The sequence below is a fragment of the Sinohyriopsis cumingii genome, chromosome 2 (assembly GCF_028554795.1).
Source record: "Sinohyriopsis cumingii isolate HCF-2022 chromosome 2, ASM2855479v2, whole genome shotgun sequence".
Taxonomy (NCBI): Eukaryota; Metazoa; Mollusca; class Bivalvia; order Unionida; family Unionidae; genus Sinohyriopsis; species Sinohyriopsis cumingii.
Window position 1 is genome coordinate 146,953,990 of NC_142962.1, and position 144,179 is coordinate 147,098,168.

Consider the following 144,179-nt stretch of genomic DNA (forward strand, 5'->3'; position numbering starts at 1 on the left):
GACTGTTATAAAACACTACGATTGCTTTTATACTATTATTTTTTATTTATCAGCGGTGGAAAAATCCACTCTCCAGGAGCCAGGGACAATTAAAAATTAATGCCTGGTGCCAATTTTTACAGATGCAAAGGCCTGGTCAGGCAAATGAAAGTATTACAAACTGATGACATTTAAAGTTACAATGGAATTAATATATTTGTAAGTGAACAGCATGATCATTAAATTGCCCCTGTGGGTATCAACAAATTGCCCCTATGGGTATCAACAGAAGTGTGCCTGAATTAGCTAAATACAAATACATATAAAAGTGTTTGGTGATAGCTATCAGTAAGGGGTGCACACTAACCCTCCTGTGTTGGCTAATCACAGTCCGTAATATACATCCCTCAGAGTGAACCCTTAAACAGACAAGACTAATAAATGTTTGTCTTCTGTCAATACACCAGCACATGATAGCAGTATATATTTCATCTTTGGCTTGACACACTTATTGCCTATCATCTAGTCTTACTCTTCCTGATTGTCTTTTGAAGAACTGGGCACTTGCTGTAGAGCATGTGACATTTGCTCCTGTTGGCTAACTAAGCTAAAGGTATATGTATATGGGAAGTTTTAATAACTAAACCAATCACAATCATTGTTTCATATTATATTTGGTCATGGCTGAACAAAGGCCCCATGCGGACTGTTTACAGTTCCTGACAGTTTAGACTTGGGATTGATAACATATAATTGGATAGATGATAACCTGAACCACAATGATGTAAACTCAGATAAAAATAAACATGGAAAACTTTCTAGTCAGTGTTGGACATCTTGCAGAAAACTGACATACAAGATGAGAATCAAAAAAGCAACTTGCTATCTTATCTTCTATTAGGTGATGTTAAGTAGATTAAATATTGTGGTAAATTTGTTGCCAGTTTTACATTAACAGGACTAATAAGTATTGTATGCAATTGGAACTACCAGCATATATTTATATGATAAAAGTTGCTGAATAATTTTGATGACACTAATCTTTAAGGCAACTGAAGTAATTAACTGGGCAATCAGATTTTCAAAGCTAGTTACCTGTGAAAACCTTTGATTTTCACACTTCTTCTACCTTTATTTATTACATATTTTCAGATTTCTCCAATATCCAAATTAAAATAAAGGTAATTTGTGAGTGTGGAGTACATAATCTGCATGATAGCATAAGTAAAATAGACCTACAGACTGAGTGCATATCATGCTTAGCATTACCTAGTCTTTTTATTTTTAGAAAAAAATGTGACCCTTTTTTCTTAACTGCATTTTATTTTTTCAGACTGCATTTTAGCCATAATTCCATTCCTGTTTTAATAACCTTGTTTCACAAGGTCAAGATGTGCCAATTATTTTCTATTTTAATGTAAGTGATCATACTTTGTGGTGTGATCAATATAAAAAAACATTTATGATTAGCCAATATTTGTTAATATATTAAATATATAACTGTCATATCTATTATAAATAATACATATTAAAGAATTATTACAAACTAAGATGATGAGTAATGATCCAACTCGGTCATCATCAATAGATCCAACTAGGTCATCATCAATAGATCCAACTAGGTCATCATCAATAGATCCAACTAGGTCATCATCAATAGATCCAACTCGGTCATCATCAATAGATCCAACTCGGTCATCATCAATAGATCCAACTAGGTCATCATCAATAGATGCAACTAGGTCATCATCAATAGATCCAACTCAGTCATCATCTATAGATCCAATTAGGTCATCATCAATAGATCCAACTCGGTCATCATCAATAGATCCAACTCGGTCATCATCAATAGATCCAACTAGGTCATCATCAATAGATCCAACTCGGTCATCATCAATAGATCCATTAGGTCATCATCAATAGATCCAACTAGGTCATCATCAATAAATCCAACTCGGTCATCATCAAAAGATCCAACTAGGTCATCATCAATAGATCCAACTAGGTCATCATCAATAAATCCAACTAGGTCATTATCAATTCATCTTATTTTTTGACTTAAATTCTAACTTTTAACACGCTATTCATTCCACTGTTAATTTCAGCAAGCTTGTTATTTTAGACAATCAATTTAATTACAGTTGTTGGATTTGTCAGGTAGTAACAAGCCTTTGTTTTACAACAGCAATCCAAACAAGTTAAATTTTGTACACACTGAAAATGGCTCAAGACAGAAGGAGGTTTTGTCAGGTGATAATAACTACTTTATTTGGCAACATTAATCCAAACTAATAACTACTTTATTTGGCAACATTAATCCAAACTAATAACTACTTTATTTGGCAACATTAATCCAAACATATAACTACTTTATTTGGCAACATTAATCCAAACCAGTTAATGGTATTAAAATCTTAATGAGATTTAGGGGATACAATACACAGTCCATAACTGTGTCATTCCAACTGGCAAAAAAGCCCCAAAACCCTGAGATTTTTGACTGAACAATCATAAGCTGTTAAGTAAGTGTGTAAACTTAATCAGTCAAGTAGAAATTAGCATGGTTACAGTTACTGAGTATTGATGTCAATAATTATAGTTAATGAGTACATGTTAATAATTACAGTTACTGAGTATAAATGTCAATAATTACAGTTGCTGAGTATACATGTCAATAATTACAGTTACAGAGTATACATGTCAATTACAGTTACTGAGAGTACATCAATAATTAGTTATTTAGTATACATGTTAATAATTAGAGTATACATGTCAATAATTAGTTACTGAGTGTACATGTCAGCAATTACAATTGTTGAGTATACATGTCAATAATTACAGTTGCTGAGTAAAGTATACGTGTCAATAATTACAATTACTGAGTGTATGTGTCAATAATTAAAGTTACTGTTTAGACATGTTAATAATTACAGTTGCTTGCAACAGAAATAAAATACATCTACCTATTATTTTAAATATTTTCAATGCTTCACTTCAGTGATTTCTTGTTTGATGTTTTATATAGGTATAATTAAGTACAATGTAGTAGTGCCTATGATTTGAAACCTAAAGGTGTACTTCTTTCTGCAAGACATTTTCGACCAATCCGGTGGCCTAGTGGTTAGAGTGTCTGCCTCGGAAGCAGGAGGTCATGGGTTTGAACCCAAGCACAGTCATACCAAAGACTTACAAAAATGGTACTAACAGCTGCCTTGTTAGGCACTCAGCATTAAAAGGTTAGTGTTAGGACTGGTTGGCCTAGTGTCAGGATAATGTGACTCGGTGGGACATCATGCTACATGTCTGTGGCATGATGCCCCAGTGCTAGACATCACTATAAACTGCCACACTGCAGACATCATAGCAATAGGACTGAAAAATTGTTAAAGCTATGTTAAAAATCCTAATCACACACACACACACACACACAAACAAGACATTTTCAATGTACATGTAGCATTGCCATGATATATGCACAGTACTCAAACTTAGCAGAATAATCAAACCTGGGAACAATTTTTTTTCTTATAGCAGTGTAAAGTTACAATAGCAAACAAGGGCAGAAAAGAGACAGACCATTGTTGATTCTGACAGCACATTGTGGTAATGCTATATGCTTGTCATTGTCCAATGACATTGTATATTTTGAAACAGAAACAAGAAGAAAATTGGTGAATAAATAAAACATCTTTATTGATTTCTCAACAGTTATAAAATCAACTCAATCTGTTTCTTAACAAGACCAGTTCCTTAACAGCTGGTAAATCAGCAACAATGGTTGACAAATTGGCAAGTTGGGAAACACATGTCCCAAAACTTATCAACATCAAGGAACTACTATGAATTCAGGCTGCAATGTTTATAAAAGCATGAAAAATTAGTCTGGAACTAATTATTGGTGTTGCAACTTTTATATTTATTTATATTTATAGATGTATACGATCACAAGACTTAACATTCATTTTGGTACCTTCCTGTTTTATTACTTTTGCAGTCCAGAAAACTCAACTATTAATAGTAATTCATCACATCCTTTTGTAATTTATCTGTAAAGCTCACAACTGTCTTTATCTGGGGGTACTTTGGACAACATTGCAACTGACCAAATGTACCAGCCATGTAACACAGATGGGCAGGCAGAGACATAAACATACCTGCCATGTAACCCAGATGGACAGGCAGAGGCACAAATGTAACACTATATTATCTATGCATTGCTGTGGTGGGCCATACAACTTACTGCTAAAAAGCCAGACACACTGACTGGATCAAAATAACAATTACTGTTTGAAACATCTGACATTGACTGAACCATAATAAAAATTACTATTAAAAAAGCCAGACACTAACTGGATCGTAATAAAAAGTATTGTTTGAAAAGCCTGACATCGACTGAATCATAATAATAACTGTCATTCGAAAAGCCAGACACTGACTGGATAATATTAAAACTACTGTTGTAAAAGTCTAACAATGACTGGATCATAGAGGCAGTTGTTTAATAGAGTTGACAACTGATATGGGAGATTGCATGTTTTATAATGCTGTTGTTACAGTGCTAGATTAATGTATGTAGAGCTGTCACAATAAAATATATACATTGCCCTAATAACCCATAAAGAAATTTTATATGTGCACCATGTGGTAAACATATTCAAATGATATTTGAAAAGATTGACATTTTCAAAAAAAGAAAAGAATCAGTCAACTGTTTTCCAGTACAAAGACTCAACTAGGTTTGTACTTATGCAGGAAATTAATATGTTAATGAAATATCACAAGGTTAAAACATGAATACAGCAGATCTTAACTCAGTTTGGTTGATGTCTCTCTGTGGGCAACACCATCATATGCATCAGACAAAACCAGGGCATGTCATCAGCATTAAATGCAATGAAAATATTCACAACAGCTAAACTGGAAGACAAATCTAGCTAGGACTTTGCTGGCTTTTGGATGAAGTCAGTATGTGATGTCTGTATTGCACACTAAGTCCTGTTATCCAGAATTTCAGTAGCTGCTTGTCTGCCTCCTGGGCCCCAACAACTAAAAGCAGTTTCTTGGCATCTTCCTCAGACCGACTTCCACCTGCTTTGGTGAACTTAAACAGCACCTTTACTTTGCTGCAAACAAAACAAGAAAAAAACATCAATTCTTGAAAATGTTGTAACTGAACCTGATTAATTCCTTGTTGCTTGTGGAGAAAAATTGTGATCTATATAATAGAACCGCATCTGTTCACAAAGGTGTTTCAGCTCATGGTACTCTAACAGGCATTTGATGGCTGTAAACAGACAAATTAGGGCTCAAACAATGTCCAGGACATATAATAATGTCCAGAAGACATTCAAGTTTAGCTTCTTTTATAAGATTCAGATTTAGTTAAATTAAAGATGTAAATATAAATTTTCTGCCATTGCCAAGGAATAAAATCATGCTTGATGTATGTGATGTTTCCTTTGAAACACTGTAGCTATATATGAATACTCTGTATTGTAACTGTTATTGTTTTTGACAAGACTATTAGCACATTTATGACAACAAGGCTATTAAGCACATTTCTGACAAAAAGTCTGCTTACACATTTCTGACAAGACTATTAGCACATTTCTGAAAACAAGGCTATTAGCACAGTTCTGACAACATGGCATTAAGACATATCTGAGAACAAGACTATTAGCACATTTCTGAAAACAAGACTATTAGCACATTTCTGATAACAATGCTATTAGCACATTTCTGCCAACAAGGCTATTAGCACATTTCTAATAACAATGCTATTAGCACATTTCTGCCAACAAGGCTATTAGCACATTTCTGATAAGATGGCTATTAGCACATTTCTGAAAACAAGGCTATTAGCACATTTCTGATAACAAGGCTTTTAGCACATTTCTGCCAACAAGGCTATTAGCACATATCTGATAAGATGGCTATTAGCACATTTCTGAAAACAAGGCTATTAGCACATTTCTAATAACAAGACTATTAGCACATTTCTGAAAACAAGGCTATTAAGCACATTTCTGATAACAAGGCTATTAGCACATTCATGGCAACATGGCTATCAGCACATTTCTGACAACAAGGCTATTAGCACATTTCTGCCAACAAGGCTATTAGCACATATCTGATAACATGGCTATTAGCACATTTCTGAAAACAAGGCTATTAGCACATTTCCGATAACAAGGCTTTTAGCACATTTCTGACAGCAAGGCTATTAGTACATTTCTGAAAACAAGGCTATTAGTACATTTCTGAAAACAAGGCTATTAAGCACATTTCTGATAACAAGGCTATTAGCACATTCATGGCAACATGGCTATCAGCACATTTCTGATAACAAGGCTATTAGCACATTCATGGCAACATGGCTATCAGCACATTTCTGATAACAAGGCTATCAGCACATTCATGGCAACATGGCTATCAGCACATTTCTGATAACAAGGCTATCAGCACATTCATGGCAACATGGCTATTAGCACATTTCTGATAACAAGGCTATCAGCACATTTCTGATAACAAGGCTATCAGCACATTTCTGATAACAAGGCTATCAGCACATTCATGGCAACATGGCTATCAGCACATTTCAGTTAACATGGCTTTTAGCACATTTTGGAATGTACCAATGTGTATGTTAACTTATTGTCTAATATCAATTATAACATGGAAATGAATTATTCCAAGTTTAAAAGCAAGGGATGAAAAGTACTTCATGACATTTGAGATCTTCCAAAATCAATTTAAAGTATGGAACTGAACTATTTCAAGTTGAAGAACACGGGCTGAAAGTACTTCATAACATTCCATGTTTAATAACAAAAGGTGAAAGTGCATAATATATCTGAGATTGTCTAATATCAGTTTTAACTAAGGAACTGAATTATTCCAAGGTCAAGAGCAAGGGGTGAAAGTACTTCATAGCATTTTATACTGTCTAATACCAATTAAAAGCATGCATGTTCAAGAGTAAGAGGTGGATTTTAAGTAAAATTTTATTGAGTTTCAATGATATTTAAAAAATGATTCAATAAATGCTTCTGAAAGAAATAATATTAAGGATAACAAGTGTTTAGAAAACGAGATCTGAAGTCAATATGAAGGATAACAAATGGTTAGAAGTGAGATGTAAGACATACTATGAAAGATCACAATTGGTTAGCAAATCAGATCTAATGTAAGACATTAAAGGGGGAAATGTGTGTGTGTGATTTAGATTTTTAACATAACTTTAACAATTTTTCAGTCATATCGCTACAATTTCTACAGTGTGACATGTTTAGAGTGATGTCTACCACTGGGGCATCATGCCAAAGACACATGGCATGATGTCCCACCGAGTCACATTATCCTGACAACAGGCAGACAGTCCTGATAATAACCTCTTAATGCTGAGTGCCTAGTTAGGCAGCTGTCAGTACCATTTTTATAAGTCTTTGGTATGACTCAGCCAGGGTTTGAACCTGTGACCTCACACATCCGAGGCAAATGCACTAACCACTAGGTCACCAGAGTGGTCCTAAAGGGAAAATAAGTGATTAGAAAATGAGATCTGATGTAAGACAACAAGAAGGATAAGAACTGGTTAGAAATCAAATCTGATGTAAGACATAATATGATGGATAACAAGTGGTTAGAAAATGAAATCTGATGTAAGCAGTTGGACATAAATACTTAGATTTACAAGTTAACTTCATACAGGATGAGAATAAAATAGATCCATATTAGTTAATGCTACAACATACAAAATCACCAACTGACATAAAAAGAAGCAATGTACAATTTCATTCGGGCAAATATTATCAACATCAGTGGTTTAAGTTCACGACCAAATTAAGAAAAAACTCCTAAATAATTCCTAAAATTAACTTAGAGTGCACATTATAGGAAAAACAGTGAAGTACAAAAACATCATCCAACCCATGTACATGCCAAATTCAATCTTTAGTTTTGATGTCAAAATTTGAACTATCAAAATTTAAATAAACACTGAATGCTCTCTGTGACCATCTAAAACTGATTAACTAGGTAAATACACCAATTGGTTCAAGTACACAAGCTCTACCTAATTTGACCATGCTATTATACAACTACTGGCTTTTGCTGACCTGAACATGAAGCTTCCAGAACCAGTAAACCTCACACTGACAGATAAGGAAAAAAGGTCAATACGAGTCTGCTGGTTCATAAAACCTCATAGTCACTGAAAGAAAAGTCTATCATTGTTTAATTAATTGATTTAGTGTCAAACTTTGACATTTTTATTTGTTTCTGAAAAAATTTAAATGCTAATTCAGTTGCCTAAGGCCATTAAAGTCAATGACATCACAACAGTGCAATAGTATGAACTACTGCAAATCACATGACATCATGTAGTAATATTAGTTACTGTACAACCACTTGTACTTATATTGTACAAAATTAAAGATTATTAATAATAAAGATTTTGGTCTGATTGTAAACAATAAATTTTGAAATATTTATGTCTCCCCTGCTCCCCTGAAGATGTTTTCATTTTCATTTGACTTTTATCTTACCCGAGGAAAAGGAGAAAAGATATGGATATAACCAACAGTGCTTACTGGGGTCTTTTGACCACATGGTAGATGTTCAACTGAAAATTTACTCCAGATTTTCAAATAAAACCCACCATACCTGAAGGACAATGGGAGACTATGGTTGCATGAATGTGAAAGGGCACAGCTTCCTGGTACTAGTCTTTATATGATAGCTATCCCTCTCAGGGTTGGGGAATGTATAATGACTAAAAATAACTATAACCAAGAAAGTTAACCATTGTTGCTGCTATTTGGGTAACACCTAAGTCCATACTATGTTAAAGTAGCTGAGACAAAAATCCATGTAAGATATTTATTCTACACTGCAAAGAAATTCTGTATTAATAGGCAAATCTGGATAGTTAGTGGAGGTTTGGTACAAACTGATTCCAATATATATATATATATATATATATATATATATATATATATATATATATATATATATATATATATATATATGTAATATGGTTCTTACTTCATCCACTCCTCCTTGAGGCAAATGATGCAATGTTTGACCACTTCATCACTCAGATTCTCATTGTGAAGGGCCAACTCCATTTTGGACAACACAGAAGGACCTACAAGAAGTTCAAAAATGGGTTAGTGAAAAACTAGGCTGATAGGGACTAAAATGATTTAAATTGGTATTTCAGGATCAGAAAATAACTTCTAATACACTAATACTAAGCTACAATCCAATACAGGCACAACATATTTTCAAATTACAATTTTGAGACTACTTTTGTATTTACATATTTTTTTTTTTATTTACATATTTTTCCATGTAAATTTTGAAAAGAAGATATCTTTAAAGCATATCTATATCTATTCTATGTCAGTGTTTATTGCATAGGTACTCAGCTTTTCTCCACCTCAGATACAATTTAATGCCTTCACTTGACATGTATTTAATAAACTATAGTAAAATATAAATCATGAAGACTTCACTTTTACAGGTTCCCAATGGAAACGAAATGATACAACCCTGCTGCATATACCAATATGAGTCACAATACACAGCCTACAATACAATACATTATCAAAACACATAACAAATTTCAGTCTTTTCATCTTAAGAAGTTCTGTCAATGGTGGGGTGATGCCATTTATGTGTTGATACACCTACATCTCAACAGATAAAAATAACAGCTTGCTTGTTGTGTCTCATGATTAATGAATAATATTCAAAGACAACACCATTAAGTATTATTGATGTGGATTATTTCAAAAGTATATGCTGCAAATTAAATCCATCTTATAAAGTACCGAAATGCCCTACCATTTCAAAATATTTCTTCTCTCAATGAATACAAGAAAGATACTCCAATATAAGATATTCAAAATCAATGTGGCATAGAATTTATTACTTATTTATGGATAAGTCATGCCACTGAAGGTTTCCTAACACTGATAGTGCACTATACAGACAAATTCTGATTGGATTTTGATCAAATCTGGTGAGTATGCTTATATCACCAAGCTGTTGGACAAGTTCAATATCAAACAAAATACATGCATATTAATGAAGTGATATTGCATCTGATTGGCTGAGCTTGTTAGCACTATAGAATCCCTTTTTCTGATCCAATTTTGATCAAAACTGAAATATGGGATTTAAGATAGATTCGATTAATGAGATCTACACATAATAATGACATAATCTTGCACTGGCTGAGCTCGTTATCATTCTGATGGTCATAATAAAGATCTGCACATTTTGATATGATACCTTGCATCTGATTAGATCTAGAGACTACTGTATATTTTTCATCCAATTTCCATCAAATTTTGGTAACTAGGTCCATATTAAGATCTTGGATAAGTCTGATAATGTATAAGAGACCATGCATATGATTTATACCTTTATCTTTAGAAATAATTTACAAAGGATAAAGTAAAATAGCTAAAATCAACATGACATAATGTTTGTGAAATGGATTATGTAGGTTTAGTTCTTACAATACTACATAAACCTGCTTATTATATGCTCATTTTTTTCTCCGTTAACTTTACATTGTTAGAATCATTCAGTATTTTACAATATTGCACACCTTCATATTGCATTCACGTGCATAAAGGAACTATTTCTACTGTAAACAAACAATGGAAGCAGACGCCAACACTTTTGATTTGTAAACAAATCATGTACACTCACGTAGTAGGCGCTTTACATTTTGGTGGATTAAATTTGTTTCTGAATGAAGTAAGGCAGATGTTTTGTGGACTGCTACATACCAGCTGCTTTGGCACATTCCGATTAACTTTTTTGATACAATGTTTCAGATTTAGGCTAGGTATACAGTAGATGCCAGAAAGGGTCCTTACTTTTAACATACAAGAGACAATGCATAAACTGTCTTCTTTAGCTGGTAATAAGAATGGCAAAAAAAATATACTTACAGTTTTACATCCTAAATATCCTCAAAATGTACATCTTGATTACACATTTCGAAACTGTACAGTAATTTCGAATTACATCCTCCTTACTGCACTCAAAATGAAATAAGCATTAAATTCCATAGCATCTTTTTGATAATTGCAATTGAAAGACTTCATATTTTTCCCACATTATGATTTCAAACATTCAATGACAGAAACAGAAACACATTTGCAAATGTCAAAACACTTCTCCCTCACTTCTTCAATCTGATGTATTTCATGTGAAATTGTCACATATAAATCAAGTCCATAATCACTAGATTTCATAGAATAGAAAAAAATACCAAAATCTATTCATTCCAGATCGAATGGAAAAGTTGTTGCAATGCGCATTCATTCACAATATGACTCCAAACTTCAATTTTAACTAGATATGCCATTTTCTTTCAAAAGTTATGTCGAGCGCACAACTAAGTTCAAATTTATCTGGGCGGAGTTATGTGCGCAGTAATAATGTTGTTGTTGTGCAATGATGAATCTGTGCTTGTGTATTTAGTTTGGAATAAGGCATACATTCATTTACTTTGTTTCTTGTAGTGTATTTTGTTAATATAATTAAGCATTAGGTAGAATAAGAAAATGAGCATATGATAAAAAGGTTACTACATTTGTATGGAAAAATATGAACTCGTTTTGTCGGATGGATATACTGCACTCCCAAAGTCATGCAGTATTTACATCTGGAAAACTCGTTCATATTTTCCCATACAAATGCAGTAACCTATAGTTACTGAAATGGTCACATGTTAAGTTATGTAAGCCACATGAGTGATGTTACACCCACTTATGCCTCTTGTTCTGTATTTTTATTGTATATGGACTATATTTTTCTCTTTTCTCTTTCTTGACTATACATGTACATTGTTTTTCTCTTTTCTGAAAACTTGTCAGAGGTTTTGTAATGCTTAAACACAATCCAGACTAGATCAGTACACATGTACCTTTCTCAGGTAAAATAGATGGAGTGCTGAACTTGAATTTGTAGTTTGCAAGGATGTCAAGAGATGGTGGATATTCTTCTGGACTGGATGACTGAACTATGTCCATCATTAAAAATACATCATGAGCATTCACGTGGCTTGGGATACTGATATCTGGTGCCAGGCCAAGGAAGTTACATCTCCATGACTCTTCATAGGTCTTACTGTAAGATATCATTCTGCAGCAGCCTTTGGGAACAAGATCCTGCAATAATGACATCAAATACTAATTGTCTCCCTGCTTAAAAATATCTTGCTCCATTGACTTTAACTTTTAACCTCAAGGTCACTCAATAAAACGTGATATTTTTTGTTAATGCACTGAACTTGTATAAAGTGAATGCTGTACTGCACTGAACTTACGGCATATATATTGTATGATGTCTGTTATCAAACAATTCACAAATACATACATCAGACAGTACTAAATAACTCCAGAGCTAACAGTACAAAAATGTTGTGAAACTCCTATCCCAGGACTAAAATCTGCATATACTGCATGCAATCTAAGATTTATTATTGTTATAAAAGAAACTATATTTTGGAGATACTCATTTCCAACTCTTCTTTTGCAAATCTAAGAACAAGCAACTTTAAAATGCTACACATCCTCCTACATTACAGAGAATAATAGAATCTATACTGGGGTTTGTAATGAGACAAGGAAATTCCAGTCAAGGCATAACATTATTTGTCTCCCCACAAGGCTCTGCCTCCTGGGGAGACAATGTAACCCCGCAGTTGGAAATTCCTTGTCTTGGTACTGACATCAACAATGATTATTTTTCTCATCCAACATTTTCCATTCCAATTACAATAACCCTGCTATTTTGTTGCAATAAAGCTAATATATAAAATCATGCCTCTCTCTTTCATTACAGATCAGGTCTTGTACTGTTTCATGGAAATCTGTATAATTATCTCATAGAATCTAGCTATATATGCCGCTCTTAGAAAAGAAAAAGAAGAAAGAAAATAAAGAAGTAAAAAACCCATTATAATTGTTACATATTGTAAATTTTGCATAACGAGTGTCTCAAGCCATGGGCTATTGTTAGTAAACGTGCATTAATACAAATACCTTACTGAGGGCAATGGGGGTGACCAGTAGACTCTAAGAACACAAGTTCTACACAAGAGAAAATAAACATAAAATCATTTGATATATTACTGTATTTTCACATTTAATCAATGGATGTCATATGAAAATAACAATAAATAATCAATATATTTTGTAACGGCAACTTGTAACTTTCATTTGTTCTAATTTGTAAATGTTCTAAGGTAGACAATGGTTTGATAAAGTGCACAGCTCTAACAAAGTGTGTAATGACTGTGATGAGATTTCTAATTCATGATTTGTTTGGGAAATTTATATTTTCTGTCATGGAAATGTGGTAAGTGTTACAATTACTAATTCAATGATAGGCTACATGGAAATCTTTTTATGGAATACCATGTGGACTGATGAATGAACCACTCTGATTGTTAAGTGCATGAGTTTTCATTTGCAATTCCATTATTATGTTTATTATGTTTGATTCAACTGAAAAAGAATGCAGGTCTGACATATTTCTGGTTCCTGCCAGCTTTGCAGTAGCTCTTGAGAGAATGTGGTTTTTGTAGCCAGTGATGTGTATATCCTCTTTGTCTAGAACAGTGCTTTTTATTAGTTTCTATATTTCGTTCCACATAGCATGGCAAATCTTTCCTATCTGTAACTCAGTAAATATTTAGGTCAGCATAACTAAATGTAGCTAAAAGTACCTAATTCATTTTAAATGCTTCATGCATAATACCAAATAGCTCGACTTCATGTGCGTTTGTCTGTCTCTTTCAAATTGTTTTGCATTTGTGTTATCAAGGTTGGTGATACCTTTGTTACTTTATGAGTGAAGTTCTTTTGTTTTGTTATATATCTCTGCTGTTGTTGTTGTTTGATTTTATAACAACTTTGTCAGGCACAGCAGAAGACAACAAGAGTTACTTCTTTTTAAAAAGTAGTTCCTAGCATGTGGACACCATGACTGGGATGATCTGACTGAGACAAACAGACTGAGATAAGTAAGGTTAGCGAATTAGCGAGATTTCTCTGCATGGGTGAGAAGATGTATTGACTTAGGTTAAACAACCTACCGGGTATCATAATGCTTATCATCTGGTAGGAAAATGGAGAAGAAGAAAACTGAACTCTCAGTTACACAACATTCCAATGACCTACTGGATAATTTAATCACCCAGGCAGGTGTAAATGTCACCTAACCGCATCTTAATGAAATAGTTAAATTGCTGCAAATGAGTCTGTCCAACAAAATGGGTCACAAGTGCCCTCTCTTCACCACCTGTTCTAAACTACACTGATATTGGGGAACCTTTTCAGCTGCAAACAGATACCAGCCAACATTGCATCAGTGCAGTTTAGATCTAAAATGGCATAAAGGAAGGGATCAGCTTTGCCAGCAGAGGATTAACCAAAAATGAGCAAAATTATTCAGTGCACTGATTGGAGTTCCTGGCTTTAGTTGGGCAATAACTGAAAAATTCACTGACTGGTACATATGTATCAGGCTGTTAGTAAACATAATGGTAGTAATTAAATAGCTATATCTCTTGATCCAGTGAAGGAATATGCATCAAGTCTTCACAGCGCATATGAAATATCTAATAAATTAAGATTCCCACTTCTAGTATAAAGCATTTAGGTGTACCTTAACTTCCAAATAAATAGCCATGCAAATCTGAAAGGTCAATTAACATTCTATTCTAGTACTGTTCATCATTCTTCCAGCTACCAGTACTATCAATTCAGTTTTTTCACGTGGTACCATATATACTTGCTTATAAGCCAAGTCAAATTGCAAACAACAAAGATCCTGATCTGACATATCATAATGTGCCTGCAGATTAGGGTGTATGCTGTTTGTTCAACTGATTACTTCTAACAAAAATATAAAGTAACCAGATTTGTTGGCGCATTATGTGACACCAGATCTGGGTCTGTGCAGTTTGCAGTTGGACTCATAAGGGACTATATATGGTACCATTTTTCATGCATTTCATGCTTGCTGCATCTCATTAATTTAAATACGCTACACCACAATAATACTTCTCTGGAAACCCTTTAACCAATCTCTAAAATTACGTACTGACACAAATTTAATTTTCTTTCAAAACCATGAAAATTTATATCCACAAAAAATGAAAAAATTCACAATATCTGACTACTGTTTGACATGATGCCAATAATGAAAATAATTTCAAGTTATTCACATTTAGACCTGTTTGTCACATTTTTAAAAATCAGGCTTCTTGGATGCTTCTGATGGAAAAGAATTGCTAATTAACAAAAGTAGACCATGTATTCATATTGCTGACAATGCCTGGCATTGTAGTGATTATGTGAGCACTGAAACTGAACTTATGCTAAAATTTCACATATTTTAATTTCCAAGAGTGAGGTAAGAACCATCAAACTGTTTGATTATATACATGCAAATTTCAACAACAAATTGTGTGACTTGATACTGACTTTGTGGCCGTTTGTTCATACATACATACAGTATATACACAAGCTTTCTTTAACATGATAGCACAAAAACTACTAAACTTAGAACCATGAAATTAAATGCTTCATCGCAGTTGCAAGTTGATACTTGATTTGATTTTAAAGACATTACAATAAATTTGCAATTCCTCAATTTCTAACCTTTTGGACTTTTTCGACAAATACCTTGTTTGCCTTCTTTGCACAAGTAAAAAGTACTTCTGTCAGACAAATGAAATTAGAAAGGCATATCTGTAATCATATTTAGATGACCTGATTAGATTTTCTGACAATTACTGCAATTTTTTTATTCAAAAATGTCTTCACTTATTTAAATGTATTTTAATAGTTTACAGAAAAACCCTGGTGGTTGATTTTGCCAAAGAGAATCATTTAAGATAAAGAAATAAAATTTGGTATATGTGTTTGTATGCACATGTAGATGACTTGATTATATGTGTTTGTATGCATATGTAGATGACTTGATTATGTGTTTGTATGCGTATGTAGATGACTTGATTATATGTGTTTGCATACATATGTAGATGACTTGATTATGTGTTTGCATTCATATGTAGATGACTTGATTATATGTGTTTGTATGCATATGTAAATGACTTGATTATATGTCTGTATGCATATGTAGATGACTTGATTATGTGTATGTAGATGACTTATGTGTATGTATGCATATGTAGATGACTTGATTATATGTGTTTGTATGCATATGTAGATGATTATGTTTGTATGCATATGTAGATGACTTGATTATATGTGTTTGCATGCATATGTAGATGACTTGATTATGTGTTTGTATGCATATGTAGATGACTTGATTATGTGTGTTTGTATGCATATGTAGATGATGATTATATGTGTTTGTATGCACATGTAGATGACTTGATTATATGTGTTTGTATGCATATGTACATGACTTGGTTATATGTGTCTGTATGCATATGTAGATGACTTAATTATATGTGTATGTATGCATATGTAGATGATGATTATATGTTTGTATGCACATGTAGATGACTTGAATATGTGTTTGTATGCATATGTAGATGATGATTATGTGTTTGTATGCACATGTAGATGACTTGATTATATGTGTTTGTATGCACATGTAGATGACTTGATTATATGTGTTTGTATGCACATGTAGATGACTTGAATATATGTGTTTGTATGCATATGTAGATGATGATTATGTGTTTGTATGCACATGTAGATGACTTGATTATATGTTTGTATGCATATGTAGATGACTTGATTATGTTTGTATGCATATGTAGATGACTTGATTATGTGTTTGTATGCATATGTAGATGACTTGATTATGTGTTTGTATGCATATGTAGATGATTATGTTTGTATGCATATGTAGATGACTTGATTATATATGTTTGTATGCATACATAGATGACTTGATTATATGTGTTTGTATGCACATGTAGATGACTTGATTATATGTGTTTGTATGCATATGTAGATGATGATTATATGTGTTTGTATGCACATGTAGATGACTTGATTATATGTGTTTGTATGCATATGTAGATGACTTAATTATATGTGTATGTATGTATATGTAGATGATGATTATATGTTTGTATGCACATGTAGATGACTTGAATATATGTGTTTGTATGCATATGTAGATGATGATTATGTGTTTGTATGCACATGTAGATGACTTGATTATATGTTTGTATGCACATGAAGATGACTTGATTATGTGTTTGTATGCACATGTAGATGACTTGAATATATGTGTTTGTATGCATATGTAGATGATGATTATGTGTTTGTATGCACATGTAGATGACTTGATTATATGTGTTTGTATGCATATGTAGATGACTTGATTATGTGTCTGTATGCATATGCAGATGACTTGATTATGTGTTTGTATGCATATGTAGATGACTTGATTATATGTGTCTGTATGCATATGTAGATGACTTGATTATATGTGTTTGTATGCATATGTAGATGACTTAATTATATGTGCATGTATGCATATGTAGATGATGATTATGTGTTTGTATGCACATGTAGATGATGATTATGTGTGTTTGTATGCACATGTAGATGACTTGATTATATGTGTTTGAATGCATATGTAGATGATGATTATGTGCTTGTATGCACATGTAGATGACTTGATTATATGTGTTTGTATGCACGTGTAGATGAATTGATTATGTGTTTGTATGCATATGTAGATGACTTGATTATATGTGTCTGTATGCATATGTAAATGACTTGATTATGTGTTTGCATGCATATGTAGATGACTTGATTATATGTGTTTGTATGCATATGTAGATGACTTGATTATATGTGTTTGTATGCATATGTAGATGATGATTATATGTTTGTATGCACATGTAGATGACTTGATTATATGTGTTTGTATGCATATGTAAATGATGATTATATGTGTTTGTATGCACATGTAGATGACTTGATTATACGTGTTTGTATGCATATGTAGATGACTTGATTATATGTGTTTGTATGCATATGTAGATGATGATTATATGTTTGTATGCACATGTAGATGACTTGATTATATGTGTTTGTATGCATATGTAAATGACTTAATTATATGTGCATGTATGCATATGTAGATGATGATTATATGTTTGTATGCACATGTAGATAACTTGAATGTATGTGTTTGTATGCATATGTAGATGACTTAATTATATGTGCATGTATGCATATGTAGATGATGATTATGTGTTTGTATGCACATGTAGATGATGATTATATGTGTTTGTATGCACATGTAGATGACTTGATTATATGTTTGTATGCATATGTAGATGATGATTATATGTGTTTGTATGCACATGTAGATGACTTGATTATATGTGTTTGTATGCATATGTAGATGATGATTATATGTGTTTGTATGCACATGTAGATGACTTAATTATATGTGCATGTATGCATATGTAGATGATGATTATACGTTTGTATGCACATGTAGATGATTTGATTATATGTGTTTGTATGCATATGTAGATGACTTAATTATGTGCATGTATGCATATGTAGATGATGATTATGTGTTTGTATGCACATGTAGATGATGATCATGTGTGTTTGTATGCACATGTAGATGACTTGATTATATGTTTGTATGCATATGTAGATGATGTTTATATGTGTTTGTATGCACATGTAGATGACTTGATTATATGTGTTTGTATGCATATGTAGATGACTTGATTATATGTGTTTGTATGCACATGTAGATGACTTGATTATATGTGTTTGTATGCATATGTAGATGATGATTATATGTATTTGTATGCACATGTAGATGGCTTGATTATATGTGTTTGTATGCATATGTAGATGACTTGATTATATGTTTGTATGCATATGTAGATGACTTGATTATATGTGTTTGTATGCATATGTAGATGACTTGATTATATGTTCAGGACATTATGTAATTTTTAAAATTTTCTACATTTTCTTCATTTGTTGGACTTAGAATTTCTTCTCTGCATATATAGTTTTAGCAAATACAAATCAAATTCATTTTTAAGTTTTCATCTGAGTTCACTTTCTGTGATTATAGGGCTTTGTGATTCGTTACTAAAACCGGTTTCTCCTAAGGATTTTTAAAGTTGTAATTCAGGATTCCTTCCTTGAAAAAAGTTGGAATCCCAGCTCCCAAAGAAGGAGTCCCAATAACGAAACCTTTCTTGCAGTAATTCAGGACATTATGTGTGTATTATTTTCTCAACAATATCAATGTCTTCAAAAATCTGATGCTCATTCATTATTTAAAAAAATATTAGTATTATTATCATTAAAGAATGAAGATCAAAGGTAGTTGAGAACAATGACAATGCTGATTTTTATGTTACAACTATAACAATCCACCTGATTGTTTAATTATGTGTGCAGCAAGAATGAATCAAGAAAGTGAACAAGTCTCTTTCTATATTAATTTTCTGATTGGCTTCATATCATTTCAAATAAATATTTTTCTAAAGATGGTATACAATAAAATCCAAGTGTTCCAAACATTGCAGATGAATTTAAAGTACCATAGATTAATGTATGCTTAATGATTCTTATTCAAGCAAGGCATCAACAAACAATTAACAGGTCTCTTAATCTCATTATTTACTAATGCAACTTCACCTAATTCCTTTGCAATCATTTGGACTCTATTTGATATCCCAGATATTACACAATGTTTGCTTTAGAAAAAGAGCCAACAAAAAAGAAGTTTGCCAGAAAAGGCTTTGTATAATGAAGACTCAGCTGCTTAAATTTTTTACTTCATCCAACATTAAAAATGAGTATTTTTACACAAATTATTACATCCAGAGAATGAGTATAGGACATGATGATTGTGACAGTAACACCCAATGATATGTGAATATAGGGCCTGGTGATTGTGACTACAGTGCTTGGTGACTGACAAAAGTTCTTAGTAATTTGTGACTACAAGTGATTGTGACAACAGGATCTGGTGATGTGTGACTACAGTGCCTGGTGTTCAGCAACTAAAGGGCTTAGTGATTTGCTACTACAAGGCTGGGTACATGTGACTACCTTTAGAACATTGAGAACAGATTTGACAAGCCCTCTCTCTGCTCCTCTGACAATAATCTGGTTTCCAATGATTGTGTGATGGGCTAGCACATGGAATTGTTTAGCACCAAGAACCTGAAATCAAACCACATAATTATGTGTCTGTAAATCAATCAACCAGTCTGTGTTCATCTATCAGTTAAATTCATTATTCTTTGTTTACAAAATGAACTGGAGATGTCAGCCATCATAAAAATCTGCTATTTATATTTCTGACCCAATCCAATGTATCTTCAGCTTTAATCCCTACTGCATCGAGGATCTTAAGTTTTTGTTGTCATCTACTCACCCTAGTGAAACTTCATATCAATGATGACAATCTTCCTTCTCAATCTGTGTAGATGGAGTTATCACAAGAGAAGTCTATATAACAACATCATTTTTAAGCCATGAGTGCTCTGCTCCTTTTCCACATATGGCCACCAATCAACCAGTCTGTGTCCATCTATCAGTTAAATTCATTATTCTTTGGGTTTCCACCTTTCTAATTAACATGCATAAATCTGCTTAACCAACTGTAGCAGAACCAAGTAAACTTTTCTTGGAAAGTTGACCAAACATGACTCTTCGTGTTATTTGACTGAGACAATGAAAGTTTATCTCCCAAACACAGTCACTTATCACAGATGAAAAAGGAGCATAGTGGATTTTCACCCATTGCTTGCAATGATGCTATAAAAAGTGCTATACAGGTGGTGCTCAATTTACACCACAGATACATTCCTAAGGTTATAACATGAATCAAAATTGGTGTAAATCCAAAGTAATGTAAATGCACGTCTGTGAACTGCATGCGAGTCACATCATGGCATCAGCAATAGTGTAAAAAACAAACACAGTGACTTGAACTGAATGATATTTCTTCATTGTAAATGAATGCGTGTAAATCAAGCATCGCCTGTATAGCTATTATTTAAATAACTAAACATATCCATTTGAACTGCTGATCTAACTCTTCTGATCTGACCAAAATGAATTTCCAGGAATCCAAGACTGTTTTCTTATTTTTAACTTATAAGTGTTGACACCATCTCTGATAATCTTGAGTGAAAATAAGATTGTCAAAATTGCAGCAATGGCACTCAAACTGGATTTAAGACTGATACCATTTTCATTTAGGAACAACTAGACTAAGTATTTTGGTCAAAATACCATGCCAATAAAACCATCCATATTGGAGGTATAGATATAACAATGGTTTTAAAATGGCCATCATGGCAGTCACACTGACTGTAAGATCAGCAATGATTTCATTCTGGACCAACCAAGAAGCGTTCTGGTGAAAACCCTTTATTGCCATGACCAATCCATTTAGGTGGCGCTATACAGTTTCGCATTTTGCATAGGGTTAGGAATTTAAAGAAAAAGAATGTCCCCGGCTTTCCTCACTGGTTATACTGGCTATTTAAAAAAGACCTTGTATATCTTAGGTATAATGCAAAGAACCTTTAATTCCCTTTATTTTGGTGTATGATTGATGGGTGTACTATGGGTTATAGAGTATACAGCTTGGCCTTACTTCAAATGTGCACCTTTCAAAAAAGTGCTAGCTCTACTTGGTCATTTTCACTTCCTGAACTTCAGAGGTCAATTGTATAAAAAAGAGCCGATAACTTTTTTTACATTTTATATATTTGGTAATTCATTCATTGCACTTTCAGAAGCTGGTATTGTCTAGTCTGGCAAAATTCATTTTCCCTATTTTAATAGCTGCTATGTATAGTGTACTTTAGACTAATTCAGACTGATTTTTTAACACAAGGGAGCAGTCATTTTAGTTAGCAGTGTGCTTAAATCATGTAAAATTTCCAAAAGTACAATATCCAAAAGAAATATCATCCACATTACATTAATGTAGCATAGAGGTATGCAAACGTTCTCTCCACTGTGCATGTTTTAAATGCGAACTACTTCACCTTACATACGTCACTCTCTCAAAAGTACATATTATCTGGTGAGCGCCACCATAAAGAAGATGTAGGTATTATTTTTTATGATTTAATTATGTTTATATGGCTGAAACATTTAAGTCACAAGCATCAAAACAATCCTTATGAATAATTCTCCTGCCTTTTTCCCCACAGAACAGTATTTATGAGAGTCAGAGTCTCTAATAAGTCCAGCCTACCCCCCCCATGATAAAAGTGAGCTATTTTAAGAATGCACATTACATTTTGTAAACATAGCAACCAATGTTATGCTGAATGACAGGAACATGAAACTAGCCAGAATTATTTCTGAGATATCAACAATGAATTTTACAATTAGAAAAGGGAGGTAACTCATCGGCTTCATAAAGGTCAAAGGTCAAAGTGTAAAATATTTGCCTATTGTTTAATATGGAAGAAGCGAATTCACTTTCTCTTCATTTATTTTTTTATTTCATTGCAAATAAATGAAAAGAAACATTTTCACCATATATTTCTGTCACTTATTGCAACAGTTTTAAATTTAAGTTGACTCTATTCCTATATTCTAAGTCTTCTAATTTCCCCATAATTAAGGTCACTACTCACACAAATATACCTCATGGCAAATTATGTAAGCAAGAGAAAAATGATCATAATTAGCTTATTTTCATGCTTAAATGCAATATGAATGTACCATTTTATTCAGAACATCATACATAATTATATGAAAATAAAAAAAAATAATTGCAAACATTTTTTTATTTTCTTTAAGGTGGCGCTATACAGTTTCGCATTTTGCATAGGGTTAGGAATTTAAAGAAAAAGAATGTCCCCGGCTTTCCTCACTGGTTATACTGGCTATTTAAAAAAGACCTTGTATATCTTAGGTATAATGCAAAGAACCTTTAATTCCCTTTATTTTGGTGTATGATTGATGGGTGTACTATGGGTTATAGAGTATACAGCTTGGCCTTACTTCAAATGTGCACCTTTCAAAAAAGTGCTAGCTCTACTTGGTCATTTTCACTTCCTGAACTTCAGAGGTCAATTGTATAAAAAAGAGCCGATAACTTTTTTTACATTTTATATATTTGGTAATTCATTCATTGCACTTTCAGAAGCTGGTATTGTCTAGTCTGGCAAAATTCATTTTCCCTATTTTAATAGCTGCTATGTATAGTGTACTTTAGACTAATTCAGACTGATTTTTTAACACAAGGGAGCAGTCATTTTAGTTAGCAGTGTGCTTAAATCATGTAAAATTTCCAAAAGTACAATATCCAAAAGAAATATCATCCACATTACATTAATGTAGCATAGAGGTATGCAAACGTTCTCTCCACTGTGCATGTTTTAAATGCGAACTACTTCACCTTACATACGTCACTCTCTCAAAAGTACATATTATCTGGTGAGCGCCACCTTAGAAGGACTTACAGCCATGAAGATTTTGAAGCTGGAGACACTCCTGGCCATACTATATGTCTGACTGGCATCATTAACAACTGAAACTAACCAAACAACATAAGAAGTCTTTTAGCGAAAAAACCCATGTCAGTATGTATTTTTGTTTGGGTGATTTTCTATAGATGGCCCTCATGGTGTTGGATCAACAATATTTTCCTTTAGAACCAATCAGAAATCTTAGGGAATCTGATGGTGAAAACCCCATGTTTTTATGACTTTCCATTCTGGATGACTAGCAATAATAATAATTCAAATATAACTGCTGTGGCAACCATATGGGATGTCATATCAGCATCATTTTCACTTAAGACCAATGACATATTATAAGAAGTCGTGTAGTGAAAACTCCATGCTGATGTGACTTTCTGTCAGGAAGAGCAACACTAAAAATATATTCAATATGGCTACATGGTAGCATATCGAATGTCAAATCAAAACCATTTTCACTCAGAACCAACCAGACATCCTAAGAAGACTTTTAGTGAAAACTTCACACTGATATGACCATCCATTTTCATTTAGGACCAACAAGAGAAAATAAGAAGTCTTTTAGCAAAAACCTCAGTGATACGATCAGAAGATGTAAAGATATCATGATTACCAAGATGGCCACTATGGTGGTTATATTGGATGTCCATGTGGCACCATTTAAATCTAGGGCAAAAAAACTTTCTGATGAAAGTGTGTACAAAGTTTCATGGTAATCCTCCAAGTGGCATAGGAATAGTACTTATAACAAACTTGTGCTAAGGGACAGACAGACAATGGAGAACAGGATATCCCATCTGACCATACTAGAAACATTTTACTGTGAGACATACAGCATATTTTAACAAAGTGGTGAATAAATATCCTAACATATTTCAGTTTTTTTACTGTTGTACAACATAATAAAATATACACAGTTCTGAGAGAGGAAAAGAAAAATGTCTTTTTTCTAAAAGCCTTTCCTGTTCCCTATTTAAAGCCCAGAAAATATTAACAAGCCTCCTTCAAACACCCTCCTTCCACCCAACCCATTTTATGTTGACACCAACTATAATGATATTAATAGGCTTACCATAAATATTGAAGTGATTACTGATAATCAAAGGTTTGGGATAACAAATTACATTTTGGATATTTTAAAAAATAGTTAACATCATCAACCTAAAAAGCAAGTTAGATTAAGCCAGGTTAACAATGTTGATGACCTGACCTGCACAAAGATATGAATTGTGATGAGCAATACATCTTCTAAAAATAACTGTTTTGCCTACACGCATACCTTCCAACTCTTACGATTATGAAAATGACTTTTTAAAGATGGCTTTATGGAATAAAAGCAAACACTACAGAAATTACATTGTTGCGGTAAAAACAGGATAACTGACTCATCCGTCTTTGGTTTGATTAATGTTTCATATAAGATTTAGTGGAGTTAATCAGGAAACCTGATCAACTTTACAGTAGTACCTCAGATGCTTCAAACTGCACACATTTTTTCATGAAAGCATCTTCAAGATCAAACTCTTGATTTTAGAAATTTAAAAAATAGCATCCAACAAGTGATTTGTATTGAAGACAAAATGGAAAATAAGCTTCTTAAAAAGTGTTAATAATCAGTACAGAAGAAAAAAAACTAATATTCAGATTCTTATGAATAAAAGCTGTGATGGACACAATTACATTTACTGGATATCACATTTCGATTTGAGTCTGTCTCATGGTGGGAGATATGACTGCCATCATGTGAAAACGGAAGACATTTCCAAAAATTGTGTCAAGCTGAGAGATGGGAACAAGCCAATGAACTGCATAAGGTTTGGAACTGAAGTTTGAGCAACTGTACTATCGGTAAATAAAGTCCATGTGTAATTTACAAACTTTTCAATACAACATTTTTACAACTGCTGCTTCAGTTTCAAATTCTTAACATTTTAAATTACATGTTTACCAACTTTACAAATAGCGGTATATGACTGTCTGTTACACATTAATGAAAACTTGTCCAACACACAGAAATAAATAAATGATTTTACTGAGACATTCTTGTTAGGGTTGGCAGGTCTGCCTTCAAGGTGACAAGTTTCCATTTATATTAACCAAATTTTTTATGTATTACATTTTTAAGCATAGCTAAAATGATACAGTTAATAATGAACTCCATTGTATGTTAAAAAACCAGACTATCACTAAAGACCTTGCCTTCATAAGATGTCTGATGCTGGTAAACACAGGACCCGTGTCTGGTGTGTCTGGAACCTCATTTTCCTGTGGTATCTCAGTTGCCATGACAGCAATTATATCTTCAGCTTCCTCAAAGTCAACTTCCTCCTCTATATCCAACTTCTTGCTGAACAGCTTTACAAACCCCTCCTCAGTTTCTGAAATAGCAAAAAGTAAGAGTGACAAAATCACACAAGTTTTACAAATGTATTACATCATAGTGGCAGAAAACCCTTTTGAACTTGTTATCATCCATCCAACATTCTAAGTTGGTGGCATCCAACCAACATTCTAAGTTGGTGGCATCCATCCAACATTCTAAGTTGGTGGCATCCAACCAACATTCTAAGTTGGTGGCATCCATCCAACATTCTAAGTTGGTGGCACCCAACCAACATTCTAAGTTGGTGGCATCCAACCAACATTCTAAGTTGGTGGCATCCAACCAGCATTCTAAGTTGGTGGCAAATAGCAACAAAGTTAGTTTGTTAGTTCATATTCTGGATCCAAACTCATCCAAATCATTCCCAACCTTTGTTCTTGTATCTTAGAATTGTTTCCTTGATCTTTTAACATGTTAAACATTTTTTCTACAGCAGGATTGTTTTCTTTCCTATTGTCCTAATAAAAATGGCTTTATGCTGTAAAGTTGTTCAAGTCCAGATAGAGTGGTGCATAAGATAACAGTAACTAACATGTGCCAATAATTCAGGCATTATTATTATTATTATTACTAAATACAGCAGAACAACTTGTGTGTGCAATCAAAGTAAAAAGTATTCAGATAACAATTTAAAAAAATCAAAAACTGAAGAAATTTTAAAAAGAAATAACAGCTTATATAATAATATTAATAATAATGGCAAGACTAATCTTATTTTCAAAGTTATAGTCAAATTACAGGCATCTTATATGCCATACATATCTGAATGCAATAAATTTCTAGCATGTTAAGATTACCATGCTGTAACCAATATAGTGGTGGACAACTTTCACATTGTATATATTTTTTGTTTACTTGTGTGAAAGTCAGCATCATGTCACTGTATCATCATGTATATTAAGCATGGATTTCACATTACTTCACCACTGACTTTGACTTTTTTCCTAACTGCAACAGTTTGCTTGAATAGTGGAAGTATGTTTGGAATAAGGCTGCAGCGTTTACTAAAGTTGTTCTAAACATGTACACTGAACACAACAAATGAAATGTGGCTGCTGAATCAAATCAATTTGAAACTCAATCTTTCTCCAATCTGCAAGTTAGCAACTAACAACATGCATGCTGTACCTCAATTAACAGGTGAATATTTCATTTACTGTACATCTTTTACCAATTTTTACAACAATATTATTCTTGCAAGACATGTCTATATTGAGTATATCTGGCAATTTAGTTAAAACAATCTTATGTTTATCATTATATTGTTTTATACTGTTGCAAATATATAAATGATGAAAGCATCAGTAATACCAATTTTGGAAATTCTTACATGCACTAAACTACCAGTAAACTATGCTACATATAAACATTGCAGCCTATGATTTTAAATATGTATGTTTGCATAAAAGAAATTCCCCAATGTTGGGTACAAAACTTAAGTGATAGGGTCCAGACTATAACTGTTTCTTCCTACAATTATGAATTGACAAGACAACCCTAAATGTTATGCAATCACATGTTTCCAGCTGGCACATAGTTTTAAGCTGGTAAAAAGACCCTGATTTATGATATACCTAAGTGTGAAATACAGAGACTTATTGGCAAAATAATTTCATATTTTTTCATTCCTCTATCTTCATATGTGAAAAACTTATCCTAATATTTTCACAAGTGAAAATATAAATTTCCCATCATGCCATGCGGGACTTAATTGTGTGTGCCTACAAAAGTTGTATCTGCAAGAACAAAAAAGAGAGTACTTTGTGGGCTTGAACAAATAAATAGAAACTGCCTTTCTTTAGACACGGAAATTAATTTTTGATAGAGAAATATGACCAGACACCATTCACATATCTCCCTTAAGTTATTTCCCCTAACTTCCTTGACGACCATGACAAACCTACTAGGATGCATTGCTGAATCAGACTTGCATTGTTTTCAGATAGGGTTAAATAGTTTACAAAATTGCAAAAAAGTAATTTACTGCGACAGATTAGGTCAACCTGATACTACCACTTTCTCAAGTCACACATATTTACATGATCAGGCTATGGAAGTGAGATGAATTTACAAAAAGGAGGTGGGGGTGAGTGTGTTGTGCAAAACAGTCAGTTAAAATTTTCTAAACTTTGATTCTGGAGCAAGTGTGATATATAATAAAAAAAAAAATTTTTTTCCTATGTTAATATCGGATATACTGTGTTTCATCTTGTGGTACCAAAATCTATATATTTTAACTCATGGCTTCACCACTTGTTAAAATATAATGTTTTCAGTGCCACACAATGAAATTTATCTGGTATTAACTTACGAAAAGAAAATATTCTACATATTTTTATTTTAGGCTGCAGAGTTAAATATGGATTTTGATGATGTATATCTTTCATACTAAAATGTGATCAAAAAGAATTCAAAAAAAACTTACAAAATGTTGTTTTCTTTGTAAACTTGAAAACCACTCATCATATGATAGCTCAAAATCTGTGAGAACAATGAATTTCTAAAAGGAAAACCTTCTATCAATTAGTCAATAAAAAAAACCAGGTGTACCCTAACTGGTAATTTATATAATCTAAATGTGGCAGATATTATTGTTAATCACCATTTATGTAAAACCCTCTATCATTGATAAAATACTTTTACCTAACGAAAAGGTATCGTCATCTTCTTAAATGCACACCATGCACAACATATGGCAATAAGGTAAAGGACAATGAACTCAAATTATTTTGCGGAAACCATTTTTCTTTGTTCTATCTTGATGACTTTGGCCTGTTACCTGTTCAACCCAAATAATTGATAAATGCCTTTCTTTTCTTGTGTACAACCCATACAAAAGGTTTAATCATAGTTTGTGGTTTTCAACTTTTGCGAGGTATTTTGTTAAAGCTTTTTAAAAAATCTGAAATTGGTCTTTGATCTTTTAACCCCCAAATCAACTGATGTTTTCCTTTAACACATGCAAGCCAGAAAAAAGTGGTACAGAATTTATAGAAATAATTGTTTCTTCTTTTAATCCATGACACCTTGACCTTCAAACTTTAACCCCAAGATGAATTAGTGTATTCCTTGTCTTAAATGCAAGCCATCCATAAGTTTGGTCAATACAGGCAATAAAGAACTCAAGATATTATGCAAAAACCTTTTTTCTTTTTAAAATCACTGTGACCTTGACCTTTGACCCATTAAATCAAAAATCAATAGGTTTCTTTCTTATCTCAAATGGAAGACATTTACAAAGTGTTGTCAAGGTATCTGATATAAAACTCAAATTACTGTGTTGAAACTGTTTTCCTTGTCTTACCTTCTTGTTTTTCATTGTCAGTGATGGTAGTCCTACATGTAAGACCTCAATGCTGATATTTACGCTCTGGGCGTAAAGGTCTTACTGCCTAACTAACGGCACTGTGTATCATATTTTGTTGTTGACTAACATTGTAACGAAAGTGAAATTTTCAGGAATATCTCACACAAATGGCAACTAAAATAATGACACTTTTCTACATACAAAGTAAAGTCATAATGTTTTAGTCAGACTTTACTTACTCTGATGTTTTTTCTCTAATAAATTCAAATTCTCACAAAAGAAATGGACCTGTTTTCAAGTTTCTCTGGCCTACATTTCAGTTGGCTGGAAAGCAATGAAAGCCAGAAAGGCCAAAATTGAGTTAAGTTGAAATATTATTCTTTAATGAAATGCATACAAATATATTATGCCTATTGGAACTGTAAGCAATGATTCGTTTCATTTAAGAAACATATCCTCCACATGAACCTGCTTGAACATACTTCGGTACACCTCGACTACCGTCGCATTTCAACAAATTCAAATGTATGTCAACGGAACATGAAAATGTGTCCATTTCTTAGGGTCAGATTTTGATTCCACCAGGATAAAAACAGCAAAGTAAGAATATTAATTACATATCAATTTGTAGAAGAGTATTGATATGGGCTGCCAAGTGTGTGAGATATTCCTGAAACTCTGATTACTTGTTCCGATGTCAACAGCATCAGAACATGCTATACAAGTCCGTTATTTGGGTAGTAAGACATAGCACTAAAACGAAAATAACATGTGCTATGTCTTACTTTGTAGGACTACCAATGATGGAATCCTCTGGTAGAGGTCTTTGTAACAAGGTCTCATTTATCAATACATTGCAGCATTACCAATATAAGCTGTAAGCTACTATCTTACCTTCTTGTTTTTCCATATCAATGATAGAATCCTCTGTTGGAGGTCCTTCTAACAAGGTCTCTGATATCCTGTTGCCACAGGCCTTAAGAATCCATACAAAAGCACTGTGTAGAATCTTAAAAATGTTTTTGTCATTGGTCAGTTCTACCAAAGATCGTGCTGGCTTATTGCCTGCCCTTGACCTCAGCTGCATGAAATTTGAAGGGGTAATGGATGACCCTAAATTGGGTCTGTGTGGACCTTTGGATTGCTCCTCTTGGTACACTTTGAGAGCTTTGGTCTGAAGGTGGTCTATTACTGTACGGAGATGAGGCACTAAAAATGGCCAGGAATTAAGGAGATAGATTTTGTCCATCATAACTACAATTATGCTATACCACCTCTGAAGACCACGTGCCTGGTTGTCTTTGATATAAAATGTGTAACTGATCACGTAACCACACTGTTCTTCTCCAAAGAAAATAGGTCCCTCTCTACCTGGACACACCTGTATGGAAAGAGGCAAAAAATTTAAAAGAACTGACCTTGTATAGTTCTTTCGAACAAAGAGTATCATTTCAATTTAAATATGTAAAGCAACCCATGCAAATCCTTGGATGGTTCTTATGAAGCAGATAGTTTTCATACTCTTTTCATTACATATTTACCTGAGTCCTGCTGCTAACTCCATGCATTTTCATGGGTGTAATGGGGACAACTTTACCTTGTTTTTAAATAGCCACAAATAATATTCTTTAATTAATATATATATATATATATATATATATATATATATATATATATATATATATATATATATATTCTCATGTTGTAATCTTGTTTGCATATAAGCAGACCTCCCAAACTGAATAGGTAACAAATAAAAAAAGCATGATCCATGCATAGCTGACCCATGAGTCAAAAACAACATCACAAGGTACATGTAAGTTCTAAATGCATTCAATTAGGTAAACCATGTTACTAAGATAAAATATCTTCAAGTCTAAAGAAAAAGAATTTCTCCAGCCATTCAACCATTCCACCTTTGTCCATCCATCCCTTTTAATGTGCGTGAATGATGTAGCAGGAAATTTCATACTCTTTGGCAGAGTCTTCCATTTAAAAATGATGACACAAGGCAGTTTTGAACCATTAGCTAAACAAGGAAAAACAACTGTGAATCAAATGTTTTTTCATGACTGGTTGATTTTATCAGAATAGTTTTCGCACCAACAGCACTGACTGTTTTGTTGCTCAGAAGGTTGAAGGTCACAGACAATTCATCCATATTCCCAATTTGTGATAGTTTGAATGAGCACTCCTTTCTAGGGACCCCGAGTGGCCGAGTGGTCTAAAGCGCTCTCCGTTACGGATCACTGCCATCTCACCTCTGTCTGTGTAGGTTCGAGTCTCGGATTCAGCCAATATGGGTATGTGAGAAAGCTTGCCAGTAGCTTCTCGAGGGTCGGTGGTTCTTTCCGGGGATTTCCTGGGTTCTTCCTCCACCATTAATACTGGCCGCCATGTATAGCCTATCTTGTGCTGAAAAATGGCATTAAACCCTACAACAACAACACTCCTTTCTATGATGGATGATAACCTTCTGAAGAAATTAGATTTTTTTCTTCCAAGACTTTAGGTACCTTGTGTGTGAAATTTGTTTGCTGCCTGAGACAGAAACCATAAAATGGCTGATGCAACAAATTTTTATGAATCTGCCAATTTGTATTTCTTGTCTTTCGCCATTTGCTAGTTTGCAGAAGAATTGCAGTTCTTGTGACAATGTATCCGTTTTATCGACATTCACAGAGAAAATCAGCAAGTTCTTTATTTGGGGAATAAAGTGATTGCAGTCAGATGCACATTCTTGCCACCTTGCTTTTCCGCCATTCCTGTACTTGCTTCTCGTGTACACAAAATCCACAGACCATAGCACAGTGGATATTTGCTTCTGCATATTCAATAACTTTAAGTCTGAATGTGCATCATAAGCAGAATGCATTTTTTTAATTTCCAATATTTTCATTTTAACCAATGCCTCAATTTCTAGAAGAAACAAACTTAGAGAACTTTAACTTTTGATTGGTGGATGGATATTTTCAAATAAAAGTCACGTACAGTAATGCCTGTTTTTTGTTCACTATTCTATCTGTAAAGTTAGAAGAAAAAAACACTTGTTTGACTTCACAACAGCACATATCATATGTGCTATGCAGTATCATTAGGTATGTGATCTCATCTTCAGCAATCTGCAGTAACGATATATACCACTAGTCGAAAGTATAGACCTTGGCTTGCAGATAAGCAGACCTCCCTCCCCTTCTTCCAGGCTTTTTTCCTAATCATACAAGTATACAAGAGTGTGTGTACATACATACATACATACATACATACATACATACATACATACATACATACATACATTAGAATCACAAGTGATTATAAATAACCACTTCTACTTTTATCATCAAATGGCTCAAAATTAGCGCCAACTAAAAGGTCAAAATTGTTTCTGTTCAATATGCAACACAATATAAAATTGAATCAGTGGAACAAAAAGTACATGTCTAAATGAGCATGGACTTATAATAGTGTTTCACTTTGTTTATTACCTTTTTAAAGCAACTTAAAAAAATGAGAGAAATGCATCGTTAATCAATAATAAGATCTTTATGAGAGGTTAAATCATTTTTCTTATCTTTGTTCACATTATGTATTCATAATATTGTATATGTACCTTGGTAACACTAATAGTATACCTTTATTAGCTTCAGTTAAAAATATAATTTGGCTTGTCAGTAAAACAAATGACAATTGTTTATTTATTTTTCTGACTGATAAGGTTTCCTGATTGTAATGTTCCTTGTCAAATTTTTTCACATGTTATGACTCCATGGTCTTAAACTAAGTAACAGAAAGAAACAAAACCAACAAGTTTAGTAAAATTCAACAGACACAGTATTGAGAATTAAATCCATAATAATCGGATCACAAGTCCAAAAGTCTAGAATGTTCTGAATGAACTATAATAATCTTAAACGTCCTGATGTACCAAGAGTCTTGAATGTCCTGATGTACCAACAGTCTTAAATGTCCTGATGTACCAACAATCTTAAATATCCTGATGTACTAAGAGTCTTAAATATCCTGATGTACCAACAGTCTTAAATGTCCTGATGTACCAACAGTCTTAAATATCCTGATGTACCAAGAGTCTTGAATATGTTGATGTACCAACAGTCTTAAATATCATGATGTACCAACAGTCTTGAATATGTTGATGTACCAACAATCTTAAATATCCTGATGTACCAACAGTCTTAAATATCCTGATGTACCAAGAGTCTTAAATATCCTGATGTACCAACAATCTTGAATATGCTGATGTACCAACAATCTTAAATATCCTGATGTACCAACAGTCTTGAATATCCTGATGTACCAACAGTCTTAAATATCCTGATGTACCAAGAGTCTTGAATATGTTGATGTACCAACAGTCTTAAATATCATGATGTACCAACAGTCTTGAATATGTTGATGTACCAACAATCTTAAATATCCTGATGTACCAACAGTCATGAATATGTTGATGTACCAACAGTCTTAATGTAATCCAGAATGTCTTTGAATAAATTCACAATAATCCCAAACTAGTGCTTTATTTCAAACAAAACCAAAATGAGCACCTTGTAATTCCAATGAATTATTTAAAAAAAGCATTCCTCCCAAACAACAGAAAATAATTTCAGAGACTTAACTTAAAATATGAGTCAAACTGTCACCTGACCTATGACAGAATGTTCTCAAAAACTAATGATTTATCATGGAAAAATTTCACTAATTTGTAAAGAAGGTCAAGCCTTGACCTTAAATTCAAGTAAATATCTTTGTTTTTAAAAATGACAAAAGTGAGGTATTCCAAAACTCTACCCTCAATCAGGGACAAAGATCAAGCACACAATATAATTAGATATATATAACACAACAACAAAAATCACCAAAAAAACAATAAACTGAGGCAGTTCTAACCTGTACTTAGAAATAAAATACAATAGTAAAAACAACCACTTTCATAAGAATAAAATGAGAGTACAGAAAAAAACTAAAATCTATTAGTGTTGACAAGATTGTCTATCACTGGGTGGCACATCCTCTTCAACACTGTGGGCTATATGGAGCAAACATTTATAGTTTGTGGGCTATACATATATATTATGGTAATTATACTATAATTATAGAACTGACTTGTATGAGTGCAGGCTAAAAAATAAATGACACGAGACAAATGTGGCTTGCAGACCTGTAGTTGGATCACTCTGGTCTATTATGTAGGTGATACTGACACCCGCAATAGCCAAAATTGCCAAAGGATGGAATGGGTTTAATGGCACATCAGTACAATTTTAGCTACACTATACAAAGTAAGTTTAGGTATCCCCATAAAGATACACAAAAGAAAAATAAAGCCAAAAATAGGTAAAATCTTTATAATAAAAAGTCCAACTTTTTAACACTTCAATAACACTAGGACCTAAAGGCACTAATGCTTGATTGGCCATAGAGTATTTCTGTGAGTTAGTATTTTAACCGATGAGTGCAAAAACCATCTGGCAGTCATATGTAAGATCAGAAAGCACCATTTCAGTCAAGAAAAACAAGACACTATAAGTCTTTCGTTGAAAACCCCATGTTAATATGACCATCCATTCAAAAGGAGTACTAGCTAATAACAGGAAATTAAAAGATTTAGAACATGGAAACCACAGTGTATGTCAGTCATTACTGCTGAATAGATTGGCACGAGTTACATTAGAACCAACTAGACATCATAAGAAGTGTTTTAATAAAAAATACCATGTTATTATGGCCATCCATTCAGGAAAAGTAGTGGTAAGATTTTCATGGTGGTCATAGTGGGTGTAGGATGGGCACCATTTCCATTAGGGATAACCAGATACCATAAGATGTCCTTTGGTGATGAGCCATTGTCTATATAACCATCCATTCAGAAAGAGTTGCAATAATGATATTCAAGATGGCCAAAATAGTAGCCATATTGGATGTCAGATCAGCACCATTTTCATTTAAGACCAACTTAAATATAGTAACAAAGTTGTAAAAATTATGTCAAAAACTACAGAAAATGGGGAATGCATAAGTTAGCTATAAATAAAACTGATATTAATCATAAGAACAAAAAACAATTCATGAATAGGCAAAGTGAAGCAAAGGTTTGCTACTAATTGCCAGACACTGGTCTTGTTTATTGGCTGGAAAGAAAATAAAGTCATTCTTTTCTTAGTAAAAGCTAGGAACAATCTGGTTAGCAGATTCAGCATGTACTCGCCATGCAATGATACATGACTAATTTCACTATCTGTGTAAGAAACCTGAGTGAGTGACAAAAATAACACTGCTATATTTGCTGGCATAACTGTAATACAATGGGACTAATTAACTGACTTAAATAGGAATTTGTAAATGTGCTTTCTATAAAAGAGCTTGTGAAATGTGAGCAAATTAATGACTGTACTATGCAGAAAGGACATTAAAGTATACAGTCTTGGTGTTATCTGACTGACCATCTCAAGTGTCTAATTTACAGAAAGTCATAAAAACAGTATATGGCATGGTTGTTTTTATTCCCATGATTTTAATTTGTGCAATCATATTCATGCTCAAGCCCTTCATTGTATGAAAGAAATATTTGTATGGCTCATGGGAGATAAATCTACAATAAAAATGCAACAGGATGAATCCAACCATAATATGCAAATTGGAAACAAGTTAATGGCTATATAAATACATACATACATACATAAATACCAATATTTCACAAAAATAAATAAAATATCCAGTTTTCTATCTCTTATGACCTTAATGAATTACCTCACAGCTAAGACTGCGGATACAGGCCTGACGTATCATGCTGAAGACATCACGGTGATGAGGACGTTGTGAACTAAAATAACTGACATGGGCATCTTCATCATGGCTGACAAACCCAAAGTGGATAGAAGTACAACCCTGAAAACATATATTTTTTCTATGGATAATATGCCCTTTTAGAAATGCAAAATGAAAGTTAAAGGGAAATTCTAGAATATGAAGTATCATGCACTCAGTCCAGTCCATTTTATTTACTACATGTGAAATTTGCACACTAATCCACCACTTCAGGAGAAACTGGAACTTAATTTCTCAGTTTTACTAATGGAGTAAGTTTGCCATTTTCTCAAAGAGGATGATGCATCAGTAATGTATAACTGGCATTTTTGCTTATTACTAAAGTAGCACTGCCAAATGAATTGAACTCGGTCCTATCACCATGTGTGCATGATAACATGAGAGCAAGAGGGAGATTGCGAGTGAGACCACATGTGAATATTTTACTACAATGCAAGTAATTGAGCTTGTTGCATTTTAAAGCCAAGTTAACACTTTGCTTTTACAAAAGTCAAAGCAGATGGGTAAAAATAAACTGATTTTATCCTCTAATTTCATATAATGTAATGCCTTGGATGACTAAGAATAAAATCATCTAGCTATTGCTGTGACGGCTGTGAGATAAATCATATGACAAATGACAGTTACCATGGTAGATCAGAGGCCTACTTACACTGAAAAAATAACATTGACAGTGAAGGTAGCATTCATTAGTATTTCAATATTTTTTCTTGTATAAATTAACTAACCTACTTCACAATTTCCACTTTTTTTAGGCCACTGTATTTACAGTATCTACACTGAGCAGTGGACAAGTGGACTATTTTCTCCTGATTTTGTACAAATTATGTATGAACCAATTACTATAATGAAAATATATAATCTTTTGTGAGTAAATATTTGCTTTCAATTTTATTGATCTTAATAAAATAGTTTGTAGAAATATTTAACAGATACAAAAATATTGGAACAATATGATTAATCTAGAGTTTAGTGTACGTCCCAACCAATGCCAACTGTCAGATGTTCTAGTGTGGTGCCACCACAAGAGAAAGGGCCATAATTATGATTGACTTGGAGTACTTGGCTTGAGACAACATGGCATAGTCCTTTGATAATTAAATTTCAGCCCATATCTTGGCTATATGATTAGTAAAACCTTTGAAAATTGATACAACAGCATGAAATTAAACGACTGTTTAATACAATCACAAGTAGTCTGAGGGCAGGATTTTCCCTTTAAACATATAAATTAAACAATTAGTAAAAAGATCAATATTTATTTTAATCCACACGTATGACTATACAAAAGAATGAACAAAATTATTATTTTCTACTACAAATGGTATGTTATAAAAATGTAAAATAAAAGTTAAGCATAAACAAATCCAGACTTGTTATTTTGATCTCTGATTTCTATTTGTATCTGGAGTAAGTGAAGCAATTCTATTGTATCGCTGAGTAAACATAAATACATGTCAATTAACAACCCTACACTTAGTACTGTTAACAAATTATAAATGGTTATGGAAAACTCAACATATTAATGTTACAAGCAAAGTGATGGAAAGATAATTACATTAATAAAATTACATGCCTTGTGTGTTAAAAACGTTACATATGTGTACGTGTTGCTTCACATAAACATTACTGAAAACTGTTCTACACTACACTTCAGACATTTGTTTTTAAGCATGCCTTCCAACTCACCATTTTAGGCACAATAACTGATAAATCTATATAGACAGGCACACCAACCCTAGAAACTGAATAATTAAAAACATCTTCTCTTCTCCTGTACCTCACAATGGTCATTCTTATTGTAATTAGGCAGTGATGTCGGCCCAGTCGGAGTCTGGGGTGTCTGTGGCTCACTTGATGGAAGGGAACTTCCTGTAGGGGACTTAACTCTCCTGGACTGGTTGCTGGAGTTGGAAAGTTCACCTTGCACATCCTCAGCTTCAGCTGTCCTCTCCTGTGGATGAAGTGGCTGAGTACAATATAAAATCTTTGGCCCATGAAGTTCACAGAAATGGCATAGGGAAATTATCGCATTCATTCCTGTGGCTATAAAAACCAAATAAAAATGACAGAAATTTAGGATAATCTTTTGTTACAACATAAAAATGGGAACTGAAACCAAGAATATCAATTGCTTTAATTATATATCAAGTATAACTCTATGGCTGATTGCTTCAGTTCAGTAAGAGTGCATCATCTGTAGTCTTTCATGTTTTGTTGCCTACAAAAGAAACTGACCACATTCCATTATCTGTCTGTTCAATAGTAAGATTGTTTAACATCCATAAAGCTGCATTTCACCATTTTACATTACAAATGATACCAGAATAAAAAAATTGTCATATTCTCCAGTCAATCCATTTCAAAGCACAAATTTGGAAATTTTCAAAGCACAAATTTGGAAATTATTGCCATCCTATTTAATGTCCTGTGTTTTATTTTCTCCTTTGATGTGTCTGTTAAGGTTCTAAAATACAACAAATTTTACAGTTTTGTTTTATCATGTTCTTTTTAGAATAATCCTCAATATTTTGGATAAATTAAGTTGGGTTTAACACATATACAATATAGAATATTGGTCTAACACAGTCTTGGGTAAGGCTCTTAATCAGATTTTTTTTACATCAATGCCATACTGTGTGTATGATCTGCTTCATACATGAATGTGTATAGGGATTGGAGTTCAATCCCATAGTGTGTATGACCTGCTTCATACATGAATGTGTATAGGGATTGGAGTTCAAGCCCATACAGTGTATATGACCTGCTTCGTACACGAATGTGTATAGGGATTGGAGTTCAATCCCATACAGTGTATATGACCTGCTTCATACATGAATGTCAATAGGGATTGGAGTTCAATCCCATACAGTATGTATGACCTGCTTCATACATGAATGTTCATAAGGATTGGAGTTTAATCCCATACAGTATGTATGACCTGCTTCATACATGAATGTACACAGGGATTGGAGTTCAAGCCCATACAGTGTATATGACCTGCTTCATACACGAATGTGTATAGGGATTGGAGTTCAATCCCATACAGTGTATATGACCTGCTTCATACATGAATGTGCATAAGGATTGGAGTTCAATCCCATACAGTATGTATGACCTGCTTCATACATGAATGTTCATAAGGATTGGAGTTTAATCCCATACAGTATGTATGACCTGCTTCATACATGAATGTACACAGGGATTGGAGTTCAAGCCCATACAGTGTATATGACCTGCTTCATACACGAATGTGTATAGGGATTGGAGTTCAATCCCATACAGTGTATATGACCTGCTTCATACATGAATGTGCATAAGGATTGGAGTTCAATCCCATACAGTATGTATGACCTGCTTCATACATGAATGTGTGTAGGGATTGGAGTTCAAGCCCATACTATATACATGATTTGCTTCATACATGAATGTGTATAGGGACTGAAGTTTTGGATTTCAAGCCCATACTGTGTGTACAACTTGCTTCATATATGAATCTGTATAGGGAGTGGGGTTCAGGCCCAAATTGTGTGCATGACCCACTTCATACATGAATGCGTATAGGGATTGGAGTTAAGCCCATACAGTGTGTATGACTTGCTTCATATATGAATGCATGTAGGAATTGGGGTTCAAGCCCATAATGTGTGTATGACCTTCATACATGAGTGTGTATAGGAATTGGAGTTCAATCCCATAGTGTGTGTATGACCTGCTTCATACATGAAAGTGTGATGGGATTGGAGTTCAAGCCCATAGTGTGTGTATGACCCACTTCATACATGAACATGTATAAGGACTGGAGGTCAAGCCCATACTGTGTGTATAGCTTGCTTTATACATAAATATGTGTAGGGCTTGGAGTTCAAGCCCATACTATATGCATCACTCAATTCATACATGAATGTCTAGCTAACTGGCTATTGTATTGTTGAGCAGCATGAATACCATGCCTTGCACTAGTTAAGGTTTATGCACCCATTTTGGTCAATGCACCATATATTTGGGCCATATGATTTAAAATAAGCACAGCAGAAACTAATCATTATAATTAATTCTACCTGGGAACTTGGACTGATATTTGTAACTGTGTGACTATGACATTTATTTTAATTACAAATAACCAAAAATGTTTTATCCACTACCATCAGAACAGGCAATTTAGTTTCTAAAACTTAAAAGAAGGACTAAATCAAAAAAAACACTTCAACTGTATTTGCAAAAACCATGACAAATGTATGTGAGAGTGCACACACGTCTTTTTCCAAGCTCACACCACAATGTTTATGCATGAAGTTATAATTTTTTTTCATTTTGGTGAGGTTTTGAAAATGAACAAAATATTATATTGCTTGTCATAGTGGTAGTTGATTAAATATTTTTACCTATTTGAAACTGCACTTATGTAATCTAGATAATACACCTATAAGTATGAATGAACTACAATGTCTAGTTTCTGCTTAGCTCATTTTGAAGTCATATCGTCCAAATACATCAAGTACTGACCAAAACTGGCACATAAAAACTTCAATCTGCCAACTTTTTACATTGTAATTATGTCAGTACATGTAATAAGAACCTGGAGATCAAGATGTGTTCTGTGTCTGATAATATGGAGCAGCTGAAATGACCTAAAAGGTTAAATAAATGTCACTACCACCTAGCAGGTAGTCTATTTGGAAGTAATTTTTTAAATCTTGTGAAGGATGAGAATGGCATATGGACAAAATAAAGTCCATGTCTGTCTGTAGTCTGAAGGTTTGAAATACAACCAATATGCCAATACACATAAAATGGCACCACCCTACCAATGAAAGATTATGTAAAGATGAAAAGACTATCAAGCTGATATATTTATTAGTAATGTCTCATATTGTAGGCTATGTATTATTAATTATACTGAGATACAGTGGTTTCATCCCTACTAGATCACCTCATTAATTTGCATGGATCTTTCTGATTTATGAACTTATCCATGAGCTTGTTGATATAAGTTTAAAATCGGATCAGAAATATGGTAACAATATCAGGCAATCATATGCAAGATTATCTCATTAGCATGTGTGGATATCATTCATTATTAACTTGTCCAAAGTCTTCATGATATAAGAATATATTCCAAATCCGAACAGAAATATGGACTCAAGAGTAGTTACAAGTTCAGCCAATCAGCATTAGGAGCACCTCATTAGTAATGTATATACATTGATGATAATTAAACTTTTCAAATATCTTCATGATATAAACAAATATTTCAAGTTTGGTCAAAATTAAACCAGCACAGTAACAAGCTGAACCAATGAGATCAAGATCACCTCATTAATATTTATGGCTCTTGCTTGTTTCTGAAGATGTACAAGTTCCCAAGATCTTGATGATATATGCATATATTCTAATACTGATCAAAATCAGATAAAAAACATTGCCTCTAGAGTGGTAGTAAGTAAATGTTAATGGAAGGATCAATGATGAATGATAGATGCCAGACACAATGCTATACCATAAGTATTGACTTTTCATTTTGAAATCAAATGCTATACACCTTGATCAAAGGAAATCAGTAACTAACACTGAAAAATGTGTACAAGGAATTCCCAAGGTCAATTATGGAGCTGAGTATAACATGGCCCCCATTTTGAAATTGCCATTCAGTCTGGTTGCATGCAATTTTCCCAACTGCATGGCTCCCAGGACCCATGTAAAAAGACTTTGGAAATGTCTAATAATAACATTCCAGCTGGATCATTGTAAGATATACATTCTTTAAAATCAGCAATTCTTTTATTGAGATTTAAAATCATTTGTTACACAGAATCAGTTGTTGCTATGCAGCATATTTGGGAGAAACATTAGGTACCATATAAACTCACTAATATAATCTGAGTCCAACTGCAAATTGCACAGACCCAGACCTGCCATTACATAATGCTATGGCAGGTCTGGGTCTGTGTAGTTTGTTATGAGTAATCAATAGAACAAACAAAACAGACCCTGATCTGCAGGCACATTATGCTATAGAAGATCAGGATCTTCGTTGCTTGCAGTTTTACTGACTTATAAGCAAGTATATACAGTACATTTTGTATCAGTGAATCTAAAACGATTTCACAATCTTTCTCACTGTTGCAGACTATACTAAAATACTGATTTTTGCGAAATGATATCATTCTTTCAGGTGGAAACATTCAGTCACAAATGGTATTATCTCACCAGCTCATGACCAGGGACTTATGAGGAACCAAAACCATGTGGGCTCCCTCAGTACCAGTGAGATGATTTATTGTTTCAAATTTATGTATTTGAGTAATATATAATTAGATGTGTTTATGTGAGTTCATATTTTCTAATTTTTACTTTGGTCCAATAAGTAAGTACTTTTGATTTTTAATTGTGAACAAATACAAAAGGAATTGCAATTTTTCATGATTTTCTCAACACCACCAAAGTCTATCTTCATCTCACTATCTACCAAGTCTAGTAGTTTTTTACTTTGACCTTTATTGTTGTTGTATCCATCTACAGAATTTTAAAAATGCCTAATTACCACCTGTACTAATGGTGATACTTGATTTATGCCATCGATGTGTTCCATCAGAAATTGGCATAACTCGAATATAATTTTTCGCATAAGATGCTTATAAATTAAGTAAATTTTTGGGCAAATTATACCTCTAAATTGTCAAGTAATAATCATTTATCCATAATTGTTTTCAGAAGCAAGAGATTAGTATGCATGCAATTACGTCAGCTGCATCCAAGTCACAGCAAATGGTGCCAGCAATGACTGAAAAATTGTTCAAGCTACGTTTAAAATCCAAATCTCACACCCTTATTTGGCATTTCAGTCAAATCCACTACGTACGATGTCTGCAGTGTGACAGTTTATAGTGATGTCTAGCACTGGGGCATCATGCCACAGACATGTAGCATGATGTCCCACCCAGCCACATTATCCTGACACCAGGCCGACCAGTCCTAACACTAGCCTCTTAATGCTCAGCGCACAGCGAGGCAGCTGTTAGTACCATTTTTGTAAGTCTTTAGTATGACTCGGCAGGGGATCGAACCCACGACCTCCCGCATCCAAGGCCGACGCTCTAACCATTATAGGCCACCGGAGCGGTTAAGACACGAGAAAAGAACTTCAAAATAACCATTATATAGTAATAATACAATGAGATTTAATTATGTTAGTTGCTAATTTCATTAAAACAAGATGGATTTTAAAATAAAATATTCTGCAGTATGATAAGTTAGATTTACTTCAACGACTGCATTACAAGTAATCGCCGGAAATAGGTGATCCTCGGAAACATGTTACAGGACGATATACATCGCGTAATTGACTTGGGTAATAGGCCTAACGTCTATTTCTTAAAGTCCCTGGCCCTATAGCCTGATTCTCTTTAAATCCTATTTTATCTCAACAGCATCTTCCAGCTGAATAGTTTTTTCATAAAAACTTGAAAATTCATTAAATGTTGCAAATCGAATCAAACCTTTCAAAACTTGCTTTGATGTTCTATATTTACAAATCACATGCAGACATGTTGAAGTCATGTGAAACTGACAGTTTCTGTCAAGTTAAAGTACAACACTTTTGATTGGATTAAACTTGATCCATATGCAAATAGTATCCAATCGCATCAATTGTTTAATAGATTGACGCACCCAAGACAGACCATAAGCACACAAACAAAAAAAAAAAAAACACTATTGTTCCCTTTAAAAGTTAGATGTAGTTTCAGTCAGGGCTCGCGGTTCCATCAATGGATCATTAATTTAGCATTTGCAGCTTAAACGCGTGAATAGTTTTTACTTCGTTGAAATTTTGTCCAGAATTTATTTATTTTTTTTTTTTTTTTATTAATGGTGTGCATAGGTCGTATTTAAGTACATTTGGGCAGTTTTTCAATAAAACATACAAACATTTACTAAAATAAAAGCATGTTTAACCCACAACCATCAAAATCAAATAAAAACCGGTGCACAGTGTTTAAAGAAAGGAAAGGAAGGAAATGGTATATGAAAGGTCGATGGCTAATATTAAATATTTGGACAGTATTATGTTTTGGATATATTTTGTATATGGCGAAAATCGTTCCGCACTTGAACACCTACGATACTGAGTAGGATGGAGTCTTAGACCAATAAGTAGTTCTCCCATTATTTATGACGCTGCTGACTGGTAAAGGCGGAGAACTTCTGGTTGGTCTGGACGGAGTCCGTGCTAACTGCATTTATTATGCAAGTGTTTAGAAAACAAATTATGTGGCGTGTACAATTCCTTTCAAGCACACTGGATCTGTCAAGGATTGAATAAGACAATTAAAAAAAAAATTAAAAAATGAGTGGGTGTTTTCACTAAAAGATTTAATTGTATGGTGCCCTGATGTTCGTAAATGCCAATGTAAACGACAATGTTCTAATAAGACCTTCAATTTGATAGCAACGGTGCTTGTCTTTAAATTGTGTTAGTGCTGCATCTCCTAAATAGATGCTCGTAGTGACATGGGGTTTTGAGTAAAGGACTTCTTAAGATGTATGGAAGTCCTATATGAAAAGTGTGTCTGTAAGAGCTCCTCATTATTGTATAGCTTCTTCTATTGGTCAGAGGGACATGTAGATAGTGTATATTCGCGATAAGATTTATTACGATATTTGTCGATCCTAAATAAAACTGATGTTACCAATGGTGGACATTTTGAAAATATTATAGCTTCTCTTCGTATAGACATGTTTTTGTTGCTTTTTTATTTATATTTTTCTTACTTTAACACTTCAAGCTATATCTAGTTGGTCCTAAATGAATATTATGCCAATATGACCCCCCCACCAAAATGGGGGTTAATGTCATAAAAGTTAACAGAAATAGAGCAAAACGATCTAGTTTAGTAAAATTAAACAAATAATTTAATTCTCTAAGTTAAAAGGTAACATTTAAAAGGAACTTACAGTATTGTGAATTAAATCCCAAATAATTATAAAAGTTATATCACAAGTCCAAAAGTATGGTCTTTTGAATGAATTCCAGGTCTTGAACGGGCTGATATATCAATAGCCTTGAATGTGCCGACGTGCCACCAGTCATGATGAGTCATGATGATATAATCCAGAATGTTTATTAATGAATTCACAATAATCCCAAAATAGTGTTTTAGTCCAAACAGTGAATGAGCACTTTTAATTCCAATGCATAATTTAAATAAATGATTCCTCTTAAATTATAACTGAACACAACTAAAAGACTGATATTAAGGTAAGAATGAAATGATCTTGTTTACTTCAAAACTTATAGACAGTCACCAGAAGTATGACACAACAAAATGACCTTGATTTTTTTTTATTTCCATTTTAATTTTTCATGAAATTCGTAAACATGGTCGAGGTTGTTTACTGACACTTTAGCAAAACACAAACATCAGGAAGACCATGTTTATTTTTTGCAGGGGAAAAGCCAATGTCTTAAACATAAATCCAAGTAAACATGTTGTTTAGAAATGATCATTATATATAGTTGTTTTCTATATTAAACGTTTTTCGTTTTCATTCGAATTTTCCATGAAATTTGTAAACATGGTCAAGGTTGTTTACTTACACTTTAGCAAAACACAAACATCAGGAAGATCATGTTCATTTTTTCCAATGGAAAAGCCAATGTCTTAAACTTAAGTCAAGTAAACATGTTGTTTAGAAATGATCATTATATATAGTTGTTTTCTATATGAAACTGTTTGTCTTGACGATCATTCTGAAATTAGTTACATGGCTACATCTCCTATACTGATGATATTATCGACATATAGTTTCTACTAAGATACTTTTGTATTATGTAAATTGTTCTGAATGAAAATGGTACCTCCATTATGGCACTATTGTGGCCGTCTCGAAGATATTGTTATCACTGCTCCTCATGCATGAATGGTGGCACTGACATGGGTATTTCACTAATGTTGGAATGTTGAATTGATTGAGAATGAAAATGGTTTAGATCTCACTATAGCAACTAGTCCGTAATTTTTTTATAACCAGACTTAATTGACATTGCGGTGAAAGCAAAGATCATTGCTCGCATCTATATACTTCACTGAGCTTTATAAACACACTGATTTGTACGGATACAAGTTAGTTTTTATTATCAGACTTTGTATTTAGTTGGATTAAAATAAGCAACGTCATAGTCAGCACTCTGACATTGGTTTTAAGATCAAAGGTCACGAGTCGCATTTTATTTTGCAGTAAAACCTCTACGACATGTTAACGTAAACAAATATAATTTAATGTTTGTATATAAAATACAGTTTGTTGCTATATTTAGAAGATTACCATTAATGGTGCCACTGGAATGACTTAGAAGTTGGGTATATCTTAACATTGTCTGAAATAAGTCAAATGATTTTCTATTGATGATATTGTAATCAAGGTCAAAGGCCATGAGAAAGAATATTGTACTGCACTTACAAATGTTTTGTGAACGTGATAACTCAAACTTATAAGTAAATATTTACGTTACAAAATTGGAATGTTGGTGTTTCTTAAGGATACAACATATGGTATCAATACTCAGCATTTAAAAGAGTGAAAGAAAATGACCGAGGAAAAAGACGTATCTTAGATGTCCGGAAATTCTTTTCGGTCAGTAGTGCGTCAATCCTTTCGAGGAACTCTTGTTTTCTAATAGTTGCGCGCAGCTCATCAATTCCTTTTGTCACGGAATTGTATAAATCCTTTTATATATTAAGTATATTTACTCGGGTTTCGTATTTTTGTGTACAACGATGCCCGATGGTGATTTATGAATATTGTACAATATTTCAAAACAGTTGAGTTCGGTCAATTCTATGCCGCACGTACGAAGTACTTTCGATGGGAAGAACCGACTACTTCCAGTGCACAGACGATGTATGGCGGCATCGTCTGTGTATAAATGCCTCGCCGTAAGACTAAATCTACACATTACGGAACGTCTAGTCAGTGAGAGGTCTACTTTAAGGACTTGCACGTCTTCAGCTGTAGAGGTATGTGAATTATTAATTTCTTGTGTATATGTTATAACTATTGTACTACCACGTTAATTTTGTATATCGTCTATGTAACTTCGGCTTACTTAGTATCATGCAAATATTTTCTAATTTTGTTTGTGACCTAGCAAGATATTTATATTAGCAATATAAAGTTGCATTTTAAAGAAACGTTTAGTACCGTAGGATTCTTATCGGGCACAGGTAAGTTCGCTTCTGAACCTGTGTATTGTTTTGTAATTATTGTGCCCATAATGTAATCTCTATAGCTTACCGCATATAACGTCATTAAGTTTTATTGTATATGCCCGTGTCATGCATAGTACACGGTGTTAGATGTATTTTCAGCTGATCGAAGTCGACGTGGTACCAGCTGTAGAGCTAACCACAGAAGTTGACCATAGTAGCTGTAAAGCTGAACCACGGCAGCCGTAGAGCTGAGTGAACAGTGTTGCTCGTCGAATAGCAGGTGGTCGGGCGATGCTGATCAATTGGTGAGCTGATTGCTTGATTGACCAAGAAATTGAATGGTGGTCGGTAACTGCATGGAATACTGACTGCTTGACTGACCAGTGTGACTGGTAGCCAAGTGTGCTGGTGACGGAGTGTGTAACTTCATATATGTAATCTTTTAGCCGTGGGCTAGTTTTGGGGTTTGTTATACCCAGTGTTTTGGGATTGTAAAGATATTTTGCATCTCTGTCCCTTTGTTTTTTCATAATTTTATTATTTGAGTAAAATACATCATTTTTCATTATTTGAGTGAATACATTTTACTATATGAGTAAAGTACCACATTTATTTACTATTTGAGCAAATTGCATCATTCTTTTCGTCGTGTGAAATTACTGTGAATCATTCACCCTTTGTCTTTGTACTGTGTAAGGTCATTTATTTGTATTTTCATTTGTTGCATTGTTAGGTTCGTGCAGATTATGTTAATTTGTCCAGTATTTGGATCTTATATTTGCACGTATTGATCATAATTCTTTTCTCATTCAAGTCATTCATCATTAAACATTGTATTTGTATCATCATCGAGTGTTTTGTTGTAAATCCGAAATCCAACCCGGTTATCTTGTTACACCTGTTTCGTAATATGTCAGAAAATATTTTTAAAAGATACAATATGATTTAAATATAATCCTCGAGGGAAATTTTCCACATACCTGACAAATTCGTATGATCACATTCCAGAGGGGTAAGGGGGTAGGGGCTAAGGTTACCATCAAGTTTCTTCATATAAGATTCCGTGTGCCTTGCCAATGAATAATGCAAATGTATTTAGAATGTTACAAAGCCAAACAGATCCCCATATCTTTTACTCTGGGTCTTTCCGAATCTCCCATCGACCTTTGGGTCACACCTTGCACTAAGACTATGAAAGTACTTTATTCTGCAAACTCTAGCCAGTAATAGTAATATGGGACACATGAAGGTATAATATTAATCCGTAAGTTTACATTATGGTCCGATATGAGGTCAAAGTGGAATTTAACATTTCGCCATAGGTTTATATTGGATAGCAATGCGATATAAAAATGTAAGGTGTCAGACGGGAATTTTACATGGGAATTACATTATGGGGTCAAACGGGAAATGTAAATTTTAAAATGTCCCTACATTAGGCTGAAAACCCGAATATAACATGGAAATGGCCCTATGGTGCATGATGGGAATTTAACATGAGAATGTTGTGAATAATACTCATCTACAGACACTTGTTCAGTAGTATTCACCACCCACTATTAAGCAGACTACAACACCCATTTTTGATTAGTATCAAACACAAACTGTTTGATTAATATCCAATACCAAGCGTTTAAGTACCTTCTAATACACAGTGTGTAGTGACCAAAACCGCACAGCTACTATTTAAGGACAAAATGGGTATGCGTGTTTATACTTGCATACATCCAAGGATATTGCACAAGCCAAAACTAAGGATATCTATGTATATATGCAGAGGGGCAGACGGGGTTTTAAGACGTAGATATACAAAAATATACAACAAAAACATAATGTCTCTTTTCGAATAGATTTGGGGTGGATTAACCAAAGAGGGATAACACAGGTGGCATGCCCTCACAGTTCTTCTCAAGCCATTAGTCATCGTTACCTGGAAAAAGAACCTGAGCGCATTAGAATCTGAAAATATTGCCAGATCTAACCAAGTATGATTGATATCAAGTTATTTACTTATTCATTATTCCTGACTCAATAAAGAATAAGTAACCAGTTACCGGTTCAATAAGAAATAAGTACCGATTAAAAATTTTCACATCTAGTTGACTACTTATTCCTTGTTCAAAATTAATAACCCACTCCTTCATTACTTCCAATGAAAATAAAATCCTACATCAAATTTGAATTTTTCAGGACAATAATAGCTATTATTGATTTCTTTCATAAGAATCTGGAATGACTGTGTAGATAGATGAGAATTAATTACTAGGTTGTCATGCGAGTGTCTGCTACACACGAGTGCATATAGCACCGATTGAGCAGCAGCATTTTTTGGTGATGTGTGCTTAGTCGTGAGGGAATATGGGTTCATGTGTGCAGGCAAGGCGATGGGTGCCGTTTACCCGCGGACCTTGGTTCGAATCTCCGTAGAGTATATATATATATATATATATATATATATATATATATATATATATATATATATATATATATATATATATATATATATATATATATATATATATATATATATATATGTGTGTGTGTGTGTGTGTGTGTGTGTGTGTGTAGAGAGAGAGACATACGAGCCCTGACATCCCCTAAGTAAAGAATGGTTACATTGACCTTTCTTTGAGATTTTATCTCCTGGGATATTTTCGATCCACAATGTATCGATAGAATCGATGTGGCCTCTTATTTCGCCGTTTCCTCTCGAGCAAATCAAACACCTGAATATGAGTCAGACTTGAAGTACGTTGTTTCCCATTTCCAAGGACTTAAAGATAACAGTCTATGTTATATGATGGATTCTTAAACAAAACATGGTACAAATAATTCTCCTCTTACCACGTTATGACCACGCATCACGAAATTCGAATTTCACACTTGCATGGTCCGTTGTTGTTTCTCATTTGTATAACTCATTAATACGATTTTCGTAGTAGAGTATTAGTACTTCACGAAATGCACCATAAGACACGACCGAAACACTTAACCAAAAAATAATCTCAAATTACTAGACACGTATGCGTAAAATTATTCTGGAAATTTGTTTCGCTTAGAAATTAGTGATGGTCCAGTTTACGAAATAATCCATGCCGACATAGTCTTGTGAATACTGTACATTAATTATTACGTCTTTTCTTGAATTTATACCAATTACTCAGTTTACTTCGCGACCCTAGTCCCAAAGAATAAACAATTAGTCATTAAAATCTCAGGAAACAATACACTGAGACATAAATATAAAAAGCATACCCAAGGTTCATTACATTCCCTCTTTGGGTATAAATGTAAGAGTGATTCTCCTTACGGCTTTGTCATACCCCTCTCCTCCCCACCACCACCATATATCTATTCATCTTTTTCTCAAAATGGGTCCGACACATTTTGGTTTCTCAAAACTATTGTTACTGTTGGAACATAGTCACTACGTATGATTTGTTAAACAGGACTGGAAATAAAATGAATGGGTTCACCCACAGCAATATATATATATATATATATATATATATATATATATATATATATATATATATATATATATATATATATATATATATATATATATATAACCACATCCTATTTCTGATATTTTACTCGTCGAAGAACTCCATACGACTTTTTTGTGGGCCAAACATTACCCAAAGTTTTAAAATTTCAAAGAACGATCCACATCAAGATCGTTATAAGGTGTGGGCTGGTGAGCGCATATTACGGCCTGAATAACTAATCCTCCTAAATGATATGTTTTTTCTTCCCTATATTTAGCACTTATTGATCCTAGTCGGCTCAGCGATTATTTTGATAATTCTTCCAACTGCTGGAGCGGGTCACGTACTAGAAACTGTCGAAGAAATAAATACGAACTTATGTGTTATGAGCAGGTAAATATTTGTTTCTTTGGGTTACACAATGCAAAGTAAAAAAATAAATGTGTATTAAAATGTATAGAATGCCTCGTGTTGTTGATGGACTCTCGGAATTCTAAAGAAAACTTGAAAGGTATGACGTATAACCCGTTCTCAACGATTTGGGAAGCGCTGTATCTTTGCCATCACTTTAACACGTTGATTGCTGGACCTAGTGGTGCAGGCAAAAGCTAATCCGTCAAACGTTTCATCGAACATTGCTTACAATTGTTCCATTGTTCTCTACAACGTATATATGGTGTTACAAAAGAATGCCAATCGGCTTACACATTACTGAAAGAACGTCAAGGAGAATCCATGACTTTTGTAAGACAAATTCTTTGCGAAGACGATAGGACCGTATTTGACTTGAATCAAATATCTTGTCATCTTCGATGACAAGTTAGTAAAAAAACGAAGAAGAAATTAAACATTGATTTACATGAAAAGGACATCATCGTACGTAATATGCATAGGCCGGTCAATCTCAATGCCTGATGTGGTGTGTTGTTTCAAATTGCAAGAGATAAATATTAACTTCAAAAGTTGGCCAAACAGTTAGGAACAACTTGGCTGAATTGACCTATCGCCAGTTGTCAATCATTCTGCTCGATTGACCAATCAGCGAGCGCTATTATACACACCTCCAGACACTGTTTACGTCCGCCATTTTCCTCCGACAAGCTGCTTCTGTCGATATCGACTCGGCTATTATATATATTTACAAATTTCGCAACGGTTCGGAGAAGTCGCCCCACTTCGTCTGGAGAAGTTGCCCCAAGGATCATATATAGTAATTCTGAGATATAGCCAAATGTTTAAGGCTTTATTTATTGTTGTTTTTCTTCAACTTAATAACTTATTAAATTTATAACATTTGCAATTTTTCAACTTTTCCGTTTGATCGACTCCGTTTCTGTACTTAACGAAAAATAAGTGTTATCTGTCCCTTTTGATCTGCTCTTCAAATCATTAGATGCATTTTAATAATATTTGTAGAGATAGTGTTATCAATATTTTTTTAATTACATTTACATCTAAAAATGAAACATGCGTACTAGATGCAGTATAACTAAATTTTAGTCGTCGGGTGAAAATGATTTAGGCGATCAATCATTTTTTTTTAGTTCTTCAGTTGAATGCTTCCAGATCAAAAACATGTCATCTAAAAATCTGAACCAAAGAGATGGATTAAACTTTTCGTTTTGAATAAAATCCTTTTCTAATTCACCCATGAAAGGGAAGAGTATATATGAGCCATATTAATACCCATTATCTGTATGTAATTCGTATTATTAAATTGAAATTAATTATTTTCCAAGATAAGTTTTTATTATTTTACAAATATAATCGCTAGATAGTGTGCTATTATTATTATTGTTATCAAGAAAATATTTGCACGCTTCAATACCATCTGCATGCGGAATGTTGGTATATAGTGATGTTACATCTAATGATACCAGGTTTTAAATTATCAGATAGATGTTTAATATACTTCGACTTTTTAATGAAAGTAGTTGTATCTTTAATGTATGAATCAATAAATTTGGATAGGTTTTCAGTATATGAATTACAACCTGATATAATGGGTCGTCCTCGAAAATTTAAAGGTAAATTCGCAACGGTTCGGAGAAGTCGCCCCACTTCGTCTGGAGAAGTCGCCCCAATGATCATATATAGGAATTCTGAGATATAGCCAAATGTTTATGGCTTTATTTATTGTTGTTTTTCTTCAACTTAATAACTTATTAAATTTATGAGTTTTGGGTAATGTGTAGAATTGAGGTGTACGTATGTTAAGAGGAATAGTATAAAATTCCTCATATACGGAATTATTATTTTTGAGGTGTACGTATGTTAAGAAGGAAAGTATAAAATTCCTCACATACGGAATTATTATTTTTAGCGATCTCATTAATGCATGTTGAAATTTTTTATTTAATTTCTAATTGACGTTCAACTTCTTTAACATAATCATCTTGATTCACAATAATAATAGTGTTTGACTTATCATCCTTTTTAATCACTGCACTGTCGTCAGTCATTCGATTATATACAGACTTAATTTCGTCCTTATAAATATTACTATGACATTGCTTTAATTTAGTTAATATCTCTTGTGTGATATATATATATATATATATATATATATATATATATATATATATATATATATATATATATATATATATATATATATATATATATATATATATAGATTGTTACACGCACACGGGTATTTACTTGACCGAGCGGTTGTCAAACCCTGGCGCGATTCTCGCTAGAAGTCATAAGTTTCCCCGACTTTCCAAAGACTTCCATACAACCTCAGTTGTAAATCAGAAAGCCCGACGTGTCCATTCTATACCTAAATTTTCCTCTAATTAATGCAAGACCACAGATAAACCAAACTGTCAACTATCTATCAACCGTACATCTGCGTGTTTTGGCTTCATTATGTTTCCGTACCACCAACCGTTCACGCCTTAGAACATATATGAGTACTCCCTAACAATGGGAACTATTTTAACTCCGCCACCTTAGGCCAGTCAATGTATGCTTTCCAGGCACATTTCGCCGATATAACTGCACCATATTCGCCCGCATGGCGACATAAACGGTCTCTGCCAAGTCCCTTTTTATTATGCCCTTGTGTAATTTACCGGTTTAATACCGTAAGTGCTGTCCTTGCAGTCACGCTACCAATGTATACCACTAGATTTTAATATGTACTATTTTACGACAGGGACATTCATTCGGTTTGGTCGGAATTCACTACTAGTGAACCAGGACATCATGGAAACACACTAACACTTCACTCCGTGACGTTTGCTCCTATTAATTAGCTCATTAGTTCGGGCCAGGAATATTTCCATGGCGCCGAATTCCAATAATCAAACAAGTAATCACACAAATCTAAGAATTGCTTAAAACGGGGCACTACAACCACGTGCACATACTCTAAATTTACTACAATATATATATATATATATATATATATATATATATATATATATATATATATATATATATATATGAATCACGTAAAAGATGACTTAATTGTGTTATAAAAAGGTTATTTGGGTGACAAGCTTTGTGATGACTTCTCCAACCAATTGGGGCGACATCTCCAACCACTCTGGGGCGACTTCTCCAGATACGTGGGGGCGAGTTCTCCGCATACCGACGTAACTTAGAGAAGTGCAAGCGATGGATAAATGCTCTCGCTTTCTGTCTCTGTCTCAGTGTTGTTTCATATGGCAAATATTGCTCACCGATATCGTCTGGTAAATCTTTTAATGTTATCACGCACGCCATTTTCACAGAATGTTTGTCGGAGGTTAAGACGTTGTCAAGTCACGTGCTCGGTAGGCGGCGCGATCTACCTTTTGGCGTAAGGTCAGTTGTGCCTACGACACTGGCACTCAACCACCTCATGTCTATTTTCTCATCGACTTAAAACCTAACACTGCTGATTATTTGAGAATCTGTACGAATCTGTTTCACAGCTGGTGTCAAGAAGGAGGTCTAGTCATTTACACGTCACCTGTCTCGTATTCGTCTGTCAAAAAAATGTGAAAACATGATTCATTTCTTTTTCTTCTACCTATATTTAATACGACTTCATTTAAATCTCATCCTCTGCCAAATTTCATTCGTGGAATATATGTCATCAATCTCCAACAAAATTGCCCAAGTGGGCTTTCATTTGTTAGAGGACAGTCTCAATCATGTTTTTATTGGACAATACATCGTTTATAATACCATATCCAACAAATCGTTTTTATTAAATTTAGAAAATGACCTCAAGCAATTTTTCACAAGTATCTTATCCAAGAATACACACAGTGGTGTTGTGCTAAGTAAAGAACCGAGAGAGCGCAATAAAGTGATGGTACGCATGTTACTCAGATGCGGGAGGGTGGAGGGAACAATGGCGAGCACATAAAAGTAAGGGAACGCAGAAAAAAGTGCGGGAACACCGTCCCACCAACGATTTTGATACTAGCAGTAAATGAACCTTTACGAACTGAAATTATTAGCTCGTTTCTTTGATGGGATCTTAATGCGGAAGCTAAAAAAGACAGAACAGCTTAAAAGACTGGCGAAAAAGAAGAGAGATGCAGCAAGTCCAAACTCTAACAAGAAGATGAAAACCCCTAAAAAATATCTTCTTCAAGAAAGAGTGTTACTGTTGCTACAATGCTCAGGAGCTTATGAAAACCTCACTCAGCGACAGTCTCTCGTCCACACCTTCCACTTCTCTTTCGCTGCTAACGATGATGCCTGCCAAACCCGATTGAAGGCCAGTGTTCACCAATCTGATGAAATAATAAACATCTGTAAAGAAACGCATATCCCTTAACGTCATATGTAAAGAAACTTATATCCCATAACATCTTTTTCTACTGTATAAGCTGCTGCTGCCAAAAATGCCATTTTCTAAGTTAAAAGTACAAGACAGAACAGGCATGTTACAAAGTTTACTGGATTCGTTCAAACAAGAACCGGAAAGATTCAGTTCGTTAAAAACATCAGTAGTACCTAAAGTGCAGTTTATACAACACTGACAATCCGAGGAGCTGAGTTCCAGTATAAAAGAAGAAGCGGTTGATAAGATTTACGTCAGCTTTTTCTTCCTGGAATAAACAGGCCACAAATTTCTCATAATGATTATCAACGTCCAAAAGTAATTTTCTTCCAGAGGAAAAAAGTGTGTTCCTCCTCTTTGGGATATTTTGATAGTAATTCAAATTAAAAGTAAATACGCACACCACGAACATTGAGGGAACGGCTTATTTCTGCCTAAATTTTGTGTTCAAAGGCATTTTTCCCAGTGCATTTTGAACAGTTTACTTGGTTATCGTCATAGATAGCCCTAAGATGGACAGGCGTAGATTGGCTAGCTGAGGTCCTGTAATGTGAACAATTATCGACAAATACGAGTGTAGGCAGCACAGGGGTATATAGCTGTTGGAGCGGACAAGTATGAACATCCAAACATGAAAGAATTTCGGCCATTTATTCGAAATCGTATTGAAAATCATACACTATTTTTCACATAACCAGTATTAAATTCAACACTAGAAAATTTTAAACTAAATTATTTATAAATGATTTTAAGTAGATTTTGTTACACGATTGCTGTTGAATTTAACTGACGTATAATCCTTATGTGGTAATTCTTAATAACGCCGCTGCTATCTCCCACTATACTGCTCAAGCACACCAGCTCAAAAACAAATTTTACACGGAGAGATCACGCTATTAAGACTGTGTTGTAGTCAATCCAGTATATCTAGCAGGTATTGTGCATAGGAATAAAACACTAATTAGGCTAATTTCAATACAAAATTGCATATTATAATGTTGACTTTTGGCGTCGAGATAAACAATTGAAGTTGCATACTAGGTGGCCCCGGGGCGAGTATGAAGGTCAAATGGGGATTTTGGCGCATAAAGACCTCATGCGATAGTGGTTTGGGCGACTCAAGACCTCTTACGCCCGGTACAACCGCCCCGTTTGTCCTCCTGCCCCCCCGCCAGTTAGTTGGCTACCGAACAATTGTGAACTCTGTTTTATCAGAAGTTGGTAGTGTTGCAACAAACATTGTGGTGATGTAACTCACAATACTATATTAAATGTCATATTCTATCTCACCTTTATTTTGTATGAAATCTTCCCAATCGTTTGCGATATCACCCAGGGGGTATTACATTACCCTCGTGTGATTCCTGTTGTCTTTTTACTAGTTGCATCTGCTCCTAATTTTTTTTCCCTTTGTACCCTTTTCCCCCCATCTAATACCTAAATTCACTATGTATTTGTTCTTCTCTTCCTATCTCTAAGTCGTCACAACGTCTTTCCAAATTCGTATGGTGTTTCATAATAATACTATCACTAATAATAATAACTTAATTTTCTAAGGATAATAGAGTTGGTTTTGATTCAATCAACCAATCTTACAAACAGTCCGCAGTAATTAATCTCTAATAAAACTTTTATATCTCTTTTTGTTGCTTGCTGCAATTTATTGTTGCAGCTTATTGTTAGTTTCATAACCAGTTTCATCATATAATTGTAATTGTTATTTTGCAGAAATAACCATTCGTTTTATTTGAACATCTCTAGTGTCGATTTTCCTTGTATGCGATTTCGCCTTCTCGTTGCATTTGACACATCTATTAGACTCTGTGCCTCTCTTTTGCCACTCACGGACATCGTTTTGCTTTCCGTCGCGTCTTGTCGCTTTTGCTTTAGAGCGTTTGCTCTCTCTCTCTCTCCGTGCATCCCTCGTTTGGTCTCTCCTGGATTTTTGTCCTCTTATTGCATTTTTTAATTCCCTGTCATACTCTAGTTGAGGTGACGTTCTAAAGTTTCGTATTTTGCATAAGGTTTGAAGTTTTGAAGAAAGAGAATTTCCCTCTCTTGTTTCTTTTGCCTCTTGTCCGTGTGTCTGCACGGAGCAGCATATCTGGATTTTAATAATAAAAATTAGTTTAGTTTTAATACATTACCAACACGATTAAATACTATTCAAGTAAGTCGTTCATCTAATGCAAACGTTTATTATTTCCTTCATTTCATCGTGCAAAAATATTAGAACCATCATTGATCTATTGTGCGAGAATTTGGAATTGGATATTTCTCGAGAAATTTCGTCAACATCTTTTTTATAATCATTATTACGAAAGCTGCCTATGACGCGCAAATTCGGTTAAATCGAAGCGTTCTCAACTTTTCCGTGGGTTGAGAGTACTCCGATTGAATATTTTCGCTTAATTAGACTGGTTCTAATTCATGTGGGCGGCCAATGCATATTTGCCGGGAACCAGGTTGGTTTATACCATTTATCATACTCTAGTTGAGGTGACGTTCTAAAGTTTCGTATTTTGCATAAGGTTTGAAGTTTTGAAGAAAAAAGAATTTCCCTGGTTTTCCTCACTGGTTACATAGAAATGACTATGTATTAGTCATTAGGTATTGTTGTAATAACGTTTAATTTTAATTTGGTGTTTGATTGGTGCGTGTATTTTGGGTTCTAGAGTATCAAGATGGACCCTGATGTGCTTCTATAAAAAATATTAAAAAAACAATTACAAAAAAAAGCAAACAAACAAAAAACCCGGCTCGCTCTGTCTGGTAATTTTCACTTCCTGTACTTTTGAAGTAAATTGTAAACAGCAAAGCCAATAACTTTTGGTTTTTTTTAAACATTTGATGAATTTTGTAATTCATTCATTGCACTGTTATAAACTGCATATATTCTGGCAAATTTCATCTTCCCTATTTTAATAATTTCTGAAGATAATACATCTTCGATAGCTAAGGTTCCTATAACCCAATCTACACCTTGGCGGATCGAACAGCTGTACTGGTGCTTTGACCAAGCGAGATTTATTGGCTTTCATGTGTTGCCTCCCTTAGTATATAATGCCAACTAACCAATAGCGTGGAGCATTATACATCCGCTGAAAACGGTTGTTACAATTGACCTAATGAAAGATACTTTGTAAGTTTAACATCGAAAGTATGACTATGTACCAGATGGAAGCCATTACAGGTGTACTCGAGTGAAAGAAACCTTGGCTAGAGAAGATGAAGATAGCGTATTTTTTAAATTATAATTCAGGCTGATATTTTGAGCTCTGTGTGTCAAAATGACTCATCTGTGTGCTTACATCATGCACAATTTCCATAAGTACAACATCTAATACAATTTCAGCCATGATACATGAAAGTAACATAGAGGTATGCCAACATTTACTCCAAAGTACATTTTGCAAATGCAAACAACTTAAACCCCACAACAACAATAACAACTTTCAGAAGTCATATAGCCGAGGTTATGCCGAATGGATGTCAATCCAGATCAATTAACAACGGCTTCATTGTATTTAGAGAACATATACAATTAAAAGGGTAAAGACAACAGGGGACTAGTCTAGATCAATCCTTCGTATCATATATTTGTCTTGCAGAAATAGCCGAGGACATTCCAAATTCATCAAAGGTTTGTTGAAAAATGGCGGGTACAGGAGATTCAAAAGAAAACATTGACAAACACAGAAACAAAATTATATAAAACTACTCATTGCGCCTTAAATAAAAGAGATAATTAATGACAACCAGTAATTACGTGATAAAATTTTATAAATTTTTATCCAAGTTTGGGTTCGAATGCTTGTAGTCGTTTCATGTACAGACATGTTTCGTCAGTTTATCTTGTTCCCACGCCAGATTTAAGCATGGTTGCTTCTTTGGTGTGTTTAATAATTTGTTGTTATTTTAGGGCGTTGCGTGTAGCAGAAATAGCTTCACTTGTTGGAATGGTTAGATCAGCACTTGCTGAGACTGCTTTTAAATGTGCTTAAGGCTTTTGATGACATTCCATTGGATAACTGTTCCGGACGTTGATAATGCTAGCGAAAGAAAACTTTCTGATGCCTATTCTTACTGTTCCTTCGTAAGGTTTAGTATTATGATTCCGTGATGTTAGTCTAATAGAAACCAACAGTTCATAATTCACATTGTTGATACAGTTTCTATGGATACCTGTCGTGCTGTATTGATAATGAAGAATTTTTACATGGATTGTCTACCCAGTATAGCTTCATCCTGAAATGGCTTTATATATACGTAAATTTACGCATTCTAATAACGGATGTGCATTTTCTTGATACATATGGATAGCAGGATACAACTGCAAAGAGTGCTGAAGTTTTCTTTAATAGTGTGATATTTAAGATCTGGGGGATTGTTTGATGAGAATAATTGAAATTTGCACTATTGGATAGACAAGTGAAGAGTTCAGCAGAAATGGCAGAAGGTGGACAGGTGAGATAAAGGATATATCTGATTCCAAATATATGGTGTAAATCAGGATCTAGATATGTAAATTCAGGGTGAAAATTTTGCCTCCATTTGAAGATAATGGCATTTTTTGCATAAGTACAGGAAGAAGCTAACCATGAAATAAATGTGGGGTTTATAAATGCAAAATGTTTGTGCCTTCAGTCGACATTTTGGCATACTTTCTTAGAAAATAATGAGTCACACAATTATATGTCCTTGAATAGGCTTTGATATGTTGCTGATATAGTGCAAGTTTTCTCTTACCTTCATGAGCATGGTATAACACGATACTGCTTAATTTTGCTATTTCAAGCGACAATCTATGTTGCTACTCTGGTTTCAATGAATTGCTGTTTTCGATGGGAAATGTTGTCTGATCTGATTGCATATATTGTTTGGTCATGTCATCCAAATTTTGCTACCAAGAAGTGATCACATGACAAAACCTATGAAGGGGATTCACAGACAGCTGTATCATGCTTGAAGTACTCGTGTGGTATTGTTTGGCAATTTCGGCTACTATTAGTCATTGTAGGGAAAAGGCTAATGATTATTCAGTTGTGTTTAATTATGAAGAAGGTTCAAGATTTGGCAAGGTCGCACAGTTTTGCTAGACTACTATGCAGCTACATGATTCCCCTTCAGTGATTGGTCTTTTTCCAGCTAATATTTAAACTTTTAGACCAATGAGAGGAGGGGAATAATATGCAGATGCAAACTTACAATCCCCATCAGTGCTCAAAGAAAAATGTCTTTAGACACATTCTCCAGGCTGATGACTTCAATAAAGTCACAACCCTCCAACTGCAACTACACAAACACAGACTCCATTTTCCACATGCCAAAATTTCCCCCTCTTTTAATGTTGTGACAATGTTACAATAGCTACAATTCAGATATAAATTCAAAGGGGTTTGAAGGTAATGCAAGTGTCATTCATGTTCATCACTATGCTGGCCTGCTTTGTAAAGTCAAACTCCATCAACCAAGAGTTGTGAAATTTATTCTTTTTGGTTTTGCTGATAGCTAATAGCTTCCTAAATCAGCTTAAAAAATGAATTACACTTGAACACTCTTCTGACAACTGAAATGATGATGCTTTGCATTCTATGTATGCAGTAAAATCTGACTTGTAAGAAACATTGCTGCTGTTCACAAACTTTTAAAAAATATAATAAATATGCCTTAAACAGTCTCATTCAAGGCAATAATAATAAATAATAGCTTTTGCTCTTGTACATGCATCTTACCTTTAATGGGTTGTTCCACTTCCTCGTCCTACCTAATGGGCTCACCAACTGCAGCCTTCAAACACATCTCACTAGCTATTGTTAGCAAACAGATCTCACTAGCTAGTGTCAGCCAGTTAAGTAATCTGTGAAATGGTGGTTTTTACCTGACCTCTTTGCCTTTAATTGCTGCTATTTAGGCTGCCCAAAGGATACTTTTACATCAGCTCCAATCATGACTGTTTAACGTTTATGCATGATATATGTAATGGGCATATACTGAAAGTGGTGTTTTTGTGTGTGAAGATTACTGAAAATTATGTTTTCTTGAAACTATACTATGTCATGGGGTTTGGGAGTACAAAATCATATTTTTAGCATGATACGTCATGCTTCAAATCTGATTAAAATTAGATCTCAATTTCACCTAGGACATTGGTGATCTGATTTAGATTATGCTGTGTTATGGCAGTTATGTAAACATCTTGAAAATGTATTTACACATTTCATCAGCGCAATCAAAGTTCCTCAGGCAGATTTTTTCGACAAGCCAGACAGGCACCTGACTTGGAATTAGAGGAGCCTTGGGTATGGGCTATCGGATTTTTTGAGCACTGGTAATTAAAAATTATCAGCAGATAACTGCTTGAGGGAAGCAAAGACGGTTGCTGTCTATTCTTGTCTTTGTATTTACCATCTTAGGTCAAAATCCTGTGGCCAAAACTTAACTGTCCAAATACCTGGCATGAGATGGAAAAAGGTCAGGAGAAACTCAGAATATGTCCTAATGTATCATGAACAGGATTGTTGTCCTTTTTAATCAACATTTATTTTCACAATCACTGATCTGAGCACATGAGGCTTTAGATCATCGATATGCTTAAAATGCTGTACACAGTCCATTTTATTTTGAATGTAAATGAACACTTTTGAGATAATGCTGTTTCTTAAATGTTGGAATTCACAGGAGTGTCAAGACTGCAGCAAAGGTATGTGGGATATAAACTGGTTCTACACAATTTACTATTTTAAAATTAATTTTATACTATTATTGTGTTGTTATATGTTCTGAAAAATACACCTGAATGTGAAAGGTAATTTAGCAATATGCAGAATTCATTATCAACTAGACAGAGCTTGTGAGTGGGTATACAGACATCTCGGAAACACTTAATTGCCTGTATTTGGATGCATTTTGAAAAATCTGGAATGCAGAAAATAACTTACATGGGAGTCCTCTTTATGCATGCAATAGCTGGGCAGCAAATTCAAGGACTTGTCAGTCCTGCTTCAACCACCAGCAGAGTTGGGAAAATGTTTTGATCACTTAATCAGTTTAGTTGTGCTGATATTTACAATGACAGGATTCGTTGGCTGAAAGCCCCACAGCTGTGCATGTTGTCATTATAAGAGTACATCAGAAGAACATGACACAATAGCTGGGTGACAAGTTCAAAGACATCATCCAGCTGCTGGAGGGGTGGGGAATGTACAATGACTGAATTTAGAAGCAAGAAGTCCCAGAGATGTACATGTGATCATTATAAGTGTACCTTAAATGAACAACTTTAGCTTTCATCATTGTGTTTATTTCCGAGTGTAGCTGAATAAGTAGTGCATGTGACTTTGAATTCAAGGCACATCGAGACTTAGACAAAGTGCAGTTTGCAAATTTGGATAAGTATTTTGGGGTTACATGGCAAATTGACAAAGATTATAATGAGATTTAGAAGAGTGCTTAAGTTGCTAGAACTGATAGTTTGGATGGGACGGTAGCCAAGTGCAAGAAAGTGCGATGCCTGGCTTAGAGTTTGGACTAAGACCTTTTCTTGGATTGACAAAATTCAGTCTCACTCTGATGGACAAACAAGAGCTATATGTCAGTGGTGTAAAGAATGTGAAAAAATAAAACCAATGGCAACCACTGTTTTTTGTCCAGTTTGTAAAATTCCACATTTTCTGGGAGGGAACAGCAACTTTTGCTGGTGGAGCTCCTAGTTTTACCACTATAGGAGTCCAGGACTCCTAGTTTAAAATCCTAGCGAGACCTCTAGGCATCACTGGATGAAGGTTAGAATGTTTGAGATTATCTTTGACATTTATGACAGAGGAAGAGGGAATCAGGTTTGACTTGATTGGAGTAACGTTTGATCAGATATCTGCATTTGTTTGATTGTCCATCAACATATACTTGATTCTTCTGGCATCTTTAAAAAATATTATTTTAAATGCTATCTACTGTGCATACATTTTTATGCTTAAAATTTACCCTAATCCTTTTTAAAAAAGGAAAAAATTATTATTACTGGTATTATTATTATTATTCTCTCCTCCCCCCCAATCATATTCTTGTGTGTTTTATCCCCAGATTAAAGAAACCAGTCTCAGAGGTCTCACTAGGATTTTAAAACTAGGAGTCCAGGACTCCCATTTTGGTAAAAATAGGAGTCCTACCATCAAAAGTTTCAGTCCCTTCTTTCCTACAGAATCAACACAGACATGAGTGCATCTATTTTTAGATGGAGAGGTTTTCGTAATGTAATCACTCACTATAATAAAGCTTCATTACAACAGTCCACTGACATGATCACAAATTTATGGCTTATTTATTTGTATACGTACTTGTAGTAATTTTAGGCAAATAAATAGTATCTGATTTTGGTGCTTTTTCCTGTATTTTCGCAAATACGTGTACAGTCAAAAAACAGCTTAGACCGTAAAGTGCATCTCGTGAATTCCACAACATAGCATTGTCCCATATGTTTCTGACCTACATAATTTGCATTTTAAAGTTAAATCTTTAATAAAATAATACCTAGGCTTTGGTTTCAATGATTTGTATATTTTTTCTGAATGTATTTGCCCGATGATTTTAGAAAACAGACAGTCTAATAAACTGGTACATCCCAGACATAGTGAAGTCCGCCATTATTTCCCGTTAGGCCTACTGGTTCACTTACAGTTTGAAACTAATTTTATGATGAAATAGTGTATAAGAGCCAGTTAATAAATATCCAGATCACTGATTCTGATCTTAAAACACAAGTTTGTATGTTTTATCATCAAAGGATGTCATGCAGGAAATTGATAGTTGCTACCTTACTAGGAAAAGGGTTAATGGTCAATCAGCTATCAAAAGATAATGCTTGTGAATGGGCAAGAGTTTGTTTGTCAGCGTAACTGATACAAAAAACTAGGCCTAGCTACTGATGCCTTGATGAATACATTTCGCTACAACACTAGAACTAACCAGGCTAAGGTGAGGGGCATTAAAATAAAAATATGGTATGGTCAGTCAATGTACCTCTTAAATAATCACAGGGCAAAGTTGTTTTTGCTTTCCTAACAGAAGGAGGCGAAGTTTACATTTTTAGGCGACTTGTCACTCACTTACATATGGCATTTTGTCTAAGTTTCAACATGTCTTGATTCTGAGATCACGTGCACTGCTTATTCCACTACATTCGGAAATGAACACAATAACAAAAGCTAAAGTTGTTTATTTAATGTACTTTTATGAATGACCACATATACATCTCTGGGTCTTTCTGCCTCTGAATTCAATCACTGTAAATATTAGAACATTTTCCCACCCGGCTGCCAGTCAAATCCTTTGAACTTGTGGCCAAGCTATTGTATCATGTTCTTTTTGATGTACTCTTATAAAATGGCAACGTGTATGTACATTAAGGGGACTTTCAATCACTGAATTCTGTCATTGTAAATATCAGCACAGCTAATTGATCAACACATTTTCCCACAAAGCAGATGGCTGAAGCAGGACTATCAAGTCTTTGAATTTTGCCGCACACCTATAACATATGGAGGACTCCTGCCTCAGTGATTTTCTGCGTACCAGATCACAAATTGGTGTCCAAGTACGCGTAATTAAGCAATTCCGAGATCTCTGTAGTCTGTTGGGACCAGAAAAATTCTACCATTGCAGTGATGTTTTAGAGGTAGATGAATTTGCTATGTGTATGATGATAGTTGTGTGAGTTGTAATCTACAGATTGTAACTGAAGGGTAGATGAATTTGCTATGTGTATGATGATAGTTGTATGAGTTGTAATCTACAGATTGTAACTAAAGGGTAGATGAATTTGCTGCATGTATGATGATAGTTGTATAAGTTTTAATCTACAGACTAAACTAAAGAGGAATGATTCACCTTACACTATAGCTGACATCCTGTAAAAGACATTATGCTGACATTAGACAGCTTTCAGATAAAAAACTGGGAAGTGTTTACACTCAAGCCTACAATTTACTAGCTACATTATTGATATAATAGGCAGGGAAACTTTGAGTGGGGTGCAATCACCCAAGCAAGATATTTATCAGAGAGGGCCAGTTAACATAAAACATAAAACACCCTTACTCAACAGACAAGTGAATATTGTGTGGACATGAGAAATTACATACAATTCAGACAGAAAACAACTGCTGACCTGAAAAATCTTTGGATGATTTACGGTCTTTCTTAGGAATTCATGTAGTGAAAAAATACCCTGTGGTACATACCACCAGAAAAAATACCACTGTATACTGGTATTATTGTGCACCTCTAATATATATATATATATTGGCTTCACCCTCAACATTTCTCCACCTGCAAACATTATTGATGAAATTTCCCATTAAAACGACTCTATATATGATGAATTTAACACTTTCACTGATGGAATTATGTCAACATTTTTTAACAGAAATTGTCCAATTGAGATTTTTGATGGTGTTTTGAAAAGTTATTTTTTCCCGTACATTTTCAGTCACTGAAATGTATAATAAGACTAAAATCAAAATATTCCTTTCATTGTTGAGTGTAATCTTAGGTTACCCTATCTAGGTAGGATTATCAGCGAATATTGGGATCCATCACAGTTATCTTGTAAGCTAAAATGTTAAATCTCTTCACAAAAGCAAGCCTGTACTTGCTTACAAACAAGCTAAGGATTTGTGTATTCTGAATTCATAAAAAAAACCATATGCAGTGGTTTATGTACTAAATGTAATAGATACAAATGTTGGAACTTTTTTTTATTATTAGTGAAAATACTTATTTAAATAGCATTCATGTACCATATTTACTCACTTAAAAGACGAATCCAACTCCAAAATGCATGGACCCTCATCTGCCATTGCATAATGCACCATCAGATCTGTGTCTGTGCACATTGTTAGGAGTAATCAGAAAAACAAACAACTTAGACCCTGATCTGCATGTGCTATGCCATATTAGGATTTTTGTTGTCTGCAGTTTGACTTATAAGCAAGTATAAATGGCACACTATTGTAAAATTTAGGATGGTGAATGATACTAACATTGCAACCTAAGAAGTCTGATAACTTGTAGAAGTTGCAGGATTCAGTATGATGACATTTATTTCACATAAATAACTTTAGCAATCCACAAGTTTCATCTCATGTTGCCACATATTTAGGTGAGAGAGTGGTCTAGCACTCGCCTTTATGAATCACTGATGTCTCACCTCTGTCCATGTGGGATTGAGTATTGGGCTTGGCTAGTGTGGGTATGTGAAAATGCTTGCCAGTAGCTTCCCATGGGTTGGTGGTTCTTAACTGGGTTTTCCCAGGTTCTTCCTTTGCAGTTATACTGGGTGCCATGTATAGCCTATCTTGGACTGAAAAACGGCATTAAACCCAAAATAACAGCAACAAAAATCCACACATTTTAGTGATGGCTTCCATAAGTGAAAGATGTTTCATTTATACCATTTGATATTGTTAATTCTGAAATTTATGGGGAAACCTGATTGATTTACTGTTTGGATATTGTCTATCCAAATGATTGCAATTCCAAGATTAGATACAAGCTTCATTAATTGATAAATTCCTAATATTCAATTATTTCTGCATATTTGAATTAAAACTTTATTATATAAATTCTACTATAATACAGTTGCTGATGTTGATTAGTATACTGAGCACTGAAGTTCATAATTTGATTAATTGTTGATTGATCATTTTCTTTGGATTAAAGGTAATTTCTAATTGGAGAGCCAGAGGACTGATGATCATTTAGCAGACTTGTTGTCCAGTGGGCAACCATGCTTTTTCAAAATTGTTCAACCCTTGTATGGCCTTTTACAATAAGTCTGTTCTTTTTATCACAGTTTATTTGGAAATAGTTTTAGTTATCATCACCCAAAGGACTAATTGCAGACGCATCTTAGGGTTTAGCAAGATGTCATATAGAGATGAATGAATTATTCCCCACTTATTGACAGGGAATAGGAAACAGATCATGGCATACGATCAGATCAATTACACATAAGTTATTGATAGAATAGTGGAAATGTATGTTTGATTGTAAAATTTGAACCAGTACCTAACATTAATTCTTAATTTTCACATTATTACTCAAATGTTCACAGAAGAGAAAACATCACTCTAAGATAAAAACAATTCTGATCAAATAAATATTTCACATTGATGTGTGTGTGTAGGGATGGAAAATAGTTGAATGCTTCCGACATGGCAGTCTTACTATGTATAAATTTAATGAGATTTTGCCATTGATGTGAGGGGCCCCGAGTGGTCTAAAGCGCTGTCTGTTACGGATCACTGCCATCTAACCTCTGTCTGCGTGGGTTCGAGTCTCGGATTCAGCCAATGTTGGTATGTGAGAAAGCTTGCCAGTAGCTTCTCGTGGGTCGGTGGTTCTTTCTGGGGTTTTCCCCAGGTTCTTCCTCCACCATTAATACTGGCCGCCATGTATAGCCTATCGTGTTCTGAAAAATGGCGTTAAACATACAACAACAACAACCATTCATGTGTCAAACCTGGACAGGTTCATCATCACCTCTTATAAGGTCAGCTGATCATTTATACAGTATATTGTAAACATATGTATTACCAGCTATACTTTTTTATAAGATGAGTTCACCTGCAAACTGCACAGACCCAGATCTGCTGTTGCATTATGTGATAGCAGATTTGGGTCTGTGCAGTTTGTTAGGAGTCGTCAGTAGGACAAGTAACATAGACTGATCTTCCTGCACATTGTGATACAGCAGATCAGGATCTTTGTTGTTTGCAGTTTGGCTCAACTTGTAAGTGAGTATATACAATTATAATAAAATATTTACTCACTGACATATAAGTGAGTATGCAACGTTATAATCAGATATTTACTCACTGACTTTAACTTATACCTTGTAGCTCATATTTTGGTCACACTATGATGACCCCAAGACTTCTGTGTAAAATGTTTTGACACAGCATTTGGCACAATTTTTAACCCATGAATAACACATGTAACATCAAGGATAAGACACTGACATTTAAATAGCCATGCATTGTTTCCAAGTAAAGTTTGTCACTTACACTAAATTGACCTTGGTTTTGTTTACATTTCTTTTGTTCTTGTCCCCTGTATAAATGGCAGACAGTGTGTTTCTTTTGATTAGACAGAGATTCTTTTGTCTGATAACAGCTATATAAACAGGTGAAATCATTTCAAATAGATTGCTTACTTAAACTATCGATGCATGTTAAAATATGTTCCATCGGGATGGAAGATACTCATTTCGTAAAAAGATAATTCATGCAGTGGAAATGGGAATAGATTTGACTCCTTTTAGGGCCAGGCTTCGCATGGTATGTTCATTTTTTCAGGGATTTTGCCTTGAATGAAGTACACGTCATCTTGATTTTTATGTATCAGCATATTGGGTGAAAAAGAGGTGAGGCACATAAAAGCTGGACAAATGAAGCCCTCACTTTCATTTAAATTTAAAATCTTGCATTGAATCAGTGTAAGATAAATTTGTCTATTGAAATTGATAGCTCAGATATACAAAATTTAGATAAACTTTGCTTTTATCTGGATAGTACATACTTATTAAATAATTTCCTAACAGGAAGCTCTTAACTTTAATTTAAAATTGTTAACTCAGAGCATACAGTACTAGCTGGTGTGGTTTTTTTAAGTTCCATTTTATGTTACACAAAAAGAACAGTCATGAAATTTATATGTGAAACACAAATGTGATTGTTTGCAATGGCAGACAGATGGACAGAGAAGGAAAACCTTATTATGATATAATGCGTGCAGTTAAAAGTATACATCACATAGTAACTTATTTACATCTAAAATTTAAATTTGTTATTCTTTTCAGACCAAAAAATTATGAGATGAAATTAATCTATTCCTTTATGTTTTGTACACTGATATATATAATTTGTGTTGGCTTTGTATGATCTTTTACTATTCAGATTGGGGCCCCGAGTGGCCAAGTGGTCTAAAGCGCTCCCCGTTACGGATCACTGCCATCTCACCTCTGTCTGCGTAGGTTCGAGTCTCGGATTCGGCTACTGTGGGTATGTGAGAAAGCTTGGCAGTAGCTTCTCGTGGGTCGGTGGTTCTTTCCGGGGTTTTCCCAGGTTCTTCCTCCACCATTAATACTGGCTGCCATGTATAACCTGTCGTGTGCTGAAAAATGGCGTTAAACCCTAAAAACAACAACAACAACTATTCAGATCTGTATAGTAGAAACCTTTTTAAAGTCATTGTTGGGCTCTTATACACACCAGTAATTCACATTACTGCGGTACCAACATCACATACATATCTATCTATACATGTATTTATTTATAATTCATATGCAGTTCAGCTCAACTGACTGAATATATTTATTCATATATTGAAATGTTAATAATTCCTTGATATAAAATTCAACTGAATACATTTATTCATATATTATTTGAAATGTTATTAATACTTCATTGATGTAAAAATCTGTTGAGTACATTTATTCATGTACTGAAATACTATCAATAATTCGTTGATATAAAAAAATCAATTGAAGTTTCTTTATTGTGTCGTTTTCTTTGTTGATATAATCTAAATTAAACTGTTGGATACACAAAATTTTGAATGTATGCCAACCTTACACTAGGCATTGAATATAGGATATCATGTACATCTTGTAAACAGCCATTTGGTTTAATTTACTTAATTCTACAAGGTAGTGCAGGGCTGAGGATATGGTATGAATTATACTTTTTCAGTGACCAATAATTCAATTTTATTTGGACTCGTGTAATGTGAATATGTGCCACATTTGAGTTTTCTGTCTTGGATAGAATCAGACATATAGTCATGAAGGACTGTCTTTGCTAGCCAAAGGCTATTGATCCACTTCATTCCACATGAATGAGAACAAAGTAAACCAAAGACCCTTTCCTAGTAAAACGGCTTAAGGTTTAAGAAGCATGGCTTGTTGTGTATATTTTATGCACAGATCTTTATTTCCCTTTACCTACAAGAGAGTGACATAATACTGGACATATCATTTTTTCTCACTTATAAGTAGAGTCAAAGTGCAAACAACATAGACCCTGATTTGCACACACATTACATAATGACAAATCAGTGTCTGTGCGGTTTGCAGTTTGACTTGGCTTATAAGTGAGTATATATGGTCAAATTGGCCTGGGTGGGTGGCAAACTAGTGACACTTGGATTATGAGTCCAATGCCCTACCAATTGAGCTAGCATGTCTCCAGATCTCCATTAAGGGGGGTTATTGGATCCGAAGACAGGTGATTGTGAAGTCCAGAAATTTTTTACCCCATTTGTCTTTGAAATTTCCACTTGAAAAAGATGTGAATTTTTGTTGTCTCCTGAAGACTCAGATTGTCAATGCCTATTGTTAACCAGATAAAGGCTATTTCTAATTATTTATTATCTTAAACATGTTTTTAAAATACCTTTACACACAGATGGATAGTCAATCACTTTAAACTATAGCATAGAAGTCATTAGTATCATACCAGAGGTAGAGCTTGTGTCTGCTTGTAAATGATCAATAAATTAGGATCTGTTTCAGTTCAGGTCATTGATCATGTATAGACAATTGGCATTAAAGCATATTGGGCTTGGAGCTGCAGCTGGATATTAGATTGAGTTCATAATGCAAGTACATGTCTGTTGTTTGCATCAGGAGGATGTTGCTATGCTGCATAAAGAAATAAATCAGCAGTGCTGAGTTTTCCATGGATTTTTAAGAACTGATCCTGAGTCATTACAACATCCATATAAGTACTGGAAATGGGTGCAAAATGAGGAGTCAGGATAGCTTTTTAATCTGTCTATATTAATAATCTTTCATTGCCACATGTCGTACTTCTGTGGGTTTTTTTAGCACCATTATTGGTGACCAGTAACAACATGAAGCAATTAAGAATGCAGGAATAGTGGTAATTTTCAATTTTTGATGGTCTTATTTATAAAACTTCTCTCAGTCGAGCATAATACTAAGATGTGGGAACCTCCAGTGAAATGAGATATCAAGCTTCTAACAATGCACAGATGTATTTGTTTATTAAAGCTAATGGGGCATGATTTACATGTAAAAGGGGGTCCCCGAGTGGTCTAAAACAACAACAACATGTAAAAGGTGGATATAATTGTGTTAAGAGTTCATGGGAAGGATTCATTTTCAGATGAAATGTTAAATTTGCATGACAACTTAGTGGTAGTTGCACATATGAATGTTTTAAAAGCTAATGATGAACATTTACATTGGAGATCAGGAAAACAAAGTCAATAAAATGCAGTTTAAGAAAGTACTCACATTGGAATTATCAGAAGCTTCCTATAGTCATGCGCCAGAAAATTCACATGTGCACATTTATGTTGTAGCATCTCCATTTGCATTATCCTCATGCTTTAGTGGTTTAATTTGTGGGACAAGAATATTATAACAGATGGACATAGTTAATTGCAAGTTTTCAGACATAAGTTGATGAGGGCATCATTCTCTGCACTGTCATTAACATGGCATTTTGGAGTGTCAAAATTTTTAAAACATGTTAGAGTGAAGACACTAGTCTTAAATATCGTGATCAACTGTACAAGTTAAAGTTGCATAGTCTTGTAGGAGATGCAGTATAAAAACAGTTCCTTTAAACATTTTCAGGATCCAGCCCTGATGGGAGACCTACTGGATTACTTTGAGACACGCAGCCACATTCTGGACCAGGAGAGTGTGATGTATGACAGCCTGGCAGTGGGAAGGGGCTTCGTCTCCTGTATATGCTTTAATGGTGTCCCAATACTCCCACCAGTGGTATATCATATCAAACCTTTTCTTTTTTCCGTACTTGCCCATGTGTATTGTGTAGCTAAATATGAACATTGTATTCCCACCCCCATCCTATTGTTTCAAAGGAAAAGTAATCTTCTAAGATGTTGACAGTTAGATTCCAGAAGACAACAACTGCTATTTAAAATTTGAAGTAAAAAACACCAAACAAAACAAAAGAAAACAGTAAATTTACACTGAAATGTGTAAGTCAGCAATACATGTACACAGCTTTGAACTAGCTCAGTTCTGAATGCATGTGTAGTGTAAGAGACTGATCATTTGTTTTATTGGGTGAGGATGTTAATTATGACAGGAATAAGTGATGAAAGATAGGCAGTCTTTGAATATTGAATTTATTACTGAAGGATCTAATGAAAATGTTTCCATTAAATGCACTGATTATGATTTATTATGAAGTAGTGATTTGGACTCCATTTTTATGTGAGAGTGAGCGAGAGATATTACTAAGAACAGTTAATGATCCAGAAAAGCATTGGAGCAAGTTCATTTCGTATTTATCTTGTGCAGTATGCAGTAGAAGAATGAACAGATAAAAAGCAGAACATTCATTTCATCTGATTCTCAAGTTTACTTGGTGATATATACTTTTTTATATTTGATGTGCATAATATACATATTGCAAATGGACCAAATATATGGCAGCATATGGAAAGAATAATTCATAACAATGCATTATCTGATGATTCAGTAGAAAACAGGAAGCTTACTAAAAACAACAGCAATAGAACAATATTTGTATACTAATATAAATGGTAAATTATGACCATATATATATATATATATATATATATATATATATATATATATATATATATATATATATATATATATATATATATATATATATATATAATTTGAGCATATATGTATTTAATTACTGCTGAAATCATATAATAGAGACAAGATAAAATGCTGTAGATAGGTGTGGTTGTGATGTGTGTATTAATCTGAAAAATGTTTTCATAATTTTATGAAAGTTTGCACTGCCATAAAAATATGCATATTAATTTCATCACGGAACATGGAATAGCCAAATAATAGTTACTTAATTGTAGGTTAAAAGTGGTAAAATCAAAAGAACATAATGTCTTAGAGCTGTATTTTGCTGAGATTTTAATTTAAAGTGTTAAGCTGTTTTGATATGTCTGCATGTACAATATCATTTGTTCGAAACATGATTTAAGAATAAATTGTTATTAAGTTTCACTGACTCCTTACCTATTGCTGTTGCATAGCATGTATCTTTCTGGTGAAAAATACCCTAACCATACGATGATGAGAATTCATCCTCCATTAGGGTGAACCAGAAGATTTTTTTCCAGAACATATGATCACCCATGGGACACCACACACACACTGCATATGCATACTGCCTTTCATTCATTTTGTGGCTGCATGGCAGTCATGTCTGCATTGTTGATGTTGATAAATATTTGTGGGTTATCACGCGAATTTTTGATCTTTCTTGTGTATATATTCTTCTTAAATGTTTGTCTTATACCACTGATTGAGGTTTTTTTCTCAGTTTTCTCTCTTTTGAGAGTTATTTGTGTTTGACACCTTGTGCATGGCTTTGCATTTTATATTATTTTCACCTTCACAGGGAGTTAGTGATTATAATTTGGTTGCTATGGTAGATATCTTGTTAAGTTTTCCCTATCTTTGCATGAATTGCAGTTTGCAGACTCGCCTTTATTCATGTTAATGTTCATTACAATTCATTGTACATCACATTACTTACATTTTAACTAAGCTATTTTTATGCTGGTGAAGCAGGTCTCACACCGCTGTTTACGATTGTATCACATGCTTGGTTATCAAACACCAGTTCTTTTACAGTATTAATTTTGTATAGTTTTCCTTGGCTTTTACCAATTTTTTATTAGCAGTTGTTCCTAGTCTTATTTGTCTGATATAGTAATTGCATGCTTTTGTTTACACCTGGTGACAATGACTGAAAAAGAAAAGTTTCTGCATACAAATTTTCATTTATATACATGGAACACTGTCAAATAATGGTGGATGTGTAATCTACCATTTTCTGTACTCTTGTTACTATTTGAACTTCTTTGTATGTTCTGGTATTACCTTCAATTTATTGATTCAAAGCCTTTGGAGAGATGCATCATTAAGTCCTTTGCAGAATATTTTGAATGGTATCATGAAATAGTTCAGTGGTTATTTTAACATATTGCCTGTTCAACCTGTATTATTAGGAAGTATCTACTGGTAGTTATCATCTTAGTTCTTGCCATGTTTGAAATATAACATTTATCACATTGCAACATTTGATATAGAGATGTCCCTAATCAGCACAGTTGAACTGTTTACAGCAGTCCTTTGCTATATACAACAAATTAATTGGGATCCATTACAAATTGCCTATAATATTCACATGTTACAGCAGTGATTTATCTCTGTGCCTGTGCTGGGGGGGGGGAAGGGGTCAATCGTGAGTGTTCATTACATATGAGAATATATTATTGTGAGAGTGAGCAACTTGAGTATCTGTGTCAATGTTGGATGTTTCAGTTGACGGCTCACCGACGTGAGGAGATGCAGCGCTACAAGAGACTAGCCATGCGTAAGGAAAACAAAAGTAAGGCCAAGAGACGTGAGGAGCTGCATGCCAGGGTACAAACCATTGTAGCAGGGGTGGAGGTCAGTATTCTTTTAGAATTTAATATTAAACATTAAAAGCTTCATCAGCTATTTAAAACTTCTGTCTGTGTCTGTGTGTGTGTGTGACTTTTTTTTTCTATCTATGATTCCATGGGAAATTATTTTTGCATGATTTCTAATATCATATGTTTAAAATTATTTATAAAATTATAAAATAGCCCAAATAAATGAAAAGGAAACAACTACAAAGACTCAAAGATTTCCAAGTTGGGGGTTTGAAAACCAATTATTTTTTAATGTTGGTCCTAGTGATTTAAACCAATCTTAATTGGTTCATTATAGTCAAAGACCATTGATGTCTTTGTCTTTATGTTATCTTTTCAGGGTCCAAAAAATAATTAACTTTACTTATGTCACAAAAATTTCCCAACACAATTTTCAGAAAACTTACCATTGTTGTTTGGGTTGGGCAAGATTTACCACTTTTTCCATTTATGGAGTTGGCCAAATAACAATTGTGTTGATATGTAGATATGACAGAATCAGTATCTTTATGGTTTGTGTATCAGCCGAAATTGAAATCTTTTATGTAACTGCTGTTGTTTCCAGACTAGAAAATACTCCAGAGCATTAGTTTGTCAGTGTAAATGAACTTCGATCAGTGTCTGTTTTTCTTGAATGTTAAGAAGAAATACTTTAAACATCGTTTTCCTAAATGGTGAAGTAATTTATTAATTGGATCAATTACAGTGTGACTTGAAAATTCCTAAGGGCAGGTGTAAGGGTAAATATATAAATTTCATAATCTGCTAAGTCAAGACAATATTTCTTTTACAGCAGTCAAATAAATCTAATGTATTCCATTTATATGATATTTTATTATTGAGATTGCATAATGTAACTTTATGACCTGAAAGAGTCATGGCATGAATTATGTTGTACAGATTTAAATTATTTTCTGAGTTTATTCTGTTATATTATTAATTAAAGTTATGCATTCCTGTTTATGAATTTCTCCTTTCTTTTTAGCAAATGTTGTATTCATTTTAGAGAAACAATTTCAAAACAGAACTTCTTACTGCAACCTATATGGACCTTATTTTTATTATGTTGATTAATTGATGACAGCTTACAGATAATGTTTATGTATAATGTAAAACTGAGAAATCTTGACTTTCTGACATTGTTTTGCATGAGATATTTCCTAATGAAAATTTGTCTCTAATCTTATTTAATGTATCCAAAACTTAGAGTAAAAAATAAAATTATGACCTTAACTGTATAAAAAATTGTTCAGAGAAAATATTAAGGGTGTTGCAAATCATAGTTTAAAGATAGTATTTACTATATTTCACTTCATGATAGCCACCCATTTATCCAGAATCAAGATGCAAGGTGATTTGTTCAAAAAGGTTTATCCCTGTGTATGTCTTGTTTGTAAAAAGATAATACATTTCTATTCATTTATCTTTGATTTTTTTGTAGCAGATATATGGTTTTCGTTTAGTACAAAAGGAATTATAGCATGATATTATCAAAGCATTTTGAAAAAAATGAATTTTATTAATGGCCTGCATTTTAGTACATAATGGGATAATATGGGCTGATACATTCTTATTCTTTTGGTGTGTATTTTTTATTTTTCTTTTGTAAACTTAGTCATACATGATGGTAGTAAGGGAATTAATTTACCTACTGCATTTGTATGCTAGGCTTTCTTCCTTTGCAAACTGTTATGCTACATTTTTCAGAGAATAATCAGCTTGTACATATTCAGCATTTCATCATTATTTCGGCCTAAATAAATAGTATACTTAAATTCTTGCTTTTGCTTTACAGAAAGAATACTCTTTAAAAAGCCGCTCACGGCTGCCTCGAACAACAGGAATTGCCAGACTGCTTGTATGTGTTGTTTCTTTTGAGTGCAGAGTTGGTTGCCCAAGCATTGCAGACTCCTTGTTCAACATCTTCCCTAATAAAAACTTAAGAATTTAAATGCTTATGTATTAGATGGCTCTTTTTATTGTATGGCCCAATAATATTTACATATGAAGAACTACATTTTATGTTATTAATTTTTAGCAACCTTAATGAACTAAAATGGCAACAACAACAAAATCTTTCTTTTTTGGCTTCTTGTTTTCAAACAACTGATTTAGCATACATTTCTTCCTCATGTGTTTTTAAAAATGTAAAGTTATGTAATAAGGAAGGAAATTTATCAATTGTTTCATGATAGTTTTAATCAGATTTTAATCCCTTTTGCTCAAATTATATGTAAAACTGGAAAAGTAACATGTTTCTTGAGCATGGATCATTTTAAAATGCCATAAAATTTGAGAAATTGGTTTTGACAAAACACATTCATCCAGAAAGATTTGTTACAAAATATAAGGATCTTTACAGAAAATAGAGAGTGGCCGAATGGTTTAAAGCGCTCTCCGTTACGGATCACTGCCATCTCACCTCTGTCTGCGTGGGTTCAAGTCTAGGATTCAGCCGATATGGGTATGTGAGAAAGCTTACCAGTAGCTTCTCGTGGGTCGGTGGTTCTTCCTGGGGTTTTCCCGGGTTCTTCCTCCACCATTAATACTGGCCGCCATGCATAGCGTCGTGTGCTAAAAAATGGCATTAAACCCCACAACAACAGAAAATAGAGATGAAAATTCAGTCATAAACTAAGAAAACTGTCAAATATATCAGTGTAAGTGATTGTATTTGACCAACATGTTTAAGATCTGTGAATAATAAAAATTGCTTGATTCTCAGGATTACAGTCAGTACTCAAGTTAGTATCCTATTGACATTGTTGTGATAAATTTTTGCAAGGTGGCGGTCTTTGAACAATGTCAAGTGACAAGGAACTGCTCTGTTGAAAGGCAGACATCTGTGTAATAAATAACAAAAGGAGTCTGGTTTGCTGGCTGTATCTGCTGTTTTTATCTTCTAACTGGTTCTTTTTTTGCTGTGATAATCTTTCATAATATATAGTGCTTCTTTTTTATATGCCTGCCAAAAGGTAGTGTATTATGTTATGTCTGTCCATCCATCCATTACTAATAGTTTCTGCACAAAAACTTAAGTTGTCAGCTATCTGCAATTACCCAGTTTCTCCTTTGAATATGTTCCCCAATCACATTACGTTAGGAATATTAGTCTGCTACCTGACGAATCCAGACCTACTAAAAGACGAAAATCGTCTTATTGTCTATGTTTAGATAGACAAAGGGCAGTAACTCTTGCCTATTGCTTCCCCTTGATACCACCAGGTGTTGCCAGTTTTTTAGCTTCGCAGTGTCCTGAGACACACACAGTGCAATAGCCTCCGATAATTCAGCCCATTTTTGTGTTCTTATGGACCCATCCAATATTCATTTTCATGTTTATGCAGATTTTTATCGATCTACTGCAGGTCATATGCTTTATATTACAATTTCTGCCAATATTTTGAGAGATTTGTCACTTGTTGGGACTTTGTCTTGTAGGACCACCATCCCACCATGCTATTGTTGACCTTACACATGGTCGTTGCGGGTTAATGTACATTTGACTTTATTCACTTACTCCATCCGCTATGGAGCTCTTAATAGCAAATTTTGAAGTGCTGCTTGATAAGTTATGCTTAATTTATTAGTATTTTTGTAGTAGAATTATTATTAACCAAGCATGCAACATAAGTTTTAAACAGGGCCATAGGTTTCTGATATGACACTTCACCAATCTGTTAGTTACAACAGTATTTTTAGCAACCTATTAATTTCACACAATACTAGTTTCTGCTTTAGTTTATGTGTCTTGTGTCGTTTTTGCATATATCAATTAAACGTTAAACGTTCTACAGGCCACATCAGAGCATGGAAGTTTACCATGACTCCTGTTTTGTTTATGTTATACATGGTTTCTGTTATGCAGCCTCTATAACTGGTTTTTACAAAAGTGTTTTATTTCAGGGACCTAGTAATTTCAGCATATTACTAGTTTCTATATAGGTGTGTTTCTTGTATCAGAGCATGGTAGCCTACAATAACTCTGGTTCAGTTTATAGTATGTATACATTGTCCTTTCTCTTTTAACTATGCATTGTGCTTAAGCTTAATAAGGACATACGTTTATAATAATACATGTTTACAGGTCTGTTTGTTACAGCAGTGTTTTAGCAAATTAGTAATTTACTAGACTGCTTTGATTGCATGGAACCATCACATACCTTTGCATCAGGGGATGGTGAGGATAAGGGAGGGGATTTACGATTGATCAGATGGACCCAAATAATAATAATCATACTGCCACACAGACACCAGCCAACACCAGCAGTTGCCCCGACATTACCAGTAGTTCAGCCATCCCACCATGGAGGCCTCTTGCCTGGAATGGGCCAACTACACAATGCTTATGGGGATCTTAGTCGTAGATCCATCCATCTAGCTTGGCAGTCAGCAATGTATCATTATTTCACCAGTGATTTTGATGAGAAATCTGATCGTTCAGCCACGGCTTTGGTGCGGCCAGCACAGGTGCGTGCCTAACTGAGATATATGCAGTGATGGTGCTGGTAAGGCCAGTAGTGCAGCAGTGCTGACAATATGGGAATGGCTAGTAGTATGGAGATACCGGCAGTGCTGTTTTTACCGGTGATCCTGGTCAGTCAGAGGGGCTCCAGGCTTCGTTCATCAGCAATGCCCTCACCCCTCCACACGATACACCGTCAGATTGGGAGATGGATACCATTTGATCACTCATAAAAGACACGGGAGCTTGTGCTAAGGACACATTCTCCAGTGAGTTACTCAAGACTTGCTTTTGTCACGCAAACAGCAGGTGGAGGCCCATTATCATACCACCACACCGTTATCAACTCACCGTTCTTCCCTTTGAGCCTCATCAACACCTGGGCTTTCACTCACACAAGGGACTCCACCGTCTCCTCGTTCTGGGGGTCGTCATCTGCATTGACAGCAGTGTACCTGGGCAGAATCTTAAAGAAACACATGGTAAGTCCTATCCTACTCCAGGGCAGAACGATCTTCTTCTTTTGCTAGATCATCCAGGCCTTTTCATGAACTGGGAAAGTCAGACCTCTGTACATTCCCGGAATTTTGTCCATTTGGGCATGGACTTCTTAACCAACTGGAATCTAGTGCATCCCCTTGTGTTCATGCTCCCAGATTCGTCGAACTCGACTAGTCTGTTTCCATCAAGACTTGGATTTCATTGGGGGGGTTTTCGCTACTCCTTTTCTATTATATGGCAGCAAACTTTACACCGCTCGGCCCTCCCATTGTGCAGGCCTTGCCAGCACATTGGCAGTCCATTTTACTTCTTCTTAATCAAGCAGTCATAATTACACCCGATGTTTGATCACTCCCATGTCAGTGGGGCAATCCAGGCTGGCTGACCATTGAAATCCCACTGAAGAAACCCAAGCAAAATTAACATAAAAGTACCACTGCCAGTACACACCTGTTGCTAACTTTCACTGCTGTTAGCAACACCAGGGGAACAGTCTCTATGAATAATATCCTAGAAAAGAATACTGTCATCAGTACCTTTCATGTCTCATGATTCCCCCTATTCCAGACACAGCAGCTTGGGCTCTGAGATGCGCTGTCAGCCATCTGGGACGGGTTGTGGGCCTGTGCCACCCCTGCTATGGTGCTACATTTACAGGATCAGAATGGCAAGATGACTCTGATAGCCCCTTTTTTAGAGCGAAGCCCTGTATCACAGATCTATTTGTACAAATGATAAAACACCAAGGAAGATTCCAGCCAACCCTGAATCGACTGCCTTCTCCTACATGCTCAACTTTTACCAGTACAGCCTTGCGAATTGGACAATTCAAACCTTCATTTATGGAGAGAATCTCAGGAATAACTGTCTATATCACACATCTGCATGCCTCTATCCCACAAATGGCCAATTTTCTCTGACTCTGTTCTTGGAGGTGAAACAGTTGGACCACAATTGTTACCAAAGGCTACTGCCCTATGATATTGGACAAATTCCAGCATCACAGATATTCACCAGACCCAACTAGACCAGTCAACAGAGCCCATTAGCTTTGCTGGATTCACCAGTGAAACATTTGGTAGGTGAGAAGATCTCAACCTTATCTTCTCAGCCATATGTTGCGTGTGTGTGTGTGTGCATATTTTTATATATAATTACACACACAAACGAGTCCCAGATCAAGATATCTCGGGCTGTGTTGCTTAGGTCATTAGGAACATAGGTTATCTTTCAAATGGGGAATCAGTGTGTGTGATTTGGATTTTTAACATAGCTTTAACAATTTTTCAGTCATAGCGCTACAATGTCTGCAGTGTGACAGTTTTATAGTGATGTCAGCACTGGGACATCATGCCGCAGACATGTAGCATGATGTCCCAACCAGTCACATTATCCTGACACCAGGCTGACCAGTCCTAACACTAACCTCTTAATGCTGAGCATTAAGCGAGACAGTTGTTAGTACCATTTTTTAAGTCTTTGGTATGACTCGGTCAGGGATTGAACCCACAACCTCCTGCATCCGAGGCAGACATTCTAACCACTAGGCCACTGAAGCGTTCCATATGGGGAATCAAACCACTTATCTCCAGAAGGATACCCGAGGTAGAGGCTGGATGCTCAGCATCCCCTCTTCCTATTACTTATTCTCCTTACATAAAGTATTAAAAGGAGAAAGCAACTTTTTAAAGTAAATTATGTTTTTCCAAGAATACTTGCCCAATAACATCACTTAAAAACCCTCCCATCTGCCCCACCATGCTAGCGTACGTGCTAATGTTTCACTCAGCTAAAAACTGGCGATAACTGGTGGTATCAAGGGGAGGTAATGTGCAAGAGTTACTGCCCTTTGTCTAAAAATAATCAAGAAGACGATTTTTGTCTTTTAGTAGGGCTGGCTTCGAGAGGTAGCAGGCTAATATTCCTAATATAATGTGATTGAGTAATTATTCTTGGAGAAACATAATTTACTTTAAAAATATGCTTTTTTGTTGATGGCTTGCACTTGGGCTAACGAAGAACCCAATTGATATTAGGGTCAAAAGATCAAACATCTAAGCCACTGAAAGAAGAAAAATGGTTTCTACATGACAGCTTGAATTCTTTATCATCTGTGATTATTAAACTTTGTGGATGGCTGGTACTTGAGGTAGGGAAGAGGCTTATAGATTTCAAGTTAGAAAGGTCAGAGGTCAAAAGTCAAGGTTATAGTGACTAATGAATAAAATGATTTCTACATGAAATGAGTTCTACATCACATGTCAGGACCAAAAAATTTGGATGGCTTACACTTGGGGTAATGAAGCAGCATATCAATTTTGGTTTTAAAAAGTCATAGGTTAAGGTTACTGTGACTTAGGGGTGAAACAATTCATTGAAATATTGATGCATCAATACTTTTGCTCTAATGTATATCGATACAAGAGATGGAGAATTGATACAAAACGATACTTAAAGTATGTAAGTTATTTTATTTTAGTCCTCAGCATGAATAATTATTATTAGTTTGCTTTGTTATTCTTTAAATATAGAATTAATCTGAAACAGCAGTTGTGATCTTAGGCACTCATTTTTATTAGTAAAACAAAAAAGACTATTGAGAATACTTGCTCGCCATCTGCAAATTAGCACAAAGTGACATGTTTCGTTATCTGCCCACCCACCTACCCTCTCATGCTAATTATCTTAGCTCAGTAGTATGTTCATCATATAGGATACATTCCAAACGTGTTCCACTTGTATTATGAAATACATTACTCATCATTTAATAACCACATTTATGCGATGTTTATACATTGAATTGTGTCTTATTTGCTTTAGTCAATTTGAAAGCTACACTACTGATGTGTCACAAGGTGAAATATGTTACATTGAAATCTAAGAGGTGGTTTTTGCTTGTTCTGGTCCAGGTTAAATAATAACTACTAATCAGGAATTAGTGTAGCTTATTCCCTGCCTGACAAACAAAGTATTGGCAAAAGCAACAGAGAAACTTAACACAAAAGTCAATAATTAATATGTAAAATACTTAAAAAGAGATGCTGTCAGGGTGTACAATTGCATGAATTGTGCAAAATTTGTATGAATTTGCACACTTGGTGGTGATGCACAAGAACTCCCACAAATTAATTGAAAGTTCTGCATATCAAACTGCAAAGTATAGGATTTTTATTTGATCATTCTTGTTGCAACATCTGTTTTTTGGGTTGGCAACTTAAGCATGACTTGAATGGTTATTAAACTAAATTTGATTTGCACATTGTGCACTGGAATAAGTATTATGGTGTAGTTTGAACCTTTTATGAAGGAAGTTTTACAAATGTATGTGTAAAATGCAGGCTACCTAGAAACCCAAAATATCTCATTTTTAAAGTTACGAAGTATATTGGATTATTGGAGCTGGGATATTGTTAATGGAGATATCAGTGAGTGATTTTGAGCCTGAAAATGGTGTTAAATGCAAGTCAGATGTATATGTTAGTCTTAGATTGTGATGAACAATCTCCATTTTAGTGGTATTTCAAAATTAAATGTAGAAAGGGCAGAATACCGAGCCTAATTAAAGTACAGACAATTTAAAAGTAGAATGCAATTTTCATTTTTTTAATCAGACACTTTAGCCCTGCGGATCACATGCTACAAAACCATATATCCATATTAGGGTTAAAGTAAGCTGAATGAATTAGGATGAAAAAAAATGAAATTAAGAAGTAAAGATATTTGTTTAAATACGTCGGTCTGCACAAGCAGATGGACTATAAATGGACTATAAACCCTAATACAACATTATGGAACAGATAAGAAATCTGGCATGTTAGTCAGTAGATGAATGATTCAAGAAAGTAAGTTTATGTTATTGAAAAATCCTATTTTGGATCAGATGTATCCAAAAGATAATATCTGTAAACTCAGGAAAATTATACATAACAGTTATAAAGATCAATTTTTCAACATCTTCTAGCTGATAAATCTAGCTCTGCATATTTCCCATTAGAGGGAAGCACAGAACAATATTCATACACTGATAAGGAAGAGAGTATGCTCAGAAATAATTAGCAGATTAATACTTGTACAACTAGAGGTGACATCATTTCAAGATTTTGATTTCAGTAGAGCTCTAAGAAAGTGGGGCAGGAAGAAAGAGAGACATATTGAAGTGTTAGGTAAACATTGAACTATGACCATTTCTTAATCCCCCTCTTTCTTTCCTACTCTCCCCTTATTTTGGTGACAAAGGCTGAAGTTGCCCTTAAAATAAAATCTTGGTAGTACCTCTCCTAAATTGTACATGGGAAACAAATTTGGATATTCTCTTTTTATGCAGAGATATTTAACCAGTCATTGAAGGTGCTGATGGAATAAATAAAATTAGCACAGAGTCAGCAAGGGGGCAGACCTCAAATTGCTTAAGTTTAGCACCTTGTATAAAATAAATTAAAGATATAGAATAGGACTGGGTGTTGTCAGTAGTCTTCCTTCTTCACTAACAAATTCAAGTACCTGTGGCCTAAGCAGCCTTTTGCATCTACAGGAAGTACAATGTAATATATTTTGCTATTATTCATCCAGATTCCCATGCCTAGATTCATTCTAGATGAGATTTTCTTTGCACGAGGAAATTGCTTTAATTATTCTGTTTTGAAGATAACATTGTAATGTCTTCCAAATTTAAGTGAGACATGAAATTAGTAATAAGATATTTTCAAAGCATTCATACTGTGCAAAACAAAGGGCATGGTGGCTAAAGTGAGTTAAAAGGCCTAAAATGTTGAATAAAACTCACTGACAACCAGCAGCTAGTCTATTTGAAAATATTTTTTGTTTTCTTGTCATTGATGAAAATTGCATATAAATATATGATCACTAAATCTCTGTAATCTGCTACTGGAAACACAATCAGTATGTCAGTTTACCTAAAAGGGTACCACCTACCTTCCAAAGATTGAAAGACCATCAAGTAAATATGCGATAAATATATATGTTACACAGGCATATTGTTTCACCCCTACTGTGACTGAAGAAGAAAAGTGGTCTCTGTACAAAAATTTCAGTTATCTACATAGAGGACTAATATTCACAATTTTTCTATTAGGTTATCTTGTTCTATCTTTTTTCTTTTTTCTCTTATTTGCTTGTAGTGTCCAGATTTCCTAATCAGAGAAATAGAATTTTATATATCCAGAATACTTTGCACATGTAACATGGGTTTATTAAGCTAATTGTTGCTTAAAATTGCCAGTGTCTTTTGTTGCATGGTGTTTTGTCCCATAATAATGAATTATACTCTAACCCCATTTCTAGCATTATAGATTTAAAGCTTTTAAGTATGATTTGAAAAAGTTGGCACAATAATGTCAGAATTTGGCTTGCATGGGTTGGGTACTAGAGGTTATGCTTTATAGCATTTGGAGAGCCAATCAATATACAAAAAAAAAAACTAAGGATCAACGTACACCAGAGATGATTCCAAACCATATCGAATGAAATATGTGTTCAGAGCTGACATAGTTCAAAATTAGATGGTTGCCTAATAATCTACTAAGGAAGAACTTGGTAACCCATCTTAAATGCATTAGCCCAGAGAAGCCCAAAATGTGAAGCAGTTCACTTGAAGGTTTCTCTGTTTCCTTATAATGGGTTATGTATAATTATCCTCCTTTGTGAACTTTTTGTAATGTGTTTTGATGCTTGAATGTATGTAGTAGCCAACTCGACTATCTGAATTCAGCACAGTGTGTGGTCTCTGCTTGTTTTCTTGAATCCAATCTTTATTATTTTCTCTCGAGTTCAGTTAAAAGAAAGTATATCCATGTTTCGTCACCCATCAATCTCATTTTGACGTCTCTGGTCACTCATTTATATTTGCCCAGTGGTGTCTGACTCAGGTTTTGATGAGCCATCCTGCTCAAACAAGTCTCAGATGATTCTTCATTATATTAATAACAGCTGATGAATCATTGTCAGTGATAATAGAGATTCCTTCTCTGTATTGGACATCTTCATCAATTGTCCCCATCACATGAGTCACTTTCTGCTCAATGATTGCAGACAGAGGTCTTCCAGAACATGTGTCATCTTCTTTGGATTCATGAGAATCTTTAAAGTGATGAAAACTTGTAGGATATCACAAAGAATTATGAGCTTTATCCAAGGCTGCCTTTATATCATTAGGAGAGCCTGGATTTTAAAGTATGCTTTTTGCTCAAGAGCAAAATTGTTATCTTCTGTTAAATTGTTATCATTTTATCATCACTGTCATTTACTTATGTGCAGCTGAATCTCATTTTATAGTGTTATTTTGTCTGTCAGCTGGCGTTAAATTTATTGTCAGGTTCAAAGAAAAAACAAAGTTTCAACAAAATGCTCAGAATTTTTATAATATCCCTTGTAGGGCCCCGAGTGGCCTAAAGCATGCACTGTTATGGATCACTGCCATCTCACATCTGTCTGCATGGGTTCGAGTCTCAGGCACGGCCAGTGTGGGTACGTGAGAAAGCTTTCCAGTAGCTTCTCATGGATTGGTGGTTCTTTCCAGGGTTATCACTAGTTCTTCCTCCACCATTGATACTGGCTACCATGTATAGCCTATCTTGTACTGAAAAATAACGTTAAATCCTATAACAACAACAACAATAATATCCCTTGTATTCTTTGCTGCAATTCAAGAGGTCTGAGAATCAAGAACATTCCATTTATTCATTCATCATTCAAAGAATCTGAAAACCACTGTGCAGAAATATCAACTTCTGTGTCACTACTACATTTAGATTATAGGCTAAAATTTTCAGCTGGACCTTTGACCTTTGTAGTTGTATTTCCTGATTGCTTTTATTTCATGCAGATTGAGATGATTTTATTCTTGGATGCTACCTGCATGCAAGTGAAATGTTTGTACCTGAAGAACATGATTACATATGTGCAGTGTTGTGTTTCAGTTATTTTACAATAGTGCATTGGTTTTGTGTGTGTGCCTCTGGTGTTGGCATTGGCAATGGCATCTGCACAGATAAAAGCAAATGTATTCACCTTGACAGAATGTCAACCATTCTTTCTTCCCATGTCATAGGCAGCAGTTTGGGGTGGTTAATGGCACCTATCCCCAGGGGAGTGGGCTGAAACTTTGTTTATATATCCACATTTTTGGTGAGGGGACGCATCCTATTGAATATTCCACTCACATAAAAAGTAGGTCACATTTCAATGACTTTGCTTACATTTTGCACATTAAGTTTATTTCTCAAACTGTTTATGAGATAGTCATCAGGCAGTGATTGTATGCATCTCTGTTTATGAGATAGTCATCAGGCAGTGATTGTATGCATCTCTGTTTATGAGATAGTCATCAGACAGTGATTGTATGCATCTCTGTTTATGAGATAGTCATCAGACAGTGATTGTATGCATCTCTGTTTATGAGATAGTCATCAGGCAGTGATTGTATGCATCTCTGTTAGTACCACACCCTTACAGCAATGAACGAAAGAGATAGTCATCAGGCAGTGATTATATGCATCTCTGTTAGTACCACACCCTTACAGCAATGACCAAAAGAGATAGTCATCAGGCAGTGATTATATGCATCTCTGTTAGTACCACAACCTTACAGCAATGAACAAGAGATAGTCATCAGGCAGTGATTGTATGCATCTCTGTTAGTACCACAACCTTACAGCAATGAACAAAAGAGATAGTCATCAGACAGTGATTGTATGCATCTCTGTTAGTACCACACCCTTACAGCAATGAACAAAAGAGAGAGAGATATTTACACACACAGACACACACACATATATCTTACACACACAAACACATACACACACTGTTATACCTAGATTCATGAAACTTGGTGAGTGGATGCATCTTGATAATTGTTATATCCATGCCACAAAATTTAGTGTTAGTACCACACCCTTACATCCAAAGAATGTCACCACAACCCATGTATTACATCTTAATCTCGGGGGTCAAGTTTTATTATTTTTGCACCCTGTATGTATAGTTATATTTACGATCATGAAAGTGAGAGGGTGCATCTTGAGTGCTACACATTCATTACATCATTCTGACCCGTATTTCATGCTTTGGTTGAATTTGGTCTTTTAAGTTTTATTTTTGAATCTGCTCAGACTAAGCTAATCAAACTAGATGATTCTATGCATCTCTATTAAAACCGCACATTTTCAACAAAAGATGGTCATACTGCCCCAGATACAATAATTGGTTGCATATCTGATATAACTACTTCTTTAAAACCAAAGAACATCACTTTGACCTACATCTTATGCTTTACTAATATGGATTAAGTATTTGTGTTTATGATGACATTGATTCATCCATGCCAGACCTATATGCATCATAGCCTACTCAGAAGTCCCTTCTTGACAAATGTAGTTTGAAGCAGGAATAAATGTTTATTCGGTGGTAAATTTTCCATAAATGACAATGAAGTATGTTGTGCTATGTTACTTTTAAAGCGTGCCTGATACCCGAGTGGTCTAAGGCACTTTCCTTTACAGATCACTGACATCTCATCGAGTCTTAGGCTCAGCCAGCTTGCAGTGGGTTGGTGGCTCTTCCTCGTGTTTTTCTTGGGTTCTTCCTCCACCATATATAATAGCTACCATGTATAGCCTATCATTTGCTGAAAAATGGCATTAAGCCCACAACAACATGTTACTCAGCAGGTTAACAGTGTATTGTACATGTGAATTTGGTAAGAGACTTGTACGCCATATTCTTTCATGTGAGGTCTCATCTATAGTGGTTAATCAAGGTAATTTTTGATGCATGAACTATCTACTGTCTACTGGTGCTCAGCCTTTACTCAAAGTCTGTGAATTTCACCCAGTAAAATTTGGCTTCTATGACAATGATCAAAGCTTCTCAAGCTGATTTTTTAAGAATAATGATGAGTTTTACAAAAAAACTTTACTATCCAGTTTTTATCAACCAACAGTAATGCCTCTACTTGATTACTGGGGGCCTCAGGTGGCTGAGTGGTTTAAAGCACCTTTACAGATCACTGCTATCTCACCTTGTCCATGTGGGTTCAAGTTTCAAGCTTGGCCAGTGTGGATATGTGAGAAAGTTGCCAGTAGCTTCCATGGGTTGGTGGTTCTTACTATGGTTTTCCTGGGTTCTTCCTCCATCATTTGTACTGGCTGCCATACATAGCCTATCTTGCGCTGAGAAATGGCCTTAAACCCCCCCCCCCACTTCTTTATCACTGAAAAGAATGTTCTTTTTTATTTTCATTGTCTTCTTATGACCAATCACAGTAGATAGGTACAAAGCCTAGTTGGGTGGGTGGGTAGGTAGGTGTATATTGAATTTCACAATGTCACCACAATGCTGGCACTATAGTACCAATTAAAAGTTCAGGTTTAAATTAAAAATGATAGAAGTTCTGATGCAAAGATACAGAATTGCAGATAAAATCATTAGTTAGAAAAGGGGCCAAAATGACTTGCATCTGAAGTTATTTTCTGCATGATTGTGCTTGACGTTTCAGGTCACTCATTTAGATTTTATTTGAAAATATTTCTCAATACACTGTAAATGATAGTATATTGAGGAATAGCTATCAATGAAAAATTCTAGTAAATGCTAACAGGTGGCAATTTTGAAAGCAATAAATACCAATTAAGTATGCCTTGTCAGGTGAAATTCATGTTGTAATTTTTCAATTCTGTTTCAATGTAAGCAGCTATTTTCATACATGCAAGCACTGCCATGAGAACCTAATTAAGTGCCAGTGTGTTTTGATGAACAACTTGGACAAGTGTTTGTTGCAGTGTAAAAATCAATTAAACGAGACATTCGTTTTATCACATTAAGTATGTCTTTTGTATTGAGTCAAGTAAGGGAGGTACAATAAAATTTTCCAAGGGATGCAGATCCTGCTTGCATGATCTTTCCTGAATGGATTGTTATATCAATTGATACAGGGTTTTCACATAAATATTTCTTGTGATGTCTAGTTGGTCCTAAATGAAAATGGTGCGAATGAGAATTTTAATATGGCTGCATGAAGACATTTTGAAAATCCTTTTGTTGTTCTTCCTGAATGGAAAGTCCTATCAAAAGGAATTTTCACCAGAGGACTTCTTAGGGTGTCTAGTTGATCCAAATAAAAAATGATGCTGATCTGACCTCCTTTATGGACACTATGGTGGCTGTCTTGAAAATCTTGTTATTATTGCTTCTCCTAAAGAGATGATTTTATCAACATGGTTTTCACTAGAGACTTTTAAAATGTCTTATTTGTCCACAATGAAAGGTTTTATTTCTGAATTTTGCATTTTGCACAGGGTTAAAATTTATAAGAAAACCTATTCCCATGATTGTTCCCACTGGCAGCCCTTTTTTTGAAAAGAAATGTGTGGATCAATGGATAGGTTTAAAGGACCTTCAGTTTTTATTACTTCAGCATCTGCAGATCTGACCCTTCTTTATGTCCACCCCTTTGTGAAGGGGTTTTGAAAACCAGACCTAATTGAGCTTGGAGTCAAGTCAGACATCAATGCTTGCATTTTCTACTTCATGTACTTGCACACATATACCAGTGAATTTTGAAGTCTTTGTATATAGTTGCATTATAATGTCCTAGTTGATACGCAGCACTCTGACATTGATTTTAAGAGCAAACCACTTGACTTGTGTGCATGATAATGGTGACATGTTTGAATGGATTTTTATGGAGTCCAGTTTATCTTATCTTGGATCCCTGGGAATTCTCACTGGCCTGTCGTTTTTAACGGACTTTTGTTTCATTTTTATTATTATGTTTTTCTAGGAAAGAAGGGCAGCAAAGGCATCACAGAAATCATCTCCACACAAAGAGCAGGCAGCATTGGATGTTCATAGTCGCTTGTCCACAGCTTCCTCAAGCCGATCATCTTCTACAGAGCAGAGGAAACATACGAAAGGATCTGCAAGCTCCTCACCTAATGCTACCTCTTCATCTAGTACTTCAAAAACAAAGAAACTGGCAGAATCTTCCATCAAGTCAAAGTCATCCCAGTCCAACCTGAAGAAAAATAAATCGCACTCCATGCAGAACTTGTCTTTGACATCTGATAAGGGCCATAGTTTTGATCACATAAAATCTCAGCAAAAAGAATTACATGTAAAGGTTACTCAGAATTCCACAGTAACTTCAAATGTGCCATATACCAAACATTTAAAGATTGTTGAAGATCATGCCAGTGCCTCTGTGAAAAATTCACAGTCCTCCTCTCTCTCCACATCAAATTCATCTGTCTCTACAGTTAAATCAGCAGGAAAAAGCTCTGCCAGGGACGTCTCAGAAAAATATAGCTTGCCACAAAAGAGTACTTGTTCCTCTCCATCACTTACTCCACATCCACCACAGGATGAAAGGAAGTTTTCTTCTAGAAGAAATTCACCACTCAGGCAGTCTTTGTCTTTCCCTGACTTAAGAACTATTGATTATGGCAGAGAAGTAGAGGAGTTTAAAAAACCAAAATCACAAGAGGTTTCTTCCATAAAGGGTGGTAGACCACAGTCAGGTCAGGTCTCATCTCTCCAGCAGAACAGAACTGAAAAGACTTATTGTAAGGACAAGTCCACCAAAGAAAAGGGCATTTATCATGCAAAGAGCACAACACAAAACTTGCAGAAAGGGAAAGAGTCTGTCAGTGAGAAAAGAGGAAAAGGAACTAGCCATAGGTCTGACCCAGAAAAAGAGGCAGTTCACAAAGCTGGACAGTCAAGCAAACAAACTGCAGTTCAGGTTGAATCAGAGAAGCTTAGTATGGAACAGTTACAATCTGCTGCAGCAGAGTTATTCCCCTTTCCCATTACAGAGGAGCAGGCTTTAGCCACACTAGACTCATTACAGGGAGATCTGAGCTCTCTGGAAGAGTGTGGCTCACTGCCACATGACTATAATGGAATTCCTCTCACTAACTTAAAACAGCAGCAAATTATGCAGATGCTTTTAAGATTGTCTCGAGCATTGAATATCGAAGACACACTAACATCTACAAATAGCAGTAGTGGAAGTGGTGAACAAGGAAATAACGAAACAGTAAGCACTGTTGTAGATGCCACAGCTCAATCGGAGAAGTCTACGGGTAGAAAACTCTTAAATGATGGTGCTACTGAACATTACAATTCAGAAAAAGCAGAACAATTTGTAAATCAGCCATTCCAAGAAAGATTTCATAAGGAAGGCATGGTCAGGCAAAAATCTTCACCTAATGTTACCAGTGACAGCACAATGACATCACCATCTCAAGGTTCCAGCACAAGTGAGATACCAGCCTCAGTTCCAAGCTCATCGAGTAGTGTACATAGTCGAAGTAGGATGAGTCCAACTGCTTCAATTCTCAGCTCAGGAAGTTCTGTCACAGGAAGCAAGAGCCGTATGAGCCCCAAGTCATTAAAAAATACTGTACATTTTGCATCTTTTGTTACTGAAATCAGCACCAGTGCTAGTCAGTCAATGGAAGATAGAATATCAGTCAGGAAGCTTGATATAACTCCTGTCAGTAGTCAGAATTTTGAAGAGGGTGAAGATGAAGCAAATTCTCTGATCTCTGTGAGTCAGGCCCAGGCTATACCATTTGATTCAAAAAATGTAACTGGAAGTTCTATAAATGATAGTAAAATTTCTATGAACAATCCAAAAAACTTGCCTAGCTCTGGGCCCTGTATAGCACCAGGTCCCAGTCATTCAAACCAGCAAGGTTCTCTCTTTAGTAAAGTCATGCTTAGTCCTGAGACAGACACCTCTTCAGGTGTTCAGAATCAGAGCAAAATGTTTCCATTTGTGGTAGAAGGAGAGGAGACAGAGATTAATACATCAGACAAAGAAAATGAGTATGTTGCTGATTCCGATGGAAATGATTCAGCAGAGGAAAATGCTAGTCCAGCTGTGGTTGATAGCCAGAGAAATCAAAGTCGGCAGAATACTCAGTCATATCCACCTAAATCATATGTTTCTCTTGTAAATTATGTAACCGAGGTTCAGACAGATTATGTGAAACCATTACAAGGTCCAGATATAGTGTCAGATATTAACACTTTGAAGGAAAAGGATGATAGATTGCTCACGATTGAGGTTTTCAAAAGATTAAATAGTGCAGGTGGTGGTAGTGCTCAGTTCTGTAATGGTACAGGTGGGGCAAATATCACTAGATATCTGAAAGATTCTGGCTTTGTATCAATGCAAGATGTCAGTAGCAAATCACAACAGCTACAACAGGAAGGAGTGTTAGACAATATTCCTCTAGTTAAATATATGGAAAATGAAAGTGGATCAAATGCTAATGAACATAAAGATGCAGAACTTGTTAGAAGGGGGTCCTACACATTGGATGAACCCTCTACTGCATTACTGAAATCATTAGCTGAAAATAGATTATTGTCCATTGGTCCTGTAACCAAAAATGCAGACAACATTGATTCTGGAAATGTGCAGATATATTCAGATAGTGATGAAGATGTAATTGCCATATTGCCAACTAAATATGATAGTGCTGAAAATGTCATTGCCAAATTGCCAACTAAATGTGATAGTGCTGAAAATGTGATTCATAGGAACCTGAATGTAAGCGAAGTTGTTTCTGACAGTGATTCTGAAATGGATAGACAGGCTGATGCACATGAGAATAAAGAGGAAAAGGAACAAGAGAAAGAAGAAAATAAGGTCAAAGATGATAAAGAGAATGAGGTAAAACATGAGGTAAAAGTCAAGGAGGAAAAGGGATTGCAGGAAAATGACAAGGAGAGTGATGATGATGAGTTGAAAGTGGGAGAGTTAATGATAGGGGCAATACCATCCATTGATTTAGAGGAAGAACAAGAAGGTAAGGCTGAACACATTCAGTGGTACTTGTCTCATGTCCATGAACATTCATTACAAAATGAGGAAGATTTTGATTGTGAGGAAAGGAATGATCCACCATCAGAGTTTCGTGATCAGAACACCAGTCACAACCCATACATGTCCATGTTGGATGACATTTCAGCAACCATTGAGTCCTTTACCACTAGCACGGAAAGCATGGCACACTTGTCACAGGAGGAGATTCTGCAGATCCAGATGACACAATATGACATTTTTCGAACACGGTTGATTGAGCAGCAAAAGCAGCAGCTTGAGGAACTGTTTGTCCAACAGAGGAGGGAGCAAATGCAACTGCAAAAGGACATAGAAGCATACCAGATAAGGCTAAGGAATTCAGTTAACTCACCTGCCTCAAGTATCCTCATGGTGGAACATAAAGTGCAACCACCTCAACAGTCAGAGTCAGCTTCCAGCAGTCAGACAGGTCTTGTGCCACAGTATACACAGCAGAAAAGAGCAAATCTGCAGACTCATCATAAAATAACTTCCTCAAACCTCCAAGCACAGCACAGATCAACCTCAGATCTCCAGGCACAACAAGCATCAGGATCAAAACTCCAAGTACAGCAACAGATAACTTCAAAAATTCAGACAGCCACTGCGTTGAGTGTTCAAAATAAAGAAACCTCTATCAGTCAGCAGGAGAAGTCAAAAACCCAAGCATCACAGCCAAAGGCTAGAGCTCAACATGCCAGAACTGAAAAAGAGAAATCAAAACGAAAAACAGGAGGTGTAGCTGATTTTCCACAGCCACATATTTCAACCTCTATGCCCAAAAGACCGTCACAGCCAATACAAGCATGGGAAAATCGCCAGCCCAAGGTCAGTGATAATTTAGTTTTACTATGATAGCTTTACTGTTTATTTTCATTAATCCAGTTTTAAACTTATTAATGGATTAAACTTTTCGCTAATTTTGTACATTATTTCATTTATAATTTGTTGCATTAAACTGATAATCAGACAATTATAAATCAAATCAATAGAATTGGGCTGCAATTTATTAATATTAACATTTAAAGTTTAATATAGGATGCATGCTGTATGTGTGTTTGTAGTGAGAAAACCTTTTTATTAAGAAGTGAAATGTGCTAAAGTTCAGGATATTTAATGTTGTAAAAATGTTACCATAATTTTTTATTTTATCAGTGTTAAACTTGTTACTTAAATCAATCAGAATGAGATCGCTCCATTGAAATGGGCATGAACTTTCATTGGCCTGAGTTTATTGTCCAGTGTGGTGCATTAATGGACAGAACTGCTGTGTTGAGGATTTTTTTGGTCTTGCCTTCACTAGTAGATAATGACACTTCAATGTCACTTTTCTGGCAGAAATCATGGGAGTGGCAGCATCAGCTGAATTTTTTTGTTCCAGATTTTAAAAATCATACACATGATAGTACTCCTGACAGGTAGACATAGTGTTTAGTGAAATCCTTGGTTTAACATTACAATTGAGTGATTTTTGATAATATAATAACTTCTACCTTGCAGGGTCCAGTTAACATTACAACGACTGACCCTACCTTGGATGTTGGCAGCAACCACTACTCTTATATTCCAAGTCCTGGCCTGTATGCCAACCCTAAGGATCGTGCAGATATATCTGACGTCAGCAGTTTTGCAAAGGGAAGTCCAAAACAACTTGTGTTCTCAAACCAGTCCACACCTAACCCTTACAACAAGGAATACACCATGTCAGCTGCTATGGTGAGATCACAAGTTAAGCATCCATCAGAAGTTGTGCAATACCAGCATCTCATTATTCCGGAGGAAGTGAGTTTAAAAACTAATTCATCACCAAAAGTCACCAAAATTTTAGTTTTACTTTTTAATTTTTAAAATTTTTAAATATTTAAACCTTTTTTCAGTTGAGTACACAGTGCTTAGATTTGTAAATATATAATTTCATTTAATTAAATTGAGCAAAATTTCATGGACAGTTTACAGACGTTAAAATCTAGTTCGTCATTTCTTTACATTTTTGCTTTATCAATCATGTTTTCTCACATGACAGTAGGACATGTTTTTGTCATGTGTCATGTGTCCATTGTCCATTCATCATCTGTCAACATTTTTTCAACTTAAAAGAACCTCTGAACCAATTTAAACTAAATTTTGAAGGTGGCAGTCTGGCATGAGGGCCTTTCAGATTTGTACAAATAATCCTAATCTGTCATAGATATGATAACCATTACCAAAATCTATAAATTTGACAGAAGTATTCTAGTAAGAAGGCCTATCAGTGCTAAGTTATGGTTGGAAATATCAGAGAAACATTGAAAGATCTTTTTCCATAACCAATTATCTGATTGGTTATAAAGAAATCTTTACAGTTTGGGATCTAAAGGTCACAGATCAGTCATTATAAGCCTAATAGTCATTATAAGCCTAATAAGAAAACAATGGCTTCTGGAAAGTAAGTTTGGTTTAAGACTGCATTACCTTGATCAAAGGTCCAGGGTTCATTGTTCAGTAATCTCCCGAATGTAGTATGCTCTGTTAGTTCCTGCATTTTGTATGGTAAAACTCGGGTCAAGTGTATAATGTACCATTCATGATACTCTATAAAGTGCATAGTGTACCAATCATGATATTCTATTATTGTATAATGTACCATTCATGATAATCTGTCAGGTTATAATGTACCAATCATGATACTCTATCATTGTATACTGTGCCATTCATGATGCTCTGGCAGATGGATAATGTACCATTCATGATACTCTGGTAGGTGTATAATGTACCAATGATACTGTCAGGTGTATAATGTGCCAGTCACGATACTCTATCAGGTATATAATGTACCAATCATGATACTGTCAGGTTGTAATGTACCAATCATGATACTCTGACAGGTGTATCATGTGCCAATCATGATTATCTGTTAGGCATATAATGTACCATTCATAATACTCTACAAGGTGTATAATTTACGATTCATGATGCTCTTGTTTTATATTGTTAACATGCCTACCATTCCATATTTTGCCAAATATTATGAATTTTTCAATTATATTGACCAAACTCTGGGAATAATGATTTTTGAGGATAGTGTTTAATGGCATTATCTGTACCTTAGCACTAAATAACATACTTGTTTCGCTATGCCATAAAATACCAAACCAAACTTTCTTTTTACAGGTTTACCATTCAAGTATGGAAGCCAAATTTGAGAAAGTCACAGCAGCTGCTAAGGGATTTTTAACACGATGTCTTCTGAAGTCCCAGAAAGTTCAAGAAATCATAAAAACTGTTAATGTAAGTTTATTCTATCGACAAATCACGTTGCTCCCACAATATTTTTGAGTTATTTTCTTTTTTGTCTTGTATCATTTTGTAATGTTTGACATAATCTCATTTTTGCAACATGTCCAAGGTTTTGCTTGATTGTCTTTTTGTCATCAACTGAAGATGCCCTTATCAATGAATCACTCTGCTCCTGCAGTTTTTGTTAAACTGATTGCTCTTTTTGTCTTGTAGCTTAATGGAGTATACAACAGTCTCATTAGTGTGACAAGTGAAGTTGCACAGTTTTTGATAGATCACAGAGAAAGGAGTAGATATTATGGTCATCATCCAAAGATCCACGTAGTGACAAATCACTTTGATGCTACAATGTTTGAAGAGTTATTGCCCTTTTTGTCCTGCAACTGAAGACACTATGGTAGGATCTTGTGAACAGAATTTGTCTTGTAGATTGATGTTAATCTGGGTACATATTATGGTTTTCATATAATGATTCATTTATTGACAAATCTTTGTGCTTCCATGATTCTTGTAATTAGTTACAGCCTTTGTTTACTTTTAGCTGGATGCATGTATCACAGAATGTACGTGAATGCAGCTACTCTCACACTTTTTATTGGATTGCTGTGATACTTAATATTGATTAAGGTCATCATCAAAGATATAAAGTTGACCAATTATTATACTTGCACTACTTTGACAAGAGTTATGCCCCTTTTTGTGCTATAGACTTGTCTCCATCATGGGACAGGGATGGAGTGCAGGACAACTGCAGATATATTTATGTGAGCAAATTCCTCTAGTCCCCTTTTTATTATTAAGTAAATTGGAATAGGTCCTAACATTTTGAAAGCTGCACATAGATATTCATTTAATATTCTTACCCCTAACAAATTCATTTGGTATTCTTATGTAAGATCACATTGTTTTAGGAATTGGGGGAGGGGCTTTTTGGTCTGGTAGGGCTTAACATGAGCCCCATTCTGAACACAAGATTTCTTTTCAAATCTTGCAGAATTTTCTATTTTGACTTGCACTGTATACACCATTTATCACAATATTGACACTTAATGAAGATATATTATGATTAGTCATTTATTCTATTTGACTTCTGGCTTAAAAGTATTGGATGCTCTGAGGTATTTTATTTCTTTTTTTCCTCAGGACACAAGACGGTTTGCATTCAGCTTCCAGGCTGAAACCCCAATAAGGAGTGGAACATTTAGCCACCAAGACAGGCACCTTCTGGAGAGGATTGTGGCACAGGTACAGTAGGTGCTGCTTTCAGCTGACTTAGTCATATGGTCATGTATAAACATTTGCAGTTTTCAGCTTTTTCTAAAAACCTCTTGATCAGTTTACGTCCAATTTCACAGAGATCATTCTTGATTCAGGACATTTTAAGTTTGTACAGAACAATGTAGGTCAGCCAGTTAGTATATAAACAATTACCTAATATTTAAATTTAAAAAAACAACCCTTTTAAACAGTGTTTGGCCAAATTTGACAGTATCTTGTCATCAGGGTCTCTCAAGTTTATAAGCATTATGTTAGCTACCATTAAATATGACCACATTTAGTAAAATAGAAATACTTTTAAATAACTCTTTCTCAACCTTGTTTCAATGGAATTAATGTAAATTTGACAACATCCGTGCATCACATCAATTTAATATAAATGATACTAAGTCATCAGCAAATATGGCTGCTGTTACCAAATATAGTTTTTAAAAACTTTTAACAAACTTTTTTGACACAGCTTAATAGAATATGATTTTTTGGTACAGCTTAATAGAATATGATATTTGATTCAAAAACATGCTTGACAGTAAGGCTTTTAAAGTTTATGCAAATGATACCAGTCTGCCAGCATTTATTGTATCCTTTATTAAAAATGTAAAAACCAAAACTCATTTGAAATCTAGATGGTATACATATTTTATGATGGATACAAAAATGCCTTGTTAGTGGAAATTCTTTGCTATTCATTTGATGGAGTTAATAGCTCTTGATACTAACATTGTAACATTGTTAGATCTTTTGAAATATTTAGTATATATTTATATCCATCTCCTATGTAGCCATTTTTTTTATATCTGTATGTGTTTTTAATTGTTTCCAATTATTATCTTTTCTTCCTTGCATCTATTATCCTTATAATTTCCTGTTTTGGGTTAATTTTTGTTCATTTATTTGTGACTCTATAAGATTCTTCACAATCCCTGATGTCTTTAAACCTAAAGGTTTTTGACTAAAGAATTTTACAGGGTAAATGTATTTAATCTGCTTTGAATTTGCTTTAAAGATTGGTTTAAATTTATCATTTGCATGTTATTATCTTGGAACTTGTAAAAAAGAAGATGGAGATTTTTTTATTGTATTTATCCTATTTTGTCACTCAGCTGAAGAGATGAAAGTTTATTCCTAATATGATTTTGGAGTTATTTTGTTCCCATTAATTGGTGATTATTTGAAAATTTGTCTATTTTTATCCTTTATTTTACAAGCATTTTATTCCTCACAAGTTTCATTTTTACAGCTGCAGGCGGCCTTACTAGACATCCATGAGATTTTCTTTGTGATTCCTACCTCAGAGCGAATGGCAATCATAGCTCACTCCCGCATGCTGCAGCAAAATAGACAGCTCAGAGAATCAGTATGTACCAGTACCTTTTAGATGATCACATAGGTGTATTAGTCCCAGTAGCTTGTAGATGATCACATTGGTGTATTACTCCCAGTACCTTGTAGATGATCACATGGGTGTATTACTCCCAGAGCTTTAGATTAAAATTGAATAAATTGGGTATTTTACTCACTGGCTTGGAACTAATACAGTTTTTTTTGTGAACATTTTGATGGGAATTTTGTTAATGACACAAAATACAAACCTTGCTTTACTAGACTTAATCTTTGTAATCAGACTAAATAAATATGTCAACAACCTAGTGACCAAGACTAGGCTTTCTCTGCTGGGACTTCAGTTGATATCATTGTATGAGAGAAAATAGCAGTTTTGGATGAATTGTTTGTTAAACAGCATCTGCATGATATAGATAGAAATGTTACTAAATTAGGTAATTTAGTCCCTTTTTGGAAGTAATTACATTTTTTTGAATGTCTATTTTGTGAGTACTGCAAAACCCTCAGTATTCAGATTTAAACTACCAGACCAAGTTTTAAGCATAAATTCTTTAAACTGTGCATATCTGAATATGTCAAACAGTTTAGTGACTCGGACTTACTCACGGTGCATTTTGATTATATGGCTTTGTGAGTGAGTGCGCTCACAGTGCTCCAAGTACCTGTCAAACTTTGGTAGCCGTAATGTAACCCACTTTAAAAATTTAGTGCCTATTTCATTTTAGGTCATTATGTCCTCTCTTGGTTGCTGTTGGCATTTTGGGCAGAAATCAATTAATGGTAGATGACAAAAGGCAAGAAAATTGGAGAGAAGTTTAAGGTTATTTTTAATAGTTGTTGTTGTGTTGTTGTGGGGTTTAACGCCATTTTTCAGCACGATAATAATAGTACAATTTTGTCTAGATCTGATTGAACTTAAACATTTGTCATCTGCCTCAACCTCAGGCCAGCCATTGAAATTAAACTATTTGCAATTTTCTCAACTATCTCTTGACATATTGTCTGGCCTCAAATTCACTGATAAATGGCATTTTGATAGTAGTTCACATTAACAAAGCCTTAGTCATACCTGCATTTAATGGTTTGTGGTCATTTGACCAACATTAATTTCCTGATGTACTAAATTTGACATACTTGTTGCCATGCCAGTATTTATCCAAATCCATCATAAGTTGATGATGTTTTCACAGGTCATGCATTAGACATTCATTCATAGGTCATAAACGAGACCAGTCACATGTAAAGGTGGCATCCTAACGTAGGGACTGGTAATCTCACAATTAAAAAGGGATTATGCTGTGAAATAAATTACATGTTGCTACTGTTGATGTAATTACAAAGTATTGATGTAATAATCCTATGGTTCTAAAGGACACCTGTTGGCACAATGTTGGCAATTTTCACTTGCCTATTCTGAGATTATTGTCACAAATGCAACCATTTTACTTGCAACTTGGGAAACTGTACTATCATTAAAATGTGCACAAAACATCTGGACTTATACAGTTAGCACAGTTTACATTGCTCGAACATGCCATCAAAGAACATGGACTGTGCTGGAACCTGAACTTCTAGCAAAGTTTATATTGATTGGCAAAATATGCCATCACAACATGGACTGTTCTCGAATTTAAATGGATAGTATGGTTTGTGTTGGCAAAATATGCCATCACAACATGGACTGTGCAGAAATTTAATTGATTGAATAGTTTATATTGGTCAATTGTACCAGCACACAACATGGACTGTTCTCGAATTTGAATGGATAGTATGGTTTGTGTTGGCAAAATATGCCATCACAACATGGACTGTGCAGAAATTTAATTGATTGCATAGTTTATATTGATCAAACATATCATCACAACATGAACTGTGCTGGAACCTGAACTCTAGCTTAGTTTATATTATCAAATGTGCCATCGCACAACATGGACTGCGATAGGACTTGAATTGATAGCATAGTTTATATTGTTTGAATGTGCCATCGCACAGCATGGACTGTGCTTACAGCAGAAGCAATTCGCTGACATCTTTGGACTAGATTCTTAAAAATAAAGTGTTTTGCACAATCTAAATGCATGCCAAATTTCTTTAAGTATTTTTAGTCAAATTGTCTGTATAAATTACATAAATACTCGGCTCATTATAATTGTGTCCAGAAGAAAACTTTAAAAAAATGATCAACAGATGTGGCATATTGATTTCTCATTCATTACAACTTACTTGGTTGAATGTAGAGAAAATTAGACCCAGAGCCATGGCAAAGGGAAATGTGTATTTAAGTAATAATACAGATAACTAATAATCATGAATTGTGAATCACAAAATATTCAATCACAGTATGAAGTACAGTGTATCTTCTATTTCATCATTATCAATAGTTACAAAATTCTCACCTTATAGCTAAAACTGGCACCATATTCTTGCAACCTATTGACTGGGAGAGAAGCTCTGAAACCAGGATTCTCTATTAGAATATCAACAAATTGAAATAATAGAACAGGTCATGCTGGGTGAGTTGAGCTCTATTAGAATATCAACAAACTGAATGAATAAAAACAAGTCATGCTGGGTGAGCTGAGCTCTTTTGGGTCCTGAGCAAGGAACACACCATTGCAAACAAGTTTTTTAAGTTTTCAACCCCAGATGTTATGTCACCCTATCTCTTTAGTCAGTCCAATCAGTTGTGGAAAAGGGCCCCAATTGGCCAAGTGGTCTAAAGCGCTCTCCGTTACAGATCACTGCCATCTCACCTCTGTCTGCGTGGGTTCGAGTCTAGGATTCGGCTAATGTGGGTATGTGAGAAAGCTTGCCAGTAGCTTCTCGTGGGTCGGTGGTTCTTTCCGGTTGTTTTCCTGGGTTCTTCCTCCACCATCAATACTGGCCGCCATGTATAGCCTATCGTGTGCTGAAAAATGGCACTAAACCCAACAACAACAACAGTTGTGGAAAAACTTCATTCTGGCATTACAAGGAAACTCTGGTTTTTTATATATAAACAAATTATCATTTGATAGGGATCTTTTAAAGCCATGCTAGAGGTCCTGTTGAATGAGAAGAACACAGTGGTTGGTTGTTTTGATATAAGTCACCTTAAGTGTTGACATGTATACTGAGCTGTGGTAATTGTGCTAATATTATGCCATTGACAAGTTGATCAGGTATGCTATTTGTGTGTGTAGCCATTTGGAGTACCTCATTCATCAGCCATATCTTGACTATCTAAATAGCTTTTGAAATAATTAATTGGTTTGTATTAATGTCATAGAGCAAGCGGGTCACATGATATCTTTATATCTGTCACATGACAACATTCCCATGTCTGTCACGTGACAACATCCCCATGCCTGTTACATGACAGCAACCCCATGTCTCTATAGTTTTTGGGTGTTTAACATTTTTTGACATGGTTTGTACAACAGACAGATCAAACACTCATGATAAAAGCAGTGCACAGTTACCAGTTTTTGAAATACAATTTGTCAAGTTTGAAAAAATAGCCAAAATGGAGCCATAATGATCTAGTGGGATTTTTATTCAGCATTTTAGTTTGTATGTATTCTTTGATAAATATATAACCAGTGTATGTGATGGTTATGTCTACAATTTTTACAATGTCTATCCTAGAACTGAAAATTTAGGTGGTAAAATCTCTTGCCATTTGAAAAAGAAAGAGGGAAATTTTCTGAAAATAGGAGGGATTTAATGAAGAAATAAAAGTATGACTTGAAAATATACTTAACAGACATTCTGTTCATTTGTAAGCACAAGCTTGATGCATTTTTGAGAATCCCACAATTGTGTGTCCTGAAAAAGTACCTTTTTCATGCCTATAAGTTTTGGAACACTGAAAAGGTTGTATATTTTATTTTCTATACATATAAAGTCTTTGGACACAAAAATATGATTACTGTTTTGAGTCTCAAGACTTAATCCAGCATGGTATTGATAATAGAGAATGCTTGCATTTTCAACAGAAATAAAATTTAGAAACATAACATTTAAGTGGATGAAATTTACAGACAACCCTATATCTCTTTCAGGAGTCTGTTAATGAGAGTGTATCAAGGTCACAACCTAGGCTTAGTGCAGCTACTCTCAAAGCATTGGAACGGAAAAGAAAAGCCCAGTATCCTTTCTGTTGCAAACAAAAAGCAAAGGAAAATGGAACTGATTTAGTTAGCTAGATCAGAAGCTGAGGCTACCTTGCTTACTACTGCAAAATTTCTAGTAGTTGAAATTTTTTTATTCATACATCATATTTTTACATTGAACTGAGTAAGAAAAGCAGTAACCTAAATAGATTACTCCATGCAATATAGTAACCTCCAGGGAAAATAAGTAACAAATATCTGTTTTGGCTGCCACAAATGGGACCATAGGGGTACCTTAGTTCTATAATTCTCAGGCTAGAGTTACAATCATCAGTGAAGTAGCCAAGGACTATTAGATCCTAGGAAACCTCAGCTTCTAGAAATGTAGAGCGTGTGCTATAAAGGACCGTATATACTCACTTATAAGTCTATTCCAGCTGCAAACTGCACAGACCCAGATCTGCCATTGCATATTGCACTGGCAGATCTTGCTCTATGCAGTTTGCTAGGAGGAATCAGCAAAATAAACAAGATAGACCCTGACCTGCAGGTGCATTATGCTATATCAGGATATTTGTTGTTTGCAGTGTGACTCAACTCATAAGTGAGTATGTATGGTACACTGGTCTCTTGTTCTTTTGCCTGCTGATCTGACATCTATTACTAAAGATTTACAAAGAGCTTGTTGGCAGTCTACGTTTCTGAGATTCAGTTTTATGCCCATAGAACTGATATATTATATTAAATCAGGTCATATTTCACTCATTGTTTCCATACAATTACCAGAAGTTTCAGTGACTAAAAATATTATCCTCTGCATTTTGATTGATGTATGGATTTATTCATTGTGGACAATTTACATTATTGTAAAACCTATAACAGTTTAAAAAACTACTTGGGAGTAGTTTAGGGTCATTTGCAGTCTGAGCAAATTAACAAAAAAATTTTTTGCTTGTTTATCCTTTGATCACCTAACATGGAGTTACCTATGAATCTATGTAGATTTTAGCAGCATATTGTATTGCTATGACAAAATGGCAAAAGTAGCTTCTTTTATGAATAGAACTCTTCTCTGCAAACAAAAACTCTTGTGGCATTGATTTTCAAATATCAAACAGCAATTGATCCTTAACTGTTCCAAGAGAAGCTGAGGAGGCTGTATTTGGTGTGTTCCGACCACAGTCGGCACCCCCAAGGACCAGCAGTCCACATGCAAATGCTTGCTCCACAGACTTCAGGTAAGCCAATCTATCCTAGATAATGTCTGCAAAATGAAACAATTTACAGTGCCATCTGAAATGTTACTTAAGCATGCAGTTCACTGATACCACATATGTACAGGGTTCCCACGTTACTGGGAAATTGGGAAAAAGTTGGGAGAAATTATAATTTTTTTCCCGACCATGAAAAGGCATTGAATTTTGCAAATATTGATGAAAGTCGGGAAAAACCTGGAATTTTCTGCCACCACTTGATGCCTGAAACAATCACGTAATTGAGACATAACTAAACTGATCAAGATTTAAATTTATCGAGTTAGAACCAGAATATTCGGAGGGTGCAGTATGGATCGTTTGGTTGCTTGCAATAAACATATATGCTGAGTCAATCCAAATGCCCAGTGGATTAGATTCGTCTAGTAGACTATTCATATCTTTGCTTACTGGGAAGGTATGAAAACCAGTCTAGCATCTCAAGAGGCCATCATGGTGGAGGCAAAGCATAAGCACTTACCGGATGGCCTAGCAAACTTTAAACGTTGTTAGTTCGAGTGATACATGCATGAAATCAATATGAAAATTACTTATTTTCTCAGAAATTGTGAGTATTAAAATTCTTATGTCTTTAATCTGCTGAAAGACAGTGTTGATGAAATGTGACCTGGTACTAGTGATATGCATTGCTAGTCACATGAGTACACAAATCTAACAACCCACATTTTCAAATGTTGTAGAGAAAAAAATTAAAAAAAATTAAATGAAAGTTGTAAACTGGATTTAATAATAAAACAAAAATGAAAGAACACAAAATTCTCCATATTTATATACTCCGAGAACAACTTCAGGAGTTTTGTTCTATCACATGACTACCACGTTGACATGGTCTCTGCTTGATAAATCAGACTGGCCAGATTGCTGGTTTATACAAAAAGTATGTGACTTTCATTTAATATAATTGAATTTCTATACAACAACATTATAAAGGAGTTTGTTGTTGATATCACGTGACTATTGGACTTCGGTGTCGTCATTTGAAATTTGTGAAGTCATGTGACTAGTAATGCAAATGGTGAGTACTGGGTCAGGTTTCATCTATGCCATAGTTTCGTCTTGTCTGTCAGCGGATTAACGACATAACGATTATAATACTTGTCATTTCTGAGAAAATAAACCATTTTCCTATTGATTTCATGCAGATATGAATAGATATAACATAAGTTTAAATTTTCTAGGCCTGCTGGTAAGTGAATACCATATGTTGCTACCGCATGGTGGCGGCAGATTCCAAATTTTCGATATGCAGTTGCAATGACCCCACATCCCGAGCTAAATGTTCAAATATGAAAAATGGGGTGGGAATATTCGGATCAAACTCGGATTAGAAAACGGACTGCTATTTGTTTTAAGTCAAATTTATAGTTCAAATTATTGAATCTCAGAGCTAAAATGAGAAATTGTCATCCCTTATATTATATATGTAAAAACTATATGAGCCCTCATATCAATACAGGTTTGGGGACTGGTTTAATGAATTACAAGAAGACAAGTTGATTTTACATAAAATTCAGTCCTTGTTTATACAATATAAATTTTGAAGGTCATTTGTCAAAATTTAAATCAACCCTTTTGAAAATGTTTTTTTTTAATAATGGATTTTTAACCAGCTCGTCTTAAGGAGATTACATTGTTTGAAAAATCTTGTTTGGGATTTTATCGGCACAGATAAATTCAGGGTTAAACTCATTTCGTTACAAGACAAGTTTCTAATTATTTGCATTTTTTAAAAATGATACTGTAATAGGAAATGTTACTTTCTGTGAGATGCATTTATATATTGCTATAGAATACTTTAGAATAAAGGTTTGAAAGGAAACAAAACATAATTTAAGTTCATTATGTTGTTTCCACTTAGAAACATAATGCAGCAAAATAAAGTTAGAATTTTTATTCTGTACAATGAAATGACTTTACATGCCAATTTATAGGAATATAATCGAATTTGTTTCGTGTGATACATTTTGTGGTTTTATACATGATCATCTTTTCTGACTTTGATGTTTTTGGAGAGTCTTGAAAGAGAAACATTTTTAGATTTAGAAAATGCATGTTTTATAATCTAAAATGATCTTTAATTCCATTCAGTAATGGTCTTATGTGAACCTTGAAAAAGTAATTTCTTCTTGGAAAATACCTGGAAATTTATCTTTAGAAAAGCATGGGAACCATATATGTAAATCTACCACAAATAATATCAGCTTTTGGAAACATTAGAACATTACAGAGATATCCCTTTATGCAGTAGAATCAATTCTTTGACTTTGACGTAACAAAGAATTTAAAACTAGTCATATTTTTCATTCTTTGACCAGGGATTCATACAACAAAACGTTTAAACCCAGACATATTCTTCATTCTTTAGATTAAGGAAGATCACTTGTGAACTGTTGGAGTATACAACATTTTTTTATAACAGAAAGATGTTTTTACATAGCTTACCATCCAGGCAATCCAAAATAAAGTACAGTTTTATCGGTCAGTTTGCATTATCTTGTGCTACTCTTAGTTGAATATAAATTGGTGTCATTGGATGCAAGAAGTATGGCAAAAAGTACCCTCCAATTAAAATTATATAAAGCAATTGCTGAATGAGCATTTTTAAAAAAATTCAAATTTGTACAGGTTGCAGTCACATCATTTTGTAACTAGTCTCTCCTAAAGTTCATAGTCCTATGATACCCTTAAATAAAATGTGACATATCAATGACATCATGAGGTAAGCCACAGTAGCCCAGTTGGTAGAGCATTGGACTCGTAATCCAAGGATCTTTGGTTTGATACCTACCCAGTCCAGCCCAATTGGCTACCTCAGTATTTCCCAGGGAAAGGCACTTAGCTTCCATTTCCTTGGCATGATATAGCCAACATTGTGTTTAAAGTGTTGTTAAAACAAACTAAACCAAGATAAGCTAAAACAATACTGTAATGATAAACATTCAATTTTAAAATAAAGCACATTATCCTTATGTGGATCCTTTCTCATATTATTGGGCATATTATGCTGCAGATCTCTTCTAGATAATGGCTTGAATTTGTATGTATATCACACGTGTTTTGAAGAAAAAAACGTAAATGAGTCTTTGATGATGATGAATTTTCGTGCATTAGAATGAAAAGTACAGCATCTAATTAATTGAACGAACAATCAAAATTGTATCATAACTATTCATCCAGTACATTCTACATAAAATGACCACCAAGATAGCTAAACAAAACAATGCAGTAGGTTTTGAAACAGTATCACTTGGCATTACAAAAGACTTGCGCAAGTCAGGAATATCAAATGAATGTCAATATACACAGCACTACCACTTGCACCAGGTTTGTTTTGCTGTTTGTGTGTGGTTATGGGTTGTGTATGCTGAATGCTTTCTTTCAGTGGTCCTCTGAGACGTCACTACCAATTTCTTTTCTCCAGGGCGCTTAGACCACTGCAGGGCCAGATTTCACCCATCAGATCCCACAGTCAAGCCAGCACAAGGTGAGGGGCTGCACATCTAGAGTCAGATATGATCTTTTTGCCTGAAAAACACTTGCTTGCATATATGAAGAAAATGGTTATGTTTATGTCGAGCCCATGCTAACAGGAAATGAGGCATTGCTGTCACTTTTACAGAGATAAGGGCAGTGTCAACAGTTAATTAAAATTTTGGTTAACATTTTTCATTTGCATAATTTCCTAAACCCCTTAATACATTTTTATACTTGGCATGAATCATTATCAAGGTAAAACAGTTCATTCTCTTACATGTTTCCTTGTCACATTGAGCTTGGGGTCAAAGTCATTGACAGTTTGTATTAAGATTTTGTTTTATGTTTCTTCATATTGCTTATATTTTCTAATCCCATTGACTAATTTGCGTATACTTGGGATGAATCATGTTTTAACAAAGACAGTTCATTCTGCAGCATGCATGATTGCCCATTTGATTTTGGGGTCAAGGTCACAATCATTAAAAGTTTGCCTCCAGGTATTGCTGAAAGTTTTTATTTGCTTCTATTTCCTAAACTCCTTGATGGATTTTGTTCATACTTGGGATGGTTCATTATGAAAGTAAATGAGTTCATTTTTTGACATGCTTCCTTTCACTTTGGGGTCAAGGTCACAGTCATATAAAATTTATATTGAGATTTTGGTTTTTTTTAAAAATATTTTCATATATTTCTTAAACCCATTCATGGATTGATCATACATGGGATGAAACACTATGAAATTAAGAATAATTTTTTCATTCTGCAACATGCTTGCTTGTTCTAGTGACTTTTGGGTCAAGGTCACAATCTTACAAAATTTGCATGAATGTTTTCATTTAAAGTTTTTTCATTTTCATATATTTCCTAAACTCTGTGATGGGGTTTCTTCGTACTTGGAATGAACACTATGAAGTTCAGACACTTTATTTGGTGACATGCATGCTTCCCCCTTTGACCTTAGGGTAAAGGTCATAGGTGTAAGAAAAATTGTGTTAAGGTTTTAGTGAAGCTAAGACAATTGATTCTGCAATATGCTTCCTTTGATTCCTGGGTAAAAATCACAATTACAGAAAATTTGTATTTATTTATTCCGAAACCCCTTGGTTGGTTTTTTTCATACTTCAGATGAATCATTTTGAACTGAAACAATTCAATCTGCAATATTCTCACTCATTGTTTTGGTTAGGGTCACTCATTTTGCAGCAATACAAACATGGGCTCGACATGGCCTTGCTTATAAATTCTTTGATATTAATTCCTTTCATTATTGGGTAAATTTGCAGTGTTGCTGAAAATGAATGTTCTTCCAATTTTAGGTCTTAAGTAGACTTTCAGATAACAACAGGGGCCCTGAGTGGCCAAGTAGTCCAAAGCACTTAGCATTGCGGATCATTGCCATATCACCTCAGTCTGCATGGGTTCGAGTCTCAGGTTCGGCCAATATGGGTATGTGAGAAAGCTTGCCACTAGCTTCTCATGGGTTGGTGGTTCTTTCCAGGGTTTTTCCTGGGTTCTTCCTTGACCATTTATTCTGGCCGCCATGTATAGCATATCTTGTGTTGAAAAATGGCATTAAACCCTACAACAATAGATAACAACTCCATTAACATTGCTTACTAAGATTTGCCACTAATTTAAGAAGGATAAAGAAAACATTCATGTATTGGTTTTATAGTTTTGATGAAGAAGACAACTCATGCTTGAATTGCTTCAACAAAACATTTCATAGTCAAATTCCAAATTGAGTGTTATCTTAGGTTAAAAGCTAATTTAATATCTTTTACAAGCCCACTTCTTTTTAATTAGCTCTCATTTTGAATATTGTATTAATATTGATTTTCATAGTACTATAATACTATATTTTGTTCTGTATAAGGTTTGAGTGCTGCCTGTGCCTACAGCTTGCTCATCTTAAGCTTGCTTTTTGTTACAGAGGAATTTCTTCTAAACACATATTAGTCAAAAGTCAAATAGATTTATAAATATAAGTTGTGTTAACAACATTGTACATCTGTTTCTTCATGTACATTATTCAGTCATGTTAGGAATATATCCATTACGTTGCAAATCCAGCCCTACCAAGCTTTAAAAAAAAACATTCGCAATGTCTTTTGGCTTTTTTAAGTAACGAAAGTACCAAAAGTCATCTGTTGGCCTGCACATAGGTCAGACTAGAACAATTTCCACATGGATAGAGGAATTGACACCTAATCCCATCAATTATGATTTCTTCTGCTCATGCCTGGGTCAACACACTTTTTTATTTGCATATATTTCCTAAACCACGTGATAGATTCTCATCATGCTTGGAATTAATTAATTATGAAGCAAAGACAGTTCATTCTGTGATATACTCGTAAACCCATTAAAAATGTACATTAAAGAGTTGTTTATTTTTTATATAGTACTTAAAGCTCTTGATAGATTCTTATCATACTTGGTATTTATCATTTTGAACCCAGCACCGTTTTATGACATGCTTACTTGCCTCCTTGGGGTAAAGTTCAGTCACAGAAAATTTTTTGGTGCATTGTTTTATATTTGCTTATATTTTCCAAACCCTTTGATCGATTTTCTTCATACTTCAAACACCATTATGAAGCTAAGACAATTTCTTTGGTGATATACATGCTTGCCCCTTTGACCTTGGGGTCAAGGTCACAGTTATATAAATTTCTGTTACAGGTTTAGTTACATTTTTTTTAATTTGCTTATATTTTCTAGACTCTTTAATAGATTTACTTCGTGCTTGGGATTAATTATTCTGAAGCAGACAACGCATTTGAGACCCATAGTCTCAACCCATTGATCTTCTGATCAAGGTCACAGTCATACATAACTTGTATGATGGTTTTGGTTAATGTCCATTCATTTGCTTATATTTCCAAAACCCTTGTTGGATTTTCATAATAGTTCAGAGGAAAGCTAAGAAAATTCATTCTGCAACATGCTCACTCAACCTTTGACCTTGGAGTCAAGATCACACATTTTATTTTCACTCAGTTTTCAGCTTAGGTGCATCTTTTCCACTTTTATTTCCACCTTCATCAAATGATCATTGCCACCATTTTAATATCTTGCCAATGGTATAGTGTTTACATTTCAGCTCATTACTTTATCCGTGTGTAAGTTAAATCAATGATACCTGCACAGATTGTCATATCAACATTAGGTTTTCACCAAAAGACTTTTTATGATGTCTCGTTGGTCCTAAATGATAAATGGTGCTGATCTGACAGAGCAGCCATCTTGCAAATCTTGTTACTGCTGATCTTTCTGAATGGAAAGCCATAATAGATGGAATTTCACTGGGAGACTTCTTAAGGTGTCTTGTTGGCCTTGAAAATAAAAATTGTGCCAGTCTGATTTCCAATATGACCACCACAATGGCCATATTAAGAATCTTATCACTCCTCCTAATAACTGGAAATTCGTATAAACATTATTTTCCCCAAATGACTTCTTACAATGTTTGTTTGGTTCTAAATATAAATGGTGCCAATTTGACATCCAGTATGGCAGCAGTATCAGCCATCTAGAAAAACTTGTTATTGCTACAATATCTAATATCAGTGTGAGGTTTTCACCTAAAGACTGATTATGTTTCTACTCAGTCATGAATGAAAATGGTACAGATCTGTTCTAAAAAAATGGCTGCCACAATGAACATATTGAAAATCCTGTCACTAATTCTCCTGACTTGTTGGTCATATCCAAATAGGGTTTCAGCAGAAATATTATAGTGGTATCTGGTTTGGCCTAAATGAAAATGGTGCAGTCCATTTGAGGGTTTTTTGTTAACGGGTTCCCATGAAACTTTGTAAAACATTATGGTCATCACCTGAAGACATCCATATCTGCAAGTCACATTTCTTTTGCAGTTTTTGTTAGAGTTATTGCCCTTTTTGTCTTGTAGCTTACTATAGAGTGAAACAATCTTGTTATTGCAACTATATCTACAGTTTTTGATGGATTGAAATGAAATTTGGTAATATTATGGTCATATCTGAAGAAGGTCATTTTAACAATATTACTTTGTTCCCTCACTCTACAGGTCAGAGATCATAAGAGTGTATGCAGGTTTCCTAAGGTATTTGAAGCTCTTTGACAGTTTGGGAAAAATGAGGTAGCATTTTCAATTTTCAAGGCCTTGAAAGTTTGGGAAAATCTAGCAGATTACCCTAAGGTCTTTTAAAGTCTTTGAAAATTGAAATAAACCCAAACATTTTAATTTTTTTCCATAATCACAGATAAAATTGTCCAAGGTTTTTAGATTCGGATGTAGTAGAATTTTCCTGGTTTCTTTGTTTTGATGACCCGTTCAGTTTCATTGCTGTCACAATAACAAACAACATTTGTTTGGCCATCGAAAGTTGGCCTTAGCGACCACTGCAATAACATATGCACTCTTCATCAAAGCAAGCCAGCTACAATCTTCAATAAAATAGGTCTTGGAAATCTATGTTTGTGGTCTTTGAAAGTTTGGGAAAAGTCTTTAACTTATTCAGAATTCTGTATGAACCCTGTTATGGGACGGTCTGGTGTGGGTCATCATGTGTCTGTACATCCATCTGTTAGCACAAGTTTGTTGTCATAACTTCTTCTAAACTAATTGGAGGATTGTCATGTAATTTAGACATACACTCATCTCAAGGTTTATTTGGTCCTTACTCAACAGTTAAAAAGAAATTGTATCTTGAATTCTTGGGACTCTTATTGTGAGAGTTACTGCCCTTTTTAATTGAAGCATAATACCTTGTAGGACTGATTCTTATGAATGCAGCTAGTCTCACCAATTTCAGTGGATTGACATGGGGAGATGATCATATTGACAAATCAGTGTCATCCTGCATTTTTTGTTATTGTCCTTTTTGCACTTGGCTTCTGGTGTCTATGCAGTTTGTTAGGAATAATCAGTAGAACGAACAGCATAGACCCTGATCTGCAGGTGCATTATGCTATGGCAGATCAGGATCTTTGTGGTTTACAGTTTGACTTGGCTTATAGGTGAGAATATATGGTAGTCAAAAGTTTACTGCTTTGTTAAGACACATAAGGATTTCAGCACTGTGTTATTTGCATTTGTTGTCTGTCTTGAGAAAGGGATTTGCAGATCTCAAAAAGCACTTGGCCAGTTTCTCAGACTTGGTGCACCATGCTTTCATTGTGTTTGTTTCTCTCTATCTCTCTTTCTCCCTCTCTGTCTCTCTCACACACACACACACACACAATTTATGTATATAACTATTGGTGCTACAATCATAAATTTTTCTTTTCAGGGAGAACAAAGAGCGTCCCAAAACAGCCCCAGAAAGAGGTGCTAAAGTGCCAAGGAAGACTGCCTTAGGTAGTAGGTCATGCTACATATATGCATAATAATGAAGTGATCTTGCTTCTTACTGGCTGAGCTTGTTACCACTCAGAAAGCCATTTTTTTCTTTGGATTTTAATCAAAGTTTGGATATGGGCTTATATGATGAGGATCTCCTTTGATTTTGCTAATGCATGTGATCCATGCATATTGATGAGATGAAGATCTCCTTTGATTTTGTTAATTCATAGGGTCCATGCATATTGAGGTGAGGATCTCCTTTGATTTTGTTAATGCATGTGATCTATGCATATTGAGGTGAGGATCTCCTTTGATTTTGTTAATGCACGTGATCTGTGCATATTGATGAGGTGAAGATCTCCTTTGATTTTGTTAATGCATTTAATCTGTGCATATTGATGAGGTGAAGATCTCCTTTGATTTTTTTAATCCATATGGTCCATGCATATTGATGAGGTGAAGATCTCTTTTGATTTTGTTAATGAATGTGATCAGTGCATATTGATGAGGTGAAGATCTCGTTTGGTTTTGTTAACGCATGTGATCAGTGCATATTGATGAGGTGAAGATCTCCTTTGATTTTGTTAATGCATGTGATCTGTGCATATTGATGAGGTGAAGATCTCCTTTGATTTTGTTAATGCATTTAATCTGTGCATATTGATGAGGTGAAGATCTCTTTTGATTTTGTTAATGCATGTGATCAGTGCATATTGATGAGGTGAAGATCTCCTTTGATTTTGTTAATGCATTTAATCTGTGCATATTGATGAGGTGAAGATCTCTTGATTTTGTTAATGCATGTGATCTGTGCATATTGATGAGGTGAAGATCTCCTTTGATTTTGTTAATGCATTTAATCTGTGCATATTGATGAGGTGAAGAACTCCTTTGTTAATTCATGGGATCCATGCATATTGATGAGGTGAAGATCTCCTGTGATTTTGCATGTGGTTGCCTGAGCTTGTTGCTACTCAAAAGACTGTACTTCTGATACAGTCTTGACCAGACATGGTAAATAAGCTGATATTGTCAAAATTTTAAAACTAAAAAATTTCCTCCTGTAATAGCTTCCTGATGTCACACTGTGTCAGTTTACATTAAAACAGTTAGTTGACTTTGGTGGGTTATGTATGAGCACATCATCTGATATTTTAAACAAGTCACTTTGTCCTTATTGAGAGAAAATTCTGCAGCTAGGCTGTTCAGCAGTCTCTAGATTTTGCTTGATGAGACCTCATTAAACAAAAGTTTATTTCATCTAAGTTGAAATGTTAAAAGAAAATTTGCATTTGCTTTAGAAGAAAATGGTGGAAATAATATTTTTGTCTAAAATGGTATAGTATTTGCATACCCTCCTGACAGCTTGTACCCATCTACTGATTGTAAAAAGTAAAGGCATCAAGGATATAAAAATATGCACAAAAACTTGGTCAGTTTGTTCATCAGTTTATAATTTCTAACCTGATTGTTGTCAGGGGGGGGTTATCTCACAATGTTGTCTTGTTTGCTATTAAATCCATTCAGAGTTTTTACAGTAAAAAACTCTCAGTCTTCTCAGTGTCATTTTCCCATGCAATGAAATATATCACTTCTGTTGTCTGAAAAATACGGACTCACCCACACAAATATGGTGGCCCCTTAGTGAAGAATCTCCCAGAGAGTGCTAGAGGCCCCCTGGCGAGAAGCAGTTTAGAAATTATAAACTGATGAATGAAACAACTAAGTTTTGTACATTTGTATTTCCTGAGGCTTTTTTTTTTTAAAATTTGAATGGGATTAGAAGCTGCTGGGGGATGGATGAATACTATAGTGCTGAATACAAAATCTCCACACCAGCAATCTTGTGTTAAAACTGGTAACAATAAAGCTTGGACATCAATAATAAGGAATCTTCTGCCTCCATTTGACTCAGTTGCTTTCTTTTTCAGTGAAGTTTTCCAAACCAGCAGCCAGCAAGCAGAAATCCACCTCAAAAACAGCCAAACCCAAGGCAGCAGCCACCATTACCACCACAATCAAACCTTCCAAGGCTTGGAGGTAGCAGGATGACAATGGACTTTACTACATGGAGACCATCCTTTCTTCAGTTAGTGACATCGTGGAAATCTGTCTGTAGATAAACCTCTCTCCAAGAACAAATCCTGTATTTCTCATGATAAAATCAATCTTGACAAGTAGTATATGTAAAATTTGATGTAGATCAGAAATGCTTTGAGATGTTAAAGAATTATTGATAAGCCACACTGAAAATAATGCACCAAGTTTATTGTGGATGACAAACAGAGAGAAATGATCAGAAGTCAGAAACTGGGTTTGAGTTTTTATGTATATTTTAATATGTGCATTATACCGAAGAAAATATGGTGAAAGTAAAGCAGTCTTACCATTTCCAAGACTACTTATCATTGAAGAGGACACCTTCCCTCTCTAGGACTACTCATGATAGAGGAGCACTCCTTCCCTCTCCAGAACTAATGATAGAAGAGGACTTATTGCCTCTTCAGGACTACTCATGATAGAGGAGCACTCCTTCCCTCTCCAGAACTAATGATAGAAGAGGACACCTTCCCTCTCTAGGACTATTCATGATAGAGGAGCACTCCTTCCCTCTCCAGAACTAATGATAGAAGAGGACTTATTGCCTCTCCAGGACTACTCATGATAGAAAAGGACTACTTCCCTCTTAATGACTACTCATGGTAGAAAAACATGCCTTTCCTTTCCAGGACTGCTCAAGATAGAAGAAGACTCCTTGCTTCTCCAGGACTACTCATAATAGAAGAGGGCTCCTTCCCTCACCAGAACTACTCCTGACCAAACAGGACTCCATCCCTCTCCAGGACTACTCATGATAAAAGAGGATCGTTCCTTCTTCAGGACTATTCATGATTGAAATGGACTCCACCACCACCAACCCTTTCCCAGGATTACCCATCATACAAGAAGACCTTGCCATTAAAATGTTACTGATATCTTGGTGGTGGCTTATAGTAACATACTGGTATTTGTATTAAATTCTTGGACTGTTCCGTTATGTTTTGCATAAGTTGTATAAAGAGGGTACTTCTAATGAACATTGCTGAACTCGTACCATCAGTGGTTCATGAAGAAATTAAAATCTTCATAGATATGAATATTAGATGTGAATATTCTGTTGATAAAAAAATTTTTGTTTTTAATGCACATGTATTGCATGACATTCCAAATAGATTTGACCATTATGTAACCATAGATGACTGACAATTATTTATGACCTTGTTTATTCACATACTGTAGTGCATAGTAAAGAAAAGACATTTGCAATTGCATGAGAACTTTTTTGTGTGTTTGTGTGTGTGTGTGTGCAGTCGCTTAATTTGAAAGAAGTCTGATATTCAGTTTAAGTAATTTGAAAGTGAAAAATTACATGTATAGATATTGTCTGTATAAGAGATCAAAGATTTATCGGTGAAATTTTCTACTCAAATTTTCTGTAAAGGGAGGAAGTGCCAGTAGATTTCTGTTGTACTGAGTGTGAAAAACAATGAAACCAACAGGAATAATTATTGGAGAAGAAAAGTGAGTTGAAATGTGTTGGATTCATCTGCTTTTGTTCAGTAGAACTTACTTTAATAGCACCTGCCTTAAAATTATAACCTAATCCAGGGTCATGTAACAGAAAAAGTCACATAAATTTGTTCCTAGATGTTTTGTGACTGGGGCATTGGTTTTGCATGCTGTATTTTTTCATAAATTATACTACACCTACAGAGTTTTTTCTTCTTCTACCAGTGATTCATGAAGAGAGCATTGACACTGATATGCTGACACATTATTCCATAGCAGATCTAGTTCTATGCTTTTCTTAATGGCATCTTTCTATGTATCAATAAATACAGCATTCAATTTTTTGTTTCATATAAGAGTTCCTGATGAGTGTGGAAATAACTTAAATGACTTAACAAGCTCAGATCCCATAATGGAATGAACTGAATTCAGCTTTAAAGTAGCTGTCAGAAAATATATCATGTGTTGCAAAATTAAGAATGCCAGCCACCACCAGTTTGTAAGCCAAGCCCATAAAGTGAGGCTGGTAAACAAGGATGAACAATCCTTCTTTGATCTGCTGCTGTATTTAGTGAATATAAAGGAAATATCAAACCATCTGTTGAAGAAGATCAGGCAGTTCTAGTGCTTTCTTTCTGAAAGTCAGCACTGGTGGTCCAGATGTGCCTTCTGCTATTGAAAATTCTTCAGTTTCAATATTTTAAACGTTTATCCATGCATTCGTCATTGTCTGTACTGTTATTTCCAGGGAAAAACTTAAAATTCATGTAAAAGATCACTCTGAAATTTGGTACAGGTATTAAACTAGTGTTTTAGATTTGTTTTTTGCTATTTGCAGTTTCAATAGTTTTTATGTTTTATCCATTTGATTGTCTATCAATCCATTACTTCCATTTTAGTTTCTGGGACAAAATTGGAAATCTATTCTGAAAATGTCTCATTTAAATTAACTACACATATTATGCTAGTGATGTGACTTTACCATTCACAAGCCTTCATTTTCATGATTGGTTAGCATTTTCATCCATTTCTGTCTGCTCATCCATCCATCATTCAGTAATTTACTGAATACACTTCTGAGCAAGACATGTCTTTGAATCTAAGTACACTCCATTATCCACTTTTGGTTCCTTGTGAAAACTCCAAATCCATATCTTGGTGAAATTCGGTACAAATATTTAACCACTGAGGTAAATGTGCCTTTTGCTATTCACAATTCTTCGTGTTCAGTATCTTTTTAATTTTGGTATATTTGTCGGTTCATAATCCATCCACCATTCACACTTTCATTTCTGGAGCAAATACCTTGGTACCTAACGTTTCCCTATACACTTTATAAATACAGACTTTCTGTTATATGAAATCTTTAACTGATCATTCAGGGGTGATGTGTGGCTTTCGCTGTATCTGTTCATAAACATTTTCTTTTCCGGAGCATGATTCTCAAGTGTCAAAGATAATTCAACCAGACTTGGTACCCATGTCAAACCATACTTTTATGTTAGTAGGGAAATAAAGCTTATCATAAGCAGTATATAAACTGAGTGTGTGAAAATTAGGGTACTAGCATAAGTAGTTTTAAAATTGAGATTGCTGAAGCATAAGGTACCATATATACTTGCTTAAAAGTCCAACTGCAAACTGCACAGATTCAGATCTGCCATCATACAATGCACCAGTAGATCTGGGTCTTTGCAGTTTGTTAGGAGTAGTCAGTAGCATGAACAACATAGACCCTGATCTGTTGGTGCATTATGCTATAGTAGATCTGGATCTTTGCAATTGGACTTGACATACAAGCGAGTATATATGGTACTTTCTGGAGGATATGTCATCTCAAGATGACTCGTGTTCAAAGCTGGTTTTCATTTAGAAGATGCAATATAGCAAGAAACTCCTTTTTAAAAAAAATAGATGTGCTTATGGATGTATTGTAACAAAAATAAGAACTTCTGGCCTGAAGTGGTCATGTTATTTAAGAATTTGTATTCTTGCAACTCATTTTGCATTTGTAAATGATAATTAAGACTTTCAATATGAACAAATTATTATTTATTTTTCCACATGGTAATTGATGTTATTACATTACAAAATAAAATTTGATTAAGATACTAGGTTTTTTCTTTTCATTTTTAAAACAAATGTGTTTTATTATACCAGCATGTGAGCAAGCACAAGAAATAAATTGCATATATAACATTTTCTTGCAGAGGGATCTTGATTAACCAAATTTATTGTCTTCCACTTCTGTGTAGCTCTTTTCTTGTAAATAAATGTAACACAGTGATATATAGTATCACCTTAACAAGGATGGGTGATTAGCCCTAATATCGAGGAACAGGCGACTTTTTTGTCCAGCATTATCTTTTGTCCTGTTCGATAAGGAGGACAGCTGGAAGCATGCATTCCTGCAAAGAGTAGCTCGCTTGATCATTATGGGACACACCTTTGCAAGGTGGCGTCTGGAGATACAACCTGATTTTCAAAGATTTCACACATCTTGATTGTTTAGAAAGTTCCCTCATAGACAAGAAGCTTTAAATGCAACTGTCAAAAAATGTGTTCATGAAAGGTTGAGCCCATATTTTTGATGTAAAAATGAGGAAGAAGATTAATTTTTTCATAGTGCATCAAAAACTTGTAGCTATAGATTTAATATGTCTGGATTAACATGTAGGATCTTTTCAATATGGAGTTACTTTAACAATGGAGACAGCATGGTGTAGAAGGGAGACAAATACCTCTCCATTCCAATACAAATTATTCAATCAAGACAGCATGGTGTACAATGGAGACAAATACTGCTCCATTCCAAGATATTATTCATTAGAAAGCATGGTGTAGAATGGAGACAAATACTGCTCCATTCCAATACAAACTATTCAATAGAGATGGCATGGTGTAGAATGGAGACAATTACCTCTCTTTTCCAAATACAAACTTTATTAGAGACAGCATGGTGTAGAATGGAGACAAATATCTCTCTATTCCATATACAACTATTCAATAGAGACAGCATGGTGTAGAATGGAGACTCACTGCTCCATCCAATACAAACTATTCATTAGAGACAGCATGGTGTAGAATGGAGATAAATACCTCGCTATTCCATATACAAACTATTCAATAGAGACAGCATGGTGTAGAATGAAGGCAAATACTGCTCCATTCCAATACAAGCTATTCAATAGACAACATGGTGTAGAACAGAGACAAATACCTCTCTATTCCATATACAAACTGTTCAATAGAGACAGCATGGTAAAGAATGGAGACAATTGCCTCTCTTTTCCAAATACAAACTGTTGGACCAAATACAAACTATTAGAGACAGCATGATGTAGAATGGAGACAAATATCTCTATTCCATAAACAAAACTATTCAATAGAGACATCATGGTGTAGAATGAAGGCAAATACTGCTCCATTCCAATACAAACTATTCAATAGACAACATGGTTTAGAATGGAAACAAATACCTCTATTCCAAATACAAACTATTCAATAGACAACATGGTGTAGAATGGAAACAAATACCTCTCTATTCCAAATACAAACTATTCAATAGACAACATGGTGTAGAATGGAAACAAATACCTCTCTATTCTAAATACAAACTATTCAATAGACAACATGGTGTACAATGGAAACAAATACTGCTCCATTCCAATACAAACTATTCAGTAGACAACATGGTGTAGATGGGAGACAAATACCTCTCCATTCCAATAAAAACTACCTGTATTAGAGACAGCATCATTAGAATGGAAACAAATGCCTCTATTCCAAATACAAACTATTCAATAGACAACATTGTGTAGAATGGAAACAAATAACTATTCTAAATACAAACTATTCAACAGACAACATGGTGTAGAATGGAAACAAATACTGCTCCATTCCAATACAAACTATTCAATAGACAACATGGTGTAGAATGGAATAAATACCTTTCTGTTCCAAATACAAACTATTCAGTAGACAACATGGTGTAGAATGGAAATAAATACTGCTCCATTCCAATACAAACTATTCAATAGACAACATGGTGTAGAATGGAAACAAATAACTCTATTCTAAATACAAACTATTCAACAGACAACATGGTGTAGAATGGAAACAAATACTGCTCCATTCCAATACAAACTATTCAATAGACAACATGGTGTAGAATGGAATAAATACCTTTCTATTCCAAATACAAACTATTCAGTAGACAACATGGTGTAGAATGGAAATAAATACTGCTCCATTCCAATACAAACTATTTAATAGACAACATGGTGTAGAACGGAGACAAATACCTCTCTATTCCATATACAAACTGTTCAATATAGACAGCATGGTATAGAATGGAGACAATTGCCTGTCTTTTCCAAATACAAACTGTTAGACCAAATACAAACTATTAGAGACAGCATGGTGTAGAATGGAGACAAATATCTCTATTCCATAAAAAACTATTCAGTAGAGACATCATGGTGTAGAATGAAGGCAAATACTGCTCCATTCCATTACAAACTATTCAACAGACAACATGGTTTAGAATGGAAACAAATACCTCTATTCCAAATACAAACTATTCAATAGACAACATGGTGTAGAATGGAAACAAATACTTTTCTATTCCAAATACAAACTATTCAGTAGACAACATGGTGTAGAATGGAAATAAATACTGCTCCATTCCAATACAAACTATTCAATAGATAACATGGTGTAGAATGGAAACAAATACTGCTCCTTTCCAATACAAACTATTCAACAGACAACATGGTGTAGAATGGAAACAAATACCTCTATTCCAAATACAAACTATTCAATAGACAGCATGGTGTAGAATTGGGGCAAATACCTCTCTATTCCAAATACAAACTATTCAGTATGTTGCATTATTCTCCATGTTTGACAGTTGTAGCATATAATTTAGTGACCTTTCTTTGCACCTTGACTTATAATTATTGTTCGAGTTCAACAAGTTTTGTAATAAAGAGAAACTAGTAAGTTTGAGAACTTGTATCTGATCATGCTTATCTTGTATATTGCTATCTGGACCAATGAGATAAACTGGTATTGAGCTCCTCCACATCAATATGATTTTCTGAAAACTGGCAAGTTCTGTCAGTTCCATAAAGAGATTTAGGTTTTGTTACTGGTACTTACTGTCAATTCCATAAAGAGATTTAGGTTTTGTTACTGGTACTTACTGTCAGTTCCATAAAGAGATTTAAGTTTGGTTACTGGCATGTTCTGTCAGTTCCATAAAGAGATTTAAGTTTTGTTGCTGGTACTTTTCTGACAATTCCATAAAGAGATTTAGGTTTTGTTACTGGTACTTTCTGTCAATTCAATAAAGAGATTTAGGTTTTGTTACTGGTACTTACTGTCAATTCCATAAAGAGATTTAGGTTTTTTTACTGTTACTTTCTGTCAATTCCATAAAGAGATTTAGGTTTTGTTACTGGTACTTTCTGTCAATTCCATAAAGAGCTTTAGGTTTTGTTACTGGTACTTTCTGTCAACTCCATAAAGAGATTTAGGTTTTGTTACTGGTACTTTCTGTCAACTCCATAAAGAGCTTTAGGTTTTGTTACTGGTACTTTCTGTCAACTCCATAAAGAGATTTAGGTTTTGTTACTGGTACTTACTGTCAATTCCATAAGAGATTTAGGTTTTGTTACTCTACACTTTGATATAAGTAAATCTTGAACACTCAAACTTGGAATTATTGTTGGTCCTGATTAAAACAAGCAGAAAATAAAAGCCACAGCTACGATTGATGAAACAACATATTCAAAATTATTGCCCTTGTTTTACATTATATTGTTATGTGCTTGAATGCATAATAGTTTTCTGTGAAAGTTCATTTGCAGCTATTCCAAAATAGTTTGCTCAGTAATACATAGATTAACCTTGTTCAGAGACATTCTTGTTAAATTGCCTTTGCATGAAAGCAACCTTCATCAGCTGTAAATTCATTTGAAAGTTTTCAGACTGTAATACAAAGACAATATGGTTTCAGCAGACTCGGAAATTAAAGTATGCAGTGCAACTTTAAACATAATTGGAAGGGAAGTTGATTATTATGTTTAATTTTGTTTCTCCAAGATAAGAATGTTGTGCTTACATTGTCACTTGATCTCTGTGTGTGTGTTGTTGGAGAACTTTGATGAAAGTTTAGTTTATAGCACTTGTTACTCATTAATGCCTCACCCAACTCTTGTCATTTTTAGAATATAGTATAATTGAATATAATAAATATAATTTAATCTGATACTTTTCTTTTTCCCACAGTATGATTCTTCCAAGCATGAAGCCCTGGGAATAAAGAATAAGGACAGCTTTTTAAGGCAATTTCATCGTATATTTCCATAAGACAGACCATTCTTTTTTAAAATATGAGATCATCAAATACTTCCTTGTCTAGCCTTGTACTTCTCCTTCCCAGAATGGGGCTATGGGGTCAAAGGCTGTACATTTTAGTATATTTACAGCTCTCTTCATGAACATATCATGTGTTTCTAAAATGCAATTTTTAATTAATTCATACTTTCAGATGAGTGTTTTGGAAAAACATCATATTTTATGAGTTATGACGGTTATTTTTCAAAAAAAAATATGATCCACATTAGAGACGTTATTGTTTTTGTTTATTTTTTAAGTGCCAGAAAATATTTTTAGTGTATATTAATCAGATTGGTTATTATTATCTCAACACTTTCTATTGAAAAGGTGAGAATTACGCTATGCTGCCTGTCCAGACATGTGTGCATATGTGAGGAATGTAGTGCTACTCCTCCTGTGCTGTTTGATATTGAGACTTCAGACTTGGGAATATAATCAGGGGTGGTCAACAGGTGCACACTATGCTTTGGAATTTTGGATCCATACTCTTGTTGCATCAGGGTGGGGGTAGTGATAACTGAGAAAGTGGGGGATAATGCAACTGTGCAAAACATTTCAAGTTAAGAAAAATAGCATTCTTTCAACATCTGATTTTTCAGCAATTTACAGCTGATACACAATTTTCTAACAAAACAAGTTTACTTTTTCTTTTTTATATAGACTAAAATATCTGCAATATATACATACTGTAAATGTTATGATAGAGACCACTGTATTTAAGAAAAAGGAAATCCCAATATCTTTTAAAGAATTTGGATACATATCCAGGTTGCTGAGCCTGAGGGGTCAGAAACACATTGTGCATATGTATATGTGTACAGGTGTCGTAACTGCGAAAGCATGGGATAGTGCTGCTTTGCTTCATATTTTTAGTTAAGAAAACAAATGTTTTTTCTTTTAAACTTGAATTCTCATCATCCTGGTTTTGGTTGGTTGGGGGCTTTGTTAACAATTTACAAGTACAATGTAATATATAGCTTTTAGTTAAAAAAGATAATTGATTTTTTGGGTTCTTTTATGAAGATGTGAACACATTTACATAAAGTATTATAAACAGTCTGTAGTGTAGTGATACAGATTATTGCCATAATGAAAATAAGAAAACCAAATATCATCTGTTATGCCATGCATACGTGTCTTGGTACTTCTTTTCTCATTTTGTGCATATATGGATTATTGTGAAATGTTGATGCCAGGAGACACTCAAGATTATGGTATGCATCTCTGCATATGAAATTGTTCCCAAAGTTTTGCTAATATATTTGCTTTTGCAAAAAAAAAAAAAATAGCAAAGACTACATAATCAATAAAGAACCATCAATTCACTTGGTTCTTGTCATCAAACAGTGGATCCCCAAACTCTAATATGACAGTGGCCAGCAAATCCATCTGACTCTGTACCAATAATGCATATGCAGCCGTGTCGCTACTTTATTTGTGTATCAGAGCAAATAGTATACTTGAACTATTAGTACCACATTCACTCATTTTCAAAATGAATCAAGACAACAATTAATCAGGTTTTCCAAACAGCTTGCCTTCTTCAGCAAAACCAGATGGGTCCCAGATAAAGAATGCATTTAATGGATAAACAAAAGTACTTGTACATCAATAATGAAAACAAATTTTAAAAAAAAACACTTGAAGCAAACAAACTTGTATCGATCTTTACAAAGTACAGGTCTTGTGATGGGTTTAAGATTTAAGTTTATTTGTACTTTCCAATCCACTAACTTATCAGACTTAATTTAGGTCATTAATTATAAATACACAAACCTTGAATAGGATCAAGAGATAATCTTGGTCAGTTCTTAAAAGAATAACACCATTCTTCATGTTTACCAGTAATTAGTCGATAGGAAAGTTGTGAAGTTCACAGTTGTCACGTCGGTAAAATGGCTCATACTCAAGTGCTTTATATATTTTAGCCAGACCACCAACGTTAAATCAGATTTACTGTATATTGTTTCTTGTAACAAATTATGATGCTTATAAGTTTTTAAAGACGAAGACATTTATAGAAATTATGGTTCATCCGTCTGCAGTTTGATTAAAATCGGATCTCCACTGTCATAGGTCACCTAAGACGGTGGAGATCTGATTTTAATCAGATTGGTCCATCCATCTATTGTCACAGTCTGAAGCATACCTTTCAGACAAATGAATGCTACTAATGGTCTGAGCTCCTGTAAAGAGGGCTGGTATTTATAGGGTTTACTGACACATCAGCACAATCTTGGATATATGGTTCCAGGTTACCATAGTAAATACAAAACAAAGAGAAAAAAATGAACTGGGTAAAATCCTTCAAATGCAACATTTGTAAATAGTACAAGACATCAGATGGAACATCAACTTGTGTGCATTATTTTCTGTTCACTTCGAAGGCTTGACTTAATTCAGCAATAAATAAAATATTAAACTTTAATAGTAACTAATTCATTGCAAGTCCCTAGTATCAAACGTTCTTAAGTAAGTTAGTGTTACAGAAACTTAACATTCAACCTTTTACCTTCCACCTTCAATTTCATGTATTTTTTCTCCAAAATGATTAATTGGTGCAGATGGATGTTTATTATTTTTATTACTACATTATATATCGTTTGTATATTCAAAGTATTTACCTGTTTTTATATCATCTTCAGTAAAATAGGGACTGCAAAAGTAGTGAACTGGGATACCCTAGCCTCAATGGGAAAATACATTACAGACCCACCACCCTGAACACTCTAGCCTCAAGTTTTTTTTAGCACACCCTGGGATACTCTAGCCTCAAGTTTTTTGATCACACCCTGGGACACTCTAGCCTCAAGGGGACTTGAATGTGGGGAATAGTGGGCCAGTGTAGCATCGAAGGAAAGTGGGGTTGTTGAATAAGGACGATAGGAATGGAACTGGTGAGATGACATCATGGTACTGAAGATTGGGTAGCCAGACTGACGAGCATTTCCTTTTATATATGTCAAGTGCAAATGTGAAGGAAAACATCCCTGTCACCAAAACTTACATTGCCCATATTGTTACCCAAAGAAACATGGAACGCACGGACTTAAAAGTAACACTCACTCACTTTTTACTTATAAATGCTAACTACTAACAAAAACTCGTGGACTATTTGACAAGTTACCAAAATGAAGTGCTTATGGACACACTTCTAATTTCTAACTTACTAACATACCATTGGCAATTAAATTAGTATCTCTTTTCTAGAGCATTGGGGTCGACCTGAAAAGGGCTGTTTTTTTGTGGACAAGGAGTTATGGCAATCTTTTATTGTCTAACAATTGCATCCCTGTCTGGTGACAGGCTTTTCCCACAGGATAAGGTCTGCTTCTTCAGAAAGAGAAGAACTCTTTCGTGTCTACACGGCAGTCAACAAAACCTCTGTCTGGTTCTTGCTGTTGCTGCTGCTGCTCTCTCTGCTGTTTCTGAAGTCTGTACGTCTCCATCCATTCTTCTTTCTCTTTCTTGATTTCCTCTCTGAAGAGCTCTTCTATCAGGTCTTTGGTCACTTTCAACATTCTAACATTCTCTATTTCTTCAGGCTTGGACGAGATAGAAAACATCCCTACAATGTTTAGTGTCGGATTGCTAGGATTGTTTGATTAGAGAGAGAGGGATAGAGAGAAGTCAAAGAGCATGTGTCATGATAAAAATTGGAAACAAACGACAGACACATTTTTTCAAAACACAACATTTTTTATTCAAATGACTAACAACCAACAATTAACAATTTTTTTAAACAATCAAACTAACATTGTTTTCAAATAACAATCTATTTTTGACAATGTTGACAACGTTGTGAAGTGAAGCTAGACTTCCACTGTTGGAAGTCATTGGGACATTGATGTACACTACGTTTCCTAGCTAAAGACAAAAGATAACTATAATGGTCACAAAACCATTGATCTACTTTGTCATTGTTCCTAGAAGAGTGACGATCAAAATAAGTCACTAAATGTTCTAAACAGTATCCAAGACTGCATTGATGAAGAAAATACACAATATTGTCCACACACCATGTAACCATGTGCCTTGTAATTTCACATTATTGAATTGTGTTGTCTGGGCATTTCTTCTCATAAACTCAATGATGTCATCTTCCAAAGGTGGTAATCCTTACAAATCAAAATACTCCACACAACCTTCTTTAGGAAAGTAGGTGGCTACCCAGTGGGTTCCTGGGAGATGACTCATAAGTGTTGATGACATAAGCTTGATGGTCTTGAGGTTTGCGATGAGGCAGTTCATCTTTACCACACACAATAGGATTCCAAAAAGCAGTGTACTGTGCTTTAAAAAGGTAATAAAGTTCACAGGTATCCATTTTTTGTGGGGTTTTTTTTTCTTGTTTTTTTTTCTTCACAGGTAATGATAAGTTATCAATTCAATTCTAACATTTTGCTTGAAAATGTCTGACAAGTAACCGTTTCTTCACTTTGTCTCCGCACTCTAAGCCAAGAGAGCTTCAATGTGATGAATCTCTAGAGTCATTAGTGGAGGAGAGGAATGATCACACAATTCTTTATACCACTGATGCAACACGACTTCTTCCAAGTTGAGACTCCAAGCTTCATCCAGATACTTGTCCAATTTTTCTTCTTGACTCAGCATTCAACATTTATTGTGTTGAATTAGACTGGAATTATCGTTTTGACATCCATATCAATCTTTCTTGATCAATTCCATAATTTCTTTTGCTATGTGTTTGGCAAAACAGGAGACTAAATGTTGTTCTTGTTCTGGCCATCTGGACTTCATTACTATGTTCTCTTCATCTTTGTCTTGGGGTTCTACTTCCGTGGAATCCTCCCATTTCATTTCCATAGATACTCCACCAGTCAAAGAGGGATTATAGTCTTCCCTAGCTTCTAATATGGGGCCCTGAGTGGTACAAAGCACTCACCGTTCCGGATCACTGCCATCTCACCTGTCTGCGTGGGTTCGAGTCCAAGGCTCGGCTAGCGTGGGTAAGTGGGAAAGCCTGCCAGTAGCTTCTCGTGGGTCGGTGACTCTTCCCAGGATTCTCCAGGGTTCTTCCTCCACCAGTTGTACTGGCCGCCATGTATAGCCTATATTGTGCTGAAAAATGACATTAAACCTTCAAATAGTCTAGAATGACTTCTCTCAAACTGTTAATTTCTATGGTATAGTCAAATTCGGCATACAGGAGGATGTTCACCTTCTCTGTTGGATGTTTAGCAAACTGAAGCTCCACACTAATTTAGCCGGATTTTATAGGGTGGAAATGCCCCTCGTCGCTGCGTTGATCTGAAGTGAAATAAAATTCCCACAAAGTGTAGCCTGCTGTTTAATCCTCGCACGTGATAATGTGACTGGTGTTGGTCCCTAGCTGTCCAGTGGCTTCGTACAGGTACAAGTACGATCTCAAGTAATTTTTCTGGGTAAAGTTAGGTTCCAAGGGTCGAGTGCACAAGGTCATGCCATCGCGACTGACTTCGATTTTGGACACGTCGTAGTGTTGAAAGTTGAAAAGATTTTTTTGTGAGGCTCCGTTGAAGGCTGCATTGCTCACGATACCAAGGATTAAACGTTTGGGTAACTGTCCTTGGAAAAGATGATCTTCGATCATGGATTGCTGGTTAGCGGGACGCTGATTCCATCGTAAATGTTGCATTTTAAAGAAAGACGTATCTTCAAACTTTGAAGTCGAATATTTATTCAGTGAATGATAAAAGTCTCAATAAACTATTTCCTATATGGAAAATGTATTATTGTCAATGTTTTGTAGGCAGAAGGTTCACTCAGTCTTTACATTTGACGTGCATACATTACTTAAATGGTAGTGTACTGTTCAGATTTGCATGGTCGCTTTGTTACATCAAGTACTTTTGATTATTTAAATAATCATTAAACACGCTCATACAATATTCTTTTGATGATTTTTCTTTAAATTGTTGTGTTTTATAAAGACAGAAATATAGTTTCGACAAAAGTTGTTTTTATTTTTCAAAAATATGTGGCCTTGATTGCATGTCGCCGAAAACCTTTTAATATACGTAACAACACTCAATTTTCTCTATAAAGTAAGACCAATAAACGTTTATTGACCTTTTAGTATTGGTTTCAGATCAAGTTGAATGCTATTATCATCCCAACACATGCTTAACTATATATCATTTAGATTGATGACGATAACAAATTAAAACTATCGAAATTTATTTTGTCGCGTTTAAGAAATTAAGGACCGTAACACCGTTTGTAAGCGCTGAAACACTAAAGGTGTTTGAATTATTTGTCACAATTGAGATAATACATTGAAAGGTACTTCAGAACATTATTAATATTGTTCTTTTATTTGACACCTAAAGACAAACTATTTTAAAATGCCGTGCATTTAATGTACATAACATATAATGTACGTAACGATAATGTACGTAACGGTAATTTATGTGTAATTACGGTAGTCTTCGATATTATTTTCCATTACACCGCCGGATATGTGCATAGCAGACGAAAATACTGTTGATTTAGATACTTTTACGAGATTCTTGGTGTTGTATACATATTTCTAACGTAAGTATCACTATCATGGCTTTCTAAAGATGACTTTTATACAAATAAAGTTATACTGTTGTGTGAAAATTATTGTAAATTTAAACGATGACATGCAAGACCAAACTAGGGTAATGATACCGGTGTAACCTGAAAAAAAATACCGACATTTTTGCCCGGATGAAAACTTGTTACGGACATTATATCATAATTTCTATTTAAAAGAACCTTTAGAAAAACAGTTAAAACATACATTTTATAAGCTCTTTTGTCTTGAATTGTCGCATTAAGATAACTTAAAGTTTTTTAACAATCAATTCACAACTATCATTCTCGATAGAGGCAATAAAATGGTTACGGACATTACATCTATTTTGTCAAGGAAAATCAATAAGTCGAAGAGCATCTCAGTGGTTTTGTATTACTTATGTAAAACTAAAATCAGCTTGATATTTACATGTACTGTTGTTGGCAAGATTGTTAATGATACTAATATAACTTGTATGGATAGAAAACCCGTTACGGACATTAAAGTAGATTGTTACGGACATTATGTCGTTATGGGTTTTCTACATTTGGTTGAGCAAACACTTTTAAACATAAAAAAATATTCACTCGACACACAGATGTGAATATCTGATGAACAGTACTGTACAAAAGTGATAAAACTATTTATATACAGCAAATATTGAAAGACATTACTTTTGTCTTCCAGATGGCACTTTCGAATGCCGAACGTCAGCGGAAATGGCGTGAAAAACAGAAAAGAGAAAATAAAGAAGCATTTCTTGAAAAGGAGCGAATACGAAGAAAACAACGATATATTCCATCATCTGAACTCCCCACAATGGAACTTAAAAAGAGAAGAGCTTCAGTAAACACAGCGGTAAAAAAACATTACCAGAAAAAGAGAGAACTCGCACAAAAAGCATCGGAAATTCCTAGCATAGAAACACCATCATCCAGTCGCACCCGCAGCAAATGCAATGACAATGATCAAAGTTGTCCTCTGTTAGTTAAGCTTCCTCTACCAAATCGATCAATAGGAGTGAGAAAGAGACACAGTACAGCACTCAGAAAAGCATACAGGCAATTGGATGCGTTGCGTTCACAGAACAGCAATCTGTTGAAGAAGAACAAAAAGCTGCAGAAACGGATAGAACGAATGCGAAATAAAACGGATCCACAAGAAATGAAGACTGAAGACGAGGAAAATAACAATAAACCCCACTTGACACCAAGAAAGAAAACACAACTTCAGATGCAAAGAGCAGGCTTATTAGGTAAACATTTTCGATGGCTGAAAAGAAAACTCCTAATGACAAATGCCTTAATCGAAGATGTAAAAAGTAAAACAAAAGATGGCACGCTTCAGAAATTGTCATGTAGGATCATAAAGAAATATCGTTGTGCGACCGCATTCAGTAAAGAGGTCGGAGTAAGTCGTCGACGGATCATTAACGCTAGCTCGCAAAGAAAACAACGAATAACGATCAAAAATCAAATTGAAAACGACGTCGTGGAGTTTTTGGAACGAGAAGACAACAGTTTAACATTGCCTGGAAAGAACGATTTTAAGAAGGCAGACGGTGAGGTTAAACAAAAAAGAATTCTCACAGACTACATGCATAACTTACACTCGAAATTTTTGCTAGAAAACCCAAATGTTAAAGTGTCAAAGTCCGTGTTCTATAAAATGAAACCGATGCATATTCTGTTTGCAAACTTTTCTTCGAGAAAAACATGTCTGTGTACTAAGCACCAGAATATTGCTTTGAAAATTAGATGTCTGAGAGGCTATGGCATGCAAACCACGAAGAATCCTGATATGTTCATAAAAGAATTTTCTGATGAAAATGTTATAGCTGCTATTGATGAGAAGTGTCCGGTTGAAGTCAAGTTTTTTCACTGGAAACGGGTCCAAGAAAATGACAAGATGCGTTGGAAAGAAGTACAAGAACAAATGCCTAAAGAAGACTTTAAACATGCATTATCTGTAGATAGTAACAAAACAAGCGAGGAAAATATGCAAGTGTCAGATGAACATAGAAGAAGCGAAGATCAACATAAAGACCATTACAGTGGTAATGAACGTCAAACAATAATTCCAAAGGAAAACGATTTTGTAGCAGCAATTTACGACAAAAACTGGTATATCGGAAGAGTTACCGATGTTGACGAAACAGAGGTTATGATAAATTTCATGTGTAGAGCAGGCAAATACGATGATTCTTTTAAATGGCCTACTACAAAGGACGAGATATGGCTCGACCATAAAAACATTATATCAATCATAGATGAGCCAGTTCCTCATGGGAAAACAAAGAGACTCTTCAAAATACCGAAGGAAGTTATTGATCGCTTAGAAGAGGGATTCGTGTCGCTTAAAGATGGACTCTAGACGTCAATTGTTGATTTTTTTTTACAATGTGTTCCTGACTCTTATCGTCCGTAACGAAATTTCTTAATGTCCGTAACTGTATAAATTGAGTGAATTGTGGATTTATTCATCATTGTTGAGTAATATGGTGCATATAAAAGCTTTTTAAATTGAAAATTCCTATCAAGTTTCTAGTTTGCCAGCCTGAGCAGTTATTGTTCTTAAATTATTCTTGCATACTGTCTTTTTTTTTAACGAGAGGTATGACTACGGCCAATTTATTGATACAGGACATGACAGTGATAAGTTTTGAAAGCTAGATATCTATCTGATGTTTGTTGATACTATTTTGATTTGTGTTATTACTTTTGACTTAAGATTAAATGCTATGTTGAGGCAATAACGCTTTCCACTCATTCCGTGAAATTCATCGAATGTCCGTAACGAATACATGCCTATGAAAATCCAACCTCTGATGAAACAACACTCTTGAAAACAGATAAAATATATTAAAAATTGATAAACATATTATTACTTCAGCTAAACATTACTTCACACAAGGATTATGAACATTTAAAAAACAAGGAGCATGACACAAATGTTGTACCAGAAATTATTTCTTTAAAAATGACACAATGACCATAAAGATTTTCTTGTTTTTTAAAACGAAAAAGTATTTGGTATGTTTAAGATGCATTATTTCTGTCTCTGGTATTGTTGGTGTTTGCGGTAGACTGGTAGAAAGTTATCTTGAACTGCAACTTCGGCCTTTAATAGGAATTAATTCCTGACACTAATGTCCGTAACAGATATGGCCATACCCGAGACAAAAAAATGATTTTTCAAAAAATGCAACGAGTAACGTGCATGACTTTCTACAAGTAAGTAACAAACACATAAATGAATTTATAGGAGTAAACAGTTATGTTTAAAGTAAACATTCAATTTTTGGAGGTATGTGATTTTTAATTGTGCCGTTTTCGGCGGAACTAGTCGGGAATGGTGAAAGTTTTCACTTCCACGTGTCGTTTTGGATACTTGGCGGTCGTTTTGCTCAAAGTGTGACTGATGTCGTTTCCCACTTTAGGTAACACTTCCATGCGTCGTACGTAGAGTCGGGCTTCTTGGATAATGGTTTTGTATTTGGTAGCATCATCAGTTATCAAATGGAAAACGGTACTGCTATGATTCAGTCTCAGGTGGACATCTACGCCGTTCAACAAATACTTTTCTTGCAACCAGATGTCTAAATGCAAACGATCCATCAGTTCTAAACTGCTGTTGGGTGATGTGATTTTCTTTCGACGTTCCACGAATCCAGTATTTCCATCCTCTACATCGTCTAATTTCTTTGTGTCAGATTTCCATACCACGCAGACATCTAGATGGGTGTTTTTGGTTTCTATTCCGTACGTCATGAGATTTTCTAGGTACGCTCAATAAGGGGAAGTATCCATGATGCTGTTGACTAGTTTGTTATTCAAGTACAAATCCACTCCGCTAAACAAGGAATACACGAAGTTGTTAACAGGGGCTACTTTATCGTCTTCCTCTGGATTAGTATTGTCTGTCGTTTCAATCACTCTGACTTTCAAATACAAGTAACTGCTATTCAGATCGATGTAATCTTCGTGCTGTCCTTTGATTTCAAACTCGATGGGAGCAGAATGCGTCAAAGAGGAGACGGGATGAAATTCTACCCATTGGGATTCTTGCATTATCATCATGGTGAGTGGCATGGCAAACAGATCCAGTTCCGACTTGGATCAGGCGCAAGACTCTCGGTGCGTCATTTTCTTTCTTTCTCTCTGATTTTTTAATAATAAAAAAACGTCTAAGTCTTGGAAGGTTCTTCTTTTCTTAGTCTTTCTAACTTTATGAATATGAAGGCTTCTGAAGGGATATTTTCGTCATTTCTTTCTGCCTTGTCGTTGCTGTAGCGTCAGGGAAGCAGGAATGCCCGACTTGGCAGCGTCCAGAGCCCTATAGGCGTTTCTTGACGACCCAAAATCTCTTTGCCTATTTTTCAGCAAGACATTTTTTCCTGCTCCCAAGAAAGCTTCTTTGGTGTTTTGTTTGTTGATGATGGCATTTTAGAGAAATTCTTTTCCGTGCGTCAATGCGGCATCTTTCAAAACGTGCAATCCTCGTATCACCATCAGTTTCAAAACAGGGGCCACTGAACGAAAGGTTGATTTTAATATATCTCCTAAACCATGTCCTCACTGTCGAGCGACTCCTCGGTGCACTGGATACATGACTTACAACTCGTTACAGAATCGTTTTCGAAAATGAAGTTTCATCATGACTTTTCCTTTGGAGAATGGAATATTTTGTCCCAGATTTCCTTTTAAAGTAATGTTAACAGTGTCGAAAGACGACTTACTGACAGGTAAATAGTGAGGATGTACAAATTCGCGGTGAACGTGATATGTGTTTCCACCTTCATCTTCAGTGGTCGTGGTAGAATCCACTTTGAAAGGAATGACACACAGTAACGATACCGAGGTGTGTCCAACTACGTTGTACTCCACCACATCGGAGTACCCAAAGATCAAATTCAGTCCTTCGTTCAGTTCTACCGGGGATCCAAAAGCTCTGTAAAAATCCATATTACTGTTGATCTTTGGGCTCAAATTCTGTGTTACCATTTGTGGATGTCTACACAAAATTTCAAACAAACTACCATTAAAAGTAATGCTCAGCGTGACAGTATCCTGAAATTTCATCACCAGGCGACTAGCCACTTTATGGTACTCAATCTTAACACTTTTATTTGGATCTGTTCAGGGCTTTGCCAAACGTTGCCTCGGACCTGTCAGCAATCGTGTCCACCAAATGTTGATCTCTAAAATAATAGCCTGGCGCAATTTTCAGTGTAGATGGTGAATGACGGATTTTTTGCTGATTTTGTGGGACCTGAAAACCCGATTTTATTCATTTCTTCTTGCAATTCGACGTTCAGAATTTCGACGTGGCAAGTGCATTGATTTTCATTGATGTTTTGGATTTGTGTAGGGTGAATCATTTCCACCAAAGCCTCTTCCCAATGAGCTTCGTGATCTAATTGGATAGCCTGAGGTAATTTGGCCGTGAAACAACACAATGTGTTATTGGGAAACACCTCCATGGAACTGTCACTAGGTAACGTTAAGTAAAATTGGTTGTTGTTATCCATAATTCCAGAGTTCTGCTGTCCGAGGGGTCACTGTAAGTCAGAGGAGTTTCTAAAAGATGATTATTTTGTTGTTTATTGTTGGAGTGGTGACTGACGTTAGACGCAAGGCTCCTGTTATTTTCGTTCGAGAAGTATTTGAGGGAAGGATTGGGAAGAAGGTAACCGATGCAACTGGTAAGTAAAATGGTCCACAATTGTTTGTCTTGTTGCAAACTCAAATTGGCAATGGCAGCACCGATGACACAATACATCACAAAGATTTGGCAGAAAAAGACTATTTGCTTTTTAGGCACACTTTCTCCACACCACACCCACAAGGGTTGCTTTTGTAGATCTTGCAGAGAAGAACTAGTTGAAGGAGTGGTCACTGTGGTAGCTGAGACTCTGTTAAAGGGCATCATGGTCACTTTCTTTTATAGTCGATGACTTGCGAAGCGTCGATCCAAGGATCAAAACTGGAAGGATATCCTTTCCAACGTACTTTTACTTCTTTGACAGGTCGTTTTCCCTCTTTAGGGGTTCTTTAAACGAGAATGCTTTCGATCTCGTACACTTCATCTTCTTATTTGGTCACGCGTTGTAACTTGGGCAAGTAAAACGTTCCTTTTAACACTTCCCCGTTCATGTCTTCCAATTTATAGACATCAGAGTGACGGCCAGGCATTCGTCCAGTGACACGAAACAATTCGGTGGTCCAGTTGGGTAAGTAACCTTTGTCGAAAGTGCGTTTGGTTTTGCCAATGCGCACCAAATCTCTCTACTTTATGGGGGGGACAGCCACTACCGGGGACGTACCAAACGGGCGCTCAAAAACGCTCACTTCATTGTCGGGAGTCACTTCTTGGGGGCACGTCTGATGCCTCGATGGTAAGATTGGTTGTACGCTTGAACCAAGTGCGGTATGATGTCATTGTACTTGGGAGTGTGTTGATGCGTAAAATGTTTTCACATGCGTTCATTCAAAGTGCGTTGAAAACGTTCCACGATCTAGCTTTGGTTTCGGGATTGTCGTAGGTGAAAAAATGAATGTCATTTTTCTTTAATTCTTTTTGGAAAACTTGGAAAGCTTGGCTCAGAAATTGTAGAAATAGTTGTAAAATATCGTTTACCTTTCTTTTCCGATATTTTCGTTTAGATCTCCGCCATATTAGTTCAAATAATGATTACTTCTGTTCTCAGCCTCGCTAGTTTGTGCGCCATATAAGAACATTGAGGCCTTATTTGGAATCGTAAAAAAATCGTAGTAAAAGGATGGCACTGTTGAGTCAGAAATTCTGCGCATTAAAAGTAAATACGGTTTATCGCAAATTTGAAATTCCACAAGAAGCCATTGTTCGCCACTTGACTGATAATAACGTAGCGTAGAATATCTAAATATGGTCTTGCAAGCCATATATATAAAAAGGGTCACGGCGAGAGTATCGCGTTATCTTTCATGGCGGATTCGGTGAAGTGAGTGTAACCATGCTAATTTACTTTATCGTGTAAGGCTTTAATAAATTCTAAATAAGCCAAACTTCTTTCACAACATGATTATACTTATGTAGTAGATTTCTACACTATTTGTTTTTCTGACTTCAGTGATGATTTTTTGCTCCATTACATGTTATGGGATCAGTTCGTAGCCTCAACCACAACAAATCAAGTTGAGGCTACGACATCGTAGCTAAATGCAGATGTGCTATCTTTGCAGGAGATGGTAAGTGCAATATTTTGTTGTTAAGCATAACTTACTGTACCCAAACACCCATTATATAAACTGTTTAATAATGTTGGATAATGCTTGTACACACGCATAAATAAAATCTGAGCTGCCCCCAATACATAAATGACATAAAAAACAAAGATGGCTGACGTCGTAAAATACATCCAACGTAACACATAACATCAATCACAAAGAAGTTTCTTTGGCAAAACATCGTACTTAACATAGTCCCAAAATACTTATCTGTACATGCAACTATTATATGTGTAAGTTACAACATTCAAACGATGTCAAACACTAGATGTGCCTCCAATACATATCGTCGTGGCATGTAGCTGATGAAGCAAATTTCAGAAGTTTTGTTGACAATAGCTTGACGTTGTTGACAATCTAGAAAAGGGTTCGAGTTCGTCGCAGTCATGTAGATATGCACATTATGTATAGCAGTGACCAATAAAACCCCATCAAATCGCCTAATACACTTTCATACCCATTCAAAATACTTTTATTTTTCCATAATGGCAATGAATTAAAACCCAAGATGTAAATTACTTATTTTCATCCGTTAATTGAATAAAATCATGTGACTTCTTATCTCCGCCCACTTCGCATTTTTTCCCTACAGAAGCCCATTAATGAATTAATTATTAATCGCTGATGAATGTAATGACACGTTTTTCCTTATTTGCACGTTTGATTAAAGGAAACATTAGTCTAATATATTGAAATCAATAATAACAAAATAAATATTCATAGTTTGGTCAATTAACATTGAACTAATGTTATAGTAAACAGTATTAAACTATTGTAACCCTGTCATAAATGTATTAATGTAATTTGCATAATTTTCAGAGTGGTGGAAAATGGTGTTGACACTGTCGCTACTATGACCAAGAAGGTTTAACAAAGCATACATGGACGTTAAAGTTATATTTAAAAAAAGACGACAGTTAAAAAGTGGCAAGATTACATAGTGTTCTATAATAGTGTTCTATAATCAACTTTATGCCAGCGTGTCATTGGTGAAGTGAACATAGATACTGTTAAATCAGGGCCAAATCCATTACTTTCCTTGGAACAGGAAGCCAGGCTTGTTAACTACATTTCGCTTTCAGCGTAAGTAGGCTACGGTTATACCCGTTGGGATGTATGTAATTTGGCCACTAACTCTGCTGCTGACATAGAACTTCGTCAGAAGGATAATCCACTATCACTGCAGTGGTATCGCAACTTCTCACTGCGATGACCTAATTTAACAGTAAAAAAGTCAAGGTCACTAGATATCGCTCGTGCCAGATCCAAGCCACGAGAGAAATAACCGCATATTTTGAAGAACTGGAGAAAATCATGGACACTTATAACCTGAAAGAGAAACCACAATACATTTATAGCAACAATGAAAATGGCAATTCCAACAATCATACCCTCTTTTCGTAGTCACCGACAAAGACTCTAAACCGGTCGTAATTACCAGTGGAATGTCTTAGAAAGTTACTGTTCTATCGACTGGAAATGATTCAGGTGCATCTATTCCAGCCTGTTTTGTATTTCGGGGAAACCGAACGAGAAATGAATTGCTTGAAGGTGCAGTGAATGGGGTTTATGGTACTGTTAGTGAGACTGGATGGTTAAATTGTCAAGTATTCAGAAAATATCTTGAGGAACATTTCATTACCTATGTACAAGTGCGTGATCCTTTGCAACCACATATTATGTTGTAAGACGTGCACAGATCACATTATCTTTGGCAATCATTGAATGGGAAAAACAACATAACATTATTCTGTTCGTATTACCACCTCACACTAGTTATGTCCTATAACCACTCGACGTCGGATGTTTCGGACCGATTTAGAAGATACACAGTAACGAAATTCATGCGAGAAATTACATCATCATCTTTTCCTAAGCACGCCATATGTGAGATTGCATTCAGAGCATTCAACCTGTCTGTCCGGCACAAAATCTTAGAGCATCTTTTAAAAAACGTGGAATCTACCCCTTCCAACCGTCTGCTATAGAATGCGCATCATTCATATCAGCTACAGTATTCCATGATCACAGCAACTAATCTGATTCCAACAAAATTAGACACCTACCATGCCACCTCTCCACAAAATGACGAATGCTTTCTTACCAACATGGACAAATCGGTAATTCTTCATGCTCTTGGTCCAAGCAGTCGAGCTGCTATCTTCTTCGGCAAGAGAGGAGAGTATATTACTGGGCAAATCGAAGAAGACCAGTAAGAAACGCAAAGTTCTAACAGCTGTAGTTGGTTGAAAGCCTGTAACACAGGATTACATTTTGCATGCAATAAGAGGACATCATGAATGGCAATCGAGAAAAAAGAAAAATCACCCCCCCCCAACCCCCAAAGAAAATTGGAAAAACACAAAATACGAAGGAATCTTTATTTTTATGAGGGTTTAACAAAAGTCAGGGAAGAAAATAAAAGTTTACACTCCCTATTAAAATCCAGTCAGATTGTGTTAATGTCTGGTCCATCGGGTATGCAGTTAGCATCAGTACGTGACTATGAAGAAACTGAAGACTGAGATTGTAGAGGACGGTGAACCATGCCATGTATGCAAATAATAACAGCCTGATGACACGAAGCACAAATGAGTACATCGAGTTTGTCAGTTGGGCACAATGTTGTGTTTAAGGTTGCAGTCACTGGGTTTATTTGAAGTACTGCACAGAAGTACAAATCTTGAGGCGGAATGCGGTCTTCAGTTGTCCCTGTCATCCAGAAATGCTAATGAAAACCATCGTAGTGTGGAGATGTTTAATAAAAAGTGTTCACCTGTGTATACACCTAATTTCGAAATTAACAGTTACTTTTGTTTTCGAATCAGCTTAAATAGTCGTCATTCAAAATTTGTTACTTAATATCTGTTACGAAAACTAAAACCATAAAATTTTTATAAAATGAAAATATTGACTGATATTAAGATTATGTATTGCTATGTTTGCCTGTGTTGCATTTCGTGTCACCATACATTTCTTTTCTCATCTCTTCGATGGCCGCGAGGGGCTCTGTGATCAAACACTCCGAAACACATGTTATATAAAAGTAAATAAACTGTTATGGAACAAATGTCAGCAGCCATGCATATTTATAATTTTATACTTTCTTTTCAGGTATAATGAAGATTTAAAGTGTAAATGAACTTTTATTAAAACGTACATCGTTTACGAATTATTTCCGCGATTTCTTCTTAAGGGCTCCGCGAAGATGATTGGCCTCCAAAACAAAGATGGCGGACACCGTAAACTATATCGAACGTTGTATATAATATCAATCATACAGAATATTCGTTGGGATAACATCGTACTTAACTTGTTTTTTCGAATACCCCTCTGTACATAACACTAGTATATTTGTAATTTACTGCATTAAAACAATGTAACAAACGATGTAAAACTAAATGCTTACTATGCTTGACATATACACGAGACAAGAGAATAGTACCTATCAATAGATCACAATAAATTTCTCCCCAAAACTAAATAGTTGGTATTCATATAAAACTTGTAACAATACCTTATACGCTTTGTTCTGCTCTCGCAGCTGAAATTTTATTACATGTCAGCCATATGCTACCTACAGAATATATTGCGTAAACATTTTGTCTGTAAATTTCATTAGAATGACTAATAGACTGAAGTAAAGTAATTGATTTAACTCGCAACATTTTTAATCGTATTATTTAGTTCTTATTCATTATTTTATGTCATCTGTGTATGCTTTATTTGCACTTTTCCTTTAGAACCACTTGTACCAGCATCCAAATTTATGGTGTTATATTTTTCTTACTGTTTATGGAGACAGTGCGCTAATAAGACCACGCTTTCTGCTGAATACCCCAAATCATATGTTTGTGATTACATATGAGAATGTTTCTGGTAAATAAATCTGCTTTAAATTAAATTCATGGTCAACAAAACATTTTCATACGTGCTGTTTGAACACGTCTTTGTTCTGCGCCCACTATTATGTGGTTGGAATTCGTGAGTACTATTCGTTTCGCCAATCAGCGCCAGATGACAAGTCTCCCATGACCTTGACTGAATATTGAGGTGTGGAACTCTTAAGACCTTGTCTTAAATAGGGTTTAGATTGACAAACAATCAAGCGTCAGGCGGGAAGAGGATTGGTGAACGAATGTTATTTATCAATCTTCCACCCCCATCTTTGTTCTGGATTTCTTGGAGCATTTCACAAAATTCAACTTACAAAAAGCAAACAATCACAAGAATATGTAAAATAATTCTTATTAGAATGCTTAAAACATTCCAATATTTTAAAAGTTCAGAAGTTTGTTGATTTTTCAAAATAACTACGGTAGATGTACCTGAGATACGTTGTTCAAAAACGAGCTCCCCTCCCCCCAAATCAAACCAAAGATAGTCCTTAAAATAATCGAAATTCTGGTTGATTTTTTATGTATTATCTTGTGTCTTAAAAATTGATATAGTATATAAAATATTTGATTTAACATACAACTGCTTTGCGATATCTTGTTTTTAAATATGTATACAGAGGTATATAATTAATCCGATTACACACAGAAAATGATCGTTCGGTGAACAAGTTATGGTTTAAATTAGGTCAGATATAACATTCGCTAAGATAGCCGATCTACTATATAATATTTGACATGCATTTAACGAAAATATATATCATAAATTATAGTAAATGTTCTTTACTATTTCTGATATCTTGTATATTCAAAGAAAATATATAGTTTTAAAAACGAGATACTTTATATATCATGTATATTTTATAATTCCATATACCATGAATGCGTTTTAACAAAGGATTATCATATTTATCTGCTGCGAAATATTAGTTACTACGTGTGATATCTCGTATATTAGATATATATTATAATAAACAATTAGTTAAAAGGACCCGTTTGCATATGTCTCGCAAAAATTCATCACGGCAGCAATGTTTCTTTCGTGTCACTGTTTCTACACGATTGCTCACACATAACAATGTAGTAATAATAACACGAATTTAACCTTCGATATTGTTACCACACTGTATGAAAATTTTATTTGGTTGTATATAAAGATTTAAAAAAAAATAGATGTATCAGTATACTGTTATGTTTTTTTAAAAAAAATTATTCCATTACATGCTATTGTAATCTAACATTGTTTACTGGACTTGACCTTGTCCAAAATTGAGTTCAGTTCTGTTTGACCTGATTGACATTTTAATATTTTTTTATAAATTTCATTTATGTAAACACGTTTATTTGGGTCAGTGTTTTGGAGAATCCACAGTTAATTGTATAGGTTATTATGTTTTTAAAAAACAAGGCTCATTAAATCATGATAGAAAGTTATTTTCCATTAGGTAACGGTTGTTTTTAGAAAAAGTTAATTTGTGACCTGAGATCGAACAGAGAATTATATTATCTTGCGACTGTCAGAATTTGGTCAGTCGTGCTTTAACACCTAGTACTTTAAGTTGTGTTATGTTGCGACCAGCTTAAGCTGAATTTTTATTTTCTTCAAATTATTGAATTCAAGTGAGTATTTTCTCTAGAAATACAAACATGGTCTGACAAAATTTTTAGATAAAGACATTCATTTGAATTTATACTGAATTCAAATCTGGAATAATATTTCTGTGATTCAACAACAGACTGTTGACACATCAGCACTTCGCTGACTATAACAGAAGCCTTCAAATTTGGGATTTAATCGGGACTCGAACTCAGTTTCATTCAGGACTTTTTATTACTAGGACTTCTATTTTTTAATTCTCTGGTCATTTTTGTATTTAATTCGTAAAATCGTAAGTTCTTTTTTTCTCTCATTTTTCACTTTGTATTCTAGGGAATAAATTATTTATTAAATTTTACAAAGCTTGTTGTCTTCACTATTTTCCGTTACCTATTTTAAGAGTATATACTCGTAACACACAATCGCTTTATGAAAGGGAAATATAGAATATGCACGCAAGCACCACACGAAAGGACCGTTGCTCAGTCAGATGGGTTATTGTTTTTGTTAATAAAATGGAGCTGTTCAAAAATTAAACTTCAGCTATGACTGTTAGGCAAGTCACTCACTCATTTAACCGATGATCGTGATCCGTTATCCGATATAAGAAAAATGTGAAACTAGAAACTACTTTACTCCAATATCTCGCAACAAGGTTTTAGGGCCGGGTCACCGCAGTGACTCAATCTAATATAGAGGCATATTTTGTTTTTCAAGCCATCTCAGACTCGATGAGAATTATTCCACAGCCATTCTCACAGTTAATTGTGAACAAACACAATATGCAGATATTTGAATTAATGTGACGTCATATTTAATATAGATCTGTGAAATTTTCGTTTTCATCATCAACAAGAACACGACAGTCTTCATGAAAAACTCTTTGCAACTCACTGTTCAACAGTGCAAGAGAAAAAGAAGTAAACAAGATTTAAAACGTCAGCTAAGGGAACAAAAGGGTC

At 34.8% G+C, this 144,179-nt stretch overlaps 2 protein-coding genes and 1 pseudogene across 7 annotated transcripts; 2 read left to right on the forward strand and 1 right to left on the reverse strand.

Annotated features, from left to right (window-relative positions):
- Nucleotides 1–3,651: 3,651 nt before the first annotated feature.
- Nucleotides 3,652–43,672, reverse strand: LOC149806033 (folliculin-like). 2 transcript variants are annotated; one of them, XM_089950888.1, is made up of 9 exons: nt 43,539–43,672; nt 37,820–38,085; nt 35,962–36,099; nt 30,091–30,577; nt 25,706–25,884; nt 20,103–20,216; nt 11,930–12,173; nt 9,025–9,127; nt 3,652–5,102 (listed from the first exon to the last, which is right to left on the reverse strand). In XM_089950888.1, exons 1-9 carry the CDS (start codon nt 43,597–43,599, stop codon nt 4,910–4,912), a joined length of 1,785 nt encoding a protein of 594 aa, XP_089807014.1. In that variant the 5' UTR covers nt 43,600–43,672; the 3' UTR covers nt 3,652–4,909. The 2 variants fall into 2 exon arrangements, with proteins under 2 accessions (XP_089807014.1, XP_089807015.1); XM_089950889.1 differs by lacking the exon at nt 20,103–20,216.
- Nucleotides 43,673–59,044: 15,372 nt separating this feature from the next.
- LOC149806034 (uncharacterized) lies at nt 59,045–119,618 on the forward strand. Of its 5 annotated transcripts, none has more exons than XM_089950894.1 (14): nt 59,045–59,172; nt 72,193–72,342; nt 74,914–75,042; nt 76,843–76,905; nt 90,809–94,711; nt 95,384–95,665; nt 97,034–97,150; nt 98,303–98,404; nt 99,678–99,794; nt 103,825–103,910; nt 105,018–105,113; nt 108,532–108,633; nt 113,906–113,973; nt 115,890–119,618. In XM_089950894.1, exons 2-14 carry the CDS (start codon nt 72,205–72,207, stop codon nt 116,000–116,002), a joined length of 5,316 nt encoding a protein of 1,771 aa, XP_089807020.1. In that variant the 5' UTR covers nt 59,045–59,172; nt 72,193–72,204; the 3' UTR covers nt 116,003–119,618. The 5 variants fall into 5 exon arrangements, with proteins under 5 accessions (XP_089807020.1, XP_089807019.1, XP_089807016.1 ...); XM_089950893.1 differs by lacking the exon at nt 59,045–59,172 and adding an exon at nt 59,216–59,996; XM_089950890.1 differs by lacking the exon at nt 59,045–59,172 and adding an exon at nt 68,740–68,866.
- A 16,424-nt stretch (nt 119,619–136,042) lies between these two features.
- Nucleotides 136,043–143,546, forward strand: LOC149806035 (uncharacterized; annotated as a pseudogene).
- Nucleotides 143,547–144,179: the final 633 nt, after the last annotated feature.

What these genes read in the sequence shown, in the direction of transcription:
- LOC149806033 (XM_089950888.1), bottom strand. Translation starts at nt 43,599, where the DNA reads ATGACTTCAACATGTCTGCATGTGATTTGTAAATATAGAACATCAAAG. An exon ending in ATCAAAGCAAGTTTTGAAAG is followed by an intron (nt 38,086 to 43,538) that starts GTTTGATTCGAT and finishes TGGTTTTTATAG; the next exon opens with CCACAGGAATGAATGCGATA. An exon ending in TGATATGGAAAAACAAGAAG is followed by an intron (nt 25,885 to 30,090) that starts GTAAGATAGTAG and finishes TTGCTATTTCAG; the next exon opens with AAACTGAGGAGGGGTTTGTA.
- LOC149806034 (XM_089950890.1), top strand. Translation starts at nt 68,768, where the DNA reads ATGTTCCATCGGGATGGAAGATACTCATTTCGTAAAAAGATAATTCAT. An exon ending in TCCCAATACTCCCACCAGTG is followed by an intron (nt 72,343 to 74,913) that starts GTATATCATATC and finishes TGGATGTTTCAG; the next exon opens with TTGACGGCTCACCGACGTGA. An exon ending in ATAGACAGCTCAGAGAATCA is followed by an intron (nt 99,795 to 103,824) that starts GTATGTACCAGT and finishes TATCTCTTTCAG; the next exon opens with GAGTCTGTTAATGAGAGTGT.